The following is a 144179-nucleotide window of genomic DNA, read 5'->3' as shown; positions in this document are numbered from 1 at the left end:
GACCCAGTCATCTACCCCAAATTTTCTAGGACACTTTAATTCCCCACCCTTTTCTTAGGTTTTCATCGCTTACGTGATTTTTGTGGTGGCGGAATGCCCACCTTGCTTACCGACCTTTCGTTGCAGGGAGCGTAAACCATCGCTCTTCGAAAAGCTGATAAACGGAAGGGGGAATCTGTAAAAGAAATGGTCCAGGAGGTTCTTTCTGTTTATTGTTACTGTCGCTATGCGCCTTCAAGTTGACGTTGACTTGTGGTGACCTCCTTCCTAGGGTATTCTTGGCAAGATTTCTTCAGATGGGGTGCACCATTGCCTTCCTCTGAAGCTGAGAGAGTGGGACTAATGCAGCGGGTTTCCGTGACTGAGTGGCGATTCGAACGCTGTTCTCCCGGAGTCCTAGCCCAACGCTGAAACCACAATCTAATAATAACAACAACAACAATAACAATAATTAATGTATTTGGTGTGTTGCTATTACTTTCTGACTTGTCCCTAAGGTCACCCAGGGCATTTCCGGAGCTGATCAGAGATTCGAACCCTGGTCTTCCAGAGTCCTAGTCCAACACTCAAACCATGACACCATACTGCCTTTGTTCATCAATATATTTAAACATTGTAGCAGTATCTGATTAATTTAGAGGGTCATGAAATGGCTTATACTGTAATATGCCATGAGACCTTTCCAAAATAGGGATGGGCATTCTATTGGCGTCTTATGGTATCGTTGGTATTCAATCCAGAACAGCCACATTCAGTTGAAAGTCTAGGTTAAAATCATAATGGTCCCTAGGAGAGCGGGTTGCAGCACCCTCTCCTCTCCTCTCCTCTCCTCTCCGTGTTGAATTTGCACATAAAATATGTGCGTTGCATACATGTATGCACATGCGTGCAGATGGACACACATCACAGTCTAAATCTTATTGTTACTCCCAACTCCAAAAGACCCATGGAATCAATGGGATTTGCCAATGTGTTGGTTTGCCATATAAGAATTAATTCAGTGCATCCACTCTAGCTATGGCTAATCCACAGGATTTAGGCCTGGGAGTCAAAGGGATTTATTTTGTGAAGAACAACAATGCAAAACAATATGTTTAAAAAGAAAGCCATGCATCTTAGTGGCAATCATCCTCTGTGCTTTTCCTCGAAGGAAAAGACGATTATCTCACCCATGGTAGACAGCAGTGATATAAATACAATCTTGTGTTTATCACTTCTTTCTTTTTACTGTACACAAAACATCAACACAGCTAGAAACTCTCTCACAAACACAAACCCACATACACACACGCTGCAGAAGGAGACAAAGGATGACTCACGTTCTCAGCTTCAACAGCTGAACAGGATAGGAAACATAGGTGGGTTACAGACCGCCCGTTTGGGGCGGCCTGAACCTGCCCCTTTCCCCTGTGTATCGGGGCCTCAGCTGCCAGACCGGCAGCCTCCGAGGCCCCGATCCGCCGCTTTGCAGGCTGCGGGGAAGCGGCAAAAGGCCGCTTCCCCGCAGCCTGGAAAGGGATGTCCTTGGGGCTTCAAGCCCCAAGGACACCCTGCGGCGGCGGGGAGGAGGAGGAGAAAGGGGCTGCTTGGCCCCTTTCTCCCTTGTGTCGCTGGGCGCAGCCGTCTGAAGGCTGCGCCCAGCGACCCAAAGCAGGAAGGAGCTCTGAAACGGAGCTCCTTCCGGGGTCGCGCAAAGGGCGCACTATGCGCCATGGCGCGGCCTTAATACATCACAACCGCGCTGCCTCGTTTGGAGGCGGCGCGGTCGTGATGTATTGATGGCGGCGGCCGTGTGGAACGGCTGCTGCCATTTTGTGCACGCAGAGTGTGTACTAGGGTTAGGGGAGTGTGGAAGCACCGCCCCTTCCTAACCCTAGTACACGCTCGTCGCATACTTATATGCTGGTCTGTAACCCGCCATAGAGTGCATCCGCACTGCAGAAGTAATCTGGTTTGATACTGCTTTAACTGCCGTGGCTCAAGGCGATGGGATTATGGGAATTGTAGTTTGTTGGGGCACCAAACCATTGCTTTGGCAGTTAAGCCATGGCAGCTAAAGTGGTGTCAACCAGGATTATTTCTGCAGTGCGGATGCAGCCCTAGATTCACAGAGGCTGATCGGCCCAAAGACATATTGCTGCTTGAAGCGCATCAATATATCATTTCATGATAGTGGGCCAGTCTCAGCTTAATATCTGACCACAGAGGTGTTATGAAAATAAAAATGGGGAAATCTTTTAACTCCTGGAGGAAATATATTTGTCAAATAAAAACAGCATTCAAAAGCATAATTGACTAACAGTACAGGATCGAGACAAGCTTCCTCCCCACATTGCAAAGTGTCCAGTTGTCCATGGTGCCTTGTGGCATCCACTCCTTGACACACAGGTTCACTAGCGATTCAGCACTGTGCTTGGAAATTTATTGTAGAGAGCCCTGGCTGAGGGAGCAAAATCTTGAAGGTGGGCTCCGGTTCCTATAACTCAGCCTCCAAATGCAAAATTGGAAAGCAGTCCTCCCGGTTCTCATTTGTGCAAACTGTTTACCTTGATTCAGATGAGTACCTGCCACAGATGTCTCAAAACACTCATCTTAGTGAAATAACTGCATTCCTGCATTCAAGCATGTCCTATGGATTTTGCTGGTCCGCTGGAGCTGCCGTATGAGAAATGGTTCCAGATGTGCGCGGCGCTGCATCTTGGGGTGTCTTAGGTCTGGCATCTTTTGACTCAAATGTACAGGCCATACTGGACTGGTGCATGGGAATACTCCAGATTGCACACAGCTGCAGTAAGCGGCAGAAAGGCCACAGACTATTTTTCTGGGGGCTGGGAATAAGAAATGTAGTCCCCTGCATTAGCATGGATCCATGGCAGCGAACGTGGCATCAAACTGCATCGATTCTGCAGTGCAGATGCAGCCATAGACGCAGGACTCTCCTTTCTCAAGCTAAACCAGAACTTGGAAATATTTTCTTTTGCAAAGGCTACAACTCCCAGAGTCCCGCCGTCAGCATTGGTCAGTGGGTCAGGCTGGCTAGGGGATCCTGAGTGCGCAACATAAGAGGAAAACAGCCTTCTATGAAGGAAAGCCTCCAGCCTGGTTTGGGTGGGAGGGAGAGTTGCACAAACTGGGAAGAAGGCATATGTGTCAGAAAGCAGATCAGTTACCATTTGTAAAGTATGCTGGAAAGCAGCGAAATAACCTTTGAAAGAGAAAGAGCCATAGCATCCCACTGCCTGCTGTGCAAGACTCGGATGAGTCACACAAATGTTTTATTCTTAATGACTATCTCCAACACCTCTCTGTCTGCAGCAAGCTGGGTATTCCAGAGCTCCAGGATTTGAGCGAAATTCAGCTCTCCCCAGCGTGCCTTCCTTGCTTGGCTGGTGTGGAGATGCTGGTGGACACATGGTGAAACCTCTTGCTGTCGCTCTATTAATCCCAGCGTTTTCCTCCCAGACAGAAACCATTGTCGAAGTGCACTGTCCACATTGAGTTGGGGAAGCTGCGGTTGCAGAGAAAAGCATATTTTCCCCTTGAAAGAACAAGGTGCACAGAGAGCATGCGCCATGTTTTGTGGCAGAATGGCATTTTTGGAAATGGCCCTACCGCACGTTTTCAGCCACTGCTGGAATTCCCATGCCTCGGTGACAGGTTGAGCTGCAATTTTCGCAATGTTATTATTATTATTATTATTATTATTATTATTAACCTTTATTTATGAAGCACTGTAAATTTACACAGTGAGCATGTGCAGAATTGGCCTTCCCTTATGAAGACAGTCCACAGTTGAATAGGACTTTTGGCCCTGCACTGTGAAGACAGGGTGATACGAGGGCAGGAGGAAACTGGTTTCAATGGCTCTAAGTGGTCCAAGGGGCTGAAGCCCATTCCCCAAAGAGGGTCAGAACCCTGAAGCCCTCTCATGATGGTCATACCATCCCAAGGACATGCTGTTTAGTGACCCAGAGATCTGCTTCTCCTTTGAGAATCTTTTTGGAAAGTTGGCGATGCTCGCTCCCCATCCGTGCACTACAAGGAAAAAAGGAAGGCCTGCATGATGCACCCTTGCCAAAAACACAGCCCCCCCTTTGCTCTATGGTCTCTCATTGCACACCAAACTGATTAGACATTCTGTTCCACCGTGATTATTTGTGTTCCGTATGCCATTCCTCATCACCTCTGCAAACGGATCTTGCTCTGTTTATTAGGCACTCTATTTGCACTTTCGGCTAATATGTGTTCAATATGCGAAGCGTGTTTTCTGCTGAAATTGCAGCCTTCCCAATGGTGGCATTCTCAGCAGGGATGTAATAGCGGCGGCGGATGTCGCTCAGGTTGTCTCAAGAAACTGGCAGAGATCTGAGGTCACCCGAATGCCTGCGGGGGAAACAAAACTCAAACGCAGGAGTGGCCGAGAAAGCCTTGGGCCCCACAGCCCTAGGGATCTAGCTTTATCTTTTGACAATATGTGTCTAACTCCTGATGACAAATGGGGTACCAAAGGGAATGGGATTGCGTTGGGTCCCAATGAAAAATAACCAGCAATTGGCTGTTGTGTAATGAGAAGATACAGGCAACTGATAGAGTGGTGTTGTAATACCTTCTTCTATCCTCTTCACCATTTGAGAAAGCCAGCCTTGCTTCCCTTTAGGCTACTTTCTTCCAGATCAAGCTTGAAGCTTGCCATGGGTGAAACCTGGGGACGGGAGAGTCAATGATTGTTGTCATTGTTGTCAACTGTCCCTGAGTAGACCTTGACTCATGGTAATCCTGTGGATGAGATATCTCCAAGACCCCTGTCCTCCACTCCTCTGCTCAGGTTCTGCAAACTTAGGTCCTGTCTCAATGGATGGCATGCGGCCTTCCTTTCTTCCTCTCTTTCGACTATCTTCAACCTTTCCCAGCATTAATGTCTTTTCCAGTGAATCGTGCCTTTTCATGATGTGGCCAAAGAATGACAGCCAGGGAAGTTTCTGGCTTTTTCTGCTCAAGGACTCATTTGTTTGTCTTTTTGGCTGGCCACGGTATCCTCAGCACTCTTCTCCAGCACTACATTTCAAATGAGTTGATGTTCTTATTGGCTTTCTTCATGATCCAGCTTTTATGTCCGTACATGGTGATGGGGAAAACAATGGCTTGGAGTATTCTAACTTTAGTGCAGGAGTATATCATTACACTTTAGGATCTTTACACTGTATGTTTTAGAAACACTTTAGAGTCCATGCTGGAGATTGAAAGACATTTATAAATAAAGGTTAATAATAACAATGTTGATTTTATGTATACTGTGCACTGTTTTGCAAGTTTTAATTATCTATTGCAATTTTTATCTTGTATTGTATCGTCATTGCAATTGTTGTACACCGCTGTGATCAAATGGAATAGCGGTATATAAATAAATTTTATTATTATTATTATTATTAACAATAATAATAATTGTGGATTGGGAGGGTGGGACCTTGGTATCCACTGTGGTTTGGTTCCTGGTCCTGCCATGGATGCCCAAATCTGTGGATGCTGAAGTCCTATTAAATACAGTGGCATGGTAAAATAATCTCTTGTATAAAACTGCAAAAGCAAGCTTTGCTTTTTGGAATTTATATCTTTTAAAATCTTTCCAAGGCATGGATGCTTGAATCTGTGGATAAAACATCCATGGATATGGGGGGAGTGACTGTACAATTTCAGAATTTAAAGGTATAATTTTAATTTTGTTAGTTGCTTATGTTGCAACCCTTGCAATTAGGTTCAGTGATACATGGGAATTACGATTTACTAGTAGCATTAATACAAGAGCATGGCTAACGATTCTGTATGGTGTAATATGGCAGGAGGAGATGCCTTACCACACCAGGTGATGCCAACCCTTGGGATGCCACTGGTTGGCAGTAATGCCATTTCTGATTTCCGGAGTGCCAGCCTTTGAATTTTGAAACTTTGCTGGACTGATTTGCAGGTGCTTGGTCTTGGACTGTGTTTCTTTTTGCTGCTAGAAGCTCCCTGCTTGTTTGGAACCTCAGGGATTAGACCCTGGGCTGCTGTTTGGCTTTGGCTTCAAATTCTCCTCAACTGGCTCGTGTTCCTCCCTGGTAGGACTGTGTTTGTTTGACCTTGGCAATATCTTTTATTCTTCTTCTTGTGTTCTCCCGGCTTGTCTTCTCTACTTGTAATGCAGGCCTCGGCTAGCCCTTGGACCTCGCTGTTAGGTCCTGCCTAGCAGGATAGAGAGATGCAAGCAGTACACATATTTAAGTGTCTGTTGTTGTCCTTGTTGTTTGAAGCAAGACTGGCTCCAGAACTGAAGGGATCCTTGGCAAAAATGGCTTTTAATGGGTCCCCTCTTCCTTTTTGGAGCCTTTTTGGTATCCTGTCATGAAGTAGGGCTACCACACCAAAGCAAATCTGGAGGTGTTCATGATAAGACAAATCTACTGGTATAGGAAGATGTATTGGTTCTTTATGAATGAAATAAGGTTTTACAGCACAGACCCCTCCCCCCTGCTCTCATAGCTAGATCCCACAAGTTTCAACATGGAATCTGTCCAGTTTGTATTCCAAAAACATCATGAGTGGAAATATCTCCTTCCGTTGTTTGGACCGCCATTTCAGCATGGATAGCAGAGATGCCAAGAAGCTTCCGTTTACCCGTCTCCAACATCAAGTGCATCAGGAGACAGAACAACATTCTGAAACATCAGAGGAAATGGAGGTAACAAACAAAATACATCAAGAACAGGGAGCTAAGCATATGCAGATGTAAGCACTGCTCTCTGAAGTTGTCTGGCAAAGCCTTTGGGTGCTCCCACAGGGGAATAATGGCACCCAAGTAATGATGGATCACTTAGCGGTGCCACCTGATAAAAGTTGGCTGCAGCCATTTCTCAAAGGCTGACACACAGCCCTGGCCTTGGCAATTCTGCAAGAGGAGCCAAAAATAGCTAGCTGTCATTACCTAGGACTTGGAGCATCTGTGACCAGGAAGGAGAAGATGGCAAGTCCTCATGAAAAAGCCTCAGGGACAATGGGGGTTGTTGGCTTCCATCCCAGTGGGGAATCTGTTCTGCCTTTTGGCATGAACTTTGAAGGTTCAATATGCCAATGGTTTGACAATATTTTTCAGCATCTGGGAGACTTCCTATACAGTGTTCCCAATCCCTCTCCAAAAGAGTTCCATGCAGTACAGCCTTTGCAACTAAAGTAGGCTTAGACTTGTGCAGTCTGGATGAAGCCAAAGGCATCATGCATTTTTGTTTTCAAGGATATGTGCTGCTGAATGCATGTTGTTTTCCATCGTGGGAAACATCCTGCAAGCTCAGAAAGATAGGGATGTCTGCTCACACGTTGTGTTGGGTTCTGCATTTGCTTCCACGAGGTCTGCATGGGGCAGATCCATTAAACCCTTGGGGGGACTGCCTTTCCAACCCATCTCCACATGCCCCACGAGGTCAACCACTTACTTGGCCAACCACTTGCCATTTGGTTCTGCTGAATTGTAAAATGTTATGTTCAGACCCATTGTCCTTTCAGGTCATGTATTAATGGGCTGGAATGGAGGGGGGGGGGGGAATAAAAAAAGAACCCTACCTAGAGTCTGGTTGCACTGCGAATGATGGATGACTGTATGGGGAGGCTAATGAAGGGTGGGTGGGTTATTGTGTTATAAATCAATGGAGTGATTCTGAAGAAACTGCAAAGCTCAAGGACTGAATGTAAAGATAGCGTTGGGGGATATCTGATGGCTGGCACATAGAATCATAGAATCATAGAATCATAGAATTGGAAGAGACCACTAGGGCCATCCAGTCCAACCCCCTGCCATGCAGGAAATCCAAATCAAAGCATCCCTGACAGATGGCCATCCAGCCTCTGTTTAAAGACCTCCAAGGAAGGAGACTCTATCACCCTCCGAGGGAGTGCATTCCATTGTCGAACAGCCCTAACTGTCAGGAAGTTCCTCCTAATGTTCAGGTGGAATCTCTTTTCCTGCAGCTTGCATCCATTGTTCCGGGTCCTGTTCTCTGGAGCAGCAGAAAACAAGCTTGCTCCCTCTTCAACATGACATCCTTTCAAATATTTAAACAGGACTATCATATCACCTCTTAACCTTCTTTTCTCCAGGCTAAACATCCCCAGCTCCCTAAGTCGTTCCTCATAGGGCATGGTTTCCAGACCTTTCACCATTTTTGTCGCCCTCCTTTGGACACATGGCTCCAGTTTCTCAATGTCCTTTCTGAATTGTGGCGCCCAGAACTGGACACAATATTCTAGATGGGGCCTGACCAGAGCAGAATACAGTGGCACTATTACTTCTCTTGATCTAAACACTATACTTCTATTGATGCAGCCTAAAATAGCATTGGCCTTTTTAGCTGCCGCATCACACTGTTCACTCATGTTCAACTTGTGGTCTACTTGGACTCCTAGATCCCTTTCACACGTAGTTTCATTCAGCCAGGTGTCACCCATCCTATATCTGTGCATTTTATTTTTCCGCCCTAAGTGCAGTACTTTACATTTCTCCGTGTTGAATTTCATTTTGTTAGCTTTGGCCCAGCTTTCTAGTCTATTCAGGTCATTTTGAATCTTGATCCTGTCCTCTGGGGTATTAGCTATTCCCCCTAATTTGGTATCATCTGCAAATTTGATAAGTATGCTTCCAATTCTGTCATCCAGGTCATTGATAAAGATGTTGAATAGCACTGGGCCCAGGACAGAGCCCTTTGGGACCCCACTGGTCACTTCTCTCCAGGATGAAAAGGAGCCATTGTTGAGCACCCTTTGGGTTCGGCCGGTCAACCAATTACAGATCCATTTAACAGTTCCTTTGTCTAGCCCACATTTTACAAGCTTGTTTGCAAGAATGTCATGGGGAACTTTGTCAAAGGCCTTACTGACATCAAGATATACTATATCCACAGCATTCCCTTCATCTACCAAGCTGGTAATTTTATCAAAGAAAGAGATCAGGTTTGTCGGCATGACTTGTTTCTCTGAAACCCATGTTGACTTTTTGTGATTATGGCATTGCCTTCTAGATGTTCACAGACTCTCTGTTTAATGATCTGCTCCAGAATCTTTCCTGGTTTTGATGTCAGACTAACTGGACGATAATTGTTGGGATCCTCTTTTTTCCCCTTTTTGAAGATGGGGACAACGTTTGCCCTCCTCCAGTCTGCTGGGATCTCTCCTGTTTTCCAGGAGTTTTCAAAGATTATTGCCAATGGCTCCGATATTACATTTGCCAGTTCTTTTAATACCCTTGGATGGAGTTCATCTGGTCCTGGAGACTTAAATTCATTTAGATTAATAAGGTGTTCCTCTACTATCTCTTTACTTATTCTGTACTGAAATGCCCCTATCCTGTCCTCTGCTCCATTATCCTCAGGTTGAGCACCCTTTGCCTTTTCTGAGAAGACTGAGGCAAAGAAGGTGTTGAGTAATTCTGCGGTTGGGGTGGGGAGGGGATCAGGGCCTACCTACATTTGTCCATCAGTTTACCCATATAAGGAAGCTGCTGAAAATATAGAGATTGGATTTTGCACGCATTCACTTTCTTTTCATTCCTTCCTTCCTTTTGGGTGGGTCCTGTGCAAGGAAATCAGTATTCCTTTGTGAGTGTTAGTCAATGATAGGGATAGAAAGAATGCACTTTTTTGTGCATCCTCTGGCTGAGAAAAGGATTTCCCGCTGCTCGGGAAAGACTTTCCAGCAGAGGAATGCAGCCAGAAGATGTCTGTGTAGTTTCTCCCAGTGTTTGCACTTTGGGAAGCATTCAGGGGAATAAATCTGCGCCAAAAAACATGTGGGCAAAAGCACATTTTCTGTGCAGGAAACAGGCTTGAAAGACGCAGCAGTGTTAGTCTGGAATATCGGTCTGCAATGGGATCTTTGAGATTGGAAAGAAGTTGTAGCATAAATTTTCGTAGACTTAGGGTGCATCTACACTGTCACAATAATGCTGTTGGACACCACTTTAAGTGCTGCAACTCCATCTTCTGGAATCCTCAGAACTGTAGTTTTACAAGGTCTTTTGCCTTCTCTGTGCCAAGGGTGCTGGTGCCTCTCAAAACCACAAATCCCAGGATTCTGTAGGATGGAGCCCTGGCAGTTAAAGTGGTGTCCAACGGCATTATTTCTACAGTGTAGATGCACCCTGAGTCTACTTTTTCAACTTCGGGGGCATCTCCACCGTAGCAATCGTGCCATTTGACACCACTTTGAGTGCTGCAGCTCCATCCCATGGGATCCTAGGAGCTGTAGCTTCACAAGCGCCTTCTCTGCCCAAAGTGTGCTGATGCCTCACAGAAACTAGACATCCTAGGATTCTGCAGGGCGGACCAAGTGGTGTCAAACTGCATTATTACACCCGAAGTAGAAGATTCTGCAACACTCTGGAGCACTCTTCCATCTTCCCCAAGCCCCCCCCCCCATCCTTTCCACCGATCTCCTCCCTTCATTTTCCCCCAAATGAGCTTTATCTTTAGAGGTGACCTTGCTCCCCTTCCCTCTGATGAATGGACGTGGGCCCTTTGGTGAGGAGGCTACAGGCATCCCATAATATCCATCGCTCTTTTTCTCTCCACACCCCCCCCCCTGCGCAAATGAGAACTGTACTATAATTGTATTTATGAGCAGAATACTTATAGGGGCCTTCGGGGGGACTCTGAGAATCCAAACATTCATATAACAACATCAAGGCTCCGGCAGCCAAGAGGCAAGCAATTAATTTTAAGGCTATAAGTAGCGTTTGGGGCTTTTGGAGCCAAGTGCAGGGCATCCATTAAAGCCGAGACATGCCGCCAAAGGGAACCGTCGCCACGGGGAGCGGGACGTTTGTAAATGAATTGGGTGGGTAGAGACAGTCTTCCACCACACAATGGGGCTTTACACGATCCCTTTTAATAGGTTTGCCCTTGCCACCTCGCTTGTGCCCGTGCCAATTCGTGGCCCCTCTCTCCAGAAAGCACTTGTTGATTTATTTCGCGAATCTGGACCCGGACTTTCCACCAAAAAGGCTCCCAGGACAACTTGGGAGTGCGTTGTGTATATGTGCTTTTGTGGCATCTCTCGACTTAGGGCGAGCCCATGAATTTCAAAGGATTTTCTAAGGCAAGTGACCCTAAGACTGGGTTTTTCTTGGCAAGACTTGTTCAGACAAGGTTTGGGAAGGGAATGGAAGGGAAGGGAAGGAGATCCTCTTGCCAGCCAGTAGTATAGGCATGATGGAGCCATGCCTTGCTGCTTTTCTCTCCCTCTGAAGCCCATTTGCTATTTATTTAAGTTTTTGCTCATATCTGGGCATGAATTAAGTGCAGGATTACATCTCAAGACTCTGCATGCATGGTGATCCTGAAGCCAGACTTTTAATGCTCTGGATTTGGATGGATATGTCCCTTTTGGTTTCTCCCACATTGATTTTTTTTGGAGGGGTGTGTGTGTTAAATCTCAAGTTCCCTCCACCCTGAAGAAGAATGCCTCGAAATCCACAAACGCCTTCTCAAACCCAAGCGGCGTTGCCCCTATTCGGTACTCTTTCCTCTCTAGGCTCTGAGAAACTGCCTGGCAGTTGCAGCACGCAAAGAGCCTTTTGCCCGGGAAGGTTCTGGAGTTGCCGGTCGCCAAAAAAGCGGCTGCTAATTGGAGCTAATTAAAAATTGACACCTGTTTCACAACGAAGTGGAAACATTTATCATCCTCCAGCAAAGTCTTTAATTAATAAAGACTTGCTTGCTTTCATGGCGAAGGGAGGGAGGGCCGCAATAAGATTTCCAGGTTCCCCATGAGTGATAACATTCCTTACCAACCAAAAAAGCCATTTGGGTTCTCTTGGGTAAATAAAGAGATGGCATAGTGGTTTGAGTGCTGGACTATAACTCTGCAGACCAGGGTTCGATTCTCCGCTTGGCCGTGGAAACCCATTGGGTGACCTTGGGCACGTCACACTCTCTCAGCCCCAGAGGAAGGCCATGGCAAACCTCTTAACAAATCTTGCCATGAAAAACCCAGCCTTAGGGTCGCCATAAATTGGAAACGACTTGACACAACGACAAAGTTGACTTCTTTATATGTGTTTAATTGTAATTTTATTTCATGCAGAAGCCACCCAGTCTTGCAGCAAAGGCAGTGTATACATCAGTGGTGGTGAACCTTTTACAAACCGAGTGCCCAAACTGCAACCCAGACCCCACTTATTTATTGCGAAGTGCCATGTTCTTCTGGCTTCCTAGTAAGGAACTTTGACAAATTCTGTGCTAGGGTGACAGCATGTGTGCCCACAGAGAGGGCTCTGAGTGCCGCCTCTGGCACGCGTGCCATAGGTTCACCATCACTGGTATACATAAAGTCGATAATAATGGACACAATTCTCCTTCGTGATCTACGTTGCGTAATTTTTTTAATGCATGCTTAGCTAGCTAGCAGAGGCGCTATGGGATCCTTCTGATGAATTGGAAAGATGGGTAGCAGGGCACTGGCAAGGGGGTCCCAATGCACATTGGGTTCTGCCAATGTGCACTGGCATTCCCTGGAACTATCCTAATGTGCATTAGGCTCTAATGAGGCACGTTAGCAATTCCTAACTGTTGTCTAGATGGGCATCAGGTGTGTCCTATGCACACCGGTTGCAATGTGCCTTGGCCTGTGTAGTAATATCAGGACAGTCCCTTGCTGATACAGACATTGCAAAGTATCTGAATTCTATTTGATGGGTAAGTTCAATGCTGAATTCTAGATGATGATGATGATAATGATGATGATGATGATAATGTGTTCATCTCAGGATTCTCACCGTTTTTGCACCAAGGGAGAATTATTGTCAGCCTAGGTTTATGGAGGGCACACAAGGCCCCGGGTGTCTTTGCTTTTTTAATCTGTCCCAGGGTATGTCATGGACCCTTCTCAGACAAATGGAAATTGTGGCGTCAAGCAACTAGGGAAGATATTTAAAATGCGGCGAGCCTTGGCATCGCATAAAATGCCGAGCTCCAGGTTTGACAGTTCCATCGCTACAAAACGCGACTTTAAATTCCGCACAGTGCTTGGATGGTATATTACAATCAAAAGGGCTGTTAGTGTTGTGACACTTGTAATATGTTGCTTTTCGACAAGTCTCGCAATGTGTTTTCTTATTTTGGAGCTCTTTGGATGGCAGCCCTGGAGTTCTACGGGAGGCTGTCCTTGGGTAAGGTTCAGAGGTGGCAACGTGCAGAGGCCTGGCACCTGGGATGCTGAGAGGTATCTCCTGCCATCCTCATAGAAAGGTCTGCACTGAAAGATCTGCACCAGTTGGCATGTAGATCCTTGTTGAAAAGGTTATATATAAGGCCCTGTAGCCAGGATGGGGATCAGGAAGCCCTCCAGATCTTGTTGGGCTGCAACTTCCATCGTTCCCCATCATTGCCTATGCTGGCTAGGGCTGATGGCAGTTGCAGTTCAGTAAGATCTGTATGGCTCCATGTGTTCTACCCCTACTCTATGCAGTCCAGGCTGAATGGAGTCCTGCAATCTTTATATTCTGAGGGATCGGCTTCATGTTTCATGGCTTACTGATGCTTCTCTGGCTGGTAGTATGGAGAGAAGACCTTCTTTGCTATGGGTCTCACCACATGGAATGGTCTCCCCGATGAAATTAGGTGGGCCAATTGAACAACCTACCTGTTTGCCCAAGCTGCGGACTTGTCTCTTCAGTGGAAACATGACCCCATCCAGCACAGGCAGAGTAACTTCCAGCCAGTTCATCACAAAGTTACACACAGGGAGAGGAGCCTCTCCGTCGAGTGTCAGAGAGAAAAATCGGTGCCTCCCATTCAAACTTCCATGGCCAAGGTACTTTGCAAAAAGAATGGCAAGGAGGGGAATCCGAAGGTTATCTCCTAGGAGACAAGCCCCCATTTTAGGTTGCACACACACACACACTCCCAGAGCCTGTGGATTTATATGCTAATAAAATGGTAATCAATGCAAAATCCCCATCATACCCAAGGACTGCTTCTTAGACTATGGCGGAAGGAGGTGGAATGTCTTCGGATTGGGAGGCGAGGTTGTCACACAGCATTGTGGTCTCCTGAGGGATCCTCTGAAAGGAATTCTTAGCTAGGTGTAGGGACATCTTTTTGCCCCCCAACCCCTCCCCATAGCTCCATTGCTGCAAAGATGCAAACTTTGTCAGGCAATGCTGTTGGCTTTTGTCTTGTCTTGTCTGCCACGAGATGAACTCATCATTTAGTGCAAAGTATTTAAAATTTAGTACCTCCGTTGAGGGCGTTGGATGCTCTACAGCTCCTAATTTGGTTTGGTGTTTTGGTGTCTGTCTGGATTTGACATGATAATGTACCTGCTAAACTCGAACAGAGCCTCGGTGGTGGAGCGAGACACATCTAAAGCACCCGCCTGAGTTTAGTTGACATTCTTATCACTTAAAAGCCCACACTTCCAATTACTATCTCTGGACAGTTTGTCTCTTTGGATAATTGGCTTCCCATCTTGGTTGAGAAGGGATAACAAGAGGAGTCTTCTCTTTCAAGGAGGGTGGTGCAATGGAGAAGAGTGAGAGCCGAGGGGCAAAGAGGTGGTGGCTGAGCACAAGAGGCAATTATTTGCCATCTTTGGGAAACGTGGTGCAACCAAGGCAGCGGAAGATGGCAGTTGCACTGGTTGGAACATCAGTTTGCCCAGTTTGCAATGCTCAGAATATGAACATCACTCCCTGGCTCCAGCTCCCTGGCTTCAGTTTAGGTAAATGAGGGCCAAGCAAGACAGTACATTTAGCACATATTTGGGAATGGTACTCGCACAAGTGGTGAAAGATGTCTGCTTGTTATTGCACATGCTTTCCCTCACCTCTGTATTTTGCATTGAGCCTGCTTTGTTTTTGGATTCCTTTCCTTTCACTGGGGCAATAATGTCTAGTTTGATCCTTTGCTTCTGTTCATGTAGAGTTAACTTTCAGTAAACCAAGTGCCTAAAGCCAGTTGTTTGGTTGGAACAGGTGCAAACGTTCTTTAAGATGAATCTCCTTCCATCCCAGAATTTCTCACCGCGTGCCATCCAGATTACTGAACCAAATAATCTGGTTTTGGATGAGATTGGTTAGCGCAATATTTTGTTGCTGTCATGTGCTTTCAGGTCATTTCTGAGACTTATGATGGCTCTAAGGTGAACCTATCATGGGGTTTTCTTGGCAAGATTTGTTTAGAGAGGGTTGCCATTGCTTTCCCCTAAGGCTGAGAGAATGTGACTTGCCCAAGATCACCCAGCGAGTTTCTTGGCTGAGTGGGGAATTGAACCCTGGTCTTCAGAGCCATCGTCCAACACTCAAATCACTAAGCCACACTGGGGGACTTTTAATGACCACTACGTATTCCCTATGCCAGTGATGGTGAACCTTTTAGAGGCTGAGTGCCCAAACTGCAACCCAAAACCCACTTATTTATTGCAAAGTGCCGTGTCCCTCTGGCTTTCTAGAAACAAACTCTGGCAAACTCTGTGCTGGGACAATGGAACACGTGCCAACAGAGAGGGCTCTGAGTGCCACCTGTGGCACGCGTGCCATAGGTTCACCATCACTGCCTTATGCTATTACCACAATTGTGAATATGTTGGTATTATGAATACAAATCGGTTAGGGATGCATAACTCCAGGTTATGCATTCGTCACTGCGATTGTGAATTCCAACCTTGACTTTTTGAAAAGAAACCCCCTCCACTAGAATTGGTGTTTAATGCATCCATGTTTCTGACACACACACACACCCCTAGCTAGACAATGGTGAGATTCTCCCCCTCCAGCCAGTATAGATGACGTTTATGGGGGGGATGTGAGGTGTCTCCCCCCTCGTCCCCATTTGTGGGCCCAGAAGACCAAGATTTTGTTGCTGAATGTGGGAAAACTTGGCCGAGAGGCAAGATCAGAACGGTTCAGCTGGCAGGAGAATAAAAAAGTTTGTGCTGAGTTGGATGGCTGCTGCTTCCCATAAATAAGTAGCATTTGCCAAAGAGCTTCTCCTACACAGCAGAGGGACACTTGCTCAGGGGTCCTTCTTCCAGAGCCCCAACACCCTCAAGCTTTGCTTAGAACTTTTGTGGGAAGATGGTAAGGGGGTTGGGGTAACATTCCCACTGGGAACTGAACCCTGGTCTCCAGAGTTGTAGTCCAACGCTCAAAGCACTAGGCCACACTAGAGTGGCTTCTGTAAAATCCAGGCTGGATTCAAAACCCTTTCTTGAAAAAGCAAGAGGGCATTCCCGGGGAAGCTGTTTGGACTGTCTGCCCCGGTTTACAAGTGGGATTTGCACGCCATACGTGGGAATGATCGATCCCATGACATCCTGTTTGCACTGAGCCACCCGCAAAGTCTGATGCCCACCTCGTCGCCATAATTAGCCTTGCAAAGATTGCAAGAGTGCTATCTTTTTTTAATCAGGCTGATGGCTATCGACTCGAATGTTTGCAGCTATCAGAAAGAAATGCCAAAGTAGTAGCCCTGTGCTGAATTGCCATTTATTCAGTCTAGGCACATGGCTTTAAAAGCCAAAATCCATATAATAATCCAATGTTTGTATTCTCAGGGCGCTGAATCATTCTGATGGGTAAATGTGCATGCAACACAATGGAGCCATCCTCAAGGTAGGCTGTCGGTTATTGTTTTCTTTGCAGGCTTTCAGGTGTGTATGTGTGTGTCTAGAAAACAAGAACCACTCGATCATTACTGCCCCCAAATATAAATATCCTTCTCTTTTGGGCAGAGTTCACGTTAGGCACCATCCCTTCATTTTCGCCACTCCCATGCATCCGCTTTCTGGCCATTACCCAGTTGTTTCAGGAAAAAAACAATATCACAACATAGTCTTGTGACACCTTGAAGATGATCAGATTTATTGTGGCAGAACCTTATGATCTGATAAACCTGACAGTCTTCAAGGTGAGATTTTGGGTTCTTTTTGCTGCAGTCAAAGAGCAGGGCTGCCCCTCTGGAAGTTGTCACAATTTATACTAGTGCCTGGGCTTTTGACTGAAGAGTATGATGTGCAATTATACACACGCTACACAGCCATTATTCAGATCCATGGCATTGCTTCGGCTTTTTAATGGGGGGAAGCTCACACTGTTTTAGATAAAGATACATGGCCAAGACACTGGACTAGAAACCCTGGGGTACAGTGTGTCCTGTTACAGAGAACACACATGTGCAAGGCATTTGCACACTTCAGATGGGGACTGTGCACCTTGCAGAGATGAAGGTACCAGAGAAAATGAGATACTGATGAGGGATGGATGCACAAACGAGTGTTTTTCTAGGTCATGGGATTTTTCATATATTCACATATAACTTTGTTCCATCCTGGTTTTCCATGGATAGGCATTTTTTTTTAAATGGCATGAATACCCACATTTGAACATTTGTTTTAATGTAAGCGTGGAAGCATGCTGACATGAAACTTTCTGCACATTAGTAGGGATGTAAATGGTGACTTGGGTTCATCCTCTTATGAGAAATGGGATGCAGCAAATTGCAAAAAGAAGCCACTGATCTTCACCAGGAGCCATCTTGTTCTTGGTAACAGGGACAAGGGAAAACGGGTGTCCTTTGAAGATGCCTTTTGGTCCATTCCTGTGAAATGAGCAGAGGTGGGAAATATAGGCCTGGATCCTGTTTGTCCATCTCAATTAAAATAGACTCACTGATTAATTCCAGTACCATTAATTCAGTGGGTCTGTTTTAGGTGGACCTAGCAATGAGTTCCAAAGCCAATACCTTGAGGGTATATTTGCCATTAAGTTGACTTCAACTTATGGTGACCCTATGAGATGGGAATCCTCTAAGAGCCCCAGTTATCAGCTACCCTTTCAGGTCTTGAAAATTCAAGTAACCATGGTGGCTTTCTTGACGGAGTCTGTCCATCTGTATTGTGGTCTCCCTCTTTTCTTACTTCCTTCCAACGAAGGGGAATTTCCAGGAATGCTAGGAGAAATTAAATTCTCCATGGATTCAACCATCCACGGCTTCAAAATATTTTTAAAAAATGTCTAAATTTAAAAAAAGCAAACCTTGATTTTGCTGTTCTATACAAGGGGACATCATTTTACTGTGTCGTTGTACTGAATGGGACTTGAGCATCCATGGATTTTGGTATCCACAAGACGTCCTGTAACCAAACCCCAGAGGATACCACTGGATAGGTAATAAATTGCCGATGGGACATGACTTTTGGCACCTATAATTGCCTTATTATATTGACTAGTCAAAGGAGTAGCCACTGCATGGGCTGTTTGTGGTCAAAGGACAGAGCGAAGGGCTAGCATTGAAGATCCTACAGCATTGATAAGATCATATTGGATAATACAGTACGGCCCATCAAATCTGTATCATTGCAATGGCAATTTCCCCCCGCACATTCTTGCACATTAGGAAAGGTGTGGAGGAGGTCAGTTACACAGCACAGTTTCCAAGAACTGCATTCCTCCACCGTCATTATCGAGTGAAGGGAAGATTCAAGTGGATTTCTCAAGCAAGTTACCCAGAGGTGTTAAAGGATGTATTGTTGTGCTCCAAAAACAGAAGGTCTTTCTTTCTTTTCAAAAGTGGCCAAGAAAATCAAAGGAACACATCTCCTATCGCTTTCAAACTGTTTTGAGCAATGATATTAGTGTTCCCAGGTAACCCTTGGTATCGTTTTGCGCCCAAAATAGAGCTTCCGATGAAAACAAAAAATCATCACAACATCATTTGGAAATGTCAGCTGGGGATGACAAACTGTTTCAACATTTCTTCCTGGTAAACATGTTTTTGTTGAAACTGACAGCCTTCTTCTTCTACCACCACCACCCCCCGCTCCAAAGAAACAAGATGCTGACGATCTCCCATTTTGCATTGGCAAAACAATCCGCGGGAAAGATGCGGGAACAGTCACGAACGTAGAAAGCAGTTATTCCCAGGAAATAACAAACATACTTTGACCAAAAAAGGCTTGCAAAGTTGAACAAACATCAGGTTGGTGAGGCTATTTAGGCCTGGAGAAAGAGATCAGATTACTTTTATGGTTATGCTCCATAAAACCCTACACAGCTCAGATCCAGGTTCTCTCAAGGACCATGTTCTCACATAGGAGCCTGTCTGGGTTTGGAGACCTTCCAAGGAAGTCCTTCTCCCTCTCCCACTAGCCTCAAAGGAACATCTGGTGGGGACACCAGAGAGGGCCTTCTTGGTGGCTGCTCACTGGCTTAGTACCCGCTTCCTAGTTTGGCTAGACTGGTTGTCTTCCTTGCTAGTCTTTCATAGAAATCAATGATCTTTGACTGCTCTAGGGCACAGGGACATTTGGAATGTGCTGCATTGTCCATATCTGTGGTTTTTCTGGTGCATCTCCCTGCACAAGGTGCCTGCACATCTGTGCAAGGGCCCAAATCATGTGCAAAAACACCCCTTGTATAACTTGCCTGCTGAACGTTCACACTGGATATGGTTCCTCTGCATCAGACACCAAGGTCCAGCCACTTCTGTAGTGGCTGAAACAGGACAAGGTCTATGTGTGCATGCACTGATGCCTGCAAGCGTGTAAATGGCATCAACAATCTTTCCTGACATGTTGGAAAAAAGTAGTTCTGCTAGTGTAACCCACAGCAACACTGGGATAAAGCTACTATAGGATTCTATCCTGAATGGGATAGAAAGACAGACCTTGGGATGTTCAGGTGGTAACTTGGTGGATCGCTATATCAAGGAGCTTCCCCCCCCCCCCCTTCCCTTTAAGCCTCAAAGGATGCGCCCAGCATTATCCATCAATGCTACTTGCAAGGGTGGCGAGGGGTGCACAGAGAGACTACTGCAGATTGATTTTGTGTTAGAAAACAATTAATTGTTGCACACAGCCGAGATCCAGCTTGAAAGGCTACTGCTTTACATCAGTGACCTTGGGCTCTGTTAGCAGTTGTCAGCTGAGAAACGTCGCGGGTTGACAGCGGGTTAGACACCTGAAGCGGCTTAGTCAGTCTCCAAATCTCTGCTGACCGAGAATTGCAGAGAAGTTGTGTGGGTCATAAAATGACCCTCAGCAATTGCGAGCAAGGTGGCAGCGCTAATCCATGGGTGCATCAACGTGGTGGAAGCAATGCCATTTGACACCACTTTAAGTGCTGTCGGTCCATCCTATGGGAACCTGGGATCTGTAGTTTTGCAAGCACGGCACAAATCTGGCCAAGAAGAGCCCCTAGCCTTAGGGTCGCCATATGTTGGATGTGACCCATAATGGCAAAGAGATTGCTGGGGGCAGGAGTGGAGCTTGTAGGGGTTCTATGGGGGAAGCTGGTCCCTGGTTTCTAAAGAGTAGTCCTCACTTGTTGTAGGCCAAGCCGGGGAAAGCATTTCATCCCATCCCGAGGGGTTGGCCCCTTGGTCCCCTGGCAATTCATTCCCGACCCCCAAGACCTTGCCTCAATGCAACGAAAACAAGGCCTACCAATCTCTTAAAAGAGGCAATTGTAAATCATCAAAAACGCGAAAGAAAATTGTTTAAAAGTTAAAAAATATTGGAATATTATATGGTCAGGTCTATATAACATCAATTGAAAGGTCTGTTTGACACAACCATAGAAAACAGGATAGGGAAGTAATATTTGGAGGGGAGAAATGAAGACAAAAGACTAACAGAAATTGACAAATAAGGGAAAATAGATGTAGGTATCGATATAGATATAGATGAGTGATTCCCAAACTCTGGTCTTCCAGGTGTTTAGGACTTCAGCTCCCAGAAGCCACAGCCATTTTGGCCAGTAGTCTAGGATTCTGGGAGCTGAAGTCCAAAACACCTGGAAGACAAGAGTTTGGGAATCAGTGATATAGATATTTAAATCATGGTATGGAAATAGATGAAATCTTTGAGGAAATTTAACTGGGTTAGAGAAGAAGTTTAAAAAAAGAAGACAACTGAGTTCAGAAAGGATAGATAATAAAAATATATGTTAAATTTAAGTGGAAACTGGAGAAACGTTTGGAGTTATTGATTTATTTTTTCCAAGATGTATTAATATCCCTACATAATAAGCTATATATCGACGATGTATACAAGTGTATGCATAATCACAATGTTTTTTTTAATTATAATTATTTGCAATTACTTGCCATAAAAATGTTATTAAAAAAAGAAAAAGAGGCAGTTGTGGGCTCCTTGCTCCCTTCGTATCGTATTAAGATGCCTGCGTTGCAGGCAAAAATCCCTTGCCTAGCTTGAAAGAGCCGAGAACACATGTTTGAGTTGCTAATTAAAAGTCGGAACCAAGGGCCGCAGCTGAAATGGTGTTCCTTCTCGTGTTCCCAGAATGAAAACCAAAGGAGTTTCATCCTCTGAGGTTTTTCTTTTTCCTTCTTTCTTTCTGTCTTTCCCCCCGCTCTTCCCCCTCCATCAGCACATTTCTCTCTGCGGATCGCTGGAGAATGGGTTGTGTGTGTGTGTGTGTGGGGTGTTGCTTAGCTGCAATGGTAGTATTATTATATGGGGAATCGTTCCCTCCTTGGCGCAGACGATGATGTCTTGGCCATGGGATGAAAAGGGGGACATCAAAAAGGAGATGCGAACCCTTTCCGTTGGTAAAGAGAGGGATGGAAGGAGAAGAAACATGAAGGAAGAGGTGGCAGATAGGAAGCAACACAAGTTGGCAACCTCTCTCTTCTTTGCTTACAGATGGCCTTCAGATCTTCCCTCACTCTGAAGGAAGGCTGTTCAAAAATGGCTCGTCCTTAGAGCAGCCCTATACAGCCTTGCAGATGGGGTTCAATTGCATCTCCCAGCTTTCCTCCCCTTTGGCTCTGCTGGCTAGGCCTGATGGTATCTGGAGCGCCGCACAATTCCCATCCAGGTTTCACTGGCACTGAGGGCACAGAAGTGGGTTGTGACTCAACTTGATGGGACAAAAGTGAGGTGTCTGGACAGATTTTGAAGGGACAAAAAGGGTGAGACCAAAGTAATATCGGACCGCAAGAAAGCAAAAGTAGTCAGAAATCATGGAAAAAATTAGATGCTGCAGAATGATTAAGCTCTTAGGAATTCCAAAGATTAAGCCAACTATTGGAACATCCTGGCCCTTTCAGTGACTGACTGGAGCCATCTAATAATAATAATAACCATCTCAAAGGTAAGGAGAAGCTTAAAGATAAATAGTTTTTACCTGATGTTACTTTGCTACTTTTCTATTAGTGACTGCTGTTTCACAATTGACGGAGGTATCTCCAGCATCTCCCAAAGATTTGCTATATTATGTTGTGTGCTGCTGCTAGGTAGATTTTCCAAAACAGCTGTGGATGGTAATAGTACTTCATTTATTTAAGGGATTTGTATCCTGCCAGTCTCTCAAAATGGTATTCAAGGCGTTAGGATGTATGCTTGCTTTGATGACAAATTGCATGGATTGAATGGACTGGCATTTTGTCATTCAATAAATTGCTGTCTTCAGTTCACTAGACCTCCATTCCTGAACCCAAAACTGGCCAAGTTTCTCCATTGGGCTAGTGCTACTGACTGACAGCAGACCCCTGGTGTTTGCAGCAGCTGCTGCCCGCTATTCCAACACTGAGAGACTTTTACGAGCCCAACATATTTCCCGTGCAATTGGAAATGTAGGGATTGTCATTAGGAATCAGTTACAAATGTGTAAATCGACATAATGGATTTATATCTGTGAAGTCCAGATATTTTCCCCACTGCATTTGTCTGACCTGGGGGAACTATGTCCAGATCTCTGGGTCAGGTTCAGAGCTTTGAAATGTTATTTTCTTGGGCTACAACTTTCAAAATCCCCCAGGGATTTATGATTTCCGCTTTCCACCCTGCCGGTTCGGTTTAAACAATGACAACGACAACAATGACAAAATTTCTTTCTTTCCTGCCTCTCCTCACGGCGGGGCACAACATGTTCAAATGTAAAACACAATTTCAAAAGCGCACCCGTAAAACCAGCAGTTAAACTACTTACTATATTGACCACTGTTTTGTCCAAGAAATGGGGAGATTCAGGCTTCAATGAAAAGTAGGCCACTGCCGCTTTGAATGAAAGAGGGCTGCGACACGGAAGTCTTCTTTTGGGTCATTTGTCTCATGGTGGAAGAAGAAAGTTGAAAAAGATGCTTGAGAGCTGGCATACCTTTTCATCTCTTCCAATTGTTGGCTTGCTGCAGTGCTGTACAGGAACTGACTCAAGACACCGGCAGATGCTCCCCTTCTGCCTTGCCTTGACAGTGGTCCCTCCCGGATGCCTGGTGCTAGATTTCCTCTACCTTCTTTTGGAAAGTTTTCCTTGACTCATCCTTCGCTGGCGGAGGGAGGCCAGGAGGCCCTGGGTCCCTTGGGAGTTAATCACAGCGAGTTCTCGGGAGGAAAAAAATATCTTCAAGCACCAGAATGAGTGAGTCCTCTGCTTTTGGCACCTATAAAAATAGATTTTTCATGCCAAGACATTTTAGAGGCAGAAGAAGACAAAGAGAGTGCACACAGAGAACCTGTCGTGGATTAAAAATGTCAGGGCTGAAGCTCTGTGAATGAGACGGGGTTCATTAGTGAAGAGGATGAGTCTGCCAGTCAAAGCGGAAGCTTTTGACACCTGCTGCCTCTGAATCCACTTCCCTTTTGGGTGAACCAGGCCCTCCAGTTAATGATGGGTGAGCCTTGCTCCATCTCCGTCAGGCGGGGATGAGTTAGAACAAATTATTAGCACACACGCTCCCACTGGGGCAAAGAAGCACTATTCTTTTGGAGTCCATTCTGGCAACTGGGGCATGGCAGGACCATGATATCTTCTGTCTCTGTCTGAGCCCCTTCCAAGATCTTCATCTTCCCTCCTTGAGATGCTACCATCAGGGTAGAACTTCCACAAGTATCCTGCCCTCATTATGTTTGGAAAATGCTATCCTTCCTAGAAAGAAAATGAGAGTCTTGAGAATCATAGAATCCTAGAGCTGGAAGAGAACCCAAGGGCTAAGTCCAACCCCATTCTGCCAGGCAGGAAGACATCATCCAAGCATTCCCCACAAATGGTCATCCAGCTTCTGTTTCAAAACCTCCAACATGACATCCCATCCCCAACATGACATCCCTTTCAATATTTAAACATGGCTGTCATGTCTCCTCTTAACTTTCTCTTCCGCAGGCTAAACCTACCCAGATCCCTAAGACGCTCCTGATAGGGCTAGGAGGTTTCCAGACCTTCCACCTTTTTGGTCGCCCACCTCTGGACGTACTCCAGCTTGTCCACATCTTTGTTGAATTGTGGTGCCAAGAACTGGACACAATATTCCAGATTAGGTCTGACCAAAGCAGAATAGAGTGGCACTATTAAGTAGGCTGTAGTCGAGGCCCATACTGGATGCCAACCATGGTTTTGGCTTGAAAAGAAGAAAAGTGTGTCACCTTTAAGAGTCCAGGCCACTTTTTCAGATACAGATGGTTCGCCTCTGTAGCTTTTGTACATCCCTATCTGAGGCTGATACCAAAACCTCTATGCAAGATTTATGGGTGCCTCTCACCTTGTCTTATCAACCCTGACAAGAAGGATTGTGGGTGAGAAAATGAGTCGAGTTGATAAAGCCTGGACTGTGAGTTCTGTCTTCAAGTTTGAGGGGCCTTTGGCAGTTCCTGCTGGTGAGCCAAAGATATCGGGAGCAAAGAAAATAAAAAGAGACAGGCATGCAAACAAAGAGTTCAGGAGAGCAGTGAAGTGCCACAAGGGGCTTCCATGTTATTCCTGGCCAGCAAGCCATGAGATGGCACCCTGTAGAAACAGATGTTCAAAGGTGCTAGTGCCAAAAGGTGAATTGCCTTTTTAAATCCAGCTTTGCAAAGTCTGGAGGGGTTGGGAGCCACAAAGAAGAACAGGCTTTGGTGCCACATGTGCCCTGAGGGCTGCCACCCATTATCCACCCTTGGAAGGTATCACATTGATAGCATTGATGAGTATGGTTGTTGTGTGCCTTCGAGTCATTTATGACTTCTGGTAACCCTAAAGTGAATCTATTCTGGGGTTTCTTGGCAATATTCATTTTAGAGCGGGCCGGCACATATGCTTTCAATACAATGGCCTCCACTTTATTCCTGGTGGCCCTTTTGCCAAAAGGCTTGCCTGCCACTGAGTAGTTATTAAAAATGGTGCATCCTGGCTGGATCTCTCCATTTCCACCCTTAAATTCTCATGGCTCTTGGAACCAGACTTGGTTTACAGATGTTCCAGTTTACTTGGTGGTGAAAAACAACTCTTGACTCTCCCCCCAGGTTTTTTTTTTTTTGCTCCATCCCCACATTTGGCATTAATACGAATAGATTAGGGAAGGATTGTGGGGGATTAGATAACGAGATTAACGCATCAGCTGCATCGAGCATTAGTGCAAAGCTCTTTGATCTCACTTAATGCCTGCGGGATATTTTTATTCTGGCACCTCTCTGATATGGGCAGGTCAGCTGTTCGGGCAAATAGGGATGAGGTGGCAGAGAACCCACATGGGTTGGTCTTTCTGCTGTTGGCTATTGCATTGCTTCCATATGTTCCCCCCTTAATTGCAAAATGCATCTCACAGTTTGGTGCCTTTCTATGGTGCCTTGTGTGTAGGGCAATGTATGCAGCAGACTGAATAAGATTGCTGTTTCCAAACTTTGTAATTTGGCACACTTGTAATCTGTGTCTTTATATATGCTCTTTTTGCCAGATTCTATTTATTTAGAATCTCAGAATCTTAGAGCTGGGAGGGTCTCCAAAGGCTGTCTACTCACTCCCCAAAGATGCCCATCCGACCTCTGCTTAAAGTCCTACAAAGTGTTTGAGTAGTTTCACAACATCCATATTCACTAGAGGCTGCTGTGATGTTGCAATGGATGAGCATCCATTGAACAATGGTGATGCCATTGAAGCGCTATGGCCTGATGCTCAATGGGCACCCATGCATTCCCCAGTGTGTACCTGGAACACAACAGAAGTGCCCAGTTTACATCAGAAGTGCTAGATGTTGATGTGCATTGGTACACTCCTGCCAGTGCCCAAATGTGCATCTTTTCAGTTCCCTAACAGCATTGCATTGCTTTTCAGCAATGTAGCTATGGATTAATAAAGTTAAGAAATATAGACTGTGATGCAGGATCCTAGCCAATATTTCTCTGCGGAAATATTATTTTCTGCATAGAAAACAGCCTATTTCTCTGCATGGTATTGTGCACAGAACATACAGCTTATTTCTGCACAGGAAATCTTGTTTTCCGACCAAAGCAACCACACACGATTTGGGGGGCATAGGACAAATCTGTTAAAAATTCTTCCAAAATGGTACAATTTCCCAAGGCTTGCTTGCAGTGAGGGGAAAAAAAGCTAAAATGACTCACTGCTTTATTTGAAGAGAAAATTTGCAAAAGATTATGTCTGTACTGACATGGCAATGTGCATCATGGGGTCGGGTGTGATATTGAAAAATTGGGTTTAGGATGGGCACTTTTGGTCATTGTGAAATTGGTACAGAATTCCGACCTCTGCAATGACAAACAACAAGTGTTACAATGATCTAAGATGTATTTCTACCACCATCATTTTATTCCAGGATGGCAACCTAGCTTTCAAATGCTTTTAAAGCTTTTCATAAATGTGTGTTTTTCACTGGATTGTTTTTTCCCCACTACCCGCCCCAAAATCTTTTGTACTATCAATTGTTTTAGTTCTATTTTGTTTAAACCTATATGGGAAGATCACCTCTGGTTCCATCTTGGAAGAAAGGTGAGATAGCAATCAATCAATCAATCATCCTTATCCACCAAAAGTTATTCTTGAATGTCAATGATAAATTGAGCTGAACCGAGTGGCTGGGTTAGTCCCAACTTGTGTAGATTCATTGAATCCATTGTTTTGTGGTCTGTCAACACATTGATTCAGATCTCATTGATTTCATGGGTTCTGCTCTAGTTGCAATAAAAAAGAGGATTTCGGACGTTGGCGGCAGGCAACATTTCCCGTCAATGCAGTGACAAATTTGTCCTAAACTTAAAAGGATGTGTCTAAGGTCCCACACCTCATCCCCCAAATGGGGTCCATACCTTTAACGTTCAGACCCCAGAGCAGATCCCCAACATGGAATCTATCGTCTGTAGAAAAATACATCCATAGATGTACATGACAAATTGCTGCTCTTTGGTAACATCCCCAAATTTGCTGCCCGAGCCAACCTCCTTTTTGCCAAATGGTAAGGAGAGCCAACGTAATGGTTTGGGTGTTGGACTATGACTCTGGAGGCCAGGGTTCTATTATCTGCTCGGCCATGAAACCTGTTGGGTGACCTTGGGCAAGTCGCAATCTCTCAGCCTCAGGGGAAGGCAAGGGCAACCTCCCTCTGAATAAATCGTGCCAAGAAAACCTCATGATAGGTTCACCTTAGGGTTGCCATTAGTCAGAAATGACTCAAAGGCACCCAACAACAAAGGGTTGGCCGTGCCTAAAGGCAATGGATAATTGCACCCCCAAAATGAAGGAACCACAAGGCTTTCTTGCCTGAAGAAGTGGCCGCCAGGGGGTGCTAGTATCCACTGGAGTCTAGTCCCACCATCCCTTCATTCCGCCTTGTGGATTTTTTTGCAAAAAGCGAGACACCCGCCTGCCACTCAAGTGCCCTGGATGTCAAATGACACTTGCATCCTTGTCATGTCACTTAGCTGAGCCATCGCGGCACTCAAACGCCTCCGTGGGGCTTGTTTCAGTCAAACAGATTTCTTCTGAATTAAGTCAAGAGTGTCCAGGCAGCCAGAGTACGATCATCACAGTTTAATGATGCTCGATGTCGGCCTCCCAGATTAACTGGCAATGGTAGGGACAGTTGCTGGTCAGAGGGCAAAGGACGCAGTCCTCCAAATGAGTCTCATTCTAGCTGAACCCTGTGCTTGGAAGTCAGTTACTAGTCACCATGAGGTTGCGAGGTGAGCTGTTTGTGACTGAGGAGCTGGAAGATAGTAGTGATCTTGGTTGGTCTTGGTTCTTGGTCCTTTGCCCTACAACATGGCTGTGATTGGGGTGCAAATCCCATCAGCCTTCAGCCAGCCTAGCCAATGGTGAGGAATAATGTGAGTTGCAGTCCAGCCACATCTAGACTTGGTTCCCGCCAAGTCCAAGTTACAGCCTAGAGCAAATTCATTACGCCATTGACACGAGAGACATCAACCACCCTTGGGTTTAGACTGGATGACCCTTGCGCTCTCTTCCAACTCTATGCTTCTGTGATTTGATAATGGGAAACTAGTGGCTGCACAGAAAAGAGGTTTTGTGCACAACCCCTTACCCTTGCTTTTTATGCAGAAAACCATTTCCCGAGCAGGAAAGGTTTTCTGTTTCTTCTGCCTGGAAAACAGTTTTTTTTCTAGGCGCACTCACGCATAAAAACACCACCACACATTTTTTTCCCTATGAAAAATAATTCCTCCACAACATCGGATGTTCACATCTGCGGAGAATACTGCAGAGGAGTGTTCGTTTTCTCCTGCAGCGGTGAGAGAACTACCACAATTATTCATTCCCACATGCAAGGATGACATTGTCCAAGATTTATGTCCTGAATGGCTATATCTCACCTCCTGTATCAGCGACAGAGTGTTGATCATTTTCGGAGGAGCACCAGATGAGATGATACACATGTCCACATGTCCTGCTGGTGGACTTCCCACGGGCAACCGATGGGCCACTGTGTGAACAGAATGTTGGATCAGACAGGCCTTCAATCTGTTCCAGCATCGCTGTCCTTATGTTCTTCTGAATCTGGCATAAACAGCATCTGGCATCCATCTTTAGAACGGAGGAGGGGAATTCTCCCCCCCCCCTTTAATGAAAGGGCTCCTCAGGACTGTTTGTTTCAATTTGGGCAAGCCCCCAGAATCCGTATAGCATCATGGCACCCTTCTCTTCTTTCTTCTGTCTCAGCTTGCCAAGTCAAACTGGTGGTATTTGCCTGTCTTGACCACCATGCCAGATAGGAGTGGAGAAGATGGAGGCCAGCAGGAGAGACGTTTCCATTGCCTTGCAGAAGGTGGAAGGTGGACCATCAGCCTCTCACTAACCCTAGGTATCATGCCACAGCTCAGGGGTAGGGATTTGTCAGCCTCATATGAATTTACTTATGTTTTGAGATCTTCTTGGGAAGCCCTTCCTTCTCTCCCACCACCTTCCCAGGTACATCTGGTGGGAACACCAAAGAGGGCCTTCTTGGTAGTTGCTGGAACTCCCTTCCTTGAGAAGGCAGACTGGAGCTTTTCCTGTTATCCTATCAAAGGCAAACCAAAACTTTTGTGTGTGTGTGTGTGTGTGTGTGTGTTTGCAGGCATTTAGGCGACTAACTGCTCAGAGGGGGAAAAGAACTTTGCAGAATGCACTGCCCTGTTTATTTGTTCTTTACTTTCCAATGGTCCTGCTTTGAACTGCTTTCATTCTAGTGTTAGTTCAATTATATTTCAGATTTGTCCATGATATGAATATTTGGTGCACCCGTTAAGTGATTTTCACCTGAAAATATGCACCAAAATGTGCAAAACACTCTCCCACTGCAGCCGCCCCAGAACTCCCCACCACCCCATATGCCTCTGTTTTCACCAGAGTCCCTCTCAAAATGGTGGCAGAAAGTAATGAAGTGTCACTTCCAGCCCCCATTTTGAGGAGGCAGGAAAACGGTGCCCTGGTCCCCATGCAGTCAAACACCCCTGATTTGGGCTGCATCTACACTGCAGAATTAATGTGGTTTGACACCTCTTGAATTGCCATGGCTCAGTGCTATGGCCATGTTGTTTTGTAAGATATTTGTCCTTCTCTGTCAGAGAACTCTGGTTGCTACCTCAACCTACAAATCCCAGGATTCCATAGCATGGAGCCGTGACAGTTAAAGCGGCGTCAAACTGCATTAATCCTCCAGTGTGGCAGTGGCTGTACAGAGAGAAGAAAAATGGCTGAATAAAATTGGAAGCACTATAGTGAGGGTCTATGCTGGGAAGGCGGAACGATGAGTTTGACTCTTGCCACCTCTGCATCCATGTATTCGAGTCTGAAGAGCAATTTAAACTACTGCAGCTTGGAAAAACCGGGGTGCAGAGTTCAGCACCATTTGGTGGCTGGGCAGAGGAGTTTCACAAGATGCATGTTCCCCCTCGCAAAACCTCCAAGAGCTTTGCACCATCTCTAATTTTAAAATGTGTTAGCAACGGAAGAGCTAGGTTTCTACTCTCAGGCGGGTTCTGTGTACACAGCCATTTGAACATGTGGCTGCTAAGATGTTTCTGCTAATGGTGTTAAAATCTCACTCTTCCTGAGCTGTGAAGCACTGAAATGAGACTGGGTTGGTTTTGGAAAAGGTGCTGCTCTGGATCCTGGAATCGTAGGTTTGGGGCCCTATTGAATATCTCAGATGAGGACGTCTGTCTGGTTGTCTTCTTTCTAGACAGTGCCATGTACACTGGTGCTCTGTGAACGCTAGTAACTGGTTCCTTGATAAGAGAGATCCCTCACCAGTTACGAGTGGTCCTCTGCATGCCGTCCTGCCCATCCTGAAGGCAACTTTGGTGTTGTTCTGTCATTTTACAATCAAGGCAGATGGTGAGAGTCTGTTTTGCCTCCCCCACACTCCAGAAGGAGGAAAACATGTAGCCATCAATTTGAAAAGAGAAATCGACGAGTGACTGATATTTCATAGGGTCTCACGTTATTTGCTCCAATCAGCCCTCTCTCTTGATGGAAGGCCAAGGATGGCCTTGGCTTTTGGACGCCAGGAGAGCCTCTTTGTTTGCTTCCCGGTCTCCCCTGCTCTCCTGGCCAAGTTCCTTCCACCCATTTGAAGCAGAGCTCAGGGCTTGCACCCCGGGCAGTCACGGCTCCCGCTTTCTCTCTGCCGCTGTGCAATCGCTCGAGATCATTAATTCTGATTTGCATCTGTCTCTTGCATTGAGGCTGACCTTTCTTTGTGTGCTACTCCCTGCCAACATCAAGTGGGAACCGCCCCAATTAAGCCAAGAGGAGGAAGAAAAAGAACCAGTCTGAGGAGCAGAGGATGGTTGGCTTCCTGGCAAAATCAGCCTCCTGATCCCAGCACTTCAAAATACGCTTCCCTGGCCTTTCTCAGGTCACACTGTACACTCATTTCCCACTCATTTGTTGTAGTGCGGCGAGGACTTCAGGCATAGTGGAAAGGCGGGTAGAAAGGACCCATTGCTGGGTGCAACTACTGGCTGGTAGGTCAGGAGGCGTTTACGATTGTGCCAACCGTGCTATGATTGTGAATAAGCAGTATAGTCAAACCGGACTGTTTCTGACATGTGGATGGACTCCAGATCTCCTTTGTTCCACTGCTTTCATGTTCATGATGACCCCAGTGATGAAATGAAGGCTGTTGGCCTATTTTCTTTTTCATATGAATCCCTGAGAATATATATTATTAGGCAAACTCAAGAGGAAGGGGGGGGGGGGGGAACAACCGTAATAAATTCTCCAAAGAAGTCGGAATCCTTGACATTCACTAAATGAAAATGATTTTGTTTTGAGTGGGCTGGAGTCCTTTCAAGGGAGGAAAAACCTGTTGATGAAAAAGTTGTCCATGCCATTGTTCAGGAAGAGAGGTTAATGCGCTAGGGAAAGCTGTTGCTGGTTAAGTTCTTACTCTTCCCTACCTCTGGCTATGATGGGTATGTTGTTGTTGTGTTGGTGGTGGTGTGCCTTCAAGTAGTTTCTGACTTATGGTGACCCTATCATGGGGTTTTCTTGGCAGGTTTCTTCAGAGGGGGTTCGCCCTTGCCATCCTCTGAGGCTGAGAGGGTGTGACACACTCAGGGTCACCCAGTGGGTTTCCGTGGTCAAGCCAGGATTTGGACCATCGCTCCACGTGGCTGATGCCTGGTAAAGTAGTTTTGTGGGGCAGCCGTGCCACAATTGAGACCACGTAGGAACCATAAATACTGATCCACTGTGGATGCATAACTCCAGGTTAGGCATCAGTAAGTCTGATCCTGAAATCCAGCCACAGCTACAGCTCTGTGAGCACAAGGTACACTGTGTCTCATTGAGGTAGGATCTCAGTCTCTTTGTTATCCTGTGGTGGCTATGGGTACATCTCCACTGTCGAAATAATGCAGTTTCACGCCATGTTAACTGCCATGGCTCCATCCGACAGAACCCTGGGAGTTGTAGTTTGGCGAGGCCCCAGCCCTCTTTGGCAGCGAAGGCGAAAGACTGTGTGAAACTACCAACCCCAGGATGCCGCAGGATGGAGCGGCAGCACTTCAAGTGGCGTCAAACTGCATTATTGCAACAGTGTAGATGCACCCCATACTTTTTTAAAAAACAAAACATCTGGCTAGTTTGGGTTGGCACGGTGGTCAGGAGGGAGCACTTGTCCTTATTCTTTCTGAACAAAACACCCTTCCAATCTAACTGTACCCATGTCGACACCCACCATCCAGATGTCCTCCTCTGCCAGTCGGTTAACATGCCAACTCCCAAAGTGTCTGGATTTGGAGAACCTCATAAAAAAAGGAGAAGAGATAGCCAGTGAGCATTTCCCTGAATGCCAGCCTCCTCCGCAGAACCCATTTCCAGGCTGGAGCTCAGGAACAAGTGATGCTGATGACCTCGAATTGCTGAAAGGACTGTCTGTCGTGCTCATTATTAACCACAATTCATTCTATTTCTATAGAGCTGAAATGGGGGGGGGGAGGTCTCTCTAGCGCTCCCCTCTTCTCTTGCTCTCTTTTAAGGTCAGGCACAATACCTGTGTTTTTCAAGGCCTCTTGCAAAAGGCTGGGCTTTTCTATTCAGCCCTATCTGCAGGTTCATCCCTCTCACCCCCACATCCATTAAAATTATTAATTACTTCTCTATCCTCTTCTCCCTCCAGAAAGCTTACTGCAGATCCCATGGGGGCTCCCCTGCCATCTCCAAGCCGGATATTCACTTAGCTTGGGCAAGGACAGCATCAGGATCTCAGTCTCAACTGTTTCAGTATGGCAACGATGGGTGCGTCTACACTGCAGAAATAAGGCCGTTTGACACCGTTTGAACTGCCATGGTGCCCTCCTACAGAATCCTGGGATGTGTAGTTTGATGAGGCACCAGCCCTCTTTGGCAGAGAAGGTGAAAGACCCAGGGTTCCAGAGGATGGAGCTGCAGCACGTAAAGTGGTGCCAAACTGGATTATTTCTTCAGTGTAGATGCACCCAAGTTTACCAGGAAGCATTGGTGCTGTTGTCTGCATCACCAGAATGTCCTTGTTTGAGCTTATTTATAATTGGCAATAAATTAGCCCAGCTGGCTTCATTAACTTGGCATAATTTAGAAAGAGAGCGTGGTTTTGTTTGAATTGTTGCCCTCTGACAGGGTGCAGTGCCTCTGTCTCCTCCTCCAAATCTGTTGCTACTGTCCGGAATGGACTGAGTTCTGCTTTGGTTACAATAGGAATGCCAGCCTCCTCTGGCACCAGTAAGAGTGCATCCTCCTGGCACTCCCCTTCTTCATCCGAGGAGGTTTTTTCCAAGTAAGGCACAAAAGCCCCATTCTGTATTCAGCCTGGCAACTATAATTTTGGTTCATTAGATTGTTTGCTTTAAGGCTGCCTGGTGCACTTTTGTGGGTCGACTGTGTCCCCTTCGGCCCTTTATTCCTCCAAAACCTCGCCAGTGTATCAAACCAATATTTGCTTCTGCGCCGGAGCTTGAGCGTTCTGATCCAAAGCTTTGTTCTTTTCAAAGGTGCTGCTTATTAAGCCATGCTCGGTGCGCAGAGGAGAGCGGGCATCAGAAGGCCCTGCTGTGAGGAAAATAGGGCAATTTGTTGCAAGTGGTTCTTGGTATTTGTATTGTAATGGAGAAGCCCAGACAGACATGCAGCCAAGAGGCTGTCGTGAGATGTTTATCTGGAGAGACAGGCCATAGAAATATTCCTTGGCTTCCCTGCCTTGATCGGTTAATTGCTTTTACTAGAACCATGGAGGACTGTCAAGAATTTGAAATGCCAGGGACATCACTAGTAGCACTTGGCATGGGCCCCGGCCAAACTCACAGGAGTGGGTTTACATGTAGGCCTTGGCAGCATCGACACTGCAGAATTAATGCCGCTTGACACTGCTTTAACTGCCATGGCTCCAGGCTTTGGAATTCTGGGATCTGTAGTTTTGTGTGATATTTAGCCTTGAAAAACTACAAATACCAGTATGGAGCCATGGCAGTTAAACTGGTGCCTGCAGTGTGGCAACACTCAGATCCTGCCTTGAGGAGAAGAAGCATAATTTCATACTCATGGAGTTGTGCGATGCCACCTTGTCAGTGAATTGCAGCTCCAAATGCACACGTGCGTCTACGGTGCAATGAACATCGGTGTGCATTTTCTACATCTCCCCCTTCCTCTGACCAGTTCTGGGCATCAGAAGAAGGTTCAAGAAGGCTATCGACAAACTGGGACATGTCCAGAGAAGAGCAACCAAGATGAACCATGTTCTGGAAACCATGAGGAATGATGGAGGGAGTTAGAGATGTTTAGCTTGGAGAAGAGATACCTGAGAGGGACATGTAGCCATATTTAAATATCTGAAGGGAAGTCATGTAGAAAAAAAAGCAAGCTTGTTTTCTGCTCTTCAGAGATTAAACATGAACCAATGAATACAAAGCCAAGAGATTCCATCCAAACATTGAGAAGGACATCCGAATTGTAACAGCTGTTTGAGAGCGGGATAGACTGCCTCATGGGGTGGTGGACTCTCCTTCTTCGGAGATGTTGGATGGACATCTTTCAGGAGTGCCATAATTGTGTATTCCTGCATGGCAGAGGGTTGGACTAGGTGGCCTTTGTGACCTTCTCCAACACTATGATTCCATCTTTTTGAGATCCCATTTGAGATGGCAGCAGATGTTGGCTTGATTCGACCAAGTGTCTCTCCCAGTCTCCTCTCGCCCGTGACAAATTGTTCTGACACTTTGCATGTAGAGAAAAATCCCCTCTTCTGCCTTTTTTCTCCATTTGCCAAAGAGAGCCAGACTCAGCAGTCAGCCTGCTCCATTTCAGGGAGAAAGTTGCCGTATTGATTTGCTTGAGAAGAGAGATGTCACCAATTATTCCTGCAGGGCTTTGAAATAGTGTCCATAGTTCCTGCGGCCTCCTGAAGAATGAAACTGGCTTAGAGAGTGCACCTGGGCCTGGACAGGTACCCCTGAAGCTTTTTCAAAGCTGCCTGTGTTGAAATTACTATGTACTCAGTGCTGACACTTGAGGCTAAATATTATGACTTTGCTTTTACTAACAGAGGTGGCGAAAAGAAGTTCTGTGGTTACAGACACATGGCTGGGGCAAGGGGACGGTATCCCCAAAGAAGGGATGCTCCTGAAGAAATAGGTTCTGGAAATCACTGCCTGTTTTATGAAGTATTAAACTTTCATACTCAAATCCCCACAAGCGGAGCATTCATACAGGAGGGCAAAGCAAGAGGCAGATGTTGTCCAAGCTTTCTATGGGCGCTTTGGCTACAAATCACATGGGCCATAGATGGCTGAGGAATCCACTTCTGCAGATAGTGTCTGGAATTCAGACTGACATCTTCATACGTAAACTCGCCAGTGTCAAAAATAGAACTGAGCAGTTTCGTGACATCCATATTCACTTAGGGGCTGCTGTGATGTTGCAAAGTACAGGTGTCCATTGCACAATGGTGGCCAGTGGGGTGACAGCCCTGATGTGCAGTGGTCACCAATGTGCATCAGGGCACTCTTAATGTACATCTGGACATCAGTTAGGAAATGCCCCATGCACATCAGAAGTGTCCAATGCACATCAGAAGTATCTGATGCACATAACAAGTGCCCAATGAACATGAGCAACACCTGATGCATATCAGAAGTGCCCAAATAAGCATGGAAAATGTGCATTGCACATCAGAAGTGCTTGGTGCACATCAGAAATGCATGGTACACATCAGGAGTGCCCGATGCACATTGGAAGCACCTCATGTGTATCAGAACATTCTTGCCAGTGCCTGGATGCACATCTGCAATAATTCACTAACAAGGTTTTGCTGCATTTCTGCAACGTAGCTACAGTTTTGTAAAATTATGAAACGTAGGCTGTGATATAGAATCTCATCCATTTTGTTGTTTTTCTTTTTGCTTTTGTGGACGGTCTCCATGTATAGCCCAGTCTGTCCATGGACTGGGTCCAGTTCATGCAGTGGAACCCGCATGTTGATGCACAGCTGAAGGCATGTCTGGAAAACAGTGTGCCTATTTGAAAAGGGCACATAGGAAAACCAACCAATGTCATATACACACTCAAATACTCTTTATAGCTCCTTCAGTTGGTGGGGAGGAACATGTTCAAATGTTCATCCCGTTTACAACATGTGCATCAACGTACACACATTTGGAAAAACGACTTCACAAGCCAAGAAGGGAATGACTTCCCTGCTGTTAAAAACACACACACAGTAACTATAGAATAGAAGATGGGCTGAATGGGAAGCTAGGAAAGGAAAGATGTTCACGGAAGTGAGGATTATAGATGTACACATCCCTACTACTACTACTACTACTACCACAACCACCACAACCACATGAAATTAAAACCTATGCATTAGTGTTAATTATATTAAATTACATTTTCTGGAAGCTTTGTGTTAATATTAATGATTTCAATGGCATTCCTTTGAAATGGATGAATTAAGCCGAAATGTCAAGTGCCTTTTCTCTCCACAAAACCGTATGTAATTTTGAGGGCATTTTATACCACGTAGGAGGTATAATTTGACCGGTAGAAAAATGTGTATGTATGTAGAGGTTCTAATACGAAGACAGAAATGAAAGCCCTTTTTGATTCAATTAACACTAGATCCTGGGAGGGAGGGAGGGAGGGAGGGAGGGATATACGTATAACCATATATTTGTAATTCAAGAAGTGGAATTGTATACTTCTAGTAATAAAACTACTAAAAATGATTTTAAATAAAATCCGAGGATTGTTCTTTTGGATCACTGTTGATGGGTGACATGTTCTTAAAATTGCAGAAAGGGATGGAGGGGGTCTGTTTAGGTTCGTAGATAAAGATTTTTTATTTTGTGTTTCCTTTGTGCATGTCTTATTTCTTTTGAAACTTGCCTTCGGTGGGGTGAGAATTGGGGGTTGTGAAAATTCATGCAGTTATGTCCTTGCATGCTGGTAAGGCGTTCAGTGTAGCGGAGTAACGTAATCTAATTTGAAACATCGAGTTAGCAAATAGAAAATACGGTTCTGTGTCAATGTTATCAATGCCAGGTCTTGGTTTTATAGGGGACGCATAACCTAGCGGCACTTCTTCATTGACTTTCTCCTTACACACAGGCCTACAGTTGCACATTGACGTGGATGCAGCCAAATTCAGGAGGTTGTGTTTCCTTCTCAACGCCAGCCAAGGGATCTCATAGCAAGGTGAGTGGGATTTTCTTTCTCAGAAAAGAAGAAGAAAAGATGGATGATCAAATTAGGTATGGCTGAAACACTCCTACTGGATCCGGAAACCCTGAGTTGCATGGTGACATTTCTTGGTGTGCATGTGTGTGCCTGTGTGTGACACATACACACATACACAGAGAGAAAACAGACCATTTATCAGCAGAGGCCGCATTTGAAGCTGGTTTAGTGCGTTTGGATTTGTGATTCCTATTTAGGCATTTCCTTGCGGAGTTTGTTTTGCTAAGAACCATCAATCTGGAAAATTTAAACAGACAAATCCAATCAGTGATAATCTCTTCACAAATATACAAGAAGCGGAACACGCGGTGTTGGGAGCTAAGTCTTTGGGGTGATGGAGAAAGGGGGACCTGTCATAACCAATGCTTAACCCTTCATCTCTTTCCCCCAAATCGCCCATAATATCTATAATGCTGCTTCTTTATAGCCCTCCAACGTCTTATGGGAGCCCAGGACAATGTAGGGGAGTGAGCATGGTGTTCCCAGGTCTTACTTTTCATATAAGCCTTCTGAGATAGCCATTGTTATTATGTGCCTTCAAGTTGTTTCCATCTTAATAATAAATAAATAATAAATTTATTATTTTTATACCGCCCTTCCATAGATCAGGGCGGTTCACAGCAAATCTTAATGGTGACCCTAAGGCCAACCTATCATGGGGCCTTCTGGGCTGAGAGTATGTAACCCACCCAAGACTACCCACTGGTTTCCATGGCCAAGCAGGGGGAATCGAACCCGGAATTGAAGTCCAGTGCTCAAACCACTATTTCGACACAGGAAATAGTCTTCCCACATGGAAAGATAATTTTTCTACACGGAAAATGCTCTTATTGGCACAGAAAGCAACAATTTCTGTGCAGATTTTGTATAGGATACTCCCAAACTGCAAAGGCTCTTTTCGGTCCAGGATTCTTCTCATTAGAGTTTCAGTAGCTGTTGTTGAGTTTTGCATTCAATTCATTTGTGCGTTCAAAAGGATATTCAAGGGAAACCAGACATTTCTGAGCACTTTTGCAGGTACTCCAGGTGGGAGATGTATGCATCCTTCTTCCACCTGGGCTTTGTTACCCAAGGGTTTGAGAGGAGATTTGAACTCAGGAGGTCTTCTGGAACATCGCCACAAGGGCTTTGTCTGTGGGGAGATGTTTGCACATTAGATGGGCACTTTAAAATACGTCATTTCTCCCCATTAACAGGTCTTAATTTTGTCTTCCAAAAGGCTCTCTCTTTGATCAACTCCCACCCACTTTTGTAATGAGGAGCTGCAGTCTGTTACTTTGGAAACTAATCTGAATCATCACAAAGGCTTTGATCCAGGACCCTTTCCTCCAAAAATCACTTCAAAGGTGGCTTTGTATCTCCCTAACCTGAGAAGATCTATTGTTGAAATGATCTCTCCTCCCCATCTCATGCCACGAGTGCAATTTTTTCTTTCACCCCTCTCATGAATATCCCCAAATGCTCTGAGGACCACCATTTTAATGCTAGAGCATGCACACAAGTGTCAAGCTGCAATCCTGTGACCCAGTATGAGAAACCCATAAACCCCTGGTCACAAGCAATGCTCAAGCTAATGAAAAGATCCTTTCTAAGTGATACATTCAGGCCAGGGGTGGCTAGTCAGCACATTCCCCCAGTGTTTATTTGGTTTACTTTTGAATAAGTGTGTTTGGGGCGGTGTCCTGCAATAATTTTGGGGCAACTGTGGGAGGCTGGTGTGTAGCACTGGCCCCCCAGAAGACCTTGGAGGATCACACAACCTATAAGAAAACATGTTTAGAATTGCTTCCAATGCCCCCTGGGAATATGGAGGAGCATGTTCACCATGTTCGCTTCTTTGCTGCATGAGTTATTTGTCGTTTCTGCAACAAGCTGGTCCGGCCTGGGCTTCTGCAGCAGGTGTTAATTAATTAAATGGTTAGTCAGTTAATTGAAATTGGTTGAAAATCTTCAGTGAGGCTTACAAAGTGTACAAAAATACCATGCAAAATTAAACACCCGGCACAATCGAAGTAGCTCCACTGCTGAAATACCAAAGCTCACATTCCAGTACGGTCCAGAATCCAAACCCTGGCTTCCTTTGCAGCTCCAAAATAATGGGTGAAAACCCCCCCCCCCCATTTTGTTTTTTTGACCCAGATTTTATTTTATTTATTTAGGCCCATTGAAATGAATGGGATTACTTAGTCCTCACCTACCTTAAGTCCCAGTGATTTCAGCAATTGTACTCCAGCTGGGACTTTCGTGGGGCATGAGCGCACAGCACACATTTTCAAGGTGTGAGTGATATTGCTAATCCACCCTTAAATATTGCTTTTGTCTTTTGGATTGATATCCAAAGTTTTATACTTGGTACTTTGTTCTGAAGCTAATTGGCAGCCAGTGGAATTGGTGTAATATGGTCACTCCTAGACATATCCCTGAGTCTTGCTCTTTGTATGCTCGAAATGTAAATCGAAGGACGTGGGTCCCCAGTTGTGTGCTTCTGCTTGCTTGAGGTAGAAAGAATATATGTATTATGAAATCATTGCCTTGGGTCAATAACTGGTGAAAGACGAGGCAAGAGGTTGAGACAAGGCTGAATGGTGGATGTTACCACACTAGGCTGCATCCATAAGGCCCACTTACATGTTGCGAGATGATTTCTTGAATCTAAGAGAGATGAAGCCAAGTATTATGCATATAGATAATGAACACTCCAGTCCAATTAACAGAGCAGTTGAAGCCAATTAGAACTAATTTCATAGAAGCTATTGATCTAAAACTAATCTGTCATCTGGGTAATTGCCCACTGCCTGGCTCCACAAGACCCACCGCGCCAAAGTCGATCACTACCAATGAGCTAGATTGGTGCAATCCTACATTGCAGTTGGGAAGAGTCTGGGGAAAGACCTATGAAAAACCTATGGAGGCCTGGAAGGTGATAGCATTTGAACCCTGGAGACCGTCCGGAAGAGATGTGAGCTGTTGCCAAGGGAGAGAGGAGGTTGCTTTTTGCAGTGGTTTATGCAAGGGATGGAAAGAACATGCATTGACTCACCATTCAACCATTCATACAGTTGGTCTACTCTGGTTGGGACTCACCAGTAGGACATTGATGGGTATGTTCTGTAGCCAAGAGGACCACATCACTGTATTCTGGCTTCTTCTGAAACTCTAGAAAGCCATACCCACGCTATGTCAGCCATCATTTTGGTCTCGATTTAAGATGGAGCTGAGTCAGAAGAAGCCTGGCACCAGAAAACCAAGAACTGGGCAAAGATGGGCCTTGACAGATTTGTACAATCTCAGTTCTAGTGCTGCCAGAACTCCAGTGCTCACCTTTTCAGAAATCTTGGAAAGGAATCAGTACTGAGATGGACTCAGTTTCAGGCATTTGGCAGTAGAAGAGGGAAAAAACAATCCTCCTTCTCCAAGAGACTGTTGCTTAGATTGGCAGCCCTGCTTGCAGGTTTCCAGAAAAAACAGAGCCCATCATTCATTGTCTGAAGCTGTTTCCTTCCTCGTGGCAGCTGTGGCTGGCACTTTGCTGCCAGCTGTGGGAATGGAACTCAGTTTACTCAGAGTGAGCCAAATCACACCAAAGACAGACAGAAACTTGGCTCACACGATGCCCACTCAGAAATGCATGGCCCGGTTGTTGCCCAGTCTTCCTTCTTCGCTATCAACCCACCTTGGGACAAAGACTCCCCAGGAAGTCATTTCAAGATGGATTAAAAACAAACAAATGAACAGGGGATGCACTGAAGATGATTCAGTTCCAATGCGAGAGGCAAAAAAATGGAATATTCTGAGCAGATAAAAGACATCATAGAACCACAGACTCATAGTTTCCTAGAGTTGAAAGGTATCCCCAAGGGTCATCCAGTCCAACCCCATTCTACAAAGGCAGCATCTTCCACTGTTGAACATTGCTTGTGGTCCTAGTCTCTGGAGCTGCAGAAAATAAGCTTGCTCTAATATGACATTCTTTCAGATATTTAAACATGACCATCTTATCACTCCTTAACCATCTCTTTTCCAGGCTAAACATACCCAGCTCCCTCAGCCGGGCTTGGCAGTTTCCAGACCTTTCATCATTTTGGTTGCCCCCCTCTGGACACTTTCCAGATTGTCCGCATCCTACCTGAATTGTGGTGCCTAGAACTGGACACAGTATTCCAGGTGAGGCCTGACCAAAGCAGAATAGAGTGGCGCTATTACTTCCCTTGATCTAGACACTATACTTCTATTGATGCAGCCTAGAATTGCACTGGCCTTTTTTAGCTGTCGCATCACACTGTTTACTCATGTTCAGCTTGTGGACCACTAAGACTCCTAGGTCCCTTCCACATATACTGTTGTCAAGCCAAGTGCCCCCATCCTATACCTGTGCCTTCCATTTTTACTGCTGAGGTATAGTGCTTTACATTTCTCCCTGTTGAAATTCATGTTGTAAGGTCTAGCCCACCTTTCTAATCTGTTAAGGTCATTCTGAATTCTGGTCCTGTCCTCTGGGGTATTAGCAACCCCTTCTAATTGGCAAATTTTATAGGCAGGCCTTCTATCCCATCATCTACGTCATTGATAAAGATGCTGGATAGCGGTGGGCCCAGCAAAGAACCCTGTGACATTATAAAGTTTGGACTAACAGCGGAAATGGAATCCCTGGTCCACTGCCTGCCAAGGGCATCAGAGAAGGGAAATGATCTTAAATCTTTACATTTTGGACTTGAAAGTGGAGAAAGATTTGAGCCAGTGCATCCTGCAATTGCTCTTTCTGAGACCTGCCAACAACCCAACCTCCCTCCAGCCCTTGGCAGTGGGGATATCATTGGGAAGAAATAAAATCACCTTGCTCTGCCTGGTTGTTAGGACTGATGCTTTCCTATCTCCTTCAGAACAAATAATCCTCTCCATCCCCATCCCACCTTCATTGGATTTGTTGAGGACGAGATGCAGAGACAGGGAGCCATGATGGATTTTAACCTCAATCTCATTGCAAGATAAGGTAACCCTGAAAAGGTGGAGACCCTGCCAGAGCGATCCAGAAGGGGAAGAAGGAAGGCGGAGCGGTGTTTGCAAGCCCCGTGCTACCATGGCTGGCGCGCATGCTCTGCCAAACTGGGGTCAGCGCCAGACCAAGCATGCCTGGCTCACCCTTTTTTGAATGGTGCGGGCCCTTCCGTGTCAATGTAACATTTGCTTTGAATGGCCCCCTAATTACATTTGCTTGGCACCCTTCGTCGCTCTTCCTTTGCTGTGGTGAGCCAAGTGAATGTTAATGGGCAGAGCGTTACTGAGGGTTTGTGCGACTCCCACACCTGCCCACTGCTTTGCCCTGACAAATGCCTGCGTAGCGTATTAATTAAGCAATTAAGGCCCAGGAAGTGCTTGTTGGATTGCCAGCCTTCCTGAAAGGTTCGCCTTTAAGACTGCGGTATCATGCCAGAGCGTTCGGACATTGTAGGCCCAACACTCTTGCTCCAGGAGGATCACACTTGCCCAGGGACACGGTGCTCACCAAAACCATGGCCTCTTCTTCCTTTCCATCTTTCCTCCCTTCCTGCATCCCGCCATCAGTGCCACAAGGCCTCCCCCTGTATGGAGAAAAAAGGAGCTTTGGAGCCAAAGCAAAAGGCCCACAGAGGAACCATGTCCCTGAAAGCTTTCCCCCCTGGTCTGCTTTGTCATTGGGCTTTCAGAAAGGCTTGCTCCCTGTCCTGGTCCAGTGATTCAGCTCAGATGCTTATCAAAGCCCAGGTGAAAAGGAGTCCGGTGCCAGCAACACCTCTGGGTCAGGATGGAAAATGCAAGGCACAATGCAAAAAAAAGGTCACAGAGCCGTTTGGGACTGAGCTTTGGTGTTGCCTAAACAGAACTGAGCCAGATGTGCTGAAAATCTCTTACAGAGATTTTTGGCTATATTGATAGAAAGCAAGGTTCTTCACTCATCTCTCAGTCTCTATCTCTTCCCCTCCTTCCCTCCCTCCCATCCCTGCCAGTGAAAGGAAAGCAGGGAGGAAAGGAAAGCCTAGTGGAAGGAAGTTCCAGAAGCTGGGAGCAGCCACCAAAGAGGCTCCGTCTTAAGTCCTCACCAAGCCAGTCTGGACCGAGAGAAATTCTGGGGGTTGTAGTTTAGCGAGGCACTAGAAGAATGCTAAATGCCCCTCCCTAAACTACAAACCCCAGGATTCCACAGGAGACAGCTGTAGCAATGGAATCATAGTGCTCTAACAGTGTCGCGTGATATTGTCATAGTGCACCTAAGCTTGCAGGAGGTGGGATGCCTCTGAGCATGTGGGGAGTACCAGGTTTTCTGTATCAGGTTCTCACAGGCAGCTAGCACTTCCCCCCTCACTCCAAAAAATAGGGCTTGTGGATCAAGTTCTAGAAAGCCTTGAGCTCCCCCAGCTATCTTTTAATCAAATTTGTAGCTTGGATGTGAAAAATCTCAGAGAAGGTTCTCCATGAAGCGTAGGGGGATGGGGGGGGGGAGGGTGTCAGCATGAGGATTTTGACAAGATTTATTTTGGGGAGTGCTTTACAGGTTCAGTCATTTCCAGATTTAGAAGCCGAGGGAAGGGGAGAAGAAGACTTCAGCTGGGCTTTACAAGAAAAGGAATAGAAATGCTATCCAAAAACCTGGGAGGGATCAACTTCCTTTTGCCCAGCTCCAGTGCAAGCTCATTAGCAAGGAAGGAAGAGTCAGGCAAGTTTTGCAAATCACTGCAGGAGGGAAAATGGAGAGAGGAAAAGAGAGAAATCCAGCAAGCTCCCTCTTTTGACAACAGGACTGAGTAACCCATCCAGGCATCTCCATCTCTTCCCTTGTCCTTCGTGATCTGCTCAGATCCTCAATTTTGGGATCCACATTTGGCACTGGAAGGATTCTTGGATGCTCAGGAATGAAAATGGCTGGAACGAGACTTCTGTGTGCATCATCTTTGTTGGTGATCTCGCATCCAAGTTCTAACCACGCTTGGCCCTGCTTAGCTGGGTCCAGGGATGTCATTCATGTCTTCTGCATGAGTGTGTTTGTGTCTTCATGTTGCCTGTTGAATTTAACAGTGTTTTCTTAGGCAAGGCATTCTCAGAGGTGGCTTTCCTCCTTCCTTCCTCTGAAATGTAGTCTACAGCACCTGGTCTTTGTTGGTGGTCTCCCATCCAAGTCCTAACCACATCTGGCCCTGCTAGGCGTCCAAGATCACACAGGATCTCTGTCATGCCTTGTGTATGCATTTGTTCCTTCAAGTTGCCTGTTGACTTAAGGTGACCCATGAATTTTGTTGGGTTTCTTTGGCAGGAGATCTTCAGAGAGGGTTTGGCCAGTTCCTTCCTCTGAAACCGAGCCTGCAGTGCCTGGTCTTCATTGATGGTCTCCCATCAAGTAGGGCCTAACCACATCTGGCCCTCCTTGGCTTCCAAGATCAGACGGGAGCTCATTCATCATCTAGAAGATGGAGCAACCATGTTTTCTGCTGCTCCAGAGATTAAAATATGAACCAATGACTTTAAATCACAAGAAGAAGAAATCCCACCTAACCATTAGGAAGTACTTGCCTGTTAAAATCTATTGGGATGGAGGATGGTGGAGTCTGCTTCTTTGGAGGTCTTAAAACAGGGGTCAGGTGGGCATCTTTCAGGAGTGCTTTAGTTGTAGATTCTTGTGTGGCATGGAGATAAAGTCAATGGCTTTTGGGATCCCTTCCAACTCTATGATCCTATGTAAAAACTCCCCAAACCGTCAAAGCATGGAGAAAACATCTCAGCAGAGAGAAAACGTTAGAACTTTCTCCTGCACGGGTGTAGGAATGAAATAAGCGGCACTTTACAGCCCTACCCTTTCCACTCCAAATCGGTGCCAAACTTGTGTTCAAAGGGAAGATTCAATCTCAAGCCAGGAGTGACTTTGTTCAGCTTTGGCTGGTGCACCAGCCATTCCTGGCAAATCTTCCCCCTATTTTCAGTTCTGCTTTGTTTATATCCAGCTTGGACTGCTGCGTCCTTTTGATGTTCAGAAATTACAGCTGGTGGGGAATAGGGAATGGGGAGGAAGACATTCATTCCCTTTGCATTTTAATGAAAATTGAACTAATCGCCACTTCCGGAACCTCTACTTTGAATAGTTGCCCTTCTCCAAGTCCTGCCGTGTAGATCTCCCGCCCAGACGTCCCCAGAGAAATCCAAACATTTGAGGAAAGCAAAATGCGGAAATTAATACATTAATTAATTTTCATGTAGTCCACCTTTCATCAAGGGCCCTCGGGGTGGCATGCAATCCAATCCATTTAACCAATAATATCAAATAGGAAGAAATCATTGAAGCAGACCAAAAATATATTCAACAGTTTGACTTGTTAAAACACAACCATTTCAAGCTATTTTAAACCATCATGCATAGACACCATCAATTGGGCCCCAAAACCTTTCGTTAAAAAGCGTGGTTTTGCATTGGTGCCCATAAAGAAGATTTTCCACAACCAGCTGCTCTTCCACACTGCCAAAATAAAGCAGCTTGACACCACTTTAACTGGCATGGCTCCATCCTGTGGAATCTTGGGATTTGTAGTTTGGTGAGGTATTCAGCCTTGCTCTGAGCTCAGGTGCCTCAGAGGAGGTCCTCTCCAGCTGATCCCAGTCCTTAGGCATATATAGGGAGAGGGGCTTCTTCAAATATGGATGTGCATAGCAAAGAATATAACATAGAAACATGGCTGGAATTCGGCACTCAGGATGCTCATATGGGGGTCGCAAGGTGGAAAGAGACCCTCACCTTCCATGGAGGGCCTTCACCCTTATGTGCTAGGAGCCAGACCTTTCCTGGGTCTTAGTACAGTGGGGAAGGTGGGCAGACAAGTGACCTCCTTGCATGGCGCTGAGAAAAGTAAGTACGCAACCATGCCCCTTGGTTATGGGGCTGGATGCTACCCAAAGGATTCTTGTCTCTTCCTTAAATTTATTTTTCTATTAGTCTCCGGGGCTTATTTATTCACCAGCACAGCTCCTGGCTGATCTCATCCCACAACACCAGAACTCTATTAAAGCAAAGGCACACACTTTAGTCCCAGCTTCTTGCAAAGGCCAGATGAAGATTTTTTTTACAGTCTCGCACCTTGCAGAATAAACTGTGGAGGAGCCATGTGTCAAAGGACTCAGGAGCAGATCAACCACTTCGTCCTGGGCGTCTGGGTACTTCCTTGCTCCTGGCGATGGTGTGCAATGGTTACTTCTCCACCAATGTATGCATACACCTGGTAAGGAAGGTTGGAGTTCAAGAGTAGACCAAGGCCTAAGGCACTCTGGCTTATAGCTCTCCATTCCCACGCTGGGGCGTGACTGGCTTCCTTTGGAAAGATCCCTCGGCTGGGCATGCAATAGTTCTGCCATAAGAACAGTGGGCACCAACATCCAGAGAGGAGAGTGAAGAACGCTGGGGAGGAGCGACAAAGAAAGAGTGAGAAAAAATGGAAAGGAAAGAATGCAAAAGGAGAGAATAAGCGAGACACACCTTGCAGAAAGCTGACTAAGGGGATTCAGCAGAAATCTATATTAACAGCAAGCGGAGGAGGGAAAAAGACAGAGAGAGTGAAAGATGAAAGGGGAATGGATTCATTCGTGCGCCACTTGTTAGCCGCTTTGGCAGAGGCCCCTGGGAAATATGAAAAGAATACAATAAGCCAAGAGACAGTTCAGTTTTAGATTGGCCCTCCCTTTTCCCCGGCTGGGTCATCCAGTGAAGGTCAGTGGGCTTTTGATTCTAAGTTGCTGCAGCCCATTTCTGCTAAAAAGTAGATGTTTGGGCAGCGATGGTGTCACCTGGTGTCGTCTGCACCCCCCGCACCCCCTTAGTGGCACCCGTGTTGTAGAGTGCTGATGTGCATTGGTAAAACCTGATGCACACAAGAACACCAGCTGGGGAGTGTGATGCACATTGATGGCGCCTGATTCGCATCACAACACCAGCATTGGTCGAGCCTGATGTGCATTGGGATACTCTTGATGTGCCCTGATATGCCTCTTTGCAGCTCACCAGGAAGGTCCCATAGCTCCTGTGCTACATAGCTAGGTATGTGCAAATTGACACAACATGGACCATGATAGAGAATTGCAGCTATTCCTGTTAGCTCTGGGCTGGAACCCAGGGAAAAGTTTATCTTCCTCCTCCTCCTCCTGTAACCTCTCACCTCCGCCAGTTAACTGTTTCCTTCTGGGTTGCCCAGGTCCCCAAAGTGCTGTTGCAAAGGGGAGGGTCCTCCCATCGCAAGCCCGTTTCAATTAATATTAGTTCAATTAGCCTCCAACACAAAGGTTATTTCCTGCAATTTTATGGCTTTTGAATGATATTTGGCGGGTATAATTCACTCCTGGCTCAGTTAACTACTGGAAATAAAACTGGCATCTGGGGTAATATATTCATTACTCCACTCCCCTGGAAGGTGCCATTAAAAAGTCTCTCCTCGGCACTGTTCTAACAAGTACAGATGACTCGTCGGGCGCTTCCTGGCAGGGATGTGCCAAGCTGAGTTGCCAGCTTGGGATGCCCGCCAGCGACCGGAGAAGAAGCAGCAGGTTAGCGAAAAGCTGCACTTCAGAACTGGGCTAGGGCTCCCTACGGGGAGCCAGACGCACTTGGGCATGTGCGGGACATGTTCTGGGCACATGATGGGACTTCTTGTCCAAGGGCCAGAGTGAAACTTGTATTTGCTCTTGGCTCTGATAACCATTTTCAGTGTGTGAGGGTTTTGTGTTTGAAATATATAAATGTAGCCCTGAGCGAAAATAGAGTGCATCCCTTTATTTACTCCTTGCTGGCTTCTGGTACCTGGACCGCTGACTTGTTATAATAACTACTGGACTGGCTTCTGTTTCGCCCTCCATCTTGTTAGACATCCATTGCACAATGGTAGCCAGTGGAGTGACTGATGTGCAGTGGGCACCAATGGGCATTGAGGCACGCCTCAAAGTTCACCAAGATATCAGCTAGGAAATACAGAGTACAATAGGTGCATCCAAAGTGTCCAGTGCACAGTGGATCTTTCTTGCCAGTGCCTGGTTCTTCATCTTTGCAATCCATGCATAGAATTCCATTGTTTTTCTGCAAAGTGTCTAAATATTCATAAAGTTATGAAATATAGACGGTGTAGAAGTTCTTGACAAGTATTTTTAATATAAGTTGATTTGTTTCAATGCACTAGCTGGGATGAATAACTGGATTTAGCTTCACAGCTAGCTCCAATCATCACTATATGGGCTAGGCCCATATGAGTTCCCCCGCGTCTCCTCCAAATTCCAACCCTGCTCCTGGAAAAATGGTGGGAAGACTGGATGCAAAAGATCAGTTGCAAATTGCTCCAACTGAATGGCTGCTTTGTGAATAGAATAAATCTCCATGACTTGATTCCTGGAGTGTCACCAACAAGTCTCTGAGGACTTTGACACCTGGACTACAAGCACTGGTGGATTAGAAGTGACATCCCAGTTAATTGTGGGAATGAAGATGAATGGCAGCCGGTCTGGCTGGAGTGGAGATATTTCACCTGCTTAAATGGCATACACCCACCTGCGTTTCTCAGTCTCGCTTTATCCTACGTCTGGAGCTTTTCAAACTAGGAATGTTCCCACACTAGAACTGTATAGCTGTAATTCAGAAGAGGCACTAGAGCTGACCAGCAGGAGATTCTAAGCACCCCACTCAGCTACAAATCCCAGCGTTCCATAGGACAATGGAGGCATGGCCATTACAGGAAATGGCTGTAGTTATGTAGAGTAGATACGCTCAATAATGGCTTTCTCTGTTTCGCTCCTCTTATCGCCATGAGTTGATACACCAGCTTCAAGGGACTGGTTGTTGTCACTTTTCACAAGATCTGGAAAAATTTGGGGTTCTTTGGATTCCAGCTTCCCAAATCCCCCCGGCAGCATGGCCCCCATTGGATCCTGAGAGTGATTGACCCCCAGGCTCTCTACTCGCCTTATTGGCTTCATCAAAACATTTGGATGGACACACCTGGAAACAGAAGCTTGAGCCAGAGCATGAGCAGAAAGATAGCATCTCCCAGGCTGAAGGCAGCTCCTAAAGATGTTTTGTGGACCTCAAGATATCCCACAGACCTTCTCAATTCCCCCAGCGACTCTGCAGCCCCAAATCCTTGGGCAACTATTGTCAGACTAAAATGACAATTGCAAAGTCTGTTTCTTCCCATGACCTTTGGGTGAAGAAATCTGGAGAAGTTTTTCAAAGTGTGAGAGGGAATTCCCATGGCATTGGTGTCCAACGGAGGAGACGGCGGTACCTACACATTGACTAATGCTTGAGGAAGGGACCTTTCGGAAGTCATGTTCCAAGGTTCTCCCATGCCAGTGACCTTTAGCCAGAGTGGCTGGGGAATTCTGGGAGTTGTCGTCCAAAAAAGTAACTTCCCTAAGCCCTGAAATTGATGATGAGGTAGGCCAACTGCTTTTTAAAATCCCTTTCCCCTACTGTTTTACTGCATCTGAAAGGAAGCATCACTCAAGGACCCTGGACATTTTCCTGGGAAGATGCTCTTAGAGTATTTCTTTAGAGGGGAGGAAATATGTCTGCTTCTTTCTTCTTTCTTCAGCTACTTTCTTGTTTTTTGTTTTTTCATTGTGACCCTTGTCTCTCGTCGATATTTGTCCTCATCTGTCTGCAAGACAAACAAAAAAGCCAAGCCCTCCACCCGGTTGAAAATGAGCACGCCTTTGCAGAAATCCCCCTCCTTCCCACCCTCCAAAATGGGTTGCAAAAATGGGTTGTCAAAAGGCCCCCTGGGATCTCAAACGGACACAATCAGGTCTATGAAACCACCTTGGCTTCAGACCGGGGAGCTATTGATGGCTTGCTGACATGCATTGCTCCATAAAACTCTTTTACGGTGATGGTAATAACCTGAAATACAGGCTGTATTGGCAAGTGGGGGGTTAGCAACGGAGACCACTTTATCCCTGGCGAAATCCAGGCCCTGGGCCTTCCTCGGGCTTCGATGGCAGTGTTCTCGATGGGGCTGAGCAAACAGCCCGGTTGCTTCAATATCCTCCTCTCTGTCAGGCTCCCAGTGTATCAGGATATATTGATTGCCATCGCCCGGGAATGAGACATAAACCAGGGAGGAGGTTTCCCTTGTGAGAAGGAGCGTTTTCTTATTAGAGCAGCACAAAGCGAGATCCAAGGTGTTTGCTAACAAGCTCTGTAATCTGCAAGGCTAATGACACCTCCGCACCTCCTCCAGACATCTTTGCAGGACTGATTAGCATCTCTTGGAAAGAGAAGGAAACAAAAGGAGATTTGTGTCCCATCCCAAGATGAAGAATGGCATTCAGGACTAAAGTGACAGATACTGTAACCTAGACTTAGGGATCTGTCACTACTGTGTAGTCACGAATCCGATATAGTCACAGTCAGCAGCCCCTGGTCCGTCATCAGAACCATCCACTGAATTGGACAAAGGACGTCCATTGGCTGGCAAGCGGGGTGTCAGAAGAACGATGTTTCCAGCCTCTTCCCACCAGCAAGTGAGCCTGTGACCAGCAGAAGCCGGATCTCTATCACAATTCCTCATTGCACCCTTGTTCACTGATCGACGTTGGAAATGTCATCCTCCTTGTGTCCTGATCACCAGACCTCCTTTGCTCAACCAAGAGAAGTTACTTAGTCACCTCTCCTTACATTAGATATCAGGAATGGGAATACATAGTCCTCTAGTGGGGACTGACTAACAGGATGCCAGTCATGGATACAGAATCCATCCTTCCCCGCAAGGCATGGGTATTATCAAGGATGCCATTGTCAGGAGGCATTGCAGCCAAATGGATAAAATTTAGACCAGGAGTGAGATTCAAGCAGCCCTCCAGTTGCATTGGACTGCTTCTGCCAACATCCCTCACTTTTTCTTATGCTGGTGAGGGCTGATGGTTGGTGGTTCTCATGTTAAGTGCTCTGGAGAACTCTGGCCAAAACGTGACATGGATTTGCTGTCCCACTGACTTGGGAGCCACCAGCTGCCAGTGCTCCTGCCAGCAATATGAGCAGAAGAGAAATCCATTTTAAGTCAAGATTATAATCCGAGTCCCAGTCCTCCAGTCTGGATGCCATAGGGACACCTTCCAGTGTGGTGGTTCCATCTTGATTCAAAGATGCTGGTAAATCTATCCTTCGCCATACACATATGCAATCCACCCCAGTTATATCTTCTAAACCAGTGATCACTGTATCGCCGTACATTGCAAAGAGTATGTGTTGCGTGGAGCAGTACATTTGTTTTGTTTCTTTTGTCTGTCCAGGAACTCTTGCCAATCTATTTCATCCATTGCCAAGCAGGAAACAGATATGTTTCAATATGTTTCAATCTGTTTTGAAGTAGGAGGTGTGCATGTCTGTGTGTATATGTGAAGGTCTCTATAGCTACTGTTCCAACATGATGCGTGGTTTTTATAAGCCTCTGGTGGAAGGGTGAGGAGCCTCTTTCATCATATTGGCCAAATTCGATGTCAGGAAAGTTCTTGAAGCCCACAGTCCAGTGATGCTCATGGCTGAATGTGTCACCACCAGGATTCCAGTCCATATGTGAAGTTGTGGTTGTTGTTGTTGTTGTTGTTTTACAAGATATTAGGGGATTGATGTAAGCTACAGTGCTAGAGAAAGAGGATGGGATGTGGCAGATGATCTTTCTGGAATGGCAATGAGTGGCACCTGCTTGAAATCTTTGCCTCGATTCCTCCTCGCTCTGCTGAGCCAACAGGCACAAGAGCTGAAACAACATTTGCAAAATCAATTGATACCTGTCTGGCAAAGTGAAGTATGAATGAGTTTATTTCTCTTTGGCTCCAAGTCATCGGGCGCATGTGTGCGCCTCTATGCATGCCCGCCCACACATGCGAACAAGTGGAAGCTCTTTGCAAAGGTCACTCCGCTATATAATTGTTACCATCCATAACAAAGCTGCTTATGGTGGAATAATTAAACACGTGTCACATCCAAAGCAAATATTGATACAAGGGGAAAGAGAAAGTGCAATATGGATGGGGGAGGCGGGGGAATGGGGGAGTCGGAGTGAAAAATTTGTTCAAGGCAGCCAAGAATTGTTCCATTCTGAATATTTTAAGCCCCGCTGTGGCAACATTAGCCATCAGCCCCTGTCTGGGTATTACAAAACCTATTTGGTCTTTGAGTGGAAACTATGGTTGATTCATTGTCTAAACTAGGGGTGGGGGTTAAAAAAAAACCCTTCCTAAAAAAACCAACAGAGAGAGAGAGAGGCCACCAACAGGATTTCAATCTCCTTTTGGGAAAGTTTCTTTTGATTTGGACCAGAGCTCTGCGCATCCTCCAGCCAGCATGGCTTGTTGAACGCCAAACAGCCTGGGATGGACCCACCATTTCTGACCGTCGTCGGCTATAAAAACCGCAGAGCCATTTTGAAGCGCAGAGACCAAAGACCGGCCTCCTCGCAGCATCCGGTCCGCACATTTCCCGAACATCCTGACTTGTCACTGAGACTTCATTCATCGCCCAGTTTGGTCCCTTCTCTCCGTCTTTCATCTCCCTCCTTTGTAGACTCAGACACATCCTGCGCGCTGCCTAGAATTGCCTAGAAACACACACCCGTTCTCTAACCATTAGAGTTTTATTTTGTTCATGGCTGCATACAGAGCACACAAAGCAGTTTTTTTTCCCTAGCAGCTGCTCTTTCTGGATTGTTGTGTTGCTCGTGGTCTTTGCAGGTTGGGCTCTGTGTTATTCGTTCCCTGCATTCCCAGGTCAAGACCCTTCCCTTTCCCCAAACCTGTCCTGTCCTTTCCTTTGAGCACAGCCAGGAGTTGTCATCCCGCCCACTGCTTTCTTCTATTTCTAGGTCCATGTTATCTTTTCACCTCCCCACCCAAAAATCTGTTCGCCTTCCAAAGCTGTTTTTTGCTGCATGTTTCCAGTGGGGCTGGGATGCCATTGGCTGAGCCTCTGAGCAGAGCAGCCCCCTTTCCATCATCCCCGCCTGCATCTCCAAATTCCATTAGCACTTCCAAGCATTCCTGAGGATCAGGGCTGAGCTGCCTATCATCCCCTTTCTCCTTCCTCCTCACCGCACTCAGTCCTCTGGATGGAGACTTGCTTTCTCTTTCTTCCCCTTGCAATCTATCTTGTCATGTGCCCTGTGCCAGGCTGGCTACAACTATGAGCATTGCTTCTTTGGAAAATATGGGTGCGCCACAGCCAGGATCATGTTAACATGCAGCCTCCAGGCCTGCATCCAAGAATACTAAATGAACTTGCCGATGTAGTCTCAGAGTTGGTGACAACCATCTTTGGAACTTCTTGGAGGACAGGAGAGGTCCTAGCTGGTTGGAGGAGGGCAAATGTTGTCTTCGTCATCAAACGGGGCAAAAAAGGACCCAAACAACTTTCAATGAATCAGTTTTACATCGAAAGGTTCTAAAACAAATGACTGAACAGTCAGTTTGTGCTCACTTAGGAATCTTGCATTTAGTCCGAGGTGGCCTGGGTTTCTCAAAAACAAGTCCTAACCAAACTAATCTCTGGAAGGTAATTACCTTCCTGATGGATCGCATGCAGAAATGATTTGGAGAGAACGGACCCCCTTTTTAGTTTCCCAGTTTTATTCCCATCTGGACAGAGACACCCAACTTTTCCCACCTTGGATTCATCAGAGGAAATCTTGGCTACTAGTATCTGGATGGTGGTTATTTTCAGCTATTTATTTGTAGAGAATTCCAGGTTAGAATGGGATCTGTTTTTTGAAACCATTATCTATTATGTCTCTGGCACTAGCACTGTACTAGACACCTTGCCCAGAAGCAAAAGACAGATCCCTTCCCAGAGGAACTTGTCAGCTAAATTTAGATGTGTGTGTGTGTGTGTGTGTGTGTGTGTGTGTAAATGCATGCTTGGGTGGGTTAGGAAAACACATCAGGAAAGGAGGAGGAAGAACGGGTGGGATGTAGAGGAATAGTAGTAGCAAATGCAACGCCATGAGTGTAACAGTGATGGGAGCTTGAGACCTGTCGGTTACTCCTACCAAGAGGGGACCCATGGAAACAGTTGTAGAGTTATACTTAATGCCAATGGTTTGATAGGTCTACTTTAGTTCAGGCTAGAAATAGGAAGGTGTGTAATGGAGGAGAATCAGGAAATCAGAGCAAAGAGTTCCAGCTTCACCTCCCTCCCTCTCTCTGTTTCTCTCTCTGGGATGTTCCTCCATCACAGCCCTATCCAAGGGTTAAAGAGAGCAGCTTACTACAAGAGGGAGAGAAAACCTTCCATCAGAACACCGGATTCGAAGGGAACAGAATGTGTCACACTGTAATTAAGAATTAAGGAGAGATGAACATATAATTATGCCACCAAAGCAAGGTGTCTTCCAGAGATCAGAGAAACTGGCTCGCTTCCAAGCTGCAACTGAGCTCAATGGAATTCAACCGAATGCTGCAATGTGCCATATCCCGACCGGCTTTTGCCGAACATGTAAGCCACCTCGCCAATGATCTTCTCTCCTGGTTTTACCATTAAGGTCAAAAACCCACATTCTAGAGCGACCCACATGTTTCTGCAGTGTGGATTCATCCTAAGCCAGAGATTTTAAAGCAGCTTTGTATGGCTCCGCAACTATTTTGGGGTGAGGGCTCAGACAGCCTTGAAAAGTCTGGGATCAAACCCCCCAAACTGATTCACCGCATGCCTGACACGGAAGTCACCAGCTGCCACCGAGACCAATTATACACATGTATGACTAAATGAATAATCTAGCATGAATAAAGGAAGCAAGACACTTGGACAAGCATTAAATTGAAACGGAGACCCTTCGGGTTATGTTCTGGAACACTGGGGTACAAAAGGCAGCAAATCCATCTCTGCTGTTGGCAGCGATGTACAGAAAATATTGATTGAGTCAGGTCCCACTTAGGGAAAGAGGACGGAGTGAATCAACATGCAATGGCAGCAGCCCAGCGTCCCTTCTGTGTCAATATGCGCATGCGGAGGCTACTCAGCGCCAGCACCATGCAACCCCTGTGTGGAATAGCAACAATGTGCAATGCGTGTCAGTTGACCGGGTGTCACCGGGCAACGAGCAATGGGGACGGTGTTCCACATCTTCCAAATCCTGCTTGAGGTGGTCTTCTGAAATGGATGCGTCATTTACCCTAGTGTGCTGGAAGTCCTATAGAGTCGATCCAGCCCCCTTCTCCCACAGCTGTTCTGTGCCTGGTGGGAGTGGTGGGGAAACCATAGCCAGATGCAAAATGATTGTATCGTGCGTGGAGACCTCCATGGGACCACATTAACTCAATGGCAGCACCTGGCTATGTGCCCGTAGCCAGATGCAAAACAATTGTATTGTGTGTGGAGACATCCATGGGACTACATTAACTCAATGGCAGCACCTAACTATGCACCCGTAGCCACATGCCAAATGATTGTATTGTGTGTGGAGACCTCCATGGGACATGGAAGGGGGGGCTGCAGCAACTCAATGACAGCACTTGGCTATGTGCCTGTAGCCAGATGCAAAATGATTGTATCACGTGTGGAGACCTCCATGGGATACGGGACAGAGGATGCAGCAACTCAATGGCAGCACCTGGCTATGTGCCCGTAGCCAGATGCAAAATGACTGTATCATGCGTGGAGAACCCAATGGGACAGGGGAGGGGGCTCGCAACAAGTGGTAGCACCTGGCTATGTGCCTGTAGTGAGATGCAAAGGTTACGTCATGCGTGGAGACTCCATGAGAGCTGGAGGGCCTGCAGCAATGGAATGGTAGGCCTGGGGCTGGATGGACGGATAGGTGACCAGGCGTAGTGTAGTTCCACACGCAGAACTACTAGTCTATTCTGGCCTGTATGGGATTGTGGCCATCAAGTGAGACAAAGAGGGTCAAAAAGGAATCAGCTTCTCAGGGCCTTTTTAAAATCTGTATCATTGTTGGTTTGTTTATTCAGAGGAGCAGAAAAAGCTCTCCATGGCAAGGAGCTGGAACCCGGACAGAGTTTACGCCGGGGACCATGCAACGTGGCTCCACCAATGCAGCCGTCCCCTGCCAGGGCTCCTTGTAGGTGAGGAAGGTGCTGGCATTGGGTGGCTGGGAGTGCCCTGGCATGGGAAAAGACAGAGCAGAGTTTAGAATGGATTAATCTAGATTAAGTTCTACTTCGAGCTTGGGGTTTGGGAGTCACAAGCGCTAATATGGATTAGAGGCCACACAGCCGCCATTCAGCACGCAATGGAAAAGTGTGTGTGTGTGAGAGAGAGAGAGAGAGAGAGAACCGTAGGCTCAGCGTTGGAAGGGACCCCAAGGGCCATCCAGTCTGACCCCCCTTTTGCCATGCAGGAATACAGAGAACCTTAGCATTTTGACTGTAAGCCACCTGGCTCCTCATCGGAGTGGGTGGGAGAGAAATCGAAGTGGATTGGTCTGTTCTTGATTTGTTGGAAGGGGCCCCCAAGGGACCTGCAGTCCCAATGGCCTTCTTGTGCCCTGCAGGAGTTGGCAGGGGTACCCAAGGGCCATCCAGTCTGACCCCCTTCTTCTGCCCGGCAGGAATAGAGAGGGGGGCTCTTGCCTTCTGGGGGCGGGGTCCAGAGAGTTGGGCGGGGCCCCTTTCGCGCCGGGGGGCGTGGCTAGGGCCGGGCCCCGCCCCTCCCCCTCCCCCCCTCCCCCTCCTCCTCGTGGGCCGGTGGCTCCTCGCGCGGCGCCGCACCAGCTGATCCCATAAAGCCTGCCTGCCTCCGGCTCCCGGCTCCCTGCAGCCCAGGCTCCCGCGCCCGCCCTCCGGATCGGGGCTCTCCCTTGGCTCTTGGGGAAAAAGAGGAAAGGAAGGAAAGAAGGAAAGAAGAAGGGAAGGCAAGGAGGAAGGCAAAAGCCCTGCAGGGGAGCGGAGGGCGGCTGACTGGCTGGCTGGCTGCTGCGGTGCTGGACGGGGGCCGGGGCCGGGGCTTGCAGCGCCTCTCCCGGCGGGGCTCCTCGCCCGATGCGCCCCTCCGGAGCCCGAGCCTCCTCCTCCTCCTCCTCCTGCTGCTGCTGCTGCTGCTGGGTCCGAGGGAGCGCCGAGCCCGGTGCATGAGGAGGCGCCGCCCGCCCTGGCTCCCGGCTCCGGCTCCTGCCCCCGCCTCCTCCTCCTGCCGCCGCCGCCGCCTCTTGGTCTCCGTCTCTGCCGCCGCCGTCGTGCTGCTCCGTGGGCCCCGAGGCGCGCCTTCCCCGAGCCCCTAAAATGAAGAGGGTGATCCTGGAAGAAGGTAAGGCACCCAGCCCCCGAGGAAGGAGGGAGAGAGGAGGGATGGAGCTGGAGGGCTGCTGGGGAAGGGGGTCCCTGGCCTCCCGGCCCCAGCAGCCCCAGCCCGGAGCTTCCTCGCCTCCCTCCCGAGGATCGGAGCCCATTGGGGGATCGCAAGCACCCCCCCCCCCGAGGCCCTGCTGGAGTGTGTTGGGGGGGGGGCCCCGTCTGGGAAAGGGGGGACTGGTGGGGAGTCGGGGAGGGCAGCTGTGTGTGTCTGGGTATATTATGGGGGGTGATCTCTTTCGTTGGTCCAAAATTGGGGCTCAAGGGGGGAGGGAGGGAGAGGAGGGGAGACCCCCTTTTGGGGGGCAGAGGTTGGGGGGCAGTATGGAGGAACTGGGAAGGAAGGAAGGAAGGAAGGAAGGAAGGGCTGGGGAGCAGAGGGAGCCCTGACCTTGGCTTTGCCTCCTCCTCGTCCTCCTCTTCCTCCTTCTGGCCCTTACACACTCACACCTCCCTTACACCCCCTTTACACCCCCTCCGGAAGAAGGGCCCCCTCTCAGCCCCAAGGGTCCCCTTGGCCAGGAGCCCCCCCCCCGGGCCTCTGGGGCCCTCCTTTGGGGCAGAAAGAGGGGAGCTGGGGCAGCCTTGCTTCCCTCCATCTCTCCAGGTTTCCAGGGGAGAAGGAGAAGAGCGCCCCCTTCTTTCCTCCGGCTTGAAATCCAGGGGGATCCCCTCAGCACCTCTTCCAGCCCCCCAAAAGCATCACTAGGGGACCCCAAGCGCTCCAGCCCAATGGCTAGAGCGGCTCCTCTCCCGCTTGGATTGGGGGGGGCAGCAGTTAGCAAGAGGGGGGGGTCCTCTTCTCCCTCTCCTGCCTTCTGAGCGGGACCCACCTTGTTGCCTTCTCCTGAGGGTTCCTGTCCCCATGGCCAAGGAGGAAGGAGAAAATGGGGCGCCCTTTTGCCCCTGCCCCTTCTCTCTGCCCACTTGGTCCTGGGTTTTAAAGAGGGTCTGAGGGAAGGGGAGCCGGGGGGGCCGGGGTTCCCCCCCCAAATGCACTCAACTTGGGATGGACCTGAGAGGATGGAATGGGCCCTTTTCTAACCTCCAAAGTGGAGAGGTGGTGGCACTGCCAGAGAAAGCGATTGCTCTGGGCAGGTGTGGCAGGGGCACCTGTTCGGAAAGCCCTGGGGGGCACCCATCCTTAAATCCAAATATTGCCCATCAGCCCCCTAAAGCAGCAACAAAAGGTGCTGCAAGCTCTGCAAAGTTGGCCAAAGTTTCCCCAGCGACTCTGCGAAAGCCTCCTCTGACATTTCCTTGCCAGGCCAATGGGATTCAGTCGAGGAGTTGGAAGCCAAGGCAAGGCTTTGCTCTGAGGCTGTTGGCAGAAGAACTCTGCCGCTGATGGTTGTTTGGGGGAAGGTTGGACTGGCTGCCCAGGTCTTCCATTGGGCATGGGATCCCTTGCGTTCTTTGGAGGCTCCAGATATGAAGGCTCTTCTTGGCTGGGAGGAAGAGGATGGATTTGCTTGGAGTGGGGAAGAGAAGAGATCAACCCAGCGACTCCCCACCAGGCTCTTTTCAGGTGGAACTGCAGCTGGAAGGAGCTGCCAAGCTGGAGTCGGATGGGAAGGGATGAGGAAGAAGGGAGCTGGAGATGTAGCCGGCAAGGGCTGGTCCCAAGCATGGTTCCAGTCCCTGTGGTCCTCCTGTCGGCTCCTGGAGGCTTCAAGGAGGAAGGCGGAGGGAATGGGTTGCAAAGGGATGCAGGTGGCGTAGCTTAGGAATGGCTTCCCTTCTGCCCAGGAAAGGTGCAATCCATGCAGAAGACTGTTGGCTTTGGGACGAGAACTCTATGCTGTTGTGTTGCCTTGCAAAGGTAAAGGTGTTGTTCGGTTAGGACGAGCGGTGTGCCATGCTCAGGGAGTTCCAATGAGCACAGCGAGCTGTCCAGCTCCAGAGTTTGGGTACTATTGCAAGAGGCAGCCTCCAGCGCTAGAGAGCTCTGGTCTAGCAGACCCAGTCTGGTCAGTCATGGCTCTGAGGTTGGTGCGGTGGGCAAATTTTGGCTCCAGCTTTAATGACGCTGTCCCTCTACCCATGAGTTGGGTCCGTCACCTTGGAGAGAGCCTGGCAAGGACTGGCATTGCAGCCGCCAATCTCCATGGGATCCAGGGCTAGGTGTTCTGGTGCAAGACTACTGGACAACATTGGGTTTGCTAGGACCGGGGAACATAGGTGCTGGCAGAGCTAGATTGAAACCTAGTAACTATTCCTTCCTGCCTGAATCTCCTTGGCTAACAGCGATCATTTAAATGGACTTTGTGCCATCTCTTGGTTTATGATGTTAATGCAGAACAGAATGCGGGAAAGGTGGCAGAGCTAGACTAATCTAGGGGTTACATCCCCATTTGCCAGCCAAAGCCCATTATGGGTTCTCCCTTTATGGAAGCTTCCACATCGGACAATCCCATGCGTGGATCCGGGAGGCGGGAGACGGATCCTGAGGTCCGGGAGCTATTGGAAACCGTAGCCTCGCCAACTTGCTTGTGCCTACTGGTGGCAACAGTTTGCATTCGCCTCCTTATGAACTGGGGCTGCAGAACTATGGAGGGGTGTGCTCCAGCCCCATCGATCACCCAGAGAACCGGCTGCTTGTGTGTGTTGTGTGTGTGAGCATGTGGTTAGGAGGAGCTGTTTAATATTTTGGCAGCCCTTGTTTCCTGGTTTCTTTGATCCAAAGGCAAGGTCCCTTAAAAAGCAGAGAGACGAGAGCAATGGCAATCAAAGCCGCAAAAGATGGACTGATTGATTATTGCAGGTACCTCTTACTTTTCCACGGCAATCAGGCAGCTCCATCCATCCTAGAAATGAAGACGGTAGATTAAAAACAGGGCTAGCAGATAAAAAGGATCATCCCCAAACCCCAAAGAGTCGGGGATAATCAAACCATCAAACACGTTTTCCGACTGTGATGAGAAGCCACAAGGGAGGGATGCACATAATGATGGTTAGCTGGCGAGGGTAGGGAGTCCCAAAGTTGAGATGAAGAGTTCTCTCATGCAGTCGGAATTCATTACCCCTCCAGCCTTCTCTGTTTTATCTTCCTGTGTTGGCTAGGTATGCAAATACTGGTCGGGGGTGGGTTGGAGAGAATCGCTGAAGCTCTAACCCAAATATGGCTGTGTGCACAGTTCAGTTGCACAGCAGCCTGAGAGCAGAACCTAGAATGTGGCTTTGAGTTCTGAATACCTCTTTCTGGCAATCTCAAAAATATTAGTCTACAGCTTCACCTAAGTTTCTTGCCCTCACGGTAGCAAATGCACGCTTAGAGTTGATCCGTACTTGGGGAAATCTCATTGCCTTCTTTCGATGAATGAAATAACTGATGCAAAGTTGTGAGCATTGCAGATGAGAAGATACAAAATAAGAACCCCCCCCCCAAAAGGCAAACAAACCAGGCATGTGTGCGTATGCGCACTTAATTTAATGGGCCACAGAATCTGGCTTTCTTTGGTGCAGAATTAATGCACACAGAGCCAGCTCTCCAAATGCATTTATCTCATGCAGAATTCATCAGGTGTAGCTGCCATTCAGTGCAACCAAGATATTTGAAGGAGTGGTCTCTCTCCACTTCCTTTCCAGATGAGAAAGGGCTCCCTGTTAAACATTCAGTCAGGCCTCCGCTGCAATTTAGGTGGACAGGACCCTCACAAAGTCAACCGAGGTGGGGGAAAGGATTAAAAGAGGCACAGACCGCAATCCTGTTGTCAGTGCCAACTACACTGAGGCCCACCAAATCAATGGGCACTCAATAAGTCAATATGTGCCTAATTGCCCTTGATTCAGTGGGTCTGTTCTAATCAACGCTAGCAAACAGGGGTTGGAATCCGGTTGGTCTCTTATGCGCTCGCAAGTTCCCTTATGCACCTGCTTAGACATTTCTGTCAGGTGCAGAATGGTGGTGCTCTGCATGTGGTACCATTGGACTGGACTGCACCTTCCCAAGTGTTGCACATTTTACCTAGGCGCACATCCACCTGGCAGAAGAATGCATGCTCATCAGCTCAAATTTACATGCTCATTGGCTGTGCAATGAGGTGGCGTCGTGAACCGTTGTGTAATTCTGAAAAGTTGCGTTGTGTCTCCTCGATATAGGATCTCAGCCAATGCATCCAAACCTTTTAAAAAAACAAAAAGAAATTGAACACTATGTTGAAAGCCAACCTTAAAAACCATGGTGCAAATCCAACAGCTCCTCCCAAGCAGAATAGATTCATTGGATTGACTGCCGGATGGCACATTGATGCTTTTATGAATCCCATTGATTCAAGGGGCCTATCTAATCTTGTTGGAAGGGGTGATTGGATTCTGACCAGTGATGGCTGGTGACTCCTATATAGGTGGAATGGTGAATCTGGTTAGAGTCGTAGCTTGCACATTATGGATGCTGCTCAAGGTGCTGACTCTGTTTGGCTTAGAGGGTTCAGAACCATGGATAGATTCACCCAAGTTTTTCACCCAATCCCTATTGGAATCTTTGCTTCCCTGGCATGGAAACCACTGGGCACCACTAGTTCCGTCCCATATCAATAGATTTCCTCCTTCCCACCTTATTGAAGAACTCCAACTCCCAAGAACCTTTGCAAAGTGGGAATGAAGAGTAACTAAGTTGTATGCCTGCAGTGCAGCAACTGTACCCCACGCTAAATCTCTGTATTGTCCCATTTGAGGTTTCCAGGGCATTGTGCCTTGAGTAGAAGCCCCTGGGTTTGTAGCAAAATATAATAATAATAATAATAGTAATAGGACTTCTTATATACGCCCAATCATCTGGGAATCCGATGCGGTTTAAACAGAGGGATACTAGACGGTTCCCTACACGACACAAAAGGAGAAGAGAATGGTGAGGGGGAATATGCTTTCGAGTCACGTGTGGAGGGACTTTACTACTCCTGCCTTGTGCTTGTAGCTTTAAGTACGACCCAGTAAGTCCCTGACATGCCTTGATCGTCAGCCAGCTCTACTGGCTGCACTAGGTATATATAGTAAACCAAAGCATGTAGCAATACCTGGGCATCATTCTCTTGAACTGTCTCGATGGCTATGCTGAGGCATCAAAATGGTATCCCGAGGGAGACCTGCCTTCCTCATCTCTTCTTTGAGAGCTTTCTGTTGTAAGGTGAAGACTTTCTCTTTCTCAAAAAAGCTTTCTGTGGGTAGGAGCTATTTGAATTTGCCTTCTGTTTACTTCGCCTGATTTGGAACAAATGTTTCTACGTTTATGGCTCAGTATGGAGTTTCAGCTTGGTAGCGATGCCGAGTGGGGGGCTGTATCTCTGAATCACGTGTATAAATTTGCTTTTTTATGAGCATTACGCTTCGCGCATCTGTTGTTGATGTCAACAAGTTTAGCGTTGGAAAAAAGAACGCTCGTGTCTGACGTCACCCTTTCCCCAAACGGGTGCCTTCCAGATGTGCTAGACTATAAATCTCATCACCTGCAGCCAGCACTCGTGATGGGGGCAGCTACTCTTGAACCTGGACCTTATTGTTACTCCCGACTGAAATAGACCTGTAGAATCAGGAGTATTTACACAAGTGTTGACTTACCCATTAACTGTTGGTTCAATGGGTCTATTCTAGTTGGGACCAACTTGAGAGGATTCAGGGCACAGGAACTTTATCCCAAACAGCTGTCCTGCTGCTTTGGAGCATGAGGAATTGTGTGTGGTTTTATTCCGGGTGGGAAAATGGCTTTGAGAGAAATCGCTGCTAAAATACAGGTAACTACAGAGGTTTTTAACATTTACCGATCACATAAATTCTCCAGTGTGACTCCAGGTAGGAGCCTCCATCAGACTGAAATATTTGATGTTTGTCTGGAGCCCAAAGGAGAGATTTGCCCTTTCCGGAAAAGAGAAAGGGTGCTGTGGCAGTTAGCAGTGTTAGAATTAATTGGGGTTGGGAACCATGCGCACGTTCTCCTACAAATACGGTTGTACATTTGAGTCCATTGCCAAACACTTGCATTCAGTTCATGGTTGGGGAAGCAGAGTTGTGCAGGTGGCGCTGTCGCACATGGATGTGTGTTGTGCCTGCAGATGTGTCGACATGTTGGGTTGTAATTCCAGTTGCATATTGGGTGCCTGGGTTCGGTCGTGCAATGTACCCCCAGCCACTTACCTTTAGTCTCTATGGGATGGTCTACACTAGAGGCAAAAGTCTGAAGGGATTCCTCAACCTGTAATGCCCCAGAGCCATCCCATTACCTATTTCTCCACAGGGACATCAGATGGATTTCTACATGTGTCCCTGCATCCAGATGTTGCTTTGATCCCCCACCATTGCCTTTCCACCATTAGCTCCATGGCAGAACCAGGACAGATCTCTGCCTGGCATGTGCCACCATTTCTCTCAATGCCCAAGCTAGTTTTCAGCCCAGAACAGGAAGGTTTTCCCTTCCACATCACCTTTGTGATCTGGGCATTTCATTTCTGACCTCAGAACAAACAACTATATGCCAATGGCAATGGTGCTGGGGAGGGAAAGACCTTTCTTTAACCATTCCTGGCTGGGTACTGGCCTGGACATTGGGATAAATGATGGACCTGCCAGGAGTGATCTATCCTGGCTCTCCATCCACTCTCCAAACCCAGAGAGAATCCATTCTTCATGCTACAAGAAACACTGAAGTTTCCTGGAAACTCTAGAGAAAACTGTGCAATTTTTTAAACCCAGGTTAAGGTGGTATGCTCCAAGTTGGAGGCGTATAGGGCCACATGTCATGTGGCTTTATTGCGCCAGATTTGGGGATAAGACTGTACATTGTGTGGCTTTCTCACACCAGATTTGAGGGAGGTGGGTGCAGTTTTTCCCCTCTTGTGTAGACAAGCTGTCGGATGAGGAAATGATAAGTGGCGAACCAGAGTAACATTAATAACAATAGTATGGAACAGCGACAGCAAAACAGTAGGCAAGGCACCTTTAGTAGGCTGTCATTCTATTGACTCAAGTCTATTATAAGGCAGATCAAATTACATAAAACACGCAGCAAAGCACACATCAACTCTCAATACATTAGCAAAGGCGTTCCATGAAAGACCTGCAGCAGAATCTAAAACCAGCCAAGTCTGTAGCCATTATACTTACCCAGGAAGCTGTCTCATACTGAGTGAAACTCTGGTTCAGTAAACTCCACAGGATCTGCATTGACTGACAGCAGCTTTCTGGGATTTCGGGCAGAGATTCTTCCTCAACCCTACCTGGAGATGCCAGGCGTTGAACCTGGGACCTTCGGTATGCAAAACAAGTGCTTTGTCTCTGAGCTGTGGACCCTTCCCAGGCCGAAAGTATCTTTAAACTTCAGCATCTTGTCCTGGCATGGAAAAACAAAAGGGATGCAACCATGTGAGTCTCCCAAGGCAGCAACTTCTGCAGATTTGCAACTGTGTGTGTCACACTTGAGACCTGTGCTTTTCTTTGGAGATGCTGCATTTTTCTTGCCATTCAAAGTGTTCATATTTTGTACCTGGGGGGAAATGCACTCTAGTCACCCTCACCTTCCCAGACCCTGCCATTATATCAGAGCCTGGAATCTTGTTCGTGTCTTCAGCATGTGGAAGTTCTCCATGGGAAAGATTGGATATTTTGGTCTGAGGTTGCAGAGGTGTCGTCGCACACGTGACGCACTTTGTGTGTGTATTAGGACTGTAAACCTTCAACTATTTCCACCTTGCATGCAAGGAGAAATCATTTCTGTCATTTTCTCCTCACTGAAGGAGAAAAGGAATGTTTTTGCATAGTTTTCTTCCCATATTCAAGCAACTGGAAGTGTTTGGGAGGATTTTGCTGTGTAGAAAAACACTTGGGGTTTTCTGTGCAGGAAAAAATGGCTAGCATTCTGCACATTGCACAAACACATTTGGCAGTGCAATGTTCCAAATCGCTAACACGGCAGTATTGTGCAACTGCCGCACCACTGTCCTAGCCTAGAGTTCCTCTCTTTTCTCTGTAGGTTTTCTCCCATTGCCTTAGTTTCAATGTGGGTTATTTATAGGTCTGGATTGTGACAGAGTTCTGAGCCATTGTGTTGTTGTTTTTGCATTTGTTTCCCACAAAGAGTTGCGGGGGTGGGTTGGGGATGCATGCTTCCTATCTAAGCTTCCTAAGGCAGCCCTGTTGTCAGAGCAAGATATAATACTGGCTTATCTTATAGGGCTGTTGGGTGGATTAGTGAAAAAATACATGCCATGCACTTTAAACACTTGGAAATGCACTTTATAGATGCTAAGTAGAGCTGAAAGTATTTATCTCCCTCCATATTCTGCCTTGTGTATTTTGAAGTCAATTTATTTTTTCAGTTTTCAGGTATCTGGCATGCAACAAATGTTTGACTCTTGCATTTGACATTTGGTGATATTTGATCTTAGTGTTCGATATCTGACAGTGCTTGGTTATAGCCATGCAATAGTATTCAGCATTTGGATGTATCTGATGGATTACATGCAATGGCACATTGTGCAGGCAAACTAACATTCATCTTGGAATGAAATTACCAATGCATGCACTTTCTTGAGTTCTTGCACATGATGTTGGCTTTCTCAGCGAGGTAGTTGTCTAAATTCTTTTAGACTAGCACCACTAGTGATGCAACTGGGCAGTACCTTTGGATGCCCTGGTCCACCAGCCATCTGTAGTAAGGAGACCAAAGTCTTCCTCTTCCATTGGCCTGGTGGCACCAAACCTGGAGGTGGCAGTATGAGTTACCATACTGGGGTGTCAACAACCCTAGTGACAACAACTCATTGTAGTGGATCTACTTGATATGGGGCTATCAAGAGAATCCAGACCAGGATTCAGAGAGGGTTTGGGTTATGCCATCCTCTCATTTAGTTTGCCATTGGGGAACATAGTGCTTTGGGCAGAGAACAATGGAGCCATAAGGTGGAACCTCCTTACTGGAGCTGTTCAGGTCTGCTGGGAGTGCATTTGTGCACTTAGTGGTAAAGAGCAAACAAAAGCAATGGGTTTGTCTGAGGCACTGACATGCATCAAAATGACTTTTTTTATTTTTTTGCAAGCTGGATCTGGGGTGAGCATTGAAAATTGGTACATTTCCCATCAGAGGTTGAAGCCTCATGGGCAGAACCACAGCGCTTTTGGCAGAGCAGACACGCCCCTTGACATGGGGCCCAGTGCATTAATGTCACAGCCGATTTGCCTGGCTGTTAAAATTTGCACGCTTCTCGAGTGACATGTTCTATCAGTCTGAACGTGTCTGCTTTTGCAAGGATTATGAGGTGGGATGGGGAAAATCGGTCTGTTTCGCTTTCTCTCATAGTCGCCTTCTTTAAAATCTCAAGTTCTTTCATCCCTAAATATCAACTAAGTTGCAAGTGGTGTTAAATAATTCTTCCTCGATTCCTTTTCCTCTGTTTCTCCCCCTTCCGCCCAATAACCGTAGCTACAGAAAGGGGATTCTTTCCCTCTTGGACCAACCCAGATTAATAGTTACAGGAGCGCTGTTTGGTGGCTTCCATGTCGGTGTACTGGAGAATATATTGCGAGCCTTCCAGTCATTTCTTGGCCAGATATCTTCAGAGGAGGCTTGCCATGGTCTCCCTCTGAGGCTGAGAGAGTGGGACTTGCCCAAGGTCACCCTGTGAATTTCCATGACTGAGCAGAGATTCAAACTGTGGTCTCCTGGAGTCCTAGTCCAATACTGAAACCACTACCTAGGGATTTCTTTGCCAGCATTGCCTTTCTCCAAGGCAGAGAGTGTGTAACTTGCCCAAAGGTGGAGATTTGAACCTTGGTCTCTAAGGTCTTTGCTATCAAGTTCCATCAAGCTGAAGAAAGGTATCTGCCCACACTCACCTTCCAAACCTAACCTTTCAGTTGCATTTGTCCTCTCCCAAGACAGCTCTTAGAGACCCTGATGGAGAGCGAAAGAAGAGCACATGGAAGAGCACCAAGCTCCATTTTTGTTGCTGGCTCTTCCAAACCTGCCCCCTTCATCTTCACTGGGGAAGCAATAGCCATGTTAGGAGGGGACGCCGGTGGCTGAAAGTTGGGGTCTGGAAGGTGGAGGAGAACAGGTAGCTTGAGAAAGCTTCACGGTACTTTCTCCTGCCCTGCAACTTGGAAAGGATTAAAGTTGAAAGAGCCTCACCTTGCTGGCAGCCAACAAAATCCCAGCCTTCCAAGGCTATTCTGCCCTCTGTCGGACCTTGGTCTGTTCCAAAAAACTAGTTCTCCCATTTTTTCTTTCCTCCTTATCCATCTAAAATGTCCACCAAGGTCACCTTTGGAGCCTTTGCGTAGGGTCACGCATTCCTTCCTGGGGTGCATTTGGGTCTGCGAGTGTGACCCACTTGTCCTTCGAGAAGGGAGTTCTTCCAAACCTGCCCCCTTCATCTTCACTGGGGAAGCAATAGCCATGTGGTGCGTGCTCTCCTAGCCAAGGGAAGTTCTGACTTTGCTGGGCTTTTTTGGGTGGAGAGGTTGAGCCACCCTGCTTGCCATTCCATAACTGTCTCCATGCTGTTGCAGCACCGAGAGCGCATTTCCAAGCCAATGCAAGCCATTCGTATCCCGCTCTTTACACTAGAGGGCCATCTGTCTCTTTCCCTTTGGAAGAAATGCATTAGTCCATCGGCTCGCGTCAGTCACCGTCTCCCCTCTCTTCAAGACTAGGCTGGATTCCCGTCAGGTGGGAATCACTCCACAACCTTTATTTGCCATTCAACAAGTCTATTTCCACTGAATATAAATGTTTGTGTGGCTGGGTTTCTTCCCACCCCCTTCCCTTTTCTTCTTGGTGCTGTTTATCACACTGAAGCCATTGGGTGTCCAAAGCTGCTGAGACCTTTGCTGGGCTTTATGGGAAAAACAACAACAGTTCCCTCTTGATTCTTGGAAGACAGGGAAGAACCCAAGCTTGGAAATGTCCCAAACTCAAAACTGGAAGGATCTATATGGTCTGAGCCCTATCGGTTAATCCGAACCAGAGCAGACCTGTTGAATCAATGTTGAGCAACAAACCAACACACAGGTAATTGATTACCTTTGATTCAGGGGGTTTACTCTAGTTGGGATAAAGAATAGGTTCCCTGAATCCCATTACTTAATCCCAACTAGACTAATCTCATTGATTCAATTGTGACATGCTGAGTCAACGCATAGGTAACACCCATTGATTCATGGTTTGACTCTGGTTGGGCCGAACAATAGGATGCAGGCCACATAGCAATGGCCAGGATCCTGTTGGCATCTTACTCATGTCTTACCCACAGAAGGAGTTGGACACTGTTGTCTGATCTGGAATGTCAACATTCAGTTCAGGGTCATAGTATCTGAGTTGTGCATGCACATATGGGTGTGCATGTTCAGCTGATGTATGTGCATGTGCCTGCCCTTCCTGATTTTAGCAGTAAGACTCCTTTGGTGGTGGATCTAGTTGTGACTTGAGGTGAGCAACATTGCCATTCAATGCAAAGGTTGCATAACATAAGCAGCAAGAGACCAGATTATTGCACCCTGATCAAAACAGGGCGCATGTGCATGTAAAGTCTGCAGATGTCACTTGCAGGATTTGTGCTTACTCTGTAGCTGCATTCTTGTTTGACATCTCCCAGCCATGGGATATTAAGGCTTGGCTCAGGTTCAACACTGTTACATGGACACTTTGTGTGTGACTTGGCATGGTCTCTGTGGGATTGACTCTTGCACTAGGACACTGCTGAATGACAATCCACCGCAGTCTCAGCTGCTGCAAGTGGCAGGCAGGATAGATTTGATTTGATTCCTTTGACGGATTTTGTAGTAACCTCCCCTTCGATAAAATCCCTTGGGTGGTTTATGAGACTGAAGAATGCAATAAAGCATCTTCAAAGCGCACATATTAAAAATGCACCAGCACAGGCAGCAACGCCAAAGGCCCTCCCCACCCAGTCCCCTTAACATTGCTCAGAGCTGCATCAAACTCGGCTGAGATAAAAACAGACTGAATTTAAGGGTCTGATAAAAGAGAAAGAGTATCAGCCGATGCGGAAGTGATAGTGATGGAGTTGACAGAGGAGTCTCCCCAAGGGAGAGCATTCCCCGGTCAAGGGGCCACCACTGAGTGGTTTCTGCGCATGGCAGCCATTTGCTGTGCATGGGATACACACCTGCTCAAGGAAGCCTCTGGACCTCTGCATCAGGGGTCTGATGTGCAGTGGGCACCTGTGCACATTGGCGCACTCTCAGTGCGCATCCAGACACCAGCTAGAAGTGCAGAGAAGTGGGGATTTGAACCCTGGTCTCCAGAGTCCTAGTCTAACACCCAAACCACTACACCCTGCTGGCTCCCTGGATCACATTTACTCGAGTACATGTTTTAGGATCAACACTGCAGGTAAACATGTAAAAATATATATTTAAAAGCAATACAAATTAAACTACACCCTCAATTGATGTAGTAACAAAAGAAAAGCAGACTTGTGAATGAACAGATTCACAAGCCTGCCATGGAGAAGAAACAGATGAATCTTGCCATCCCTGATTGGAATGCTGTGATATATCAGTTCTAAGCTGCTTTTCAGTTTAAAACTCCCAGAGTGGTGTATAACTGATAATAAACATTACAGTAAAAACTAAAGAGTGAGGATAGAGAAGCAAGAGCCACAAGAACAAGAGAATCCATCAAAGCTGTACTGTAAAAGGGAAGACTAGTTAGAAAACACTCCGATATTGCTGGGCATTTTTTTCCTACAGAGATCTGTTTCAGGTGATCTTCCTTGGGGAAGGCATGCCATATATTTGTTTGTTATTGTATGCCTGCAAGTTGTTTCTGACTTATGGCAAACCTACAGTGAACCTATCATGGGGTTTTCTTGGCAAGTTTCTTCAGAGGGGATTTGCCATTGCCACTAGTCAACAGTGTGCAAAGGCATCTTGTAGAGCCTTTGAGACTAACTGTGTGAGAGAAGATGTAGCATAAGCTTTCCTAGACTTGGACTCCTTCCTCAGATGCATAGAGTGAAGTGTTGCCCAGGAAGGACCCTTATAATCAGAATGTATGAATAGCCATAGAAATGCAAAACTCGTGGGTCTGGTGATGAGGTGCCAGGTTCCGTTTGAGCTATGGGGTTGAGGGACAAAGGCAGGAGGAAAGATGTTGCCTAAAGCCAGGGTGGGTGGATGATCATATGATGGGTGGAGAGAACGTGGTTCCTGCAAGCTGAGAACCAGAAAGAAGATGCAGTAGACTAGCTAAGAGCATACTCATGAGGTTGGCAGGTTAACATATGGTTATGTCTCTGAATTCTACCCATCATTAGTCAATAGGTGAATCAGTGGGTCTATTGAAGTTGGGATGAGAAGGTTTCAGAGTGCTATAATCCTTGTTGTTGTTGTTGTTGTTGTTGTTGTTGTTGTGTGCCTTCAAGTCATTTCCGACATGCCAACCCTAAGGTGAATGTATCATGTGCTGCCCCTGGAGTATTCTAGCCCCAAAGTTGCTTCCAATTCTACCTACTACCTGGGGACTCTGGAACAATGCTGGGTGGCTATCTACATGCATGTCCTGCAAAATCTGGAGCACTGTCTACACATTCATGCCATTGTGCCACCGCTGATATGTGTCACTTCCTCTGAGGTCAAAAATAAGGTGCCCAGCATTGATCACATGGCTGGGCACCTCATTGAGACCTCAGAGGGTGCCACTCGTGCCAGTGGCAGTGGCACCAGGTGGCACAATAGCATGCATGCATAGACAGCTGTGTGATGTCACTCTGCAATGCTCCAGATATTTCCTGGAGCAAACAGTGAATTTTAAAATGTGGTTTAAGACACGGATAGCCCAGCTTCGATGCAGAACTGGCCTCGCACTGTGAAGACAGTCTGCAGTCAAATCAGGGTTTGGGCCCTGTGTTGTATGGACAGGGCAACATGAGGGCATAGGACAACTGGTCTAAATGGCCTATGTAGACATGTGTAGTGGGGATTCCCTATTTTTCATTAGAAGAGCACCTGTAGGGTTTGCTTCACTCCCAAATAATGTTGCTTTGAATGTATGGTCATCAAGCTCAATTCAGTACAATGGTGCATGCGGTATTGGGTGCGGGATGTCTTCCTGAATCATTTGGTATCCTCTTCGGATTACCTTGAAAGTGTTGGTTGGGAGGGGTGGGTCACTCCAGCAGATCCTCAGCTGCTGCATCCTCTTTCATGCTCTCTCTGCATCTGCCACTAATCTCTCTGACAATAGTGGGAGAATAAATAATTGTAATTACAAGCGCCTGGCCACACAACAAATGATGGATTGTGGGAAACCACGGAGAGGAACTGCTTGCAAATGAGGAAACAAATATGGAGAGGGCCTATTAGGGGCTGGCTCTATCCATCATCCCTGACAAGGCCCAGCTGATGCATGGCGAGGAGAGGGTGCCTCTTGCCCCCATCACTTATACCAGGCCAGCGTGTGCGCTGTCTGAAGGCGGAAGGTGTCACACAGAGAGGCTGAGTCCTAATCATGTCCAGATTTTGGGGAAGGAAGAAAACCTGGAGTCTGTTTTTGAAGTCTTGGCAGTGCTGGTCCAGGAGAAGGCAGAGCATGGGGAAGACCAAGACTGACAACCTACATCCAGGTGACAGAGCATAACTATACTCTCAATGCAACATTTCCACAACTCCACCTCATCAATGAATTGCAATGGGGCACAATGAAATGCATAACCCAATGTGAATGTCCACCTGCATGGTCAAGGCCCATGCACCTCCCTGCATGGCAGTGAGCAATGCACCTGTGCAACCATGTACAATGGTACCACATGGGGAACTCCCAAATGTAAAACACTAACAGGATTCTGACCATGGTTTTGTGAAGGCCATTCAGCTGTTTCAGGATGGTTGGCTGATATCCTGCAGAGAACTGCAACATAACTTCACATCCATGGACTCAGGCCTCTGTTGCGTTAGACCCCTTGCAGAATTGTGATGCTGCGCAACCAAACGTTCATTGCACATTGAGGTGCGATGTGTATCCATGACCATGCAACCAGAGTGCAATGCACGACATGAAATGCGCAATGACATGCAACAGTGCCACATATGCACAAGTCCACTTCTATAACCTTCAGTTGCATGCAGATGTTACTCATTGACCAAAAAAGTATACTTATATGTGTAAGAGAGCCTGTGTATACATAAGACAACAACAGGGTGTCAGCTGATGGTTTTTCACCATCTGGTCAGTCTGATGTCTCTTGATGGACTTGGTTGCTATTTTGAGCCTGGGCCACGCTTTCTCCGTGGTTTTCTTTTTGAAACTAAAGTGCTAATTGTATCTCTCCCATACTTTCTCCTTAGCCTTCTGTTTGTCAGTGTGACTACTGTGGCAGAACAATCTCCATGTGCTCTGGTCCAAGTGACATCCTCTCCCCGCCCTTTAATGGAAAGCCCTGTGGAGGATGCAGCCTACTACAACTTAATAATTCATTGCTCCCTGATTTTGTGTCCTTGTAAAATCTCCATTAGGCCTGTGTTTGTGGTTAGACCCAGAAGAGCCTGTCCTGTTTGCTTGAAGAGCTTTGCTGCCTTTCCCCTCTCTCCATCCGCAAAGGGCATGTAGGGACCCATCGGCAAGACCAGCTGCTGTTGGGTCTGGTGCTACAAAATCCCCTCAAAGCCTACCTTTGGTGTGTGGGGAGGAACCTATGCATAAGTACATGGATGGTACGCTCCACTGGTGCCAAAGAGGGACATGACCAAACTAGCGTAGCCAATGGAGGGTATGTTGTGAACTTCTCTGGAGGCCTCTAACCATTCTTCCAATGGGATGGAAGCAGGAATGGAAAGGAAGGGCGAAATTAAATGATTTTTTAAAAAAGGCATTGAGAAACCTAGGCATGAAGAATCCCGGACTAATGGTCCTTGCAGTTCGAGACTTATTCTGTGCAAAATTCGTACATGGTTGTTTTGTACAGAAAACAATATAAATATAGATTGTGGATTCGTATGCGTATTGGGGTATGCATGCAGCTGTGCAACACTGCTCCTCAACCCAAGGGCTATGTGCCATCATCTATCCATATCTGAACATGTGTCGCTTTCTGCTACATAACTCTGAAGTGAGGTCTCAGCCAGAAAGGGAAAAAACAAAGGAAAATATAAATACGATGATCGACAACCGGACAGACCTCTTGTCTTTGACAATGATAAATGAACGTCTTATTATTCCAAGCCCTGTTTTGGCCTTTGCTCTAGCATTTGGGTGGCTACAAAGGTGAGCCTTTGTCTAATGGAGGGGCACAAAGGTTGCACCCCAAAGTGACTCCCAAACAGAGACTGGCAAATGGAAAACGAGTCCAGATTTCAGAGTGTAGATCGAACGCCTTCCCTCTTGCTGCTGGCTGTAGCTCCATCCTCATCACTCAGCGCTGTTTGATCCCTCCTGTTTACACAGTCCTGGCAGCTCTCCTTTGCAGTGTGCAGTTTCCTCCTTGCTGTCGGGTAAGCCCCAGTCCTAAAGCGATCGTCTTACTCGGAGACGCCCGAGAAGCTGAAATACCCATATCATTACCCCAGCTTACCAAATGTTGTTCGCTGTGCTAATAGCCTGGCGTCCTCCATGGTGGCTCTTCCCGCTGAGTTTGGCTTGGTTGGGTGTGCAGCCACCAGGTTGCTTCGATGCAGTCAAAAGAAGGCGTAGTTAGTGGCTTGCCTCGGCTTGTTCAAAATAATCCACAATTGTTGGATTGTCCCAATGCATTCAAAGTAACGCGCAATTCTCCAATTGCCACAACACTTTCAAAATAATAAACTGCTATTGGGGTGCTCCAATGCATTCAAAACAACGCATTGTTGTTGGGTTGCCCTGATGCATTCAAGATAATGCGCATGTATCAGATTGCCCCCATGTATTTAATGCCTTGCTGAACCGAAACATCCTGAATTCTTTGCTACTGGACATTGCTAGCTAGAGGTTTTAGGTCTTGGGGTCCAGTGCCACACAATGCCCATCTCCGCTCAAAGTGGATCTTGGCTGTTCCTCAGCCCAGAACCACCAGAAGCAAAGATTTTTCAGTGCTTGATCTTGACCAAGTGGTGTGGCGTTGCCAACACCTGACCTCTCTGCCTGCCCTCCATGGGAAAAAAAACATGTACCTGTCACAGGAGAAGAAGCCGCAAGACTAGCGCTATTGCCTTACTTATCAAAATGCCCTGGGAATTATGCAGAAAGTAACCTTTTAGTTTATTGCTCCTGTTTCCATCTTAGAAACGTCCTTCAAAATGCCAGGCTGTAGTACAGCTCTTCCACTTCCCCCCCAGTCTTCTTAGTGATGGATTTTTTTTATTTTTATTTTATGTAGATATAGACGGCAGTCTTAAGCATACTTACCTAGTAGTAATTCTTTTTAAGCATCTTTTCATTGGATTCTGTATGAGAAGAAGCCAGCATCATTTATTGCAAGTGAGGTTCCAATTTTCTCTCTTTCTAGGTCACCCTTTAACCAAGTTCTTCAGGCTGGCTTAACTGAGGAATAAAAAACGATATTAATATTCAGCGACACAGATATGTAAAAAGGAGAATGTTAATATCTATGGGCTAAATCCAATTTGAGTCCTAACTAGAATGCGCCCATTGAAATGAATTGGACTTCTGTCAGTAGTAACTACCGCGTCCCATTAATCTTCATGGGTTGGCTCTAGCTGGGAGTAACATTGGATTTAGCTCTGTGTTATTATGCTTTCATTTCCCCAAATCAATAAAAAGACACCAATTATGAGGAAACTTTTCTGTACACTACCTTCTGTTTCCTCATTTTAGAATTTCATTACATTTGAGTGCATGGCGATATGCAAGAGTTTGGAATCCATTCCTTCCTTGACGATGTTACCCAGCTGCACCAATTCTTAGCCACCAAATGTATGCTGTTGTCAATAAGCAGGATGTTACAGGTTTGTGGCAACTTGGTCTAGCATTCCTGTTAGTAGCCCGGGGGAAGGGGTTTGGGGGGTTTGGACCCCCCTTTCAGGCTTGGGGACTTTCAAGCTCCTTCCGACCCCCCTCCTCCTCTCCATCAAAAGCACGGAGGACTCAGAAGTCGCAGCCAGGGAGGGAGCAGGGAGGCTCAGAGAGAGAGAGGGAGAGAGAGAGAGGGAGTGGGAGTGGGAGTGGGAGTGGGAGTGGACAGGGGTCTGTGATTTCTTTTCCGTTCGTTTCCTCTCCATCCATGTCCATCTTCCACTCCTCCTCCTCCTCCCCTGTGCTTTTGCCAGAATAAAAGTCTCCCTTCCTGGGGAAGAAGAGGAGGAGGGGGAGGAGGAAGAAGAAGAAGAAGACAGGAAGGAAGGCAGGAAGGAAGGAAAAAAAGGAAGGAAGAGGAAGGGAAGAAAGAAAGAAAGAGGAAGGAAACTTCTAAAAGGAAATATAAAAGAAAGAAAAGGTGATTTCTGACTTTCCTTTCAGCTAATAATAATAATAATAATAATAATAATAATAATAATAATAATAATAATAATAATAATAATATCTTATCAACTACAGCTTGAGTCTCCCTTACCCAAAATGCTGAGGACTAGATGTATTTTGGATTTTGGAGTTTTTCAGAGTTTAGTATATTTATATATGTCTAATGGGATATAATGGGAGATGGGACCCAAGTCCAACCATTAAATCCTTGCATGTTTCATATGCATCTCATAGACATAGGATGAAGGTAATTTAATACACAATATTTTTAAAATAATGTTGTGCTTCTGTACACTGAGCAGTCAGCAAAACCCTCAGACCACTATTCCTTGTATAATTCAATAATCCAGTAATTTATCTAAACCTTCAGGATTCCCAAGTTTCCTTGAGTTGGGGTCAGACCAGATGCTCTCATGGTCAGTTTTGGGTTTTGGAATAATTCAGATTTCAGAAGACCAGATAAAGGAGACTCGGACTCTACTCTGTGCATTTCTTCTGATAATGAACTCAGGTTTTCAAAAACAGTCATTTCTGGATTTTTGCAAGAGGAGGGTCTGTGATGCAAAAAGCAAGAGGCTTCCTTCCAACATTGTTTTTTTAATCATTTTAAAATGACAAATAAAATAAAATACAGTTAGCTGGCCCCTTTTCAGCATGTCAATAGGGATGCTTTGATTGAGAGTTCCTGCATGGCAGAATGGGGTTGGACTGGATGGCCCTTGGGGTCTCTTCCGACTCTATGATTCTATGATTAATTAATTAACATATGGAATCAATCTAAGTGGGTCGCCAATGAAAAGTCTGTTACAAAGGTCTGCGCCTCTTGGAATTAAAAATCCCTCTTGGAAGTGGGAATGAAATGTTGTGTGGATGCAGCCTGGGTTCTTAGCTCAGCTCAGAAGTTGGAATGCAGTGTCTCAAAGCATGAGCAGAGTGTCTCTGAGCATGAACAGGGTGGCTGCCGCTCATTGCTTGAGCAGCTGCACTTTGCTTTATAGAGTAAATTTATCTGATGTAAACACCTTCAGAGGAAGGACTCAGTTTGCATCTGCACTGAAAAAATAATCCAGTTTGATGCAACTTTAACTGCCCTTGGCTCCATGTCGTGGAATGCTGGGATTTGTAGTTTGTTGCGGCACCTGACAGAGATGACTAAACAGCTCCTCAAAACTACAGATCCCAAGATTCCATAGCACAGAGCCATAACGGAAGTTAAAGTGGTGCCATCGTGAGGTAAACGCTCAACCCTCTTTTTGTGTCTGGGGGCGGATCTTAGCCTCTCAAAATGGTGGCTCTTAGTCTGGACCCCCCCTTCCCAAAATCCTGGCTACGTCCCAGGCAGCACATATGCGTGCATCCAGCTTGTGCCTGTGTGTGTCTTTTTTTGGTTGTTGCGGAAGCCGGTATTCCTTCCTCCTCCCGCAAGAACCAAAGCACTCCCCCAATGGACCATTTATCTGTTGCAGCTTGCCCTGGTGGCTGGTGGCAAGTATGGATGGGTGGGAGACACATCTGGCTATAGCATTTTACGTAGCCAGATGTAAAATGATTATATCATCTACTGAGACTTCCAGAGGACCTCTGCAGATGATGTGATCATTTCACTTCTGGCAACAGGGACATAGCCAGAAACATCTCCAGATCCTCCCTACCCACCAGCCATGGTCTGGCCATGGGGAGCAGCAGATGCTGAACAGTAACTCAACAGTTGTTTAAGGGCCATGTGTAGTGTAGTTCCATGTCAGGAACAGCTATGCTACACTTTGCCATGTAGGATTCTTCTGTGGCACAAAAGGGGAGGGGAACTTTGGGTTGAAGATGGGATGGACAGCATCCCAAACCAGACACATCCCCACTAGACTTTAGAAGGTGAAAAGGCCCACATTTTTGTGCAGAAAACACACTTTCGCTGGAAACGTAGGTTTGAATTCCAGCAAGAGTAAACCCATTGAGTCCATGCGATTTACTTATATGCTGACTTACTGTTCAACAATTGGTTCAATGGAGCTGTTCTAGGAAGAGCTATCTAACAGTTTCAGGACATTGGGGGGGGGGGGGGGGGGGGAGTTGTACAAAATACACAGTTTTCTTTGCAAAAAGCACATCTTCTGCACACATGAAAATTGGTTTTTATACAGATAAAGAATCACATGCATTGCTCCAGAGCACTTTGCAAATACTGGCTGAACATTGTACAGAAATCTTCCCTTCCCCCCATTCTCTCCTACAGCTGGGAGAAAAATACAGGCATTATTCATCCGGGAAAACATTGCCTCCTGAGGGTCCAGGTTGAGAGTGGTATATCAACTGGCACAGAGAGAAAGGTACTATTTTGGGCTGGCATTTTAATAGGTATTTATGTCATCGTGGAATGACTTATGATCCCATAATGGATCATACACCTGTGTTACGCAACACCCATGTTTCAGGAAGGCAGGAGAGAGGTTGCTACACCTTGGGAACCACTGCAGAAATGGAGCCAACCATGCGGTTGTCGCTCCATGGATCCCATTGAACAGTTGGTATCAGAGTTCTATGGGACCCATTGCCCACTGGGTACCAGGACAGTATGGGCCTCAATGGGAACTCCCTCGGCACAACAGGACATTGTTGCAACTCACTGAAAGGGTTACATGTCCTTTCAGGGAGGTAGCTATGGCATTGTAAAATTACCAACCGGAGTCTCGGTTGCAGGAGCTCAACGTGGTTTTTTTGCAGCACCAGTTTCCATACACGCTTAGTATCGCAAACCACTTTACAACACTCCCCATGTTCCCCAGGGGGTGCAAGAAGGGCAGCATGAGAGCTCTTTACAGGATTGAGTGTTTCCCATTGGAGGCCAATTAAGAATCTGTTTAAGGCTGCCATAATCTCTTGCCACTCCTCCTTAACTGCAGATGAAACCTTTTATAAATCCATCCAAAACCACAGTCGCAATCACCTTAATTAATTTGCACTCAGGGCAGAAATGGGCCGGCGTCTGCTGGGTGACAACAGAAGAAATGCCAACCAGGTGACTCCTGTTATTTTGAACCTTGGGGCCAAGGTTACAGAGGTGCCAACTCTCTCCTTCTTCAAGATCTGGGTGGAAGAATCAGTCTGTTTTTTCCCTGTGTCACAATGGCATGTGCTCACTCAGGTCTAATTGCGTCTCATTTTCCAGCCTTTTCTCCACCATCCCACCTGTGCATCAGTCCAAGATGCGTTTGGGTGTTTCTGCTCAAAGCTGAGAAAAGTCTTCTTAAAATGTAACTTTACTCACATTTTGGCGGCGGCCAGGAATGTATCGGCACAGTTAAGGCTTGCGCGCCAACTGCGCCCGTTTTGTGAGACGTCGGACCGTTGGGGAAGTAACACATGCCTTAGTACCGTTCTGTCTGGATTGCTGTCACATGTTGTGGGGATGCCTTTGAAGAGTGTTGGGAGACTTCAGTTGGTCGAAAGAGTGTTGGACGGGTGGTTAACTGGCCACAAGGAGCATACAACGTCCCCAGTGTTTGAAGGCTTGTTGGTGGTGCAGTGGTTAAATACCGGTACCATAGCCACAAAGTTGGTCAACAATTGGGGTTTCATGACTGAGTGGGGATTTGAATCTTGGTCTCCAGAGTCTTAGCCCAGCACTCAGATAGCTACAACACACTGGCTCTAAAGAAATATTAGTATAATGTATAATAATAAGTACATGGGATTCTATGAGAGTAGTAAAAAGAAGTAACTTTTCTAGGCTGGGCTTATCTATCGTTTCCCATCCCTTCTCCTGAAATATAGCAATCCATCTATTTTTGTTGCACAGACTTAGAAACGATCCAGAATAAGACCAAAGAACCCATAGGGAAAACCACCGATTGTGCATCCAAACAGCATTTAAAAGGGCTTATTAAAAGTTTGTAATTAATCAATTAATTAATTACCCACCTTCCTCCCTATCTGGGCCTGAAGGAGGCTTGCAGGGGGAGCGGGGAGTGAAATGCCACCGAAACAATGTTCACCACCGATGTTCAAAAAGAAAAAAGAAAAACTTAAATAGACAACACTATTAAAAATTAATTCCCACATTGATTTGAAACTATTTAAAAACATGCATTAAACATAAAGCTGAAAGTCCAGCATGCCCTGTGCAACAAAGTAAAAAATTCTGCATCACCAATTCAAAGTCGAAATAAAAAAGGCCCCGCAGCATTACCTTGGCCTATGTTCCTGTGCCACAGCGGTTGTCTGCGCTGGGGTCCCTGTGGCCAATACTGCAGTACTGTGGGCCACACACTTTTGAGGTCAGAACAAGGTGCCCTGCAGTGATCACCAGGCACCTCATTCTTACCTCAGAAGGAGTGACCAAGGCTGGCAGCAACTGCACTGCGCAGCCCAATGGGATGCCCATGCAAACAGCCACTGCAGTGTGGGAAGAGATCTTCCCAGGAGATCCATAGCAACAGGTTCTTTTTTTACATTGTGTTATGGCTAGTATCGCCTTGGTGGCTGCTCCCAGGTTGTGCATTCCCTTTCCCAGGAGGCCCGGTTAGCCCTGTCCCTGTTTTCTTATTGCTGGGCACCTTCAAGTCATTTCAGCAACTCGAAGGTGAACCTCCCATGGGGTTCTCTTGGCATCTTTCTTCGGAGGGGGGGTTGCCATTGTTGTCCTCTGAGGCTGAGTGAGCGTGACTAGTCCAAGGTCACCCAATAGGTTTACATAGCTGAGCCAGGATTTGAACCCTTGTCTCCATAGTCCAATGCCCAAACCACTACACCAGATCCGATTAGCCCCCTCTCTGGCTTTCTTCCTGCCGACAGGGAAAGACCTTTTTATTATAGGAGGCATTTAGTTCTCAGGTGGTTGTGGCAGACGGAGCTTTTAATGGGGAGGTGTAGTCTTTCCACCTTATTATATTTAAAACATTTTTTTAATGCTGCCTTTAACATGCACTTTTCATTTGTGGCTTTTTAAAAAAAATAGAAGTCTAGTTTAATTGAGTTTTAAACTTTTGTACCAAGTGGTTCTTGATTGTATTGTGTTTTTACAGTGTTGCATACCACCTTGAATCCCATGGTGGCGGAAAGGTGGGATGCAAAATGAACACATGAATAAATCCCAGCCTGTTGGCACGCCTAGCTTAAATTCAATGGGATTTTTGGAGCATAGGGTGCTTCATCCCAGGCCAGCCTGTTGGTCATCTCACCCAATATAGTCTGCTCGGACTGGCACCAGTTCTGCAATGTCTCCAGCGTGGCCCCATCCCTTGATCCTTGGCTTGTTAAAACTGGAGATAACTGGGTACTAAACTTGGAGCCTTCCACTTACCATATTGGTGCTTTACTACAGAGCTCGAGTCACGTCCCGGATTTTTGTAGAGCTCATTATTTTCACATTTCGGGAGGGGGTTGCTTGCAAATCCTCAATCCCAATATCTTTGCAACTGTGGAGACATCAAGACTCGGCAAGGCATCTGCCTTTGTGAAGCCATTGCGTTCCTCGCGCGGCAGGGTGAGTCACTGAGGGTTTGTGAGCGGGCTGCCATTCTTGAGGTTTCTCATTCGGCTATCCCCGGAAAATGTGACACCTTGGACAGTTGTAGGAACGTGCCTTGCCTACTCTCCCTTTCATTTCCTCCAGCCTTGCTCCAATTTATGTCAGTTAAAGGGTGATGTGAATGACAACTGCTGGTCCATGCCTCTCACAAATTGGCCAAGCTGGAAGGAGGTCAGGAAGCGAGGAAACAAAGGGAAGGAAGACAAAACCAATTTGTCCTTTGCATGCTTTTCCAAATGTCCAGAGGAGGTTGGGAGAAATCGTTGGGTTCCTGCTCCCTGCCGGAACAATTCTGTACAAGGCCAGTGGAGGCTTACTCACCATTAGTAGAACCAGACACCACTCAGACTTGCCAAGGGAGTGCCAACCAATAACTCAGTGCAACCATCCTCTGATTTCCTCTTGTTGAGCTGATGACAGGGTTTATATCCTAGTTAGTTCCCTTGTAGTCAATTGCTGTCTCCTTCAAAGGGGTCTCTGAGGGCTATGCTTCCTTATTATTCATGTAGTGCTCTTCTTTTGTAACACCGGGGGAATGGCTAGGAAAAGCAGAAGCCCGATTACCCTTTGAATGCCCCATTTGCAAGCCGTACCGAAGTGTCTCCTTTGGCACAGCAGCCCATGCGATAGGCCTCAAAGCCATTCAGGGCTGGGCGTTCTAGGAGACACCATGCCATGCTTCCTCTCCAACCCTGTTGTGATTCATTACCTGCAACTGTTCGGAGCATTGCCATTCCTTAGCAGTCCTCCTCTCCCCAAAAGACCATTCTGGGTTGTTTGGCTCTGTGGGTTCCTTTTGTCACTTTTTGTGATCATGTGTAAGAACCAGAATAGGAGTCATTGTGCAGCCAGGGCAATCTTTCTTCTCTCCAAAGGGGAAGAACAATGACATTGATGGAATCGTCTAAAGCCTGGCCAGAGGTCTGTCTCTCTTCCACCGGAGCTCAGAGAGAGTTGAGGAGAACATCTGACTCGCTGTCTACTTCCAGCTATTTCCCTTCATGCCTCCAAATTGGGACACTTCCTTCCATGTGGAACTCGGTCCCATCTCAGTGGCCAAACCTGTGCATCTTCAACCTTGACTTGAGTATGTCCTTACTGCAGGAGATAAAAATGCCCAACCACTTTCGTAAGGGAACTGATGCAAGCGTAAGACAGTCACAGGGATTCTGGCGGTAGCTTTGCCACAGAACCAGAGGAACTGCAAGCATTGGGCTCTCTTGAGGTCACCGATCAGTGCTTGCAGGACAGTTTTGCAATGCTGAGATGACTTGACAGGAGCAAAATTGTCAGTAAGGGTCAGGTGGGAATGGCATTGCAATATGCCAATGAAAGCACTCCCCAGTAGAAACGAAATGTATACTGGCTGAGATCCGACATGGGGCTTGCATAGCAGAAATTTCATCCTGAAGAGGGGCACATTAATCATACTTCAGAACTATTGTGTGCAATGTCACTGTTGCACAACCAAGGTACGACCAAACATTCATGGTCATGGGCCACCACAAACTCTTAGGCCTCAGGTGCATCTTGTTTTCCACAGCTTTAAACTGAATGCGGCCATTCTGTGTGAGACAAAAATATCCAACTGCTTCCATGGGGGAACTTGGGCATGCACACGACACCCACGAGTGTCTTCCAACCATAGTTGTGGATTGGAACTGGACTCTCTGGAGGGCATTGACCAGTGTGTGAAGTTCAGATGGCTTTCTGCACGTCCCTTCTTAATCGGGTACAATGCTTTAACAGTGGTCTTCTTTAGATCCACTACTTGGTATTTCCCTTGGCATTCTGGACAGCCAACATGTTCCAGTGTGTCTTCCTTCCATATTTGTGATGGGACAGAAAAACCTAACTCCTCCCTCCCTCCTTTCTTTCCTTTCTTTCATGGAAAGGTGGCCTTGCTTGTTGATAAGCCAAGAGGAAAAAATAATATTTGAAAAGATACCGCAGGTCACTGTTGGGATATTCAATCACAATTCCTCTTCTCTTTTTTCTTTGGGGGGGGGGGGGGTTAAAAAAAGAAGACGCCAGATTCCTCTGAGATCCCATTTCTGAGGTGAGCGAGAGAACGAAGGCTTTTAATTCACCCTCTAATGAATGCCCGACTTTGCTCCTAATGAATAGAACTCACCCTTTGCTGTGCATTGTGTGGGAATCAAAGGCAGCTAAAACCCTTTTGCGCACAAGCGTTTCTATCGCAAGGTAATGTGGTGTGCAACAAAAGAGGACGTTCACTTGAGAGAGAAAAAGGTTTTTATTTCCACACACACACCCCACTCTTGTAGTGGATCTTCGGCCCCCTTTGACAACACAGCTTTGTGAATTCCTCCAAACAAGGAACGGTGCGATCCCATTCATGTGTTGCAGGTTTTTTTTCCCTTTCTCTTTTGCTGTACAGTGTCGCGTTCTTCCCACAATCCCTTGAACAACCCAGGCAGACAATTGTGAGTGGAGCTAACCCACTTTCTGGACCACGTGTGCCTTCGCATCTTAGAGATTGGCATCTTCCTTGTGCAGGGAGAAAGGGAGATACCCTGGACTCTTTGGCCTGCTGTGAATAGTCTTCCCCATCACATTACACACGATGCAAGAGACCAACAATTCATGAATGCTGCGTGTGTTACATGGACTCTCGCCCTACTCAATAATTTACAAAATGTATTGAATCAGTACTCTTTGGGGCTGCATTCAAGGTGCTGGTGATGATATTCCAAGCCCTAAATGGCTTAGGGCTTTGGCTGTCAATACGAGTTGAATTCAAGGTAGTGTTTCGACAGTGGCATCAGACAGGACATTGACCTGCCTTGTCTTTTCTGTCCCTTCACCCGTTCTCTAGTCATTCTTGCAAAATACAGTCAAAGGTTCTGTAGTAACACCCACAATCTCCATTGGCACCCTGGGATGTAACATGCAAAATCCTGAAGACTCCAAACTCATTCGAAGTGGCTAGCAGTCTCTACCCATTGCCTGACCTATCCTGGGCTACTTGATATTATTTATTCTGTTCTCTCTAAGCTACATGCATCTGCCTTTCTGGTGGAAGAAAGGCAAAAATAACAGGCGTGTAATTTCTGTTTCTGTTGCATTTTTAACACTCCGCCATCTTCCTCTAGCAAGGTATCTATCCCATCTTGTTCTTTGTTTTGTTCCAAAGAAAGGATTTTAGTTCCATTTCTTCTTTTAAGCATCCTTTGGAGCCTCATCTCATCCTGGGCCTTTGCCTTCCTCCTGATGCTATTCTACCACTTTCCAGGCGATTCTAGTAGACTCATCCTTGGTGATATATCTCTCTTTCCATCTGCTCTCCCTGTCCTTTTAGAGCCTTCGTTTTTCAGAGCGCTCCCTGTACAGCCACAATGGCTTTTTTAGACGTTTGCTATGTTTCCCTCTGCTCACTGAAACGGCTTGTGATGGTACCTTCGGTATTTCAGTGTGGAGAGCATTGTTTCCAAGTCGATTGAAAAGACAGGGATGCAATATTTATACAAAGGAAATGGCTCATTGCAAACTCTCTTGGCATGTGGATTAGAACAAGAGAGGCCGTCTGATGTGACAGTTAAGAGTCGGTTTCATTTCTAATTATTCATTGGCTTGGTTGTTCAAATTTTGTGGTGTTTTTATCTGCGTTGAAAGATGGTGGGTGTCTCCTTAGCCGCAGGCGGAATATACATTGAAGGAAAAGGGTGGGGGAAATGAAGTGATTTTATGTATTCTGGCATCGTCAAGACTTCTGGGGGTATGATTCATTCATTCTGATTTAGCATGGTGAAGAAGAGTCCTTACGAACCATCTTTAGATTGCCACTGGTGTAGCAAGGCATGGACCTGTTGATCCATTTACTCCAATGTCATTTCTGTAGGTATGTTTGGAGGCCGCAGAGGCTGAAAGCAAGAAGCATTGGCCCTGCATGCTTTTATCTAATCCAGGGACCATCTAAAGTGGTGCATTCTTTGAGCTCCAGAGTTGAAAGACCTTGGAATCGTCTTGAGGCTTTACTCTAGTGGGGTTCTGCTTGCAAAACTACTTTCTCTGACATGGGTAGGGTCTACACGGGTCACAATACTCCAGGAGCAGCTCCAAACCTGCCCTGACATCCCCCCATTTATGCATAGCATAAATTTCCATAGGTCCGTAGGTCGACCGAGTGGTTTAGTGGTTTGTGCATCAGGCCACAACTCTGGAAATCTGGGTTCAGTTCCCTGCTTGGCCATGGAACCCTATTGGGTGACCTTGGGCAAGTCACATTCTCTCGTCCCCTGAAAAAAACCATGATAGGTCCACCTGAGGGTCACCATAAGTCAGAGGTGACTTGAAGGCACAGAACAACAACACTGGTCTTTTCCAGTGAGTCATGTAGTCTCATGATATGCCCAAACTGTGATAGCTTCAGTTTAGTCATTTGGGTTTCTCGTATGATACTACAGATAGTGCTGGAGGGCACCGATCCTGTCTGATCCTGGAAGCTGAACAAGGAGCTTCCTGCTTTCGGTTGAATAGCTGAAGGGAAACAGCCAGGGAATGCCAGGGGCTGCAGGTTATATTTAGAGGAAAGCAATGGCAAACCTCCTTGGAATAAATCTTGCCAAGAAAACACTAGGGGAGGGTCGCCATAAATCGGAGTCAGCTTGAAGGCGCACAACAACAACAACAACAAATTACATTTTGCCAGCTTCAAAGACAAATAGAGCCTTGGGTTTCCGAAGAGTGACTCAATTCAGGCGGTTCGCTTTCAACAATACGCTCCTTTCTACAATTAATTGTAGATTGTGGATATAAATATTCACACACAAGAACAATTTTTGCCTCCCTGCTGCACAAGATTGCTAGAGCATTTACACATTTTCAAAATTCTCTCTCTCTCTCTCTCTCTCTCTCATTGTTGTGTACCTTCTGATTTATGGTGATCCTATCATGGGGTTTTCTTAGCAAGTAAATTTCTTCAGCAAGAGTTTGCCAATGCCACCCTCTGAAGCTGAGATAGTGTGACTTGCCCAAGATCACCCAGGGGGTTTCCATGGCTGAGCCTCCATTGAGGATGCACTGCGTAAATCTGTGCATGGGAAGTTACGCATGGCTTGTGCTGTGCAGCCTATGGGTTGAATGGTAACACTGTACAACAGAACCAAGACCCCACAGCTTTGACCAAAGGAATGAACACGTGTGCATTTGTACCTATGTGCAACGCACAGGGCACACCTCTGTCGAGTGTGCAACTTCACACACAATGGTGCTGCGTCGACAACTCTGCTTCTGCAACTGATGTTCTGCATTACCATGAAACATCTAACTTCTGTAAGGATATTTGCACCTGTGTAAGATGCCAATAGGATTCTGGTGGCCAATATATGATAACACCGCACCCGATTTTTCTTTGGGTTGTCCTCACTGTGCCCAGTTGCCCTTGCTCATTGAGCACAAGAACATTTGTGAGCATTTCCTGCTCCCTTGTGTCATAGAATGGAAGAACAACACACCTAATCTTCACCTTTGCAATGTCCTTAGGTGCTTGCAAATGCAAAAGCAGGACAGGGTTGTACAATCGGAAACTTGGGGGGGGGGAACCTGAAATCTCGGCAGGGGCTACAGCGGGCCAACCTTGATGCCAGAGGAGTTTAAAGTTCCACAGTTCTAAAATATTTATCAACACAAAGCTGTAGTTAGCACTTAAGCTGAGGGCAATACAGTCGAAAGACTCTTTGTCGAAATGGAAGTTAGCGAGGCTGAAAAGCCATTACGCTGTAAATATAAACTATATTAAGTGCTCGGTCGAAGCCTGAAATGTCCCAGGGTTGGCTAGCTTTGCTTCCTTCTGCTTTAAGGATTGCTCGACTCTATCCATCTGCTGCAAATGCTGCTTTCGGGGGAAGCGACAGCTTCAGGATGGCGACGAGGGGAACCAAAGTTCAGGGACTGAATTTCCAAGGAGCGTCATGATGTCTCCGCGGCTGAACAGCGACATGCATCGTGACACTTCCTCATGCCATTTTGAGAGGGACTGAAGAAGAAAATGGAGGTATTTGGGCTTGATGGGAAGTGCAACCCATGGAGGGGTTGCAGGGAAATTACCCCCCTGGTCCTCACCTGCGCCTTATCCGCACTGCAGAAGTAATCCAGTTTGACACCACTTTAACTGCCTGGGCTCAAGTGAAGGGTTGGCTCAAGTGAAGCTCTGGTGCCACAACCAACTACAGTGCCCAGAATTCCAGAGCATTGAGTGAGGCAGTTAAAGTGATGTCCAACCAGATTATTTCTGCAGTGCAGATGCAGACCATAGCCCAAACCTGATGAAAAAGAGTATGCAGTTGTGCTATACTGGTATTTGTGTGCTATGCAGTTGCGCTATGTCAGACACAGTTGTGCTATGTCGGTACTTGGCCGAAGGGTGGAGTGGTGCAACCAACCATCACTCAACTATATGTGCGGAAATGTACGCTACACACGCATGATGTAGGATCTCAGCCCTCCTATACATCCCTGCTGAGATGCTCAGCATCTTCAACAGCTATGTGCCAGGCATGTGCACCCTTGGCCTCCATTGCACTGAGAACATCTGTACCAACTTAAATAAGGCTGGTGCAAATTGTGGAGCATTTTGATCCAGTGTGTTTCAGAAGATTTGCTCCCCTTTTCTCGTCTCGATGACTCTGATGGTCTTTGTCGTTGTTGCTTTGGAAGCAAGGCGGAAGTCAGAAGGGATCGCCCTTCAAGGGAGGAGCAATGGCAAAGGGTTGGATAGGCTTCCTTTTTGTGCCTTTTTAAAGCCACAGTCTGACCAGATCTCTGATGGCTTGCAAATGGAAAACCTGATCACTTTGCCTTCCTTTACCCCCACCTTCCACCTCAGCCCCCCTTGGCCACTTTAAACGAAAAAATAATAATACCTCTCCCACCCAGTATCGCAATATAACTGAGAGGACTTCAGACAGACTTCCAAATGTGTTTGCTGCTGAATAAATTATGAACAGACTTCCTCTAATAGAAGGAGCCTTTCAGGCAGCAGATCAAAAAGCAAATTAAATCCTCTTTGGTGTAATTTCCAGGATAGTGGTCTGGTTCATTTTTGAAGAGCAGGGCTCCTTCTTTTCCTCCCCGTGCTCCTTCTTTTTCTAGTAGGTGTGCTTTATCGCTTTCTGTTTCGTGTAAAAACCATTGGCTTTCCCTTCTCTGGGTAGCCCAGACAGACTCGACCCACCAAGTCAATGGAGTTGATTCCATGGGGCTACTCTAGTGGGGAGTAGTCAATACGATCCAAGGCATTGTTGCCAAAATTGTTGCATTAGGCATGCAGAGCAATTTTTGTGGACAGTACGCCGTGGTTGTCGCCAGCCGGTGGTGGCAGAAACAGAGTTGTGCATGCAAACTCTTGTGCATGCCAGACAGCACACATGTGCTAGAGTTATTTCTTTTAGCAATTTCTTTTAGCTCTCTCTCTCTCTCTCTCTCTCTCTCTCTCTCTCTGTGCGTATTTCTGTAACTTATTTAATTTTACCTTTTACTTATTTTAGCATGTAATACACAGAAGCAATGCACATTAGCATGCTCGAATAAATAAAAGAAAGCCACAGGCCGACATTTTGTCTGGATGTTGCTGTTGTTGTCGTTCTTAGTTCAGATGGTCTGGAGCAGTGATGGCGAACCTATGGCACGTGTGCCAGAGGTGGCACTCAGAGCCTTCTCTGTGGGCACATGTGCCATCGCCCCAGCACAGAGTTTGCCAGAGTTTGTTACTGGAAAGCCAGAGGGACATGGCACTTTGCAATAAGTAAGTGGGTTTGGGGTTGCAATTTGGGCACTCGGCTTCTGAAAGGTTCACCATCACTGGTCTGGAGTGATATCTATGTAGGCAGAGACCATTCCTCCCCTTTGGCCATGTGGGCTCTGGAAGACAAGGAGACATCCCTTTGTAAAACTCCGAGAAGATCCTGACCCTTCATTTTGAACAAAGCTTCCCAAAGGTTGACGGCAGGACAGGGCCTCCTCCTGTCTGGTGTTGGGTTGCCTTTTGCCTTTGGACTTGTGTGCGGTCACACACTCGAGCCTCTCTGTCTCGTACGATCAATGAACTAAGTGGATTAAGGCTCCTCTTAAGATAAGAGAAAGGTCCACAGTGGAGCATTGGCTTATCTTTGCACTCCAGCAAACCAACGTCTTAGTGGTTCAACCACACCGCTAATGCAGCTGATTGATGCTAATGCTCTTAGAGCTTCTTAATGCAGCCCCTGCTTAACTTGCGTGTGCGTGTTTGTGCGTGTGTCTGTGTGGGAATGGATGCCAGGCCCCTTTGCCAGTGATTCCACTGGAGGAGAGGGAGAGTTTTGTGTGGGGCTCAGGTGGTAGGGCCAGTGAAAGGCAGAGCCATCTTGAAAGAAAGGAAGAATCCTTCCTACATACCCCCTGGAAGTGGCAAGGGATGTTCGGAACAGATTTCTGAATTTGACCTGTATGTGCTGCCACTCAAACGTTGCTTTCATTCTTCTCAGAACAGAAATCCTCAGCATTAACCTGCCCAAGTAACTTTCTTCATGGCAAATGCAGAGAGCAGAGGGCAACAGGTCCTAGATCTGAATCGTGTGGCCGTCTGGCTGTTACTGGACTATCCACAACCTTACTGTGGTTTTCATTGTGGTCCTATGTCCGGGAAAGCAGCCAAAGGGCTGATAAGACAGCTAGTTTTCAAACAAACAACCCCCTCCCAGCACAGCAAAGTCAGTGTAAGTTACACAGTCCTGGAGAGTTGCAGTAGCTTTACCAAAAGGGTTTACCAGAAGAATTGTCAGACGGTCCGAGGTTCAGGGTAACAGATAGGCAAGTAGATAAAGCAGTCCAAGGTCAAGTTTCCGGGTAGTCAAGACAAGAAGCCAAGGAGCCAGAGACAGAGTCTTTCCTCTAAAAGAGTCAGATATCCACTGGCAAAGAACCACACATGCTCCAGGTGCTTAAGAAGGCAAGGAGCTGGCCTTCAGCTGTGCCTGATTACGAAGACGCTTCTGATAAAGCCTCCGAGATCTTCGAAGGCCCTCTCTTTCTGCTCGACGCTCATTGAAGGTAGGCACACTGCCCAGATCCTCCTCCATGTCCACAGCCTCGGCACCAGGCAAACTTGACTGCTGAACCTCTGGAGGGGCCATAGACTCTGCTCCAACAGAACTAGGGCCAGCCTCTGGCTCCTCCATTACAGGTTCAAGCCCCTGGGACTCTGGCTCCTCCATTATAGGTTCAGATCCCAGAGGCTCTAGCTCATCCTCTGAGTCCTCCAAGCCATCTTCCAGGCTGGGCATGACATCCTACTAGATGACATACCAAGTTTCATGGCTCTGGGAGACTAGGGTTCGAATTCCTGCTTAGCCAGGAACCTTGAGCAAGTCACACTCTCTCTAGACAGACTCACTGGATAAATACCACAACCCCCCCATGTGTTCTGCACACATAAAAAGGAGTTTTGTGCAGAATAACCATGGCCGCAATCCCGTATCAAGGAGATGGCATATAACTTTATGCGCATGGAGATACAGAGCGGTTGTACAATGGCATTTTGTTGGTGAATGTTGACATCCGCTCGGGAGAGAGGTCTCCTTTCCAGCCCTAACAACAACTCTTTGAGGTAGATTCAGCTTAGACAGGGGTCGGCAAACTACAGCCCACGGGCCGAATCCAGCCCGCCGAGGCCTTGGGACTGGCCCCAGCCCGGTCCTGCCACCGATTGCTGCCCCCGCCACAGCTTCCGTGCTGCTCCGGGTGCCTGCGGGGCTTTGCTGCCCTCCTCCTCCTTTACTGCGCATGGCCACGCAGAGGCTGGGAAGGAGTGCGCGGGGCCACCGCCGGCGGCCTCCTCCCTCCTTCTCGGCCTCTGTGGAGGTCGAAGCCTCTGCAGAAGCCGAGAAGGAGCCCACGGGGCCGCCGGCGATCGCTGCGATCGCCGGCAGCCTCCTCCCTCCTTATTTAATTATTTATTTTTTGGCTTTGGCCCACCAGTTGTCTGAGGGACAGCAACCCAGCCCCTGGCTCAAAAAGGTTGCCTACCCCTGAACTTAGAGATGGCAACTGATGCAAAGACTCCACTGAATTTTCAGGCTGGGAGGGGATCTGATCCAAGGACCAAGGGTTCCAACACTCTGGAATGACTTGAACCATAGATTTACAGGGAGCCTGAGTCCTGGTGTCTATTCCAACTATTGTAGACCCATTGAATTAACAAAACCTAACATGGGTGTTGACATAACCGGTTTCCATTGCTTTGGTCAGTCTAATCTAGTCGGGGTTCACTGATCAGATGAAGGCTTGGGTGTCCTATTTTGCAAGCAACACACTCTGCAACGCTATTTTTCCAAATTTCAGAAGTCGGCAGACTTCCATCTTTTGCAGTGGCACTCTTGATGCCTGACTCAGATTGCGCATCTCGCCACATTATCAGTGAAGGCTAATCCCCACCAAAGTTCAGAGAGGGGAACATTTCCGGGGAAGAGACGGCATTGAGCAAATCTCTTTCAGCTTTACCAGTGACTTCCCAGCTCAATCGACCCTGCAGGGAAAGAGATTTGAAGCCCCTCTATTCTGAAAGGCCTTGCGCCATGGATGATACAGCAGCGACAACTGGGTACTTTCATGCTAACAATTTCTCCATCAGGTTATGTAAAGCTATAAGAGTGATTTATGGAGCCGAACAATCCAAACACCACTTTCTCTCCACTTCCTTTGGCTTCTTGCCTGCAAAGGAGGTTCACTTTCTCTGCATTGGATCCACCGGAGCATTTAGTTCCTCTCTCCTTATCAGCTCAGTTCTGCATTGGGGAAGACTATCAAGGAGATTTTGTAACTTTAAAAGGAAGGAGAGACCTCCAAATGTAACTCCCTGACTCTGGCGCTCCTGTTTCTGATCCATCTGCCCCTTTGGGTCGTATTAGAAATTGATCAGGGTTTAATTGGCAAGGATGAGGAGTCTTTTCCAGCATTATCTGGTGACCTTTTCCAGCCGCGATTCTCTCCAGTGGATGGAGAGAATGAAGGTGTAAGGAGCGCAAAGGAAGGAGGGCTGGGAAACCAATTGTTTGTGGAAACTCATCTATATGGCCAAGGGCATTCTGTTCCCATGAATGCCGTTTGCCAGCTCTCCTGGAACATTTCTTTTTTACAACGGAATAAATTCCTTTTTGCGGCTTATATAAACCCGGGGAGCCATATGTCACCTTTTACAGGGGACTGATGGTCCGGATTGGGGCAGAATGATGGTGTGTCAGCCCAGCTTCACCTCTATGACTTTATTCGATTCCCCTGCCTGCCCCTGACCATTATTTCAGAGAGTCTCTAGGCTTTCCAGAATTTGGCAGTTTAAGGGGAAGAAAAGGACTCCAATGCATAGCTGACCCACTTGGATTTGTCACTGAGCTGGGTATGAGTTTTTAACTCAGCCTTTTTTTTTTCCCCATCTGGGGGAAAGTTGTGGCAGGGATGAGATGGAAAGGAGTGAGGGGATAGACATTGCTTTGAGACTTTTTCCATGCTTTAAATTTGGTTTATTTTTGTTGGGGTGACGGGGAGAAGAAGGAAATGGTTTGCATGAACATTGCATGCCTTTTTTGTGCAAGTTTCTTCAAATACTTACATTTTGGGCATGCAATTTTGCCTGATATCCACACTTTCTGCAAGCGGTTTCCACTGATACGTGACTTTTGTAGGCACTCTATGTTTGTTTTTGGATGATGAACTCCGTTACAAAATTCAGAGAAGTGTGGAAGGGGACCTGAGATTTCATTTCATCAAATGGTTCCAAAGTGTAGCATAGGTTTGCATCAGAATGCAAACAGAAGGCATCTTTGCCCCATCCTTAATCCACTTCAAGGGAGAAGACTTCTTCAGCAGTGGTGCTCTGGCTGCTTCGAACATCTTCCCCGGGAGTCCACTTTATACACGAGGTGTAATTCTTCAGTAATTTCATTCCATAAGGAAGCAATGAGTAATTTTAGCAATTTTCTTCCCGCTGTGAGAAAGTCTTCAAAAACTGCACTTTTCAAAGACTATTTGCAGTTCAAGGGTTATTCTGCATAACATTTGCACGTGTTTTGTTTTGGGTCTTTTTTGTACATGGGTGCAGAAAATGGCATTTTCTGTGCAGGAAACAGCCATTCCCAGAGCAATTTCAGGAGGCTAGTTGCCATCAAGGGACTTAGCCTCCATGAATGTGTCCTTTTAAAACAGCTAATTTAGCAGCCATTTTATGTCAGTGAATGCCATAGTTTATACACTGTGCATGGAGTTACTTCTTTCTACCTGTCCTGACTCTGCCACTGCTTCACTAAGTGCTTTTGTAGACTGTTCCACCAGTGTATGTGTCATATGAATAGTCACTCTGGTATTCAGTGGCATAGCATACCCTCCAACTGTGCCAACTTGCCAGCGTCAGTCTCAATTAATCCTCTGTCATCCCACTTTTTCAGCGCTGTTAAAATGTCCCAGTTTCTCTCTCTTCCTCCCATCTTCCCCCTTCATCCTCAGCTTCTTTCAGTTGGTGCAAACTTGAGTCCACACTGCAAAAGCACTCCTGCCCTTCCCAGTGGACTGAGGCAAAAGCAAACTGCTGCCACCTCTTTCCTAGCTCCTCCATTACTGTTGTTGTTGTTGTTGTTGTTGTTGTTGTTGTTGTTGTTGTTATTATTATTATTATTATTATTATGCTTTATTTATAAGGTGTGCCATCTTGATCACATTCTGGTGTTGCTTGGCCACATGCATCCTGGGTTTCACCTGTGCAATGTTGGAAGGTATGGAATAGATGGTCTCTGTCATATCCTACAATCCCCCGGCAGATACATTTTTGAGAGTGGAATTGCAGTGTAAACAACATTAGATCCTGTCTGTGAAATACCATCAAATGTCACAAACAAATATTGTAGGCTCTCAAATGCGTACATCAAATCTCTAGGGAATATGTGGGATGTATATGAACGCTTGGAGTGTCTCCAGAGAATGTTCAAAATCTGTGGAGTGAAACCTGGGATTTCCTCCTCCCTTTCTATACTCAAGGAATTCACTTCAGCAGCTGTATCAAAGTCCTCCGATCTTATGAAATGACAGGGCTGGTATAGGGAGACAACCATCTCAGGCCCCAAAGATGGAAACGTTGCTCACCTATTTCCTTGTCCCTGTGAGAGATGGTGCCTCCACTAGTGATGTCAATTGCTCTCATGATACTTCTCACCCCTGAAGACGGGTGGGAAATTTTATCACTGTTCTCTCTGCACATGAAGTGCAAGGTATTTAAAATGTCTTGTTCCTCACAAAGGGCAGAGCCAATCCGTTTCAGTTGCAAATGAAGTAACGGGATGGGAACATCAATTGGAAATGCAATGTTTTGGATGCATAAATATCTACATGAATAGATACACTGTGCCAGCACTATGCCACCTGGAAGAAAGGGACAGGAGTTCATTGATTTCTCAAGTGGGGTCAGTTTTGCAATTCCTGGCCCCTCAAGACACTTGTGCAAGAAGAAAAGGGCCATTTCAAAAGTTCCCACAACTTTGCAATATTTTTTGTTGTTGTTATCGTTCCTGGCACGATATAAACTGAGCACTTTTTGAGAACTCTGCGTAGTTGAAGTAGAAACCTACGCTTACAATCCGGATAGAAAACAGTGCAGCTTTCGGAGAAGAGGAAAGAAACGGCAACACTGGTTTATGCTGGCTTTTTTTTTTTCTCTTTCACCGGGAAAAGTGCACAAAAGGCAAAATGGAATTGCAGGCCATATCTTTATACAAAGAACATGGTGCCTGGCTGCAAAAATTCGGACCAGGCACCATTGTTCCTCTGCAGTTTGGAAACATGCCTCTAAATCCAGTCTGGTTTTGGAGGCTGGCTTCATCCTGCTCTCAGTCAGTGCTCATGGATGTGCATATGCATACTTGCATGCGGCTTCGCGACAATTGTTTGCCACAACCGTAAGGTGAAGAAAGCGCAGTCGCTTTGCCTATTCACCTCAGCAAGAAGGGTATTGTGGTGGGTCGCTCGGATGCGGACCACTGACAGTGGCGTGAAATGGCTTTCCTGAATCTCATGTCACAGTGGGAGCTCAGGAGAGCTGGGAGGGACGAGAGCTGGGCTGCTGCATTTCGTTGCAATGCTTTGCCGGACATTGGGTTTTCTAATAAGCAATTACTGGTGTGAAACATGTGAAGGCAGCAGAGAGAGGAGTGCCAGGGAAATGGGATCTGGTGACTGATGAAATGGAAAATGGATTTTTCCCTCCTGTGATTGACCTGATGCCAACAGAGCGGTTGTCGGTCCCGTCTTCAGCATTGTTGCAGCATGGTGTCCTTGACCCGTTTCTAGGCATGTTTTTCTTGGGGTCGCTCAAGGGTATGACTCTGTTGGCTCATTTCAGCCACGCTAGGGCTCTCATTTCTTTCCTTGTCCCACCATCTATATTGATGTCCAGCTCAGTATCTCACCCACAGTGAGCTTATCCTCTGGACTTTGGCAGTTGCACATTGTGTGAGTGTGTGGCTGTACCACCTGTTCCACTTGGTCATAGGAATGGAAATGATAGCCAAAAATATTCCAAAAAATGCTTGAAAATCTTACTTGTTCCCCCCATTATTGAGAAACCCCAACAAGAAGATCCTGGACGGAAGAGAATCTTCGCTGTTTGCGTAACTTCGCACATGGCTGCTTTGCCCAAGAAACAGCCTTTTCCACGCAGGTGATAACATCCTACAGAAAATGCTGCTTCCTGTGCAGAAAAATTGGGGACCTATTCAGTGAAAAAATTGCACATGGCTGATTTGCATAGAAAGTAGCATTTTCTGTGTAGGAAAAGGGCTTTTTTTTCCTGGCGCACAAAACAGTTCCGCCTAGAAAGATTATTTTCTGCAGAGAAAAGGCGACTTACTGCATAGCGAATGCTGTCTTCTGTGCAGAACAACCTTGTGCAGATTGTGTGCACGCTAAATCCTAATTGGGAATAGGGTTCAAAAACTCATTTTTTCTTTCGTTCTCCCGAAATATTGGGGAAAGAAGAACATTGCAAAAATTACACATTGCTTCCTTTGAGAAGAAAGTTGGTGAAGAAATATATCTCTAATAAACTGGGCAGTGATGAGATCCCATAAATGCTACTCTGGCATAGTTTTGTGCTGTGCAACCAGTGAACATAGTTTTATAATAAATAATAATAATAATAAAATTTTATTTATATCCCGCTCCATCCCAAGATCAGGGCGGCTTACAACATAGGTTAAAAACAATGGTGCCATAAACAATATAAAAAGATACAACTACACAGGCTAACCATACAATCAATAAAAACAGTCAATAAAACTAACAGAATTAAAAGCCCCTTAGCCCAACCTCTTGGCCATGGAAGAGGAGGGAGGCCCACAGGATTTTAGTCGGGGAATGCCTGTTGGAACAGGAAGGTTTTTAAGTCCTTCCTGAATTGGGCCAGGGTGGTAGTCGAGTTATGCTGTGCAACCAGTCCTTCCTTCCTTCCTTCCTTCCCAAACGGCGAAGATTCTCACCAGTCCAGGATTCATCTTACCGGAATTTTGCAACTATTGTATGAATACCTTTGAATATTCTTTCTGTCCCTACTGTGGAATCCTGCCCTGGCAAAGAGATAGTCTAGATGACCCTTGGGATACCTCCCAATGCTATCATTCTTTGCACTGTCCTTGTTCACAGCTTACCTTTTTACCTTGGCCCCTGCAAAATTCAAGGCATGAAACGACCCCCCCTCCCCCCGTGTGGTTTTGAAAGAGAGAGAGAGAGAGAGAGAAGGATGCTTTGAAAATCTGTAGCTCTCCATTCTTACAATACCGGTTCTTTCATCTCCTTGATGACTGGCACACGTGAGATCAATTTCAATCGCCGGGTCATTTCGGCAGCCTATTTCCTTGGCGTGTTTGCTCATTTTAGAGTAAGCACAAGCCGCACAAGAAGCAAAGCTTGTCAGAAATGGGTGAGTCAACTCAGTTTATCAATGCCAAGCCCTTGAGCTGTCTCGGCTGTCCCTGGGTTTGCTGAGGGATTGCTGTACAGAATGATTTGTGTCAAGAATTACTGGACAGCCCCTGGCACCAGTTTTTTACTTCTTCCAAGAGATTGTTAAGGGATTGCAGAATAGTCAGGTTCAGCATGGGGAAACATGCCTTGTGAGTCTCAAGAAATGAGGTGTAAAGACAGGGGCTGGAATCCTCTTGGCGTCTTGCATCCCCTGTGGAAACGATTGGGCATTTTTGTCCACTAATGAATGGGCCCTGTTCACATCAAGTTTGCAGGAGCCAAGCTGCAAACGTCATGGCATTGCAGATGGATGCACATGTGCATATGGTTAGGCTTCCAGTTGTACGTTTGGTGTCGTGGCTCAGTTGAGCAACGTGGCCATTCACCACAAGAGCTGCATGATATTGTGATATCTGAGGAGCAGGGTATTGAAGAAGCGAGGCTATGAAGACAAATTGTATTGTATTAATATTATATTATATTGATATTATGCGTGGCAGACAAAAGTGAATAAAAATTAGAATTAAAAAACCTCCACAAGGGCTGCACGGCACAATTCATGGGTAACGTTACGGGTGTAAGGTTAAGCTACACAACCCTGCTCTTGACCAATAGGAAAAATCGGGTTTAAGAGAAGTGAGAGAGGCTTTGGAGGCAGTGGCTGAGATAGGATCATAGAATCATGATATCATAGAATTTTCCGGTAGTTTGCCTCTATTGCTTCGGGTCCTGGTCTCCGGAGCTGCAGAAAACTCTTACGAAGGTAGCTAGACATTTTTGTTTGTTGTGGAGCATCCATATTCAGTTCAAGGACCTGGGAGTGGCGTTGATGTATGATGCCATTATGTATGGTGATGTACATGCATATTCAGTTGCACATTTGGGCATATGCTCATTTGGGCACCTTTGGTTGATTGTTGATGGGGTTGTGCCATTCAACACAAGGATGACATAGCGCAGCCTTGATTCCCCAAGGCAGAGATTTATGCTGATGTCGCATCCTGACCATAATAATTTTACAATACATCGAAGCATTGTTTTGTTGAATGCGACCAAGGGTCCCTTTGGGTCCAAGTGTGGTCTCCAGGATGCTTTGGGGGCACTCAAGTAAGGCATGAAAACGAAGTTGTTCATTCCTCTTGTTCAGTACATCTGATGTACATCGCCAGGAACATGGATGTTCCATTTAGCCAACATGAATGATTAATAGGTGCTGGCAGACACATCCATGAATGGATCTCATCCCTCTTTAAAACCATCTATACCAGGGATAAGTGCCCATTTCTGTTCCTTGGGCCAACTGTGCCTCATGGATGGGTGCAACCCACGAGGATATTTTTAGGCCCCAAATAGTCCACCCGGGGCTATTTTAGGCTCAGGATAGGCCCCTTTTAAAAGCAGAAAGCAAACTGGGAATTCTGGTTTGCTTTCAGGCCACCCCTGAGTCAAAAGCAGCCAAAAAATGGCAAAGTCACACATCTGTGATATTTTTAGTATGAAATATTTACACAATAAACGACCGTTCCCAGGATTTCATGGCACTGAGCCATAGCAGTTCAAGTGGTGTCAACCTGGATTATTTCTGCAGTGTGGATGCAGCCTCAGCCTCCCTATCATCAATCAATCAATCAGTCAATCAATCAATCAGTCAATCAGTCAATCACAACAAGAGCCCTGCAAAGGTCTTGCAAACTGTTCAGCCGTGGCTTCTCCAGTTGGGTCCCTCCATCAGGACTGCAGTCTTCCTTTTTTCCTTTCATCTTTCACCAGGCCTTATTGTCTTTTCTAGGAAGCCATGTCTTTGCATGCTCTGACCAAAGTACCCTGAGATATCAGCTGCCTTGACTATCAAAACAGCAAATCTCCGCTAGCAGTAGAAAAGGGAAGGACGTCTGGCAGCGTTCCCAGCTGGGGGAGTGGAAGGCACAAGAGGTGGAAACCAAGGCTAATTTGCATGTGTTAATTCAGTTAAATATATGCAGCAGGGGAAGCGACCACCTGAGTGCGGAGGTGCATTTCTCATCCGTCTGCTGCTCTGAATTCAATCTCCTTAATCTGTGCAGCATAAATTCTCCTTCCGCTGACTCGGGGACTCTGTGTGAGTGTGCGTCTGAGTGTGTTTTTTTAATGGGCCTAGGTGTGTTTCTTTTTAATTTGTAAGTTTTGCAGAACTATTCCATTGCACTGTGAAGGAGGCGAGAGGGGGGAAGGCAAAGTGAAAAATCAGCATTTTCTTGGAGTTCTGATGCGTTGCGGGCGATGGGCTAAGAGACTGCATTATTAATAGAGGTTAGCAACTTGTTCCTCTCTCTTCTCCAGTTTGGGAATGAAGGTCTGAGAATGAAGGTCTCCTCTTGGTGGCAAACGTTTGCTGACTGGCCTCATCCTGGTGGGCCTTCTCAAGATTGTCCAGGGTTGCGATGTCATGCGAAGGCAAAGGCTGTCAGCTGGAAACTGGACAGAAGGTGGATGAGTTTGAACTAGGGGTCATTCGAAGATGAGATGCGAAATGAACTGTCAGGTCCAGGGGTGGCTGGGGGCTTCCAGGATGGGAGTGGTGGTGACCCTACTTTGCAGCCATCTCCCTAAAGCTGGGCTAGATCATTGTGGCCTAGAAGACAATGCACAACCTGGAACATGTCCAGAGAAGGGTGACTAAAATGGTCAAAGGTCTGGAAACGAAGCCTTAGGAGGAACGGATTAGGAACCTGGGGATGTTTCCCTTGGAGAAGGCTGAGAGGTGACATGTTCAAGCCAAGTCCAAATATCTGAAGGGAGGCCATATAGAAGATGGCACCATCTTGTTTTCTAGAGCATGAACCAATGGGTTCAAACTATAAGAAAAGAGATCCCCCCTAAATATTAGGAAGAACATTTTGACTGGAGGAGCTGTATTTGCTGATATAGAAAGCGACTCAACATGTGAACAGTGAAAAGAGTTGTCCCGGCTTTCTCTGCAATTGGATTCCGGGATGTGTAGTTTGGTGAGCTATTGAGCTTTCTTGGTCAGAGCACTCTAAGGGCCATGATAAAGTAAAAATCCCCGGATCTCACAGCATGGAGCCATGGCAGTGAAAGCAGTATCAAACTGCATTCTGTCTGCAGTGCAGATGCAGCCAGAGATGTCCCGTCAAGATAGGGTCAACCGGCAGTTGTTGTGGTTATCGTTGCTGTTGTTCTGTTGTTGCTGCTGTTGATATGAAGGACGCACCCCAGGGTTTGGATCCAAAGATTTGACATGGATTTAATCCGCAAGGCGCTGCATTGCCTTTGCTTTTGGGAACGAAGGTGTTTTGTGTTTGGGGAGCACTCCGAAGCTCTTCAGCGACCTCTTCATGGTTGTAGTGGTTTCAGTGCTGGCTAGGACTCTGGAGGCTAGGGTTCGAATCGTGGCTCAGCCATGCAAACCTGCTGGGTGATCTTGAGCGAGTCACACGCTCTCAGCCTCAGAGGATGGCGAGGGAAAGCCCCTTTCTGAAGAAGTTTGCCAAGAAAAGCCCATAATAGTTTGGCCTTAGGGTCACCATAAGTCAGAAGTGACTTGAAGGCCCACAACACCAGCAACTGGGCTCCAGCCATAGCCTCTCACCTTTCTGAGCAATTGAAAAAAAATGCAGTTTTACATCAGCTTAAGGCATCTTTTGTATCTGAGACCAGCTGGCGAGAGGATGATGCAGCTTTGTAAATGGGTTACCCCCCGACAAAGTATTTTTCCCTCCCCTTTCCTTCAAGACTCTGGGGAAATGAGCGCAAAGCAACTGAGAATATTAATAGCAAAGGGGGGGGTTAGGAGCATTGTTTACTCGGCTTTAGTTAATAATAATAAAAAAAACCCACCCGTTTCCTTCCATGATCCGAACCTGAAATTAAAAAGCCTGTGTTTTGTATGGAGAATCACCCTGCGTTCCTCCAGATAAAAACATGTTGGGGGTAGAACTAATTGAATCAGCGGGAAGGGTGAAGGAAGACCAATTTCCCAAACACAAACACAGAGAAAGTGACAGATATAGAAAAAAGCATCTTTTTTTACCCAAGGATTGAACCGAAAGGAGCTGGGATTGTGGGCCTTTGTGTTTAAATAAAACATCATCCTTCCAAAGTTTCAAAACATCCTCCCACACGCACGACTGGAACATTGTGGTCTTTGAAGGCTTTCACGTTCCCCGGGAGTAGCGCCTGACAAAGGGAAGAGAGAGAGCTGCCATTGCTGCTAACCTCCCTCCCATGAAATGCAAGCTTGGCTTAGGTGGGTTGGGATCTCAGCCACCAGTTTAGAAGGCCCTTGGTATCTGCTGAGGTTTGGTTCCAGGACCCCTGTGGATACCAAAATCCACAGAGGCTCAGGCCCCATGATATGCAATGGGAGATGATGATGATGATGATGATGATGATGATGATGATGATGGTGGTGGTGGTGGTGGTGGTGGTGGTGGTGGTGGTGGTGGTGGTGATCACTACAGTAGGCCCTTGGTATCTTCTGGGAGTTTAGTTCCAGAACCCCTTTGGATACCAAAATCCACAGAGGCTCAGGCCCCATTATATGCAATGGGAGATGCTGCTGCTACTGCTGCTGCTGCTGCTGCTGCTGCTGCTGCTGATGATGATGATGATCATGGTGGTCATCACTACAGTAGGCCCTTGGTATCTGCTGGGAGTTTAGTTCCAGGACCCCTGTGGATACCAAAATCCACGGATGCTCAGGCCCCATTATATGCAATGGGGAATGATGATGATCACGATGATGGTGGTGATGGTGATTGTGATGATCATCACTACAGTAGACCCTTGGTTTGGTTCCAGGACCCCCGTGGATACCAAAATCCATGGATGCCCAAGGGTACCCAGTGGATTTAAAAGGCTGAACAGGGATTCAAACCCTGGTTTCCTAGTCCTAGTCTGGTCCTCACACCACTACCCCACACTGCCCCTCCTAGGGTTTTCTTGGCAAGATTTATTCCAAGGAGGTTTGTTATGGGCCTTCCTCTGAGGCCAAGAAACTATGATTTGCCCAAGATCACCCACTGGGTTTGCAGGACTGAGCGGGGATTCAAACCCCGGTATCCTGGAGTCGTCGGCAAGCACTGAAACCACTACACCACACTGCCTCTCCTAGGGTTTTCTTGGCAAGGGTTCTTCAGAGAAAGTTTGCCATTGGCTTCACATGAGGGTGTGTGAGTCCTTCCTGCCTAAAGGCATCCATTGGATTTCCGTGGCCCAGCTTGGATTCGAACCCTGGTTTTGTGGAGTTCTAGTGCAATGCTCAAACCACTGCACCATGCTGGCTTTTAAGATTTATTCAAAAGAGACTTGCTTGCCATTGCCTTCCTCTGAGGCTGAGAGCGGTTGACATGCCCAACATCGTCCGGTGAATTTCCAGGGCGGTGTGGGGATTCGAACCCTGGTCTCCCAGAGTCCTACGCTTTATGAAGTGCATTTACGCAGGGTCTGAGAAATTCCAGCCATTTGCACAACCGTTTTTATTCTCGCCTTGTGCCAGAACTATATTCCAGCCCAAAGGTCTTATTTATTTCTGTGCAAGACCAACATTCTGGAGGAGCGCTCTTTCCTTTGGGGCTTGCAAAATTAATTCATCCACCAGTTCATTGCCTGCTATAGATAAATAACCAGCTTTCAAACATGAGAGATTCATAAATAACACCCGATTGCTTACCTTCTTGGAGCACCAGTGTATACAACCATGGAATCGCTCATCATCGTATTTTATCTGAATTAGTCAACCAACCATACCAGAATCCATTTAAAAGGAATCCAAAAGTCCATAAAAATGTAGCTTAAACTGCTGTGAAAGAAAGATACGCCTCAATAAATAGGCTTTAACCATTTTAACCAGTGGCATGGACCATGGGAAACTGGTTGTGAGTTCTCTTCGCAGTTGACTGCAGCAGCCTCTAGACATCTTTTCCTGCCTTTTGCAGCCAGGGCTGAGAAAATAGCATGCCGAGGAAAACATTGGTGTGTTCCTTTTAATATACAATCCTGTTTCTCATTTAAGACAAAGTTTGGTTTCTCATTCATTTGCCAATTCTTTGTTTGCTTTACGCTAGGTACAAAATACAGTTGTCTGCTGGACAAGTAAGGTCTCGGACTTATTGTTAGTCTCGGTTGGAGCAGAGACATTGAATCATAGCATCTTTTAGAGTTGGAAGGAACTACAAGGGTCATCCAGTCCAACCCCCTGCCATACAAGAATACGCGTACATAACTAAAGTATTCCTGAAAGACGCCCACCCAACCTCTATTTAAAGACCCTCCAAAAATGTAAAGTCCACCACTTTCTAAGGGCCATCATGTCATTGCTAAGTCTTCACATCCCCCAGCTCCCAAAAGAGGTCCTCATAAGGCTTGGCCTCCAGACCTTAGATCATCTTGATGATCACCTTGAGAACTCCTGCTGCCAACTTCTTTCTTTCCGTTAGTTTCAAAGGTGCTTCAGGGTCTCTTTACATACTGATTTTGCAGACTAACATGGCTATATCAGTGAAAGACCCCAAAGGCATGCCCCCCGTCCAGCTTTAGGTCCTTTGAAAAGTTGTGGGCCACGGGGAAATGATAATAAAGGTAGGCCTGGTCAAGCCGGCGTACTGAAAATTCCAGTAAAACATCTATAAAAATGTGTGGCTTGCATAATCAATTTGCCAATTTGAGCTGTCCAGTTTCAAAGTCACGGACACAATCCGTTTTAATGAGGGCTGTTCTGCATCTCCAGTCAGGGATGGGTAACTCCTCCAAGAAAGAATAACAATGTCAGAAAGAATTGCCTGACTAGATCAGACCCAAAGTCCATCTTGTCCAGCATCTTGTTTCCAACAAGGGGCAGCCTACGGAAAGCCGGGGAGAGGGGATCATTAAAGCGACAGTGTCCCCTGCCGTCACTCTATAGTATTTGGTATTCAAATTCTGCATCGGCTCATCCCTTCCAGCAATTGCATGGCAGTTATGGCCAGAGCATGGGAAGTTACTCTACTGAACATCAGCTTCCTAGGTTTCTCCAGCTGGCACAGCCGTACTGGTTGAAAGTTTTCTGAGACCTGTGGTCCAGAAAATAACTTTTCGGAGTTGTATTTTCTGATATTTTGTAGGAGTAGGGAGATTTCACTGCCGTCGTTGATCTTTCTGTGTCTTCTACATGAAGGTCTTCTATATAAAGGTCTTGGTTGATATATCTTCATGTGGTGGCATTGTCCACTGGTTTCCAGTTCTTGGTCAGAGGCCTCTCAGGCGTCAGAGGTTATGAGAACTCAAAACAAAAGTGGAAACTCACACACACAAACTGTTGTATTGGTGCTGTTTTCACTTTACTACTGGTGAATGCTACTCCTCTGCATAATGAGACCTTAGTTGGTCTTTGGTTAGTGAGATACGCGCATGTAGTTACCTGGGCACAGAGGATCAATTATTCTCCATGGTGTAACAGATGCATTCTGCTGATACTAGTAGAAGGGGAGTTGCGCATACAGCAATGCTGTACATGGTGTTATGCACTGTGCATTGCACACTGCAGTTTCCCATTGCCCATTGTGGTTGTGTAGCATTGCCCATTGGACATTATTGCTCCCTAGAATCATAGAATCATAGGGTTGAAAGAGACCTCAAGAGGCATCAAGTCCAACCCCCTGCCATGCAGGAAGACACAATCAAAGCCATGTTGCAATTTTGCATGGAGGTTACCTAATGCTGGGTAGCAGATGTCCACATGTGGACTGATGCTACACTGAAGGGATGTTGGATTGCAATTCTTCTTTCTATGTGCCTAGCAGCCAGAGTAGTGGCAAAATCCAGTTGGAAGCAAGTCTTTCTGGAGTTCCAAGGGGTGGAACATAGGCCTTACGGGCGAAGTGGCATCCCCAGTATGCTCTTGGAGAAACAACCATGGCATTGAATGTGGGGGGAGCCTGTCCAAAACCCAGGATACTACCAAACAATGATGTCTTGACCTAAGGCAACGTAGCCGTCTGAACAAACCCAGAAGCCCAAATGTGGGACTGTGACAGAGCCTAAGGCCTACCACCTCCGCTGCAAGTCATGTCTGCCCTGAAGGTGCCCAGGACTTCCCTTCTGCTCACCTCCCTAGCCCCGCATGCCCAGCCAGCAACCTGTACATACTTTACTGGCAGAATTAAGAAGCTGATTTGAGCAATTCTCAACTCCTCGGAGTCTAATTTCCTGCCTTATAAATAATACAGCAGCTGCCGCCACAGCAGCAGTAGCCGGCACATCAAAGTGGAGGACGATTGGGGTCTCCATCACATTGTGAAGAGCCCCTTGCTGGGTTTTTTCTCCCCTCTCACACATCTCCCCCCCACACACACACACACACTTCCAACAGCACCGAACCATTTCTCACATCATCTGATTAAATCGGCATGTTAGTAGGATGGATATTGAAGAGGAATGCTTTGCCACGGCAGGTGAGATCACACTTTTTGATGAGTGCTGGGGATGTAAGAAAGCCCAGGGCCTCTGGGGGAATAAAGTGCCGGATTCTTTCCCCAAATAAACAACATCTTCTGCTCAAAATGCTGTTCTCAAACAGGGGGCTTGGGATTAAAAGTTGAGTGCTCCCAAAATAGATGCTGCTGTCTAGGGATTTACTGCTCTCCCTTGCAATCTTTCTGTTGTCTTCAAACACACACACACACACACACACACACACACACACACACACACACCTCCTTGTGGATTATTATTATTTGTTGAAATACATCAGGGGTGTGTGATGTAAATATTCGCATTTGGGGAATATTAGATTAGGTGACACAAGCCTTGGGTTCAGTAGCAACCTTGTGCAACTAAACTGAGACACCAAAGGTGTTGCCAAATGCGCAGCCCAATGTGCCTGGGCATCTGTTTGCAAGCCTGCACACCAGAGTTTCCTCCATCGAGGTGTTCCCTTTCTAGAGGAGATGGATGGTTCAGTTGTGTGATGTACTTCATGAACTTGTGCTCATTCTAAACTCCCTGCTTCTAGGAAATAGCTTGGCACAACATGCCACGGCGTGTGTGTGTGTGTGTGTGTAGTAACTTGGCATTTTTACTTTCACCGTGGCAGCCCGTTGCTTTTACTTTTTGGCAGAAGATGAGAATGAAAGATGAATAGAGGTGAGCTTCAAACGTTTGTTTGCTGAGTGCATTCTGGGAAAGTGCATTCAAATTAGGTTTGCTCATTTGTCTGTGTCCTCATTGGTATGCATTTACCCAGAATGACCTTCAGGGAGCTCCAAGGGGGAAATGCACAGGCTGGATTATGAGTGACAGGGTGAAGGGAGGACCCATTATTCTCTGTCTCATTGCGGGAGACAGACATTAGCAGGCACCTTTAAAAATACGAAATCCCTCATCAATCATGGATTAGATTTCGGCAGCCTCGCTTAAAGCTTCTACCACATTTCCTCTCAGTTTACCGCACTGAAATGTTGGTAAATACTAGGCACCAAGAAAACAAAGAAGAGAGGAACAGGGCTGTTTTTTCTGTTTTATGTGTGAGATATGCAATGGGCAAGTTTCTAGATTAGCTATTTAGTTATGTATATATAGCTTAGTATCATCTGGCTTGATCCTGCTCAGTTCTGACTTATCAGGCAGCAGCCACTGTGAGCAACAAAGGTCTGTTCTCCTTTAGAGCGGAAGGCAGCAGCAGGAGATTTCCACCCTCTTTCACCAGGGATCTCAGGAGCCAATTCCCTCTCGGCAATTCCTCTTTGCACCAGAGATTGCTGGTGGGAGTTGGGTGGAAATGTTGGTCTACTGAACCCCAAATGACAGGAGAACAGACCTCCATCACTCGCAGTGGCTGGAAAAGTAGGATTGGGAGGCTTGTATGACTCTCATGTGTTCCTTATGCTGTTGTCACAATGCATAGGGATCATGAATATGAATTGGTTATGAATGCATAACCCTAGGTTACACCCTGGTAAGTGTGACTATAAATTCCATCCAATGTAAATTTCTAGCTCCTAAAATTAGCTTCTTTCTTTCCTTCTTTCCGTTTTTTTTTTCTTTCCCTCCCTGGGCACTTGTCATGCACACTGGCCACTTTTGGTGTGCATTGGACACTTGTGGTGCATATTGGGCACTCCTGTTGCTCTCTGGTATGTCTTAGCCACTGTCCAGATGTGCATTGGGGTTCCCCAGTGCGCATCAGTGCTCGCTGCACACCAGGGCCTTTGGTGCATTAACATTATGGCAGTTCCTAAGTGAATGCAAGCATTCCCACACATGGAAATCCACTTATGAAGTTGCAAGTCCCATGCTGAATTCCTGCCACAAACTGCATTCCAGTTTGCCTGTTCTCAAATCAAATGTGACATTGAGTGAGGTGTGGTGAAAATATGACCAGAAGGAATTCTTTCCATCCCTACCTTGGGCGACATAATGGGAAATCCATGGCCAAAGAAGACACATGCAGAATCTGGTTTTGGTGAATCCCTTAAAAGTCAAACCTCAGATGCCTGGTCCTAAGCGAGAGATCAGGTGAGAATGTGTCAGGCTTCATCTGGGAAAGAGACCATGCTGGAACCAGTTTCCAGCTGGCATGTGTCCCTTCCTTCCATTGCTAGGTTTTGCAATAAAGCTGGATGCATTTCATTATTATTAGCAAATGGCTCCCCAAGCCCAGAGACCATTGTTATGAGTTAGGGGTCGTTTACTCGCTAATTAAGGTTGTAATTCTTCACATGTTCCCAGTGTAGCTCTTGAACAAATGAGTTGGAAAGTAATTAATTTCAGAAGCACCCACCTCTGTTTTTCTGCATTTCCTGAATAATTGTGATGTGTGCGCAAGCAGAGAAGGGAAATTATAGTAATAGGGCATGAAATTGTACCTCTCTCCAAGGTAGAAAGGCAAAGGACACACCAAGTTATACAGACGGTGTTCTTCTGTACCCCAAAGGTCAATGGCACCTCCACATTGCTGGGACATTGTATGGTTGCTAAACCCCAAAGCATAGTTCTCTTGGTTGCACTGAAGGAGAGTTCTACAGATAGCATTGTTGTGGTGGCAGTGTGCCTTCAAGCTGTGTTCAACTTATGGTGACCCTAAGGTGGACCTGTCATGGGGAGGGAAGGGAAAGTAGAAACTTCATATATACCTTGGCGGGCTGTCCACAACTTTTGTGTGCATGCATTGTTCCTATGGAACAGGGTAGAGTTGGATCTGGGATTTTCTTGGACTGCTCCAGTGGAATGTTGGATTTCCAGTCATCTCTGCATAGCCTACAAATGCTGGAACAGGAGCCTGATAGCCCTGCAAACATATTGATATTGGAACACCATGTTTAATGGTGTTGTCTATTCAATGAATAATAATGTTCTAATATTTGAGAGTGTTTGAGAGCTGAGACGCAATGGCATTTTATCTTGGCAGCTGATGAGATGCCATAGTTGATGTCTGCCAAGAGTAAGGAAGACTGGGATGCCAACAAGCCTAAAAGCGGTCCAATTATCAGGGTTTAACTTCACAATCAGTTTGAAAATTAGAATTCTGAATTCTTAGGGAGGCCTTCAGATCGGAGTGGCAGACTTGGACATTTTGGCTGGTCTCCTGTTAGTGGATATTTCTGGGCACAGTTGTGTCCAACTGACAATGGTGGAAGCAGATTTCCGTATGTGGAACCATTGTATATGTGGAAGGCCATCAGATGATTATTATTATTATTATTTTATTATATCCCGCCTTTCTCCCAACATAGGGACTCAAGGTGGGATTTCACTGAGTAGTATGGGAATAAGCATTGCTCAGAGCTGTTGTGCTATGTTGCTGTTCAGGGTAGGGGTCGCACAACAGAAGTGTAACAACTCCCTTGGCAAATATTTATGGTATGCTGAAGTGATGTAGAATCTCAGCCTCTGTCACATTCTGACCTATGGCATCACATTTATGGTGGCTGTGCCATAACAGTGACCTAAAGTCTGCTCCAAAATCTACCTTTTAAGCCAGGTAAGCCCCTCCAAAAGCCATTTCCTAGTTGCTGGAGAACGTTGGCTGGGGATTGACTATAAAGTTATGCAACATTGAACACATTCTGTCGTCATCATTTACAGATTAGAAACTTCTTTTCACATGAACATGCTACCTCAGTGTTTGGAGGTGAACACCATGACCTCAATCCTGTTAGTCCTGACTAAAGTGGACCTACTGAATCAGCTAGATTTACCTATTGGTTGGCTCCCCATTCAGCAGTGGTTTCCATGGGTGTGCTCTAGTTAGGACTAACCAACGGGATTCAGATTCAGATCCATGAGTTTTGAGTCTATCTACAGATCTTTGGAAGTCCCTGTAGGATGGAGATGACATCTGCAAAAGGAAAGGGACACGTTCCAGACATCCAGAGGAACACGCCGCCTCTGTTGTTTTATTCCACTGTTTGGATGGTGCCATGCCATTAATGATTTTATTAGCAGGGAGAAAGGCAGGTTGGCTTTTGATGGGCTCTGCAAGGAAAAGCCTCTGATTACAGCAGCCCTCATTAAAAGCATCCTCTGCACAGCGGCTGCAGAGGAAGATCCAGCTGTTGGGACAGCATGGGGAAAGGTGGGTCTCTCAACCTTCTAGGTTTGGTACATGCCTGGAATGAAAAGTTAAGTAATTGGTTTCTCGGTGTTGCAAGGGACGGAGGGGGCATGCCATGCCTGTGAGTGGGACTGAAAAAGAGGGAGGCAGCACATGTTTCAGCTGGAAAAGCCCAGAGAGGGGAAATGCAAGCAATGCTCGACACAATAACACTGCAGCCCACCAAGGTGTCAGCTGTGGGGAAACAAAGTCCTTGCTATAAGTGCCCAAGCTTGGACCTGTTTGGTGTGTGCTGCTGGTGGACAGAACTGTAAGGCAAAGCAGATGGGATGGTAGCTGCTGTGTTTCACTGGTTTTCTTTCGAGAAGGTTCGGCTGAGGATGGCGTTTTACAGTGGCAAATGGTGGGTCCCGTGTCAATGGGGATGGTGAATCCTTTCCAGGGATTTGCCAGCTTTAAAGGACTAGTCAGCACTCTCTGTAGTGCTGAATATATTTAGGGATAGCCTTTGGCACCAAGGATAGCTTCTTTAGAGGTAGCAAAACTCTGGAATGAATTCACCACCCCACTGACAGGAGAGCCATCAGCTGCCAATGGTGTCTTACTCATACGTAAGTCTCCCTGTGGAAGTGGTTGGCCATTTCCCTTTGATGCAGGACATTTGGCTCAAGTATGTGGAAGCGGAGTGGCACATGTGTGCCCTTGCACATACAGAGACAGTTTGAGCTGTGCATGCACAGTGGGAATCTCTTTTGCCTGAAAAGAGGAGTAAAAATGCATAAACGCCATCCATAACACATATTTACAAATACCAAGCAAGATCCATCACTTGTTTAGGCCTGGATAGACCATTATCTTTCTCGTTGGCCTTTCTTAAATCTCGTATCTAACTGGGAACTCAACCAGCAGCAAAAGAGGGAGAGACAATGTGGGGCAGTCCTAAACACAGAGCTGATCCAAGACATTTATCATGAGATGGATTCCCCTGATCCCAGGACACTTCTAGTGCCAAGGAATGACAGTTCTGACTCCTTGAGCATGGGAAGCACTTATGGGGCAGGTCATGTTCTGTCAAGGGAAGGATGGGCGTTGTTTGCAACTCCTTGAGTCTTTGCCGTTGTGATTTAAAAGCATTTTCAGGTTCCCTCTGCACTCGGCGTGTAATAACATCACAGGGGAAGTTACAAGGGAACGGGTTGCTTTCTCCTTAATGGCATCCCTCCCCTCTTTTGACAGTGAAGGACTGCAAAGGTACAACTTGTCAACCAAGTGCCAGGTTATTCCCTGGGCATGTTTCGTTCTGCGGCACCGACGGGAATAGCCAAGTTGTGATGTCACCCAAGTTCACTGCTCCTCGGATGATAATCTGACCCATGGTGACTTGGAACATTCCCCTTTGGTAGGAAGCAAGCTTGCCTCCCTTCCCTTCCCTCCTTCTTCTTCTCTTCCTTTGGCTGTGGTCACAGCAGAGAAAGAGGGAAGTCTGTAGAACACTACTAAGAACATGCTCCAGGTATCAGGAGGTCAGGGATGTGTTGCTTTCCGAGTGACGGGTAAATGAATCTGTCAATGTCCATCTCACTCAGGGTTTGGGTTTTTTTTAACTTTTGATGTTTCCATCTCAAATTCATTTTGTTCCCATTTCTCATCAGCGTGTGTATTTCCCTTAAAAGTCAGGCACAAGGAAAGGTGTGTGCATTCCCATGTGCATTGCTTCTCTTTGTGTGCACTCCCTCCCCGCTTATATGCACATTTTTTGGAGGAGGGATAGGGATGGGAAAGGCACCGGTGGGATTCCAGTCCTTGTCTTTTGCTGCACCTGCAATGGCCAATTTTATAAATGTGTTTCTTTTTTTTTTCCCCCACACCCTGGCCCTATTTACTCAAACTTCAGCCTCAGATCCGTACCGTTTGGTTTGATTGTTTTACTAACGGAATGTTTGTGGATGATGAATCTGACTATTAATGTAACCCATAATCCCATTTGGGTAGTTTGTTCAGGATTTAAACAATCAGGCTCAGTAAACTCCTCCTTCAACCTCATTAAAGCAATAATCCAGTCAAACAATTTCTCTCTATGTTAGGAGATGGTGTGTGTGTGTGTGTGTGTGTGTGTGTGTGTGTGTGAAGCACATTGTCTTCCTAAGAGAGAGTGTCAGATTAAACAGCCTTCTTCTTTTTCTTGCCATCGGTGGACCTGGTGCTTGATGTAAAATGAGAGGACAATTCCCCGCCCCAAGAGGTTTGCAATGGAGAAGCAGAGGCTGAATGGGGATCCGAACCCTGGTCTCCAGAGTCATAGTCCACAACCGCTACATCAAACAGTCTTGCTGAGTCTATACTACTGACCCTATTCACCAGGAATAGCTATTCTCAGCATGGAGAGGATCATGATGTAGCTACCTTGCATCTCGCTGTTAAAGATGAGGAGGATTGCAGGGGAAAACAACAGGTTAACAGCACCAAACCAACACTCCAAGCATGGCTGGAAATGCAGGGAATCAAAGCTAGACTTTTTCAGAGTTTAAACAAGCCCTGCACCCTGGATGGATGGCACTGCTAATGTCAAGTTCTCCTACATCCAACATCTCAAGGTCATGCTTTGCCAGGTATGGAGAAACGTGCACATTTGTAGTCAATCCAGAGAAAGAATGACGTGAAACTGAATTCTTGAGACAGCCCAACTCTCAGTGGCGTTCAGGCGCCCCCTGTGAATTCTTCTCCTCTTCTCTAGGAGGCATACCTATCAGGAACCCTGGTCTTCCAACCCCTCAGTAAGAGCCGTTCCTCAATTCTTGTCATGTTCCATGTCCGTCCCCCCCTCTGTCTCTCTTCTCTTTTCAGTCAGGTCTTACTCTCCTGGTGCGACAGGTTGTTGGCAGCTCTTCCGTCATTGGCACGCAAGAGTAATTAACCTCCTCGTTTCTCCCCCTCCTTGCCACTAATAGAGACGTCTAATAAGTCTGGCCGCCTTGGCCCGCCCCGATGCTCTGGTGCAATCTCGCCAGCTGCTTCTTCTCGGATCAGGTGGACACGTTTTTTAATATCTCCAGCTGTGGTTCCGGGCGACTTGTTGCCACAGTAAATCTCCAGCGAGCGCTGTCTCGACACGCTTTATTAAAGTCCGCATGATTAAGCTACTGTACCACGGTTATTACTGTTGATCGTTTCAGGAGTATGTGTAGCTGGGAGGTTGTTTTACAGTCTTCATCGGGGGGGGGGGGCAGGCCGGGGTATTTTATGCCTTGCAGGAAATCGAAGTGCCTGCCTGCCCACCCGTAGACGCTTGAGGAACCATCGCCATAACGTGGGGATGAATGCCAAGTTGCAGCTGAGTGGAGATCAAGGTTAGTGGAGGAGGGAAAAGGCTACCTTAAATCCCAGGAGGCAGGATTATGCTGTTTGCTGGCTGAGATCTGCATGAGCACTGGGTAGCACAAGTCTCCTCTTGGAGATTCGAACCTAGATCACCTACATAGTTATATATACTAGTTAAGTGTACTTAGTTATTTAACTTGGGGGCTTCCTTGAATAGCAATTCACTTTCTTGTTTTGGGCCAGAACAAAAAGGTCAATGTGGGGATTCTGGAGGTGTGAAGGGCCACCAAAAAGGACCACTGAAGATGCTGGGGATACAACCTAGGATCTTCTGGAATGCCACATTCTTCAGGATGATAACTTAGAAAGTTGGATCTCATCCTCTCCAAGAGCCAACATAGTAACTCAGCTGTATCCTTCAAAATAGGTTCAGTTCTTTGGATAGCGTTTTTAAATTTTGGAGTTAAACCCAGAAGGGATTTACTGCCCCGCTGCATGGGACCATCTAGCTGCTATGGAATGGTTCCCAAAAATCTAATTGTAACAGGGCAATCTGTTTAGCCAGCCATTGACCCATGGAAAAAAAAAATGTCAGGTTTGATGTGGAATTTAATCAATAAGGAATTAAATACTGGGCTGACACTTATTACTCGCCAACATAGATCCATGGAAAATGGGTCTGTCAGCTGCGCCTGCAAATGAAGCTCGCCAAAGATGCATCTGGTTTTAGCAGGCAAAGCTTCCATGTCCATTTCTTTTTTCAGGAATAATAATAATAATAATTTGTTTTATTTATATACCGCTATTCCAGAGATCATAGCGGTGTACAGCAAGTAAGCTAATTAGCAAGTAAGCTAATTTGCCCCCAACAATCTGGGTACTCATTTTAGCTCCCTCCTCGGAAGGATGCCAGCCTGAGTCGAGCTTGGGCCCTTTTGCTGGTCTTGAACTCGCAACCTTGTGGTTTTGAGTGAATGGCTGCAGTACAGGCATTTAACCACAGGCGTGGAATGTATGTAGAGCAAAATTCTTTACAGTGGTGAGGATGGAAGACGATTCAGCCGGGTACCTTTTTGCTCAAAAAGTTCCAAAAATGGTGCATTCCTTAAGATAGTCTCTTAAAACAACAACAGCAGCAGCAGCAACTGGTGTTTTGAAAAGTTACCATCAAATGGCTGAGAAAGCAAAATTCATCCCCACCTTTGGTCGCTACAGCATCTCATGTACCCCTTGTTCGCATGGGGAAAACTTGACATCCATTTCCCCCAAGGTGATGGAGGCTTGTAGTGCTGCCTTTTCAGGGTGAGCCGACACCGAGGTTTGGCCCAAACGTTAAAAGAGGGCTTCTTGGTACTGTGCCTCATTTGGGCAGAGCAGGTTCAGCACCCTGGGAAGCTCTTTTGCAACCTCTTTGGGACAGCTCCAATGCAGCACATGGACAATTCCTTTAAGGACTCTTTTGGAGTACATAGTGGTTAGTACTGTTGGTGCCGCCAGTGCCCCATAGCCTCAGAGTGAACATGGAAAACTGTAGGCTGCAAGCACTTCGACGAGAAACGGCATGCCTTTTATTCCTCCCCACAGAGACAACGGCAAGGAAATGCTGTTTGACTCAGCAAAAGGCTTTGAGTTGCAGCTCAGCTCCTTTATGTCCAGGCAGGAGAGAATTCTAATGATTATTGACCCTTCTCTGAAGGAAAGCTGCATTATCATATCTCCGAATCAATAGAATCAAGAAGCAAGCTGCAGGGGGGAAAGGCCAGGGCTTGGCAAACTGCAGAAAATGGCATTTTGCTTGGGCCTCTGGATTTCAGGCGGCGGGGGGAGCGTGCGGAGGGCCTATTAGTGGTCCCCAGAGCCTTTTCCTTCTAATTGCCATGTCTGACAATGCAGTCGCACTGGGACCAGCGGAAAGGTTGATAATGGAGCCACCCTAATTGCTTCCCAGTTCTCTGAGTCATCCAACACTTTGGAGATGGCAAAGGGGAAGCCAGGCCGCGCGGACGGAGGGAGGGAAGGAGCTTTTAAGACAACCCGAGAAGAACAAACGTGAAATTCAAAGCCAAGCCCTGAGAGGGAACTGACAGCTCCAAGAAGCCAAGTGTTCATGTTTATTTATCCCACTCAAAGATGTGCTTTTGACCTCTTCTGCAAGAGCTTGTCAAGTTTTGTGGATTGGGGGGGAAAGGAACTTGGGAAGGGAGGAGACCTTTTCGGAAAGAATATGCAAAGGATGCAAGGGGGAACAGGGTCAGGAGAGGTTCTAGATCAGTCTGGGGCACGAGGGGCAATTTCGTCATGGGTTCCACTTTAAAAATCATTTGCATCAATTGCAATTGCCAATGGAGTGTGGGACGCTCAGAACGGGCCTTGCAGGCACATGAAACCCTTGGGGTCATACTTTCCTGGCGTAGAGCGTAAGCCAAACTGGCTGCCAAAACTGTGTAGTGTCCTAACAGGAGGGGGAAGAGGTATGGATGGCCCCTTCCACATCAGCCCTATCCCCTCAACACTGCATGCTTCACCAAACCACATTGTTTCCCCTTACCTGTAGTGTTCTCCTTTTGTGTATTTTCAAGACATTCCTGCCTGGATAGAAGTCATGCTGGGCCTAGCAATGCTTGCCTAACTTTGATTTCCCAAGGGACTTCTCCCTGGGTGACAGATCACTGGCCACGGAGTCTATGTGCCTCCTGTTATTTTGGGCCGTACAATGGGCTGTGCTTGTCAAAACACAACAAGCCACCAGTGGGTGACCTCTGCCCGATCCCAATACACGGCCTTGCGGGGCTGGGCAAGAGGAGCTCATACTCTCAGGTCTGGTTCAGGCTCACATCCGAAGCAAGCTGGCATTGTCCCTCTCTCCCGAGAGCCCCTCCAGAGCTGGATCAGAAACATGTGTCTGTCTCGGATTTGCAGCTTTATTAACTGCCCTGCCTGAGTTATGATGACACGATTGCAGCTCTGGTTTAGATTTCCAGCTTTTGATTACTCCAAAGAGAGATTCTTCCTCTATCTTATCGTTCCCTTGGTACCGTTCGCGTTGCCCCAGTAAAACATTCAAGCCATATCTATATTATTGACAGAGCAAATGGTAATAATTTATTGACTTGAGATTTATAACTCGGTTTCTTCCTGTTCTTCACATTAGGCTACCAGGCATCTTACTACAGCTGTGTGCAGTCGGTTGAGAGATGGATGGGGTGGTATGGAACCTAGTGTGTTGGATGGCGGGTTAGAAAGACCCAGGTTTGAATCGTCATGGTCCATAAAAGTACACAGGGTGACCTTGAGCTAGCTTTGTAATATAGGATAACACCATTGATTCCCCCCCCCCCCCCGATTTCTGCACAGAAAATACCCTTGGTATCAGCGGGCTTCCCATCCATCGGTTTGAGTGTCCACAGATCACCATGCCTCATATTATCCAGTGGCTGTGCATGTATGCAGCATGCACACATTGCTGTCCATTGGATAATATAGGTCTTGAGCGTCTGCATTTTTCCCATTCATGAGGAAGCCCGGAACCAAAACCCCCATAGATGGGAAGGACACACTGTATAGTGTTTCAGTAACTTTATGAAGAGTTAGGGTTTGGGATTAGGCTTGGCACAATCCTACCATACCTTTTTCTTTGGATACCTAAACTATCTTGCTATGTGCTCAGTTACAATGTTAGAAATTTGGAGATTGAAGGAAGAGTTCGCTATGCATACACATATGCGCCCAAGACCTGTTTAATACTTGTTTGTAGCAATTACAATTAGTCCAACGTAGATAAGTTCGTCTTTATCTAGTCTGCTTGGAGACTTTCTTCAGCAACTGACCTCGATACCCAGGGGAGTTCAAGCCTCTAGTTTCCATGTGGACCTGTGATTGTGTGTGTCTGTGCCTGTGCATACATGCATTCTGCATGTTGGCTGGGGGGAAAGGTGATCTTCTTTGAGAGGCTAGTGATGTTGTTCATGCATTTTAATGCCTCATTACACTTTAATGCGCAGAGGCAGTGGGATGGCCAAGTTTGGAGAGTCAGGTCAGTTAAGGTGATAAGAGAGAGCCAGACAAATTGGACAAGAACCTGGAGATGCAGGTCACCCCAGGCCAAGGTGAAAGGCATCCCTTCTGGAGCAGAGGGAGAACAAGGCAGCCAGAATCAGGTGGGTTGTTTTCCACACGCCAAAGATCCCTTCTGGAAGCAGTTGGACTGTTTTGTTCAGTACAGAACAGCTGTATTCAGTTTGCGTTTCAGCCTTTCACATGGGGTGCCATTGCATAGGGTTGCACCTTCTGAAAATGAGCAGGGACTCCCTGGCCAATACTGGCATGTAGGAAGGGAGGAGGGCTTTAGCCCTTTACTCCTTACTATGGTTCTGTCTTGATTCTGCATCCCCCTTTGCAAATTGGTCTAGAAAGAAAAAGCTCTCATTTACTACGGCTGTCTCCAGCCTGAACATAACTCCTCACACTGGTTTGATCAGAGACTACAGTATACTACAACAATGGTTCTCACACTTTGGTCCTCCTGGTTTTGGGGCTTCTGTTCCTTGAATTCCTGGTCATATTTATTGCATGACACTGTCTCTGTCTTGTCGCTGCCTTGCCCTCCATACGTTTTTACAGCTCACCATGTCATTGATGGGGAAAATGCATCAATAAGCTCCCAAACATTCCTCTGTCCCACTAGTGCTCAGGTGCGATGAGACCTGGCAACTCGAGGTGGAAGGGATTTAATGTCAGTGATCTCCACACTTCATGGAGGTGTGGCTATCAGTACATTTTGCACGGATGCTTCCGTAAAGAATCTTATGGCTATTCAGAATGTAAATGCTAAGGGTCTAATACGCATGTCCTTTTTTTCTCCTCCCTCCCCTCTTTCCTGTCTTTTAGGAACCAAACTGCTGATTGTGGCACTTTGCCTGAACTTCCTGGCGGAGGTGAGACCTTGCCCCGGGGCTTGCGTCTGTTACAGCGAGCCCAAGATCACCATCAGCTGCCAGCTGCAAGGACTCGCAGCCATCCCCACCGAGATCCCGGTCCAGACGCAGCGAGTCTTCCTCCACAGCAACAAAATCGCCACAATCGGGTCCACCAGCTTTACCTCCTGCCGCAACATGTCCATCTTGTGGATCCACTCCAACAACATCAGCGTCATCGAAGCTGGGGCATTTGCTGGGCTGGACAAATTGGAGGAGCTGGACCTCAGTGACAACATGAATCTGAAGTCCATCGCTCCGTCCACCTTCCGAGGCCTTGTCCGGCTTCACACTTTGCACCTTGCTCGCTGTGGACTCTTGGAGCTCTCCACGGAGCTCTTCCGAGGGCTTTTCTCCTTGCAGTACCTCTACCTGCAGGACAATAATTTGCAGAACCTCCACGACGATACCTTTGTGGACCTTGCAAACCTCACCTTTCTCTTTTTGCATGGGAACAAAATTAAGACCTTGTCAGAAAACGTCTTTCGGGGGCTGACCAACCTGGACCGGCTGCTCTTGCATCAGAATAGGGTTAACGTGGTCCACCGTCGGGCTTTCCATGACCTTGGGAAAGTGTTGACCTTGTATCTTTTTAATAATAACCTGACGGTGCTCACAGGAGAGACGATGACCCCTTTGGTGTCCCTCCAGTATCTTCGTTTGAATGGCAACCAGTGGCTGTGTGACTGCCAAGCCCGGTCACTCTGGGATTGGTTTCAGCAGTTTAAGGGGTCCTCTTCCGAACTGGAGTGCCACCTACCTGCTCACTTAGCGGGACGGGACCTCAAACGGCTGGAGAGCTCCGATCTGGAAGGCTGCATCGACTCTTTCAACCAGATCCGAACCAGCGTGTTTAGCACCAAGACCCGATCAGGCAAATTGCCAACTGCCAGCCCTCCTCTCCTTCCCCCGGAGAGCTCCCAGAAATGCTGCCAGCCAGAAATGGATAAATCTTTTATTTACGAAGCCAAAGCCAAGGCGGGCCCGTCTTCTCACAGTAGCCGGGCCTCCCCTAACAATCCGCTCAAGGATAAGGAGAACATGGCCAAAACCAAGTACCAGGGGGAGATGGACCCGACCAAAAATGGTAGCAACAAGCAGATCAATGACTCCCCCTTTGGGACTTTCCCTAGCGTAGTGGACCCTCCCTTGACCAATCTGAAACCTGAGTTCCTAGGTCCCATTGAGCCTTCCACAGTCCCAACCAAAAAGAGGCAAGGGTGTTCCAAAAAGAACAAATCCCGGTCACAGTGCCGGATGTCCCAGCCAGCACCAAGTTCCACCTCCCAGCTCATCCCAAGTGTCCTGATCCCTCTTTTGGTGTGGACTCTCATTTTGTTCATGTTAAAAAACGAGTCTTTCCCTTGAGGAGTGAGAGAATTAACCTCCCCAGACTTTTGCTTTAAAAACTAACCAACCAAGAAATTGAATAATAATAATAATAATAATAATGATACCGATAATAAATTAAGCCACCTCCACGAAATACTGCAAACGAGAAGGAAGGAAGCTACAATCAGAGAGGACTTTCTTACACAAAAAGCTCTGCCTTTCGTGTCCTAAACCAAACAAAAAAGACCCCCCCAAAAAAAACTTCACACACACAAACCAACAAAGAAGAAGAGTTGTACATAATTTATTTGTCTCTCCTCCTGAAATCTATGTGTTTGATTTGATTTGATTTGATGTTTTTGGTCCTCGGAACAACACTTCTCTGCCAGCGGCTTTCGCCGGAGCAGATGGTTAAAGCAGAAAAGAGGGGGGGGAAGGTGAAATAAAATAGGAAAAATGACAAGGTGCAAAAAAATCACCTTCACAATGTTTTTTTAAAAAAAGAAATAGATATTGAAACGAAAAACGCAAAGAAGCGTGGCGTGTGATTTGAAACTGTTCTTGAATGATGTTTGCAAGTTTCCCCGTCTTTCAGAGGTGACACATCGATGCCATCTTTTTCTTCCCATGTTTCCAAATCTTGAGGTCGAGCCGTCCCGCGTTTCCACGATGCCATTTACGGAGGGGGCATTTGTTCAAGAATGCTTCCTTGTCATTCACTCAAGGCTGTGGCATATATATAAATATAAATATAAATATATAGATATGCATTTTATTTTACATGTGTACAAGTACAGAGAAAAAAAGAGAAAGAGATACAAAATAAAGATTTCCTCTTCCCCCCTCCCCCCCTTTATACTGTCATCGCCTACACACAAAGTCAAGCCAAAGAAGGCCACAAGTGTGAAAAATCCCCAAAGCAAATATTGGCTGGAATCTTGGAGATGTACCTCTGGGAAGTAGCTATGTCTCCTCCCCAAACCCGACAAACCCCACAGCAAATATGGCCATTTCTATTGCATTGGAGAGTGGGGAGGGGGAACCCCATTGCGGTTGTGTGCCTCCAAGTCATTTCCAAGTCATGGTGACCCTAGGGACCTTCATGCATTTGCCCATCATTGCTGTGCTGGATGCCCTGCAGTAGACCTCTGCAGTGACCTCCAGGGATTCTTGGCCGGTCCCTGCAGACACTATATTTCCAGGGCATCTAGATAGACTGTAATTGCTACGGGAAAAGAGCTAGGTGCATCTCCGCTGGGAGCCCTGCTCTCCGATGGCATGGATATGGCAGTGTTGGGAGGAAGGCATGCATCAGGTGGGCAGGTTTTGAAGGTTGCATGGTCACCAAAAAAGTGAGTTGCGATGGCAGATGTCCCACTTAATTCACCAGCAGGGTTCCAGCCATGGCATATCATACAAACCCAATGGGGAAAGATGATAAAGCAATATAACAATTTTAATAGCAACCACGTAAACCAAGTGATGCCATTTCTATAGTACCGCATGCTACAAGAGGAATGCAGGCCTGCATTGAAACACACATGAGAAAGCGCTACTGGCTCATGGTATCCTCTGGAGAATCAAGTAGTAAACACAGGTACGGATGAATGTAGTCAATGAATGCTGCCCCCCCCCCAAGGATACTGATGTTGGCAGCTTTTCCAGCGATACCTGACAGCCATTCATTAAGAACACGTGGAGTTGTTTCCATGCGCTTCTTCAGCAGAGTGCTTTTCCATGACAAGCATGCCCATGCTCCCTAATGTGCAAGCTCCCCATGAGGGTCCTAACAAGACAACCTCAGGGCGTTCTCCAGGGTTGTGATGACACAGTTGGAGGGCGCTTTCCCTTTTGCTGTGGGTGGATCACCAGCGGTGCAGCAGCACATGCAAAGAGAGACCTGTGCCCTGGTGATATCTGTATTAGGGGCTTTGCATCAGGATTGGTACTCTTGCACAGTTTACTTAAGGTACCTCATCAGTTGGACAGAAGGTAATGAATAAGCCATGCACAGGGCATTATGCAGCCTCTAATTGGCATCAACAAAGGGTTCCCTCGCACGAAACCCACCACGCTAATGGCACGCCTCTCCCTTGCCACCACCGCCGCTCTGAAGTCTCCTGTCATGCATATTTCAAGTTACTCAGAATAGCTGAGGAATATTTTAAGCAGGGCCCTTCAAGGAACCCTTGAAACAAACATGGGAGGGCAAGGAGTCCAGAGAACTCACCAAAAGTTAGAGGGGAAAGGCACCCAGTTAAACCATCGGTACATTTGGGTACATTGGTGTCAAAATCTCTCTGTAAATAGTACTATTCATAGACTCTTAGAGTTGGAAGGTACCCCAAGGGCCATCTACTCCAACCCCTTGCCATGCAGGAATACACAGTCAAAGCATGCCCAACATATGACTATCTAACCCCTGTTTAAAGTCCTATAAAGAAGGCAGGGATTTGTGCCTTGTAGCACCAGCACTCTTTGGCAGAGAAGACTAAAGACCTTGTAAAAACTACAAGTCCCAAGATTGTATAGCATGGAGCTGCAGCACTTAAAGGTGGTGTCAAACGGCAATATTTCTACAGTGCAGATGCACCTCTAGCCTTCAATGACACATCGATGCAAGAGGGCCGGAAAAAGTTAGGAGTGAATTTACATCTACACAATTCAGTACATGAGTTCCTTAGCGCTTCTGCTACTTAGTCAACTGCATGCAAAGTTACATTGCATAAAAGAATGTGCCGGATTCTGGCCTTTCATTTTCAAATCCGCTCTGCTGCTTCCTTTAATAGAATCTTCTCATCCGCATTACACACTTTTTCCACAGCCCCAAATCTGCAGTTAGGTTCCACATCAATATGTAGAGGCCTTAAGCAGTGCGCAAATATTCAAAGGCTATATGCTATTATATATTATGTATGCCTTATTATATATACATATTATATTCTGACTTGTCCTTTAAATTTTTATATTTAGACGTTTCATGTAGCCCCTGAAGAAGGTCACTGAAATATATATAGGCCAAAACATGTTGGGCTTTTTCTAAAACAAAGCAGCCATCTGAAATTCAGAGGCATGGGAAATGTGTGACTGGGGTGAAGGAGCATCTTCAAGACCTTCTAACTCCACAAGAGATCCCAAACTCCTATGAAAAGCCACTTTCTCTACAAAACCGATGCCAAGCTCCAAAAAAGGTGTAAGGCGCTCCACAGCCCAGCATTGTTGCCAAACCAGAAGGAATGCAGCTGCTGACGCACGCCTTCTGGCGTGTCCCAGATGGTTCTCCTGTCCATTTGATATACATTCCCATGAGCTTTCCGTGCCCTCCAAGCAAAACCAGGTTTGTGTCCATTATAAATCGGCAAGCCCAAAGGTGAACACCCCTGGCATATGTTCATCGCACAGGTGACATTGACCCCTGATGTTTGGACCATCTGGCCCCCATCTGGATGAGCCATCTGGTTGACCAACTGTGGGAAACTAGGAGTCAGAAGAAAATAAAAGCAGAAAGAGAACTCACTGGTTTGGTTCTTGCAGAGGCTGGAATTCTCGACCAACTGTGCAATGACCAAACTCCTTCCTCAACCCACCTTTGAAGCTGTGTCAGCTCCAAAGCAACACAGTTCTAGAGAAGCATCCAGGTATCTTCCTACAGTTGGACATGCAGCTGTGGCATCATCTTCCAGGACCTTCTGGAGGAGGCCTGGGAGGTCCTGTGGGGTGTTGTTCACTGTGAATCCAGGACATGATCAAGTTGGGGGTCTCCAGCAGCTTGAAAAGTGGGTTTGGGAAGAGCACGGAGGAGATATGTTGTAGTTCTACCTGGGCACACCTTTTCATCTCCTGACCCAGAATCCTGGCTCTAGAGTTAGAAAGGATCCCATGGGGCATCTAGATCAAACCCCTGTGAATCCACAGCTAAAGCATCTGTGCCAGGTGGTCACCCAACCTTTGTTTAAAAATATCAGGTTAGTTATCACGTTTTGCTAAATATTATCTTTTTTCGGCAAGGATGGAGAGTAGATATTCTACACATTTCCAGAAAGAGTTGGATTTGAATGTTTCAGCCCAGCTCTAACCTTCTTCAGGCGTTCCTTTCATTTTATGGGTTGGATGCTGTGGTTCATCCACCATTTCTTCAGTCCAGGCTACGTTTCTTCAAACTTCATGTCCCGTCTTTGAGTCTAACCTTGATCTAGTTTGGCATTTGGAGCAAGAACAATGTTACTAGGAGCTTTGGCTAGGCGGCAGCATCAAAGCAATAAACCTTTGTCTGGGCTGTTTTGGGCAAAGGAAGCCCTTTGCCACCTTATCCAGAGGAAAAGCTAACAGAGGACAGGTGATGCCAGCTGGCAAAATGTAGAGCTGCATCCAAACTCTGTTGGGTGAGCCAGCACTGTTTCAAAGAGTGTCAGGTGTCAGCTTGGATAAACAATGCCCATGCCACCTGGTCAGAAGCCAAAGGGATGTGCCACAGCTGTTCCCTGAAAGGGATCTTGGCCATGTCATGCTAAAAACTGTGATGCCAGGGAATTAGTCATAGCTTGGCATCAGTCACTGGGACAGAAGGACTCTTTTGGCAACCAGAGCAGAAGAGGTCCCTCAACATGGATGCAGCTTATCAATATATGAACGACCTTATCCTTAATCTAGCACTGTCCAGTTGTATTGGACAACAGAGTCCATCATTGCTCACACAGTGCCTTTTTCCCTAATAGATTCCTTGGACATTGCTGCGCAATCCGCACTCTCACCGCCATCACATTTGTTCTTTAAAAATGCAAATGTACGGATTTCAGAGCACGTCTTCTCAATTGCGTGACTAGGGCTGCTGCTTCCATCATGCTCTCTTCTTGACTCTCTCTTAGCCCTGCCTCCCTGCTCTATCACACCTGGAGACTTGCCTGATTTCCAGATCATTGATGGGTTTCCCCATCAATGAAAATGGTTGGAGGCGTCATCATTCAATAAGTATTGCCAAATCCACCTTTTTCCCTGGTCTAATTGCCATTTAAAAGCCACCTGTAGTAATCTCCCTCCACTTAGTGCAGGCACATAGATTCATCGACCCTCAGCATATGTACTTTTGGAATGGCAACAAACAGGGATGGAGCACCCCCAAATTCTCTGCCTCCATGTGAGCACCACAGATCTGCAGGCACTTTGCATCGGGATGTCCTCTCTTCCAAATGAGGAGGCATCCCTCTGGACGAATGCAATGCGCTCAACGGTGGCGGCAGGCATTCTCCTTTCCCTCTCCACCCTTGATGTCCCTGCCACTTCCATCCAAAGGCAGCGGCACTCCCAGTCCCAACCCCGCCGTCCTCCTCTCCCATGGAATATTTATAAGTTGTTTGCAGAAATGTCAGGAGGAGCCAGTGGTTAGATTAACCCACTTGAAGCAGCCAGCCTGGGAAGCGATCTGATGTGATTTTTAGTCAAAGTGCTTTTATGTAATGGTTACAATTGCTTACAAATCCCTGTGACATTTTTGTTGTTTCTTGACAAACAGCCGCTCAGCTGCTTGACAAGGAAAACGGCATCCATCATTTTTACTAGTTCATTAGAGCCTCTCTCTCCCCCTCTTTTCCCTCTTTCTGTTCTTTCCCTCATCATCACGGCATGGAATTAACACCAGATTACCTGGAAGGCACACTCTCCTTATGCATAGCAATGAGGACATACTTCTGAAGTTACATCTCCAGGAGGGGGGGCGGCGGCGAGAGAATGCCGGTGTAATGGAGAGAAGATGACAAATAGCTTTCCACTCCGTTTTTGCCAACGTTTGCATGAATTTTAAGAGGCTGGGAGGAAATATTTGCCATGACGTGGTGCTCGGATTTATTATTATTTTTATTATGGTTGTTATTATTATTTGACGTTGCCACCTGGTCCATATGAGGCGGAATGGCCCAGGGAACTTTGCCACTGGAGACATTAGCAAATTTGCCCATTCTCCCAGTCAAGGTACATTGCACCTGAGGTTGATGAAGTTATCATAGCACCAGAGGTGTAAAATCTAACAAGATGCTCTTCCCCGCCCCGGTTGTCAAAATATTATAATTAAAAAGAGACGGAATTTGCCACCTTGGTATGATATTTAGAATAATAGGCCTGAGGCTACTTTTTCACTGCTCCTAGTGATAGGACCTGGATGCCCAAACTATTCTCTTCCTAGTCCATCCAATTCTCCTAGCTTCTCCTGACTCCAGATGTGGTCATTCCCCCTTTAAAACATGGCTCAGAGGTCCACAGCACCTTGTTTGGTCCACACATTCCCATAGAGATCAAGCCCAAATACCTCCATTTTCCGCTTCTGACTTTCTCAAAATGGCCGCAGTGCGGCCATTTTGAGAGTATCAACAGAGGAAATTGGAAGCATTTGTGGGTAGCATGGCGTTCTGGAGGGCTTGAGGGCGGTGTTTTCTGGCATATTTTTTTACACATTTGAGGCACTTTATGCATGGCTTTCGGGCACAAACTGCCCTAAGATGATAAAACCATGCAAAAATGACAAATATTATGGTATAGAAAAACAGAGCGAGTGCTATCTTAAACCCTCCTTTGGAGACAGAAACTGAGCAAGGGTGGAGATGCAAAGGAAGACGTTGCATCTGACAGGGTGGTTGTTAATGGCATCACTGGAAGAGAGATAGGAAAGAAGGCAACCTCTTCCCCCGCGTTTTAAGAACACCCCTAGATCGAATCCATGCTGTTTGCCACGGCTGAAGAAGCGTCAGCCCCGATTCCATTTCCGCTCTTGGCTTGATGGGAACTTCTCCACCCTGCGCTGTCGCCAGTTCTGTCTTCATTAAAAATGTATCACAGAGTTTCTCTAGCTTGGAAGGAAGGCAAAATGAGGTCACCGTAGCCCAGCCCCTCTGCTTCTTCCGAAGGGAGGACTCTGAGCTTGCAAGTCATGAGCCTGGCAGCTCCCCATTCAGGGTTTGGTTTCGGTTTTTCAAAATATTCCACGACGATCAGAGGTTGCTGAGGAGGCAGGGTTCCTAGACATTTTCCCCTCCGGGCCAAAACCTATAGGGACACTGACTTGGCAAAAGGAACAGAGAAGGGCTAGCCCAAGACACATTGCTGCCTGAGACAGAACAGCGTGTGATATCCCCTCCACCCACCTAACCAACGCAAAATATATTGGTTGGCACCCTGGTCTGTATTTATGAGATCATAAGCCAGACGACAATCTTGTAACATCTAGGATTCACATTTCTAGGTGTTCATGACTACATGTCACCCCAAAAACTCACCTCTCCAGAAAGACTGAAGGGTTTCCAAGGACTGTATCACATGAGGCTGAAAAGCAGGATTTGAACAAGATAAAAGTGTCTTTCGCGGGTACTTATCACACAACATAGTGGTCATCCTGCTGTTGCCTTGCATTCCATTCGTTATGGTTACACACTTTTTCATTAATGGGGAAAACCCATCAATAGGTTCTCAATCTCGCTGCTGTTCCATGACTGCCTTCCTGCAATAGGTCCCTGCAGTTCCACTTGTCAGACAGTCGCATGGTGTGATCGGATGTGATCTTGCTCTTTGCAATGGTTGTGACCGCCAACACCTTCCCGTAGCCAACTGCTGTATCTACGTTTGTATAGCAGCCAGTTTGGGGAGGTGGTTGGCAGCTGCAATTGTTCATTCCCACCCATCATCTGAGAAGGTGGCATTTGGCAGCATGGAAAACAGATCAAGCAACCACGGATCGCCAAAGCACTATCAAGGGGGAAAACGTGATCAAAAATTATGCCAAACCAGTATGTTTCCATTCTTCAACTGATGTGGTTGTGGCATGACAGCAGGCTGGCATGATAAAGTCTCGAGTCACTGCAGACTGGGCCAATGGCAAATTACAACTGAAGCATGGGGTGTGTTGAAGCAAGAAGCCATGGCAAGACCCCGAGGGATCTTTCCGGATGGGCATCTCAGTGGGTTCCATGACTGTCGGAGCTCCACTTTCTGACAAAAGGTGGGGTGGACACATGGTCCTCTTTGCAACCTGATCACCAAATGAATAGATCTCCTCTATCCATTCTGGCTCCTGGCTATTCAGGTGGATTGGGACTACATATCTTTAGGGAAAGGAGAGAAGTTATAAATTGATAACTCTAGGTTACAAATCCGGAACTGCAGTACATAATACCAGGTAGATTCTAGCACTGGCAGCAGGGTGGACTACATGACTCTTGGGGTCCCATCCAACTCCATGATGGGGTGCTGAAAAATACAATCAAAAGAAGTAGGGCAGATTGTCACAACCGTACCTGCATGACTTATACCGCGGCCAACTGCAGAGCAAAACTCTGCATCAAACAGTTACATAAACGTTGACTGCCCTTTTTCCATATTTGATGAAGTGATGCGAGAGACGAGCCAAATATCAGCTCTCACGCCAAGAGAAAGGGCTTTGGCAACTTGGGAACACTGCCAACCAGCAGCATGTCCTGAGCATGGTGGTGGTTGGTGGCTTCCGGGTCAGCAGGGCAATGAATCCGCTCGATATTACTCGCCAGCCAAAAAATGCACTACCAATTGTGTAAGAGAACTCGCACATGGGAAAGACACTGACCGGACGGCAGCCTACAAGTGCATTGGGTTGCATATTTGCTTGCTCAACTCTGTGTTTAGCTACTAAGGTGGTGTCACACAAGCTAACCTCCGTCTCATAAGATCTTCGATCACATCAATTCAATGGGTCTACTCTGTTTGGAAATAGCAATACTATTTAGGCTGATACATTTGCTATTTTTTACCTGTTGCCATCCGTTTCTCTTTTTGCAAAGAATTGTTCCCATACTCCAGCATTTCCTGGATGAGGTTCATTATTTTCTCTTCAACTGCACCCATGTTAAACCGTAGCAGTTGCTGTGCTTGCTAGGATTTCTCCCGCACCCGCTCCTTTTCTTGGGTGCTCTGCGATTGACTTCGGCTCTGAGAAATTAGCCTTTTAAAAGCCCTGAGTATATATGTTATTCGTTCCGAAGACCGTCCTGAGTTTGCACAAAATGAATGTGTTCGAGTGGAGATTACTGGCAACCCAGCAATCACTAATGATTCACAGATCAATTCATCTTTGTCTGTCAGGTCGAAAATAGAATTACACTTCGCAGGAAAGAAACGCTTTGGACGAAGGCGGGGGGAAATCGTCGCACAACCCTTAGAAATTCCACCGTTGTTGCCACGCTTTGTCCACAGTGACGCGTCAAGTTGGATCCATCCTGCATGGCAAGACACCTCAAGAATATAATAAGGCGGCTTATATCAAGTTGCGCCAGTGGTTTACCTAGCTCAGTCATGTTGAAGCCAAGTGGGGGAAATCATGCAGCCCTTGGGATGATGCTGTACTATCAACCCCCTCACTCCTAGCTGTGGTTGGGGATGGTGGGCGTTGCTGTCCATAACATCTGGAGGGCCAGATGTTCCCCACCTATGGTCTAAATTGACTGACAGGGGCAGTGGTGACCAGTGGTTTCAATGTCAGTGGGGTGCTCAGTCCATTCCAGCCTTTCTTTGGAACGATAAAGGAGTTACCCAAGGTTCTCAATTTGCTGTTGTCGTGTTTCTCCGAGTCATTTTTGACTTACGACAACTCTAAGGCGCATTTATCCTGGGGTTTCCTTGGCAAGTTTCTTCAGAGGGGCTTTGCCTTGGCTTCCTTCTGAGGCTGAGAGGGTATGACTTGCCAAAGGTCGTTCAGTGGGTTTCCATGGCCAAGCTGGGATTCGAACCTGATCTCCAGAGTTGTGGCCCAACACTCAAACCACTACATCACACTGTCTCTAAGGTTCTGAATACTTATTCCAAATCAAGTGAAGTGTTTCTACTAACCCCATTAAAGCACCATGAAGATTGGTAGAATTTGGAGAAAGGATTTCGCCCCTTGGATAGCTGGTTCTGAACTTCCATGATGGCACCCTTTAATTTGGCTGGCCCTGGCAGTGCCTACAATGACACTGGATTCCTTCTTGCTTCTTTGGACAGAAGACTGTCATGTTTGCAATTTGATCCTTTCACTCTCTGGGTGAGATGTTTTAGCTTTTCTTTCCACAAGTCTGAGAGTCAAAATGGCAAATAACTACTTACTTGCAAGGCATCCATTTTAGTAATAGAGGCCTAGTTGTCACTTGCTGGCGGACGAGGTCACTGTTGTCACAACGTAAGGGCAAATTTCCGTTTTGGATTAAGGAGATGTGGCCCCACTACATGGTGGTGGAGGAGGAATATCACATGGTTACGGTGCTGGCTCTGCCAGGCTGCTCTTTTGTGCCTGTTGGGCCAAAAGACACACTAATACAATCTTTTTCCCAGTTGGGAAACTAACTACTTTGCAAAGTAACAGTCTCTGTGTAGAACAGATGTGGTGGGACACAACACTTCATAGAAGTTGGGGCCTCTCCTTTCCTCTTCCTTCCATCCAGGGCATGTTTCTTTCCTTGTCCTTCCATTTCTGCATCTCTTCTTTATAGGGCTGCGCATAGCGATATTTGATTTCTTCCATCCCAGCTGCCACAATGGGATTTGCATTGAAACCAACGTGATAAACGAGGGCTTGTCACAACATCGGCAGGAGGAGATCTGTACCAATGCTTCTCGGCTTGTTTCTAAAAGTCATCCAGTGTTTCCCGAGAAACAAGAAAGGCCTCCGACGGAGTTTGTCTGCCAATGAGCGGTGATTAATCTAATACCTGCTGAAATCCCTTCCTCACTAATGCTGGGACGCAGAGGATGAATTGCACACGGCACGGAAATCTATCACGGCACAGATAAAACACCACGGAAGGCAGAGAGCGTTATGGATAGATATTATCCCTCTCCTTACTTGATTGTAACGGTTTTATCTCGACACCGAAATGAATCCTAGCCCTTAATGGGGTCTTGGGGAGGCATCTTTATTTGCTTTATTGGTATCAAGGACTTATTATCACACATCAATTACTGCGAGAATTAGAGATTCTTGTATTTAGGGGGCAGAGGTGGAGCAACTGTTCGATTAAATTACCCTAACGTCTTTTCTGTCCAAAACACCACGGAGATAAATGTGCTGCACCAGAATCATTGCAATACTTGGGTACAGCCTTGGAAGATTATTGAACTTTGCACACTTTCCCAGTGGATCTGGAGACACGGGGCTTTGCGGAGTCCTTTGTTAAAGGGTTACACTTCTCGAGAAGTGCTGAATGCCACACACGTAAAAAAAGGACGACGGCGACGACGAAGAAGAAATTGTGCCATTCTGCTGCAACATCATTTCCCAAATAACATCAATCATCCATAATAACATTGCTTGGAACAGGGAATGAGTTGCCACACTGCTAAGACGTGGAATACTAATCTGCAAACGAACCCTTCAGAAGATCCTCTCCACACCCAAACGGGGGGTTCTTCTTAGTAGAGAGGGGTCTCAAAGAAACCGTACCAATACATTTGTGAACAGAAGGACCTGCCCAAATGATTGGGATGGCTTTGCCTGCCCCTCCTGTAACATGGCTACTGCGAGTTACCTTGGACGGAAACCTGCTGGTGTATGGTCTATCATCTTTTATGGTTGCTACCCAGCAACTCTGTCTCCCTGCCCTTGCCACCTTGTTTTCAGATACCTGACTACACCATAGGGCCATACAATGGCCAGGAGAAGCCCACATGGTCATGTAGCGGGTGCAGTACTGGGATGTCTGTCTTCCTTCCATAAGGCACACAAAGCAGCAGACAACCCCCTGGACCTCCAAGGGGCCCTACAGAAGTTTAGGAGGAAGGGGTTATCTTTGTGAAGCAGACAACCCCCTGGCCCTCCAAGGGGTCCTACAGAAGTCCAGGAGGAGGGGGTCATCTTTGTGCATCCAGACCCAGGACCACAGCTTGACATTGGCTGCCCACTCCCTGTTTCCTGGCCACGAAATGGTCATGGAGGGCATTCAGTTGGCACGAAGATAGATGATACATGCAGGGAAAGAGAGAGGGAGCAGATTTACATCGAGTGACCATTATGCTCTGAAGGTTTAACACAGTATCTTGGCCTCTGTCTTCTCTTCCCACCCCGGCGACTACCTCTGCCTTGCTTAGCAGTCTGTGTCTCTCCCCCCACCGTCCCTTTTGGTTCCAGAGCTCCAGATCATCAGCTCTAGGGTCTGCAAGCAGGTAACCTCTGAGGCCCAAACTTGCTGACTTGCATTTCTCGGGGGGGTCTTCAAACCCTTTTGCCCGTGGCTTCTCCACCTCCGAGAGCCATTATCTTTGCCATGCTGACTTGGCAGTGCCTGGGCTGTTCTGCTTTGTCAACGGCTTTAATTATGGTGTGCTAATTTAGTGGCAAGAGCAGCAGAGATAGCAAATGCGCCGCTGGCCCCCAGCGTCACTGTTGAGAAATAATTAAGTTACACTTACCCAGAGGTCTCTGGGAAACATCCGCATCAAATGATCAACAGCTCCTGGTCAGTTTCAGATCTGATTAGACTGGTCTGATAATAAGCCTAATTGAGAATTGGCCTCAATAAACAACAGTGGGGTCCCCCTCCTCCCACTTCTGCCTTCCTTGTCACGCCATTCGTATTGTATGCTCCCGAGCCGCCTCTGAAGATTAGAAGTGGCCTTTTACATTTCTCCCTGGTTTCCCTCTGCAGCAAAAATAACCTTTTGTGAGTCTTTCGGAAAGAGTTATCTCTTCTCAAGCATGGTCTCATCTCGAACTCAAAGGGCCCGTTGTTAGCGCAAGGAAGGGGACCCATCCCACTCCATTTCAAGCAAGGATGGCCCAAGATATTTTTCCACCTGAGGCAGAGGTTCCCCCTCACCTTCGTTCCATCTGTAGACATCAGCCAGACTGGTAACTGAACATTGGTTGAATGTCAGTGGTGAGATCTGGCTCCCCGCTTGAAGGCATTGGTTTGGTTTTGAAGGACAGGTTGTGTGTCACACGTTGTTGTTGTTATGGGCGTTCAAGGCATTCCTGACTTACTGCAAACCTAAGGTGAACTTATCATAGGGTTTCCTTGGCATGTTTCTTTCGAGGGGGGTTGCCATCGCCATCTGAGGCTGAGAGAATGGGATTTGCCCAAGGGGTTTCCATGGCCGAACTGGGAGTCTACTGTCCTATGCAGCAGCAGCAGCAGCACCATCATCGTCACCATCATCATCAGGCCCACCTTTTCCCCAAAACCCAGACTCGAAGCTGCTTACATATGAAAGCAAATACAGCATCATCCCCATGATGCAAACCCAGACTTTTAAGCCCGCAAAGACCTGGGCCTGCATGGACAAATATGTCCATTTTGGTTTCCCTGCACATTCATTGAAACAAGCACAAAACCAAAAACCAAAACAAAACATCTCTCTGAAAACCCATTGGCCTATATCCTAGTCTCTGGAGCAGCCGAACTATCTGGAACCGCCAACTAGTACCAGGGTGAACATAGTGAGATAGGCAAATGTTGGAATATCTCGTCCATCCCTAACTAACCCGGGCCGTTGGCTTACATGGCCAATTCAGAGTTAGTTCCAGACTTGTGAGGAGATACCCAGATTGCTGAAGCCGTTGTAGACCTGGAATTCCTCCCCTTGGAAAGCTCCAGACTGAAACTTGGTGCGGGTTTACAGCCTCATCACCTTGGAGGCTCCCAACTCCTGTTAGGGGCCCATTCAAATGGAGAGCTTAAGTGGTCTTGGTGACAAACGGAGGCAGGAGTGGTTCAGCGCTTCCCTGAGAGTCCGCCGAGGAGCCACAGCGCCAGTACCCTCATGCTTCGCTGGAGCGCTGATAAAATATTAAATGGCAGAGCAGGTTTGCTGGCATGGTGGCAAGAGCTTTTAGCCTGATTAAGTAGACAAGCAAGAAACGAACGGCTCTATTTAGCGCCTTCTCCTCCAGTGCAACTTTCCCCGGCCCATGGCGAAGCAATTTGTTTAAGGAGGATTAGCTTAATTAAAGGGGAGGATGGGCAATGGGAGAGATTACTTCTGAAACGCCGGCCAACTATTTAGTAAATAAGACGGCCTGGTCTCATGCGCCATCTGCGCAAGAGCCCCAGGTTAATGCACAAAAGAGTCGAGGCAGGGGCAAAGAGAGGGGGGAAATTGAAGCGTGCACAATCCCACCGTCACGCCTCCCTCCTCGGCCTCCTCTCGGCAGCTTGGAAAGAATATTTTTTATTGCTAGTTGAACTGTTAAATGTAGACTTAAATTTATAGTGCATGTGTAACGGGGAGTGAAGTTAATACTGCCCTGAGAACCTTTGCTTTGGCAATCCTTGGGCTGCGGAGTATACCAATCCATCACTCCAGGATTTCTCATGAGCGGCCGGAGAAGGACTTGCTTTCCTTTCAAAAGCTTCAAAGACGTAGGCTGGTCCAATTTGGGCTTGGCAGACCAGGGCCTGGATCCGTTGGTTAATCCCAATCAGAGTCGATGCATTGAATCCATGGGATTTGCCGGTGTCTTGACTTGACTTGACTTAGCCTTACAGTTTACTTGCATGGTTTTCCATTACCTTCCTCTGGGGCTGAGAGAGGACATGCCTCACCCAAGGTCACCCCGACGTTTCTATGGCTGAGCAGGACTTGAACCCTGGTCTGGTGAAGTTATAATCCAACACTGAAAGCATTAACACCGAGCTGTTTCTTGCTCGATGGTCAGAGGAGTCTGGAAATGCAACCTGTTTTGTTTAGCAGCTAACAGCATTTTATACTGTGTTTTATTTGTTATTGTAAGCTGCCTCAATCCCACGGAAGAGTTGGCATCATCATCATCATCATCATCATCATACAAGCTGATGAGAAAGGGGCCCACAACAAACTCCAACTCCCAAAATTCCATAGCCTTGAGCCAGGGCAGTTAAAGCGGTGCCAAACTGGGTTAGCTCTCCAGTGTGGATGCAGCCATTGTTTCCTTCCTTAAAACGAATGGGGCGTCTTGGCCATGACAAGCCATCTCCTCTTAGCCTGGCCTAGTTTAGGCTGGGACTGGCTCCTCGAACCCTCCCTTAAGCCCAGCTGCCTCCGCTAGTTCATCTGCCTCTCCTGGGGCTTTGCTTCTCATCTCTCTCGATTGCCTGGGTTAGCAGGAGCCAGCGCCTTGCCTCTTACCTTGCGCAGGCCAGCGGGCAAAAAATTGTCTCTCTGCAATGTGCCGCAGATTGATTTTTGTTCTCATAAATAGATGGAGAAGTCTTCTTAATGTGCTTTATTAATGGGGACAGATACTGTTTGCCGGGCAACGGTGTGAGGCGGCCGTACAACTGGGGCAGCTGTCACCCTGGGCTCCAGGGAGGCGACAGCCCACTGCCGAAACACCATTTTCCATCCACGCCACTGGTTTGAAACCAACCAGCCGTGACCCTACATTGTGGTTGCATCGTGTCAAGCGCAACTGGCCGAGTTACACAGGATGCGCACCCCGTGGGTTCAAATGGCAAGGCCGGGCAACCCCACCAAATCTACATGCGCACATAATGCACAATGTGCTTTGTGCATCTGCGGCCAGCCACGCAAGCCTTGTGCTGAAAGGCAACATCGGGAAACTGAACCACGACTCCTAATACGCAGCCAAATGCACCCCAAAATGTGCACGCACTGCCCTGTGCAACAGCAATGTATGTGAAAATCCATTTCCATGAGAACTGACAACCAATGGAAAAATTGCTCTAGCCTCAGTGTCAAAAAGTCTCTATAGATTTTAAACTACATTCGATTCGGCAAAAACAAAAATAACAAATAAAAAATGATGTTTCAGGTATATTGGACACCAGCTACATCTTGTTTGATGGAAATTGGCCACTTCTCCTCAACGTGGGTGATCTAATACAGATAATGCTTCCGTCTGGCATGCGGTGTGGGTGTGCACAGCAGATACTCCTTTCCGGCTGGATGTACAGAAATGTATTACTGCTGGATTAGAAAAATCTTTGATGTGTGTTGATGTGCGTGTTCTTTTAAATCATAACCTGCAACTTGGCGTTTAATGGAGGATCCTGCGTATTCTTAGGTTGCTCCTCCAGCAAAGGTTGGAAATGCAAATGTTTGCCACCCAAAAGGTCTTCCTGCTTTAGACGTTCGTGGAGTGTGTCCTACAGACATCACCGACAAGCCCAGGTCCTACCTCAGGGTTGTGTAGCATATATCCCCATGTGCAAAGTTACACACTGATGGTACTATGTGGGGCTTGTTTGGAACGGCAATGTTGTGCCACTGAATGCATGCAAATGCTGCCACATTGCAGAATCGATTCCATTTGACATGGCTTAAACTGTTGTGGCTCCTTCCTATGGACTCTTGGAATTTGTAGTTTCTTGCGGCACCAGCGCTTTCTGGACCGAGAAGGCTAAATCGCTTCCAAAATTACCAGTGTCAGAGTTCCAGAGCATTCAGCCACGGTGGTGCAAGCAGGGCCCATTTATTCTGCAGCCAGAGTCTGTTTGGGCTCCAAAAACTTGCTTCTTTGGGCTACAAATCCCAGGATCCCTCCGACACAGAGGGCCTTTGGCTCTGCAGTGGGGGGGATTGTCAGAGTGGTGGTCCCAAGCTGGGAGCCCTGAGTGCATAGTTGTCCCTACAGTCTCTCGGTGTGTGGTCTTTCTCAGGGTTAGCCGAATACATAGGAAGCGGTGGCAGGAGAGAGGAGGCTCCAGCCGCATCAATTAGCACTCTGTGCACGCGCATGAGCTTCTCTGAAAGCACAATTAGAGCTTTCACAGCCTGGCTGCAACCCTTCAAACACACACACACACACACACACACACACAGAGAGAGAGAGAGAGAGAGAGAGAGAGAGAGAGACAAGTTCAGCTCCTCTTCCAAGTGTGTCAAGACTGACTCCCCACCGCTGTGCATGCCAAAGAGCCATCTCCTTCCAGAGAAGCTGGCAAGGCAAAAAGCGGAGGCGGACAGCCACATTCTGGAGGCGTCCGATTCCCTTTTTCCTCCAGGCCTTTCAGCACTTTGATTGTGAGGGTTGTGGCGGTGGGGTGGTCCTTCCCTTTCTCTCTTCTCCGGCTTTCTTTCTTGCTTTCGTTGGTTCTTTTTGTGTGTGTGTGCTTCTTTCCACTGGCTTTCTGTGAGTGGGAAGAAAACTCCCCAAGGGCACCGAGCAGCAGAATTACAATTTCTGATGCACCGCCTGCAGTCAACATCGCATCCTGCTGCTTGTTAGGGAAAGAAAGCTTCTGCCTAGGTCTGCTCTCTCGGGAGCACCAAGCCCTGCAGTTTGGGCTAAAAAGGCATGTAGAAAACACATATGCACACAATCGTTCTTTCTTTTTGCAGGGCTGTGTGGACAAGGAATAGGCCCACACAAAGGAGCGGGTGGGGAGAACAGCAAGGAAAACCAGCTTGGAAACCGGAGCGGCCTTAATTTCTTATCAACATGATGGGGCCTTTAGACTCCATGAAGCTATAAGTCGGGGTGAAATGAGGCCCAGCCTGGCATAGCGGTTTGAGAGTTGGACTATGACCCTGGAGATCCAGATTCGAATGCCCTCTCAGCCATGGAAACCCGCAGTGACCTTGGGCAAGTCACACGCTCTCAGCCCCTGAAAACCCTGTGACAGGTTTGCCTTAGGGTCACCAAAAGTCAAAAAAGGGACACAACAACAAAGGTCTACATACTGCACCCTAAAGGCACCAGATCTGCTTGATCTTGGACGCTAAGCATGGCCAGTCCTAGTTAGTCCCTGGATGAGAGGTCACCAATGAAAACCAGGGTACCAGAGGCTTTATTTGAGATGAAGGAATTGGCTGAAGCACCTCCGAGGATTCCTTGCTTAAGAAAACCCTGTGAAATTCATGGGGTTGCTGTAAGTCGACGGGCAATTTTAAAGCAGATGCGATTCCCAAACTGCGAGTAGTCTTCAAAAACTCTACTGTCTTCAAAGACTGTCACACAGTGGGACAAAAACTCCTACAATTGCTCATTGCTTCCCTTGAGATTAGTAAATAATTGCATCCAAAATCTAGATTCAGGTAGGGCCACCCTATCAGTCTGCCCCAGATTTTTAAGCAGTAGCATGACTCTAGACACCAATATATTCTCTTGAACGGATATCATTCGCAGCCCCGAGATGAAGGTATCTTTACCTCTTCAACTTTAAAAGAAAGGACGATAATGCCACTCGAGATCTCCATCCTCTTAGGTACTTAATGGACTTGCTCTCTCAAAGAACGTCCATCATCTCCTCCCTATCACTGAATCAACGATAAACTCATTTGGAACTTGAAAGCTTCCCTATCTTTCCTGCCTGGTTAATTTACTGTTAACCATAACACTTCTGTCTGCATGCACAGACATAGTTCCCTCTTCACCTCCCAGTAGGAGAAGATAGAAGGCAAGGAGGAGAGAGCATTGTGATTGCAAAAACATTTCACTGATATATATATATATATATATATCACTGACTGTTGATACCTCCGACTCCCACACATTGGCTCTCTGCCTTCCTATGTCAGGCATCAGTTATATCTGCGTTATTGGAGATCCTGGCCTTATTGTGGGGCTAGCTAGTTTATCTTCTTAAAGCTGAAGAGATGGAGCGCCTGGCCCAATGTGCCATGGACATTGACACACCTGGGGGCTTTCTCCAAAGTACATCCGATACAAACTAAGAGCTGCGGAGCACAATGGAATGCCCAATGTGCATCAGGCATGCCCAATGAGCATCAGAGTGTCCAATGTGCATTGGTGCACTCTTTCTGGTGCCCATGTGCACATCTTTGCAATCCACCAACTAAGGGTTTTGTTGCACATCTGCAAAGCAGCTACAAATGTGTAAAGCTATAACCATAGTAGACTGTGATGTGGGATCTTGGGTGTTTCCAGAACGCTTCTTTCGACTTGGTTGTGCTCCGTCCTCAGCTACGGAGAAGAAGGTGCACACATGCCGCCCGCCACTCTTGAATTATCTGCTATTCCCACTAGCTTTTGTTTTCACTTTCTTATTCTTCCCACGGCTTCCTCTTTCCTAGATTCTACCTCTCTGGTTTCCTCCTTAATCTGCGTGGGTGACAAAACCTTATGTTTGTGAGCTTGCCTCCTGGTTTTTGATCCTATATCTTTGGCAGCTTCTTCCGCCTTCCTTTCTGCCCGCATCGCCTTGCCTTTCCCCCCCTCCCTCGCCAGGGGTTTGCAGCAAATTGGCATTTTTGACTTGTCCCGCTTTCAACAATGTACTTACACGAAGCAATGACACATATTTAGACAGCGTGCTTTAAAACACAAAACAGAAAATGGTCAGTTTTGCATATTCCAATGTGACTTTCTTTCATGTTTTTGGAGAGGGGACCCTTAAAGGCGGAAATGTTTTGGAAAATGGGCAGATAGAGTTTTGTGGCGTTCTGCTAACAATGACTTGAGAAGAACAGCGAGACCCCAAAGGCATGCACCACACACACAAACACACACACACACACGAGTATATTTTGTATGCTTTGGTTTTCTCAGTGTTCTTTCATTGTTTAAATAAAGCCATGCCAAGAGAGGAGGTGGCCTATTTCACTTCTGATGTTTTGCAAGAGGCAGCAATACAAATAGGAAGAATATTCAGAAATATTCAATAAATTCCAGTGTCCGTTATGTAGCAAAATGTGCTTCTTGGGCATCAAGAAACCCCGACTGACAAGTATCTTTGCAGTTTGGGACTGGTTCCCACTGCAGATGCCATGTGTCTGACTTCAGACTTTCCAAGGTCCCTTATGTAGCCTTCTCAGAGGCAAAAGTGTATAATGCACCTGCAGAAGCCCTTGTGCATTCAATTGTGCAACCTTGCAATTTACTAACTAGATGGCATCATGCAACCACCCCATAACTCCATGAGTGCAATCTAGGTTCTTCAATGTCGCACCTCAACCAAATGCGGCATACTGTAAGTCTCCAAAGTATTTTCTCACATGCCTAACATTTGAGAGAGTCATTAGTTCCATTACCATCTTAGTCCAAACTTTTGCAAACCTTTGATGGATTCATAGAATCATAGAATCATAGAATTGTAGAGTTGGAAGAGACCACAAGGGCCATCCAGTCCAAACCCCTGCCATGCAGGAAATCACAATTCGTTCATTTAAATCTTACTTCATAAACCAACATGGGATCCGAAACACAGTTATCCTTCAGCACTCACACTTTGAGCGCTGCACATCGGTTCTTCAAACAACATGTCCCCAAATGGCTATATTAGGGGAAAGCATGTCCCTTAATGCATAGATTCATGAAGATAATTCACAAAAATGAATTACACGGGAGGAAATTGCCTGCAGCAATGGAGCATATTTGGGAAAACAGTGTATGTACAAAACCCACTATATTTGGAGAAACACATATGAAAAGTCACACAAATTTCCATGGTTCTGTTTTCATTAAAAAAAAAAGAAGAGATCCCAATCTGATGAGAAAACAAGGTGAAGAAACACTGGGAAAATGAGAAAACGAGAGCAAAAAGCTGCAGCATTTTACAGCTGGATCAATCGCTTAAAAAATAGCATGTTGAACCTCATCTGTCTGCCTTTTAAAGTGAAAAAATCCCATTCAGCTGGAAATATGATATGCCCCCAAAATAACTCCAGACCTCAGAAGTCTTGCAAGAGACCAGTGAATTATACAGACAATTGTCTGCTGCAGTGTTTATATCTATCCTTCTCCTGAATACAGAGAGCAAAAAGAGATTTTCATCCCCTGTTCCTTCAAAGCATTCAAAGGGGGGGATAAACCAAAAGGGAGAATACAAACGTAAAGGGGACAGCCCTGATCGGAGGAATCAAAATTTCAGATTTGGCAAAACTGAAGACTTCTGGGGTTTACCCCAAAAAGTCCCCCCGCCATCACTATACTGAGCTTGCTCACTTTCTAACCCGGCCCGCTGATATTGAGTGAGAATTCCTGAGCATCAAGACAGCGGTGGCGATGTTCCTAAAACACAGGCCTCTGGGGATGGCAGTTTTTGCCTGTGATCGAAAAGCAGAGTCCCTTCAACCTGTGTATATGTGGATTCAGAAAGGTAGAAAAGGCTTGCTTGAGCAAAGGGCACTGCAAGAAAGACGATGCCGGCAGGCCTCTGCCTGGTTGGGGAGAAGAGCAAGAGGTGCGTTGAGGTGCAGGAACGCCTTGCGACGCTTTGGAGAAAAGACTCTCTGGAAGCAAACTGTGAGAAAGATATTGCTCCTTGTGGGCACAGCTGGGTGGAAGCCATGGATTCATTTCCAATTTATTTCCACACTAGGAGGTTTGCTTACACCAGAGAGATGCTTCTTTTGGCTGGCCAACAGACCCCAATGGAAGGTTTATCCCATTCCCTTTCCAAAGTCTCTCCAGTCTGTTTTTCCAGGGATGGTCATGGATCCAGAGGTGGTAGTTTAAGGGGCTTGAGTCCCTTTCCCATGGCTTCTTTCAGCAACAACCCTCTGGTGGCTTTTGTCTCAGTGAGGTGGTGGATCTATCCCACGCGCTTAACGTTGTCCATTGCTGGAATGTGACTCCCCTCACTCTTTTCCAGAACTGGAATACGACCTCTAGACAACCCTACCTAGGTATGAACTTACTCATGTATATGTCTAGACATGTGAGTAAAAAAAAATTGACCCCAAATACCTGGGTTGAGTTATCCACGGATCAATCTAAGTACTGTACTCTCTCTCTCTCTCTCTCTCTCTCTCTATATATATATATATATATATATATATATATAGGATCCATCCCTTTCTCTGAATAGAGTGACAAAAGGCAAGAGCTTAGTCCATCCTGGGAGCACCAAAAAGAAGCATGGGTCCCCTCTACTCTCTCATCCATCCAGCAGTTAGGCCTGCCAGACTTTTCTAAGTACTTTGGCATCCTTTTCCTTTGCATCATCAATTACATCCTTTGTGACAATGCCCCTAAATTTTACCCTTGGCATATCCACGGGTCATGGAAAAATCCATAATTTTAGCCCCCAAACTTGCCCTCGACTTAGACACGAGGTCGGCATAGTTGAGTATATATGCTACCCTCTTTTAGGCAAATTTAAAAGCATTCACTCAATGTTTCCTGGGCCCCGTACCTCACTCTGTAACTGGGGGATCTGTTGTTGGATTTGCAGCAGTTACTAGATGTCACTTCCAGGACCTCTCCTGGACCTAGGGGGCATTTTGACCATTGTTTCATACATGCAGCCTGCAGCCCTTGCTTGGAAGGAAAACAGCTGCTCCCAGAGGTTGTCCTCCAGGGTTGGCAGTTCTCCTTTTCCTTCTGGCCAAAGTTTCGCAGCACACGAACACTGGGCCAGAACATTTCAAGGGAGCAGGTGCAGGCTATCTGCGAACTGCATAGTTCCCAATCTGAGGAAAGGGGAGAGCTAAGAGGAAGGGGGAAGCCAGACAACGTTTCCGGCACGTCTAACGCCACCCTCCCCAACGTCCCTCAAAGCTCTTGGAGAAGCTGAGGAAAGCGCGAGCCAACAACTCGTGTTCTGCATAACCCGAAAGGCTTTTAGCAGGAATCGCCAGGGCCAGCTGATCCATCAATCATGAAATGTATTTAAAGCAGCGCATTTCCTTTGCCTGCATCGGACAACATAACGCAGTGCCGCGACCACCAGTTCTTATCCATCTGAAGCATTTTTACTCCTTCCACCTGAAAAGCCTCCCTGAGCCATTTGCAAATGCTTAACTGCTCTCAGGCTCGCAAGCTAAAGAAGTCATATTGCACAAGAGGAAAGGAAGAGGGTTGAAAACCAAGTTCAGCAATACTCCTTTTCTCCTGCTTTGGCCAATGGTTGTATACAGGGGCAGCACTGGGGGCATGTGTGGGGTGTGTGTGTGCGGAGCACACTGAGTGACACCCTAAGACGGGGTGACACCACTGCTCCCCAAATGTCTGCCTTTAATTTTTTTTTTTACTCTTTTACAATTTTCTTTAAAAGCATCAGACCTTACCGAATTGTCACTTTAACAACATGAAACTATGTGTGTGTAAATACATTTAGGCCATAGTTAATGACATTGTGTTGTAAAGGTATAATTTTAATTCTTCTAGTTGTTCCTGTCACAACTGTTGCCATTGTTGAGATGGGAGGAGGTCAATGGGAGGGTTTTCTATCCTGGGGGTTTTCTGGGCAAGATGGGCTCAGAGGAGGCTTGCCATTGCCTTCCCTGGAGGCTGAGAGAGTGCGACTTCCCCAGGATTGCCCAGTGGGTCCATCTCTCTTGAAAGGAGTCTCGATTCCCTCCCATTGCCAACGCCGTCTCATCATCTTATCTAGGAGATGCTGCTTCTTCTTTCCCTCTCTTTCGTCAGCTCCTTTGTTCCTGATGATCTTTTACCTTCTCATAAAAAGACTCATTTGGGGCTCCTCCACACACACAAACACTCCGATCTACAGAACTGCTGACGGTGTACAAGCATCTCTTTGATCCTGCTGATGTGGGGGGAGCATATTGCTGAGTGCAGCTCTGTGCCAGCATGGCTGACCAACGCCTCGCCTTCAGGGCCTTAGAAGGAAAGAAGCCCCTTCCAAGAACAAGGCAGCTCAGGTTCGGAAGCAAGGAGGGGACAGTGGAAATGCTTCGCTCACCATTAAATCCTTAGCCCAAGAGGAGGAGGATGGAGGGGAAATAGATCTAGTAGCAATATCTCCAACTCTGATGTAAATACTACTGTGTGCAAGGATAAACTATTTCCATCTATAGGGTGGATAGTCCGCACATCAGTGGAGCTGTGAATCTACTCTCGATTTTAGTTTCTGAAGGCACTCTCCAAAATACTAAACCTGTTTAGGGGACAGCGTTCAACACCTCGGAGACTGATTTTATTTTATTCTATTTTATGAGAGCCAATGTGGCACAATGTGGCAGCCTTGGTCGCCTCCTCTCTGGCAAATGCCAGCATTTGGGGGGTCAGTCTATATGAGGCAATGGCTCCTGTTTGATGCATATTGAAGAACTCTCGCTCCCATCTGCTGTGGCTGCTGAGCGCAGTGTTTTCAAAGAGGGGGAGACTGGGAGGTTCCCCTTTGATGTGGGGTTGCGCAAGCATGGGGTTGCGTCTCCCTCTGTGAGTGCTTTTTTTGCCTTTTCTTTATTTAAAAAAAAATCCCTGCTTCTTCTTAGGAGCATCAAGAGGCAGCAAAGCAGCAGCCGGCGATGCTTCATTGATTCCTCCAACTGGGAGGCAAACGATATCTGTTGAGAAGACAGGTTGCCTGCGCTGCACCCACATGCTGCCCAGCATACCAACGGAGACTCACGTCATCGGGCCACATGGCTGTTCAATCCCTGGGAACGCTTATGATGCATCTTTCCCGGCTTCTATTATTTTTATGATCGCTGTGCCAAGGGGCCTCCAATTCCCACCTACAGGATTGCAGTTGTACATAAGCACATGCCAAAAGCTA

General features: G+C 46.7%; 1 protein-coding gene and 1 long non-coding RNA gene across 2 annotated transcripts in view; one reads left to right on the top strand and one right to left on the bottom strand.

The window, feature by feature from the left end:
* The window catches only part of LOC121916378, a 2214-nt gene extending 759 nt beyond the window's left edge, over positions 1–1455 (bottom strand). Inside the window, exons 1-2 of the long non-coding RNA XR_006100855.1 lie at positions 1320–1455; positions 1–420 (exon numbers count right to left, since the gene is read on the bottom strand). The exon at positions 1–420 is cut by the window's left edge and continues 759 nt beyond it. This is a non-coding gene — a long non-coding RNA (uncharacterized LOC121916378). The remainder of the gene's footprint in view (positions 421–1319) is intronic.
* Positions 1456–57161: 55706 nt separating this feature from the next.
* LOC121916377 (reticulon-4 receptor-like) lies at positions 57162–120556 on the top strand. The gene is made up of 2 exons (XM_042441363.1): positions 57162–57710; positions 118412–120556. Exons 1-2 carry the CDS (start codon positions 57686–57688, stop codon positions 119863–119865), a joined length of 1479 nt encoding a protein of 492 aa, XP_042297297.1. The 5' UTR covers positions 57162–57685; the 3' UTR covers positions 119866–120556.
* Positions 120557–144179: the final 23623 nt, after the last annotated feature.

The sequence above is a fragment of the Sceloporus undulatus genome, chromosome 10, assembly GCF_019175285.1.
Source record: "Sceloporus undulatus isolate JIND9_A2432 ecotype Alabama chromosome 10, SceUnd_v1.1, whole genome shotgun sequence".
Classification (NCBI taxonomy): Eukaryota; Metazoa; Chordata; class Lepidosauria; order Squamata; family Phrynosomatidae; genus Sceloporus; species Sceloporus undulatus.
The sequence above is the reverse complement of the archived record's forward strand: the minus strand, read 5'-3'. Positions and strand labels throughout refer to the sequence as shown.

Bases quoted from the DNA above. Each gene is read 5' to 3' on its own strand.
- LOC121916377 (XM_042441363.1), top strand. From the start codon at position 57,686: ATGAAGAGGGTGATCCTGGAAGAAG. The intron at 57,711-118,411 runs GTAAGGCACCCA...CCTGTCTTTTAG, and splicing joins GAGGGTGATCCTGGAAGAAG to GAACCAAACTGCTGATTGTG.